Below are 140,890 nucleotides of genomic sequence, written 5' to 3' on the forward strand. Positions count from 1 at the left end.
CAGCCACCTACTACGGCTATACGTCTCTGAGGTCCGGCCAGAGACCGTACTATGACGCCCCTCCGGCATTTATTGCGCATGACCGCTGTGATCCTCCGGCACACTCCACAATAAATATGGATCTCCGGCTTACTCCACAATGAATGCGGATCTCCGGCTTACTCCACAATGAATGCGGATCTCCGGCTTACTCCACAATGAATGCGGATCTCCGGCTTACTCCACAATAAATGCGGATCTCCGGCTTACTCCACAATAAATGTGGATCTCCGGCTCACTCAACAATTAATGCACGTGACTCCTATCATCTACGGACTCCCAGCTCTCCACGGCAAATAAGCCCAGCAGAGTCTAGTCAACTGTGATAAGTCTCTGATCTCGGCCATACCTCCGACACTGATGCAATAAATTCGCCTGGTAGCGTGCTAGTTCGGGTTGTACAACGCCCTCATCGCCGACATCAGTGCAATTATTCGCCTGACCAAGCGCCGACCTGAACGACATGCCGAGCCGTACTACGGCTTCGCCCCGTTACATCGCAGGTAAACCGACCCCCGGTCTATAAAAGGGGGTTGGAAAATCGATACTGGGGACACGCACCGTTTACCTCTACTCTACACGATTTGCCCCCTCCCTGACTTGAGCGTCGGAGGGCCGGCGCCGGGAGACCCGGCCACCGGCTCGTGTGCAGGCACCCAGACGGAGGACGCCGCCCACTGTCGGATCGTCGCCCAGCCGCGGGAATCAGCCGCTCCTTCTCGCCGATCGCCCCAGACGGAGGACGCCGCCCGTCGACGAACCACCGCCCCACCGTGAGTAACCACCTCCCGCTCCCTCTCCTCGACCGAAGATTGCCCCCGGGTCCAATTTCCAGCAACAGTTGGCGCTAGAGGAAGGGCCCGAGTAGCAGTCATGAAGTTGAGAAGTAAGGGAGCCTCTAACGTCTCCCGGCGTCCCCCGCAAAGTCCTGGACACTCCGTCCAGAATTTCCCAACTCCAGCTGACCCAGGTCCTCAGGTCCAGCTGGAACAGTTCAATGCCCTGGTACAGCAAGTCCAGGCCCTGGCCGCCGCTGTGCAGGGCCTACGGCGCGTGGAAGCTTCATCGGCGCTTCCCCCGCAGGCCCAGGCCCCGCCGGAGTGTCTCCCCAACGGCCCGGTTCTCCCCAGTCAAAATCTGCATGGCTCCTCCAGAGCCAACAACGGAGAACGGGCTACTCCCCGTAGGGAGTTACCGAGAGAAGGTTTCGATCGGAGACCCCAACTTTCCGAGGCGGAGTCAGCCCCGGACCGCCAAGGGCCGGCGCAAACCACAACGACAATCCCACGGGTGGGGGAGCTCGACCGAAAAGTTGAGCATCTGGAGCGCCAGATTGCGGCACTCCACGGCAAGAAGGCAAGACAGGAAGGGGACTTTGAGTTCACTGCCAAGTCCCCCTTCTCCCGCCAGATCGAGGACGAGCCGGTTCCCGTGAGATTCAAAATGCCTCAGGTGGAGCCCTACAGCGGAATCACCGACCCCCTCGACCACTTGGAGAGTTATCGGGCCCTCATGGCCCTACAAGGGTCCTCGGAGGCCATACTCTGCAAAGCCTTTCCAGCGACCCTCCGAGGGACCGCTCGGCTTTGGTTTTCTGGACTGAAGCCGAACACGGTGTCCTCCTTTGAGCAGCTCGGCAGGCAGTTCGCCACCAACTTTGCTGCCAGCCGGCGCCAGTGACGGACATCAGACTCCCTCCTGGACATCAAGCAGAAGGAGGGGGAGTCCCTCAAAGAGTACCTGGACCGCTTTACTGCCGCCACATGGGAGGTCCGCGAGCTAGACCAGTCGATAGCCATGTCGGCTCTGAAAACTGGGGTTCGCTCCTACCGATTCCTCTTCTCCATCGAGAAGAGCTTCCCGGCCGACTTCACCGAAATGCTGGCCCGAGCCCGGAAGTATGCCAAGGCCGAGGAGGCAGTCGCCTCCAGGCGGGGAGCAATCGAGCCCGCCTCTAAGAAGCAGAAGAAGCGCCGCGAGGAGCGCGGCCGACAAAGGAGCCGGTCTCCCCGCAGAGAGAAAAATCTCCCCAGACTGAGGAGTCCGCCCCGTCAGCAGGGGCGACCTCAGCAGAGGACACCTCCTCGTCCGAGGTCTCAACCACGGCCCCGGACGTACCAGGCGAGGTACGAGAACTATACACCCGTCAATGCTCCCCGGGCCGAGATCCTGATGGAAATTGAGGGTCGGGACTTCTTCCGACCCCCGCCTCCTATGCGAGACACGGGATTTCCCCGAAATACCAGGAAGTATTGCCGCTTCCACCGAGACCGCAGGCACCCAGACGGAGGACGCCGCCCACTGTCGGATCGTCGCCCAGCCGCGGGAATCAGCCGCTCCTTCTCGCCGATCGCCCCAGACGGAGGACGCCGCCCGTCGACGAACCACCGCCCCACCGTGAGTAACCACCTCCCGCTCCCTCTCCTCGACCGAAGATTGCCCCCGGGTCCAATTTCCAGCAACAGTTGGCGCTAGAGGAAGGGCCCGAGTAGCAGTCATGAAGTTGAGAAGGAAGGGAGCCTCTAACGTCTCCCGGCGTCCCCCGCAAAGTCCTGGACACTCCGTCCAGAATTTCCCAACTCCAGCTGACCCAGGTCCTCAGGTCCAGCTGGAACAGTTCAATGCCCTGGTACAGCAAGTCCAGGCCCTGGCCGCCGCCGTGCAGGGCCTACGGCGCGTGGAAGCTTCATCGGCGCTTCCCCCGCAGGCCCAGGCCCCGCCGGAGTGTCTCCCCAACGGCCCGGTTCTCCCCAGTCAAAATCTGCATGGCTCCTCCAGAGCCAACAACGGAGAACGGGCTACTCCCCGTAGGGAGTTACCGAGAGAAGGTTTCGATCGGAGACCCCAACTTTCCGAGGCGGAGTCAGCCCCGGACCGCCAAGGGCCGGCGCAAACCACAACGACAATCCCACGGGTGGGGGAGCTCGACCGAAAAGTTGAGCATCTGGAGCGCCAGATTGCGGCACTCCACGGCAAGAAGGCAAGACAGGAAGGGGACTTTGAGTTCACTGCCAAGTCCCCCTTCTCCCGCCAGATCGAGGACGAGCCGGTTCCCGTGAGATTCAAAATGCCTCAGGTGGAGCCCTACAGCGGAATCACCGACCCCCTCGACCACTTGGAGAGTTATCGGGCCCTCATGGCCCTACAAGGGTCCTCGGAGGCCATACTCTGCAAAGCCTTTCCAGCGACCCTCCGAGGGACCGCTCGGCTTTGGTTTTCTGGACTGAAGCCGAACACGGTGTCCTCCTTTGAGCAGCTCGGCAGGCAGTTCGCCACCAACTTTGCTGCCAGCCGGCGCCAGCGACGGACATCAGACTCCCTCCTGGACATCAAGCAGAAGGAGGGGGAGTCCCTCAAAGAGTACCTGGACCGCTTTACCGCCGCCACATGGGAGGTCCGCGAGCTAGACCAGTCGATAGCCATGTCGGCTCTGAAAACTGGGGTTCGCTCCTACCGATTCCTCTTCTCCATCGAGAAGAGCTTCCCGGCCGACTTCACCGAAATGCTGGCCCGAGCCCGGAAGTATGCCAAGGCCGAGGAGGCAGTCGCCTCCAGGCGGGGAGCAATCGAGCCCGCCTCTAAGAAGCAGAAGAAGCGCCGCGAGGAGCGCGGCCGACAAAGGAGCCGGTCTCCCCGCAGAGAGAAAAATCTCCCCAGACTGAGGAGTCCGCCCCGTCAGCAGGGGCGACCTCAGCAGAGGACACCTCCTCGTCCGAGGTCTCAACCACGGCCCCGGACGTACCAGGCGAGGTACGAGAACTATACACCCGTCAATGCTCCCCGGGCCGAGATCCTGATGGAAATTGAGGGTCGGGACTTCTTCCGACCCCCGCCTCCTATGCGAGACACGGGATTTCCCCGAAATACCAGGAAGTATTGCCGCTTCCACCGAGACCGCAGGCACCCAGACGGAGGACGCCGCCCACTGTCGGATCGTCGCCCAGCCGCGGGAATCAGCCGCTCCTTCTCGCCGATCGCCCCAGACGGAGGACGCCGCCCGTCGACGAACCACCGCCCCACCGTGAGTAACCACCTCCCGCTCCCTCTCCTCGACCGAAGATTGCCCCCGGGTCCAATTTCCAGCAACAGTTGGCGCTAGAGGAAGGGCCCGAGTAGCAGTCATGAAGTTGAGAAGTAAGGGAGCCTCTAACGTCTCCCGGCGTCCCCCGCAAAGTCCTGGACACTCCGTCCAGAATTTCCCAACTCCAGCTGACCCAGGTCCTCAGGTCCAGCTGGAACAGTTCAATGCCCTGGTACAGCAAGTCCAGGCCCTGGCCGCCGCCGTGCAGGGCCTACGGCGCGTGGAAGCTTCATCGGCGCTTCCCCCGCAGGCCCAGGCCCCGCCGGAGTGTCTCCCCAACGGCCCGGTTCTCCCCAGTCAAAATCTGCATGGCTCCTCCAGAGCCAACAACGGAGAACGGGCTACTCCCCGTAGGGAGTTACCGAGAGAAGGTTTCGATCGGAGACCCCAACTTTCCGAGGCGGAGTCAGCCCCGGACCGCCAAGGGCCGGCGCAAACCACAACGACAATCCCACGGGTGGGGGAGCTCGACCGAAAAGTTGAGCATCTGGAGCGCCAGATTGCGGCACTCCACGGCAAGAAGGCAAGACAGGAAGGGGACTTTGAGTTCACTGCCAAGTCCCCCTTCTCCCGCCAGATCGAGGACGAGCCGGTTCCCGTGAGATTCAAAATGCCTCAGGTGGAGCCCTACAGCGGAATCACCGACCCCCTCGACCACTTGGAGAGTTATCGGGCCCTCATGGCCCTACAAGGGTCCTCGGAGGCCATACTCTGCAAAGCCTTTCCAGCGACCCTCCGAGGGACCGCTCGGCTTTGGTTTTCTGGACTGAAGCCGAACACGGTGTCCTCCTTTGAGCAGCTCGGCAGGCAGTTCGCCACCAACTTTGCTGCCAGCCGGCGCCAGCGACGGACATCAGACTCCCTCCTGGACATCAAGCAGAAGGAGGGGGAGTCCCTCAAAGAGTACCTGGACCGCTTTACCGCCGCCACATGGGAGGTCCGCGATCTAGACCAGTCGATAGCCATGTCGGCTCTGAAAACTGGGGTTCGCTCCTACCGATTCCTCTTCTCCATCGAGAAGAGCTTCCCGGCCGACTTCACCGAAATGCTGGCCCGAGCCCGGAAGTATGCCAAGGCCGAGAAGGCAGTCGCCTCCAGGCGGGGAGCAATCGAGCCCGCCTCTAAGAAGCAGAAGAAGCGCCGCGAGGAGCGCGGCCGACAAAGGAGCCGGTCTCCCCGCAGAGAGAAAAATCTCCCCAGACTGAGGAGTCCGCCCCGTCAGCAGGGGCGACCTCAGCAGAGGACACCTCCTCGTCCGAGGTCTCAACCACGGCCCCGGACGTACCAGGCGAGGTACGAGAACTATACACCCGTCAATGCTCCCCGGGCCGAGATCCTGATGGAAATTGAGGGTCGGGACTTCTTCCGACCCCCGCCTCCTATGCGAGACACGGGATTTCCCCGAAATACCAGGAAGTATTGCCGCTTCCACCGAGACCGTGGGCACGACACGGAGGACTGCTTCCAACTCCGGGACGAGATAGAAGCGCTCATCCGACGGGGAGTACTCAACCGGTTCGTGAGGAATCGACCTGAGGAAAGAAGGCCGGCGGAGAATGTCGCACCAACCGAAAATCCAGGCGACAACAGGCCCATCGCCGGCACCATCAACATGATCGGGCGGGCCTCGGCAGGAACGGCCGCCCAGGGAACACCCCCGAAGCGCCCACGTACTGATGAAGTCATCTCGTTCTCGGACGAGGACTTAGAAGGGGTCGAGACCCCTCACGATGACGCTGTGGTCATCTCCATGATTGTAAATAGGTTTGATGTAAAGCGTGTCCTAGTTGACAATGGAAGTTCAGCCAACATTTTGTACTACCATGCCTACCAAAAAATGGGGTTGACAGGAAGACATCTCCGGAGAATCAATGCCCCGCTAGTCGGGTTTACCGGAGATGCGGTCTCGGTTGAAGGTGAGGCTAGCTTCCTTGTCACAGTTGGCCTCGCCCCCCGGGAGAGCACTGTGAGGATGGACTTCTTGGTGGTCCGTCTGCCCTCGGTCTACAACGCCATCCTTGGGCGCCCAGGGTTAAACACCCTTCGAGCCGTGGTTTCAACCCGCCATTTACTCATGCGGTTCCCCACCGGCCAAGGAGTAGGCGAGGTCCGCGGAGACCAACTGGTCGCCAAGCAATGCTACATGGCGGCCCACACAGTGAAACAACCAGCTGAGGCGCCAGACCGCCCGGCGCGCCCCTCACTCCCCATAGAAACCCTCGATGCAAGGGACACCCCCTGGAAGAAGCAAGTAGAGCCCGGTGAGCTCCTTATTCAAATCCCACTACGAGAAAATTTTTCCAAGCTAACCGTGCAGGTCGGCTCCGGCCTCGGCGCCCATGAGAGGGATCGCCTCGTCAGCTTCCTGCGGGATAATGCCGACGTCTTCGCCTGGTCGCCCGCAGACGTGCCAGGAATTGACCCTGAGGTCATGGTCCACCAACTTCAGGTGAAACCAACCAGCAGGCCTATAAAGCAGAAGAAAAGAGGCTCCGCCCCCGAGCGACAACGAGCTGCGGCCGAGGAGGTGGACAAACTCCTCGGAGCCGGCTTCATCCGGGAGGTCTCCTACCCGGACTGGCTCGCCAACATAGTCCTCGTAAAGAAGGCCAACGGAAAATGGCGTATGTGTGTGGACTACACCGACCTGAACAAGGCCTGCCCAAAAGACAGTTTCCCCCTCCCGAGCATCGACCAGCTCGTCGACTCCACCTCGGGACACCAACTGCTAACTTTTATGGACGCCTTTTCAGGATACAATCAAATCCGAATGGCGCCAGAAGACAAGGAGAAGACGGCCTTCGTCACCGACAAGGGCACCTACTGCTATAAGGTGATGCCCTTTGGCCTGAAAAACGCTGGGGCCACCTATCAGAGGCTGGTCAGCCAGATTTTTAAAGACCAGATCGGCCGGAACATGGAAGTCTACGTGGACGACATGTTGGTGAAGAGCCGAGCGGCGGAACACCACATAGCCGATCTCGACGAGACTTCGCCAAGCTCAGAAAATATCAAATGAAACTCAATCCGGCGAAGTGCGCGTTCGGGGTCACCTCGGGCAAGTTCCTGGGTTTCATAGTGACCCAGCGCGGAATTGAGGCCAACCCGGAGAAAATCCGGGCACTGCAAGAGATGTCGCCTCCAAAGACAGTTAAGGAGGTGCAGCAGCTCGCGGGGCGGGTAGCCGCCCTGGGAAGGTTCGTCTCTCGGTCAGCCGAGCGTTGCCTCCCCTTCTTCAAGAGCCTCAAACGGCCGAAAGACTTCCGGTGGACAGAAGAATGCCAGCAGGCCTTTGAAGATCTTCGGAGCCTTCTGGCTTCTCCCCCGCTGCTCACCAAGCCCCGGAAAGGCGAGGTCCTTTACTTATATCTGGCCGTCTCCCCAGCCGCAGTGAGCTCAGTTCTCGTCCGGGAAGAGGACAAGCTCCAAAAGCCGGTCTATTACACCAGCCGGGTTCTCAGGGATGCCGAGACCCGATATTCTAAACTTGAGAAGACCATCTTCGCTCTCATCATCTCGGCTCGGAGACTCAGGCCTTACTTCCAAGCCCACACGATAGTTATATTGACTGACCAGCCCATGAAGCAAATATTGCAGAGGTCGGATCGTGCGGGGAGGATCGCCAAATGGGCGGTCGAGCTCGGAGAATTCGACCTCGAATATCGGCCCAGGCCGGCTATCAAAGCTCAGATACTCGCCGACTTCATCGTGGAGTGCACCCTTCCGGACAACCCCGACCTGCCATCTGGACCCGCGGAGGAGGCCCCGAGGCAGCCATGGGTCCTGCACTCGGACGGGTCTTCGACCTCGGGGGGTAACGGGGCCGGACTTATCCTCACTAGTCCAGACGGAGTGGTGGCTGAGCAAGCCCTGCGCCTCGAGTTCCCGGCCTCGAACAATGAGGCCGAGTATGAGGCCCTGATCGCCGGGCTCAAACTGGCGAAAGAACTAAACGTGGGAGACTTGACGGCATTCAGCGACTCCCAGCTGGTGGTAAACCAGGTCCAAGGAGATTTTGAAGCTAAAGAGCCATCCATGCAAAAGTATCTCCAAAAGGTGCGGGAACTCATATCTGCCCTGAATTCTTTCAACATTCAGTACATTCCCAGAACGGAAAACCTCAGGGCAGACCAGCTATCCAAGTTGGCAAGCTCCCGCATGAGCGAGCTTCCTAAGGGAACCACGCTCGAGTATCTTCAGACCCCCAGCACGGAGGAACCCGAGCCTACCATGTGCATCGGCTCCGAGCCAAGCTGGATCGACGGGCTCGTCTGCTACCTTCAGGACGGAACCCTACCTCATGACGAGATGGAGGCTCGCCGAATCAAGCGCCAGGCCCCCCGATATGTCCTATACGAGAACAGGCTCTATCGACGATCATTTACTTCCCCCCTTCTCAGATGCCTCCGCCCCTCCGAGGCGGACTATGCTCTCCGAGAGGTCCATGAAGGGATCTGCGGAAATCACCTGGGGGGCCGGGCCTTGGCCCATAAGATCCTGCGGCAGGGATATTACTGGCCCACACTCCAAAAAGACGCAACAGATTTCGTCCGCAAGTGCGATCGGTGCCAGCGAAACGCCAATATCCAGCGCCGACCTTCAGCTCTGCTGACCTCCATCATCGCCCCCTGGCCGTTTGCCCAATGGGGGATCGACATCCTGGGGCCCTTTCCCCTCGCCACCGGACAGAGAAAGTTCCTGGTCGTCTCCATCGACTATTTCACCAAATGGGTCGAGGCCGAACCTGTCGCCCGGATCACCGAGCAAAGGATGCGGGATTTCGTATGGAAGTCTATAATCTGCCGATTCGGACTACCCCGTATTCTTATATCTGATAATGGTCGACAATTTGACAATATTCATTTCAGGGAGTTTTGCTCTGAACTCGGCATTGATCATCGCTTCACCTCGGTTGCCCATCCCCAGACAAACGGGGAAACCGAGGTAACTAACCGAACTATTTTGCAGGGACTTAAAGCTAGGCTTGATCGGTCCAAAGGACAGTGGGTCGAGGACTTGTACAATGTCCTTTGGGCGTACCGGACCACGTTCCGACTACCCACGGGAGAGACCCCCTTCAACCTAGCATACGGCACTGAGGCCGTCATCCCGCTGGAGATCGGCCTGCCTTCTCCCAGAATGGAGCATTACGACCCCGACACCAATTCTTCCCAGCTAAGGAGCAACTTGGACCTTGTCGAAGAAACGAGAGAGGTCGCCCGGGTTCGCATGGCGAGATACCAACAGCGAACGGCCCAATACTACAACTCCAGAGTCAAGCCCAAGCTCTTCAAAGTAGGGGACCTCGTCCTCAGGAGAGTCGAGGCTTCTCAACCGACCGAGCAAGGAAAGCTCGCCCCAAATTGGGAAGGGCCGTATCAAATCGCCCGGGTACAACGACCAGGGGCGTACAAATTGAAGTCCCTGGAGGGGACTCTGATCCCACGAAGCTGGAACTCCGAGAATCTACGGATGTATTACCAATGAAACCCTAAGGGGTTCAAAACAATCAGGACAATGGACTCAGCTCCTTTTTCTGCAAAAATTTCTCTCACCTTGATAACTGTAATCCTCTTTTAATATTGGGTCGTCTGTGATCCTCAGATTCCCCGGCCAAAATCGGGATGCCTCGAGGCTCGACCGTAGAGTCCCAAACTCCCTCGACCTCGGGAAGGATCGCAAGACGACGAAACGTGGAATGGAGCAGGATTCCTCGACTAAGGCCGAGATGCCCCGAGTGTCGACAGTGCGTGCCCAGACCCCTCGACACTTCGGGAAGACGGGGTAGTACCTTCGCGGCCCCCCGTAGCGCCTCCTCAACTAAGGTCGGGATGCCCCGAGGGTCGACCGTAGAGAACCAGACTCCCTTGACCTCGGGAAGGCGCCGTGAGGGGTGGAAAGGGTGGCTCCACCTGGGGCGCCACGAAGTGGACCCCCAGGAGCGGTCGACGATCCCCGATCCCCGAAGCGAGCGATCCCTCGACTAAGGTCGAGATGCCCCGAGTGTCGACAGCGCGTACCCAGACCCCTCGACACTTCGGGAAGACGGGGAAGTACCTTCGCGGCCCCCCGTGGCGCTCATCACCAACAACGGGATAGTACCTTCGCGGCCCCCCGTAGCGCCTCCTCGACTAAGGTCGGGATGCCCCGAAGGTCGACCGTAGAGAACCAGACTCCCTCGACCTCGGGAAGCGTCGCAGGTCGACAGTGCGTACCCAGACCCCTCGACCTGACGAACGATTCCTCGACCAAGGTCGGGATGCCCCGAGGGTCGACCGTAGAGAACCAGACTCCCTTGACCTCGGGAAGGCGCCGTGAGGGGTGGAAAGGGTGGCTCCACCTGGGGCGCCACGAAGTGGACCCCCAGGAGCGGTCGACGATCCCCGATCCTCGAAGCGAGCGATCCCTCGACTAAGGTCGAGACGCCCCGAGTGTCGACAGTGCGTGCCCAGACCCCTCGACACTTCGGGAAGACGGGGTAGTACCTTCGCGGCCCCCCGTGGCGCTCATCACCAACAACGGGGTAGTACCTTCGCGGTCCCCCGTAGCGCCCCCTCGACTAAGGTCGGGATACCCCGAGGATCGACCGTAGAGAACCAGACTCCCTCGACCTCGGGAAGCATCGCAGGTCGGTAGAGCCGACCTGACGTATGATCCCTCGACTGAGGTCGGGATGCCCCGAGGGTCGACCGTAGAGAATCAGACTCCCTCGACTTCGGGAGGTACCACAGGTCAGCAAAGCGTCCGCGGACCCGCCGACCTGACACAAGACCCCTCGGCCAAAGTTGAGGTGCCCCGAGGTCCGACCACAGGGTCTCAAACTCCCTCGACCTCGCAAAGAGCTACAAATCAATAAAGCCTCCCCAAGCCCTCTCAACCTCGGCGGGTGCTGTCGGGTCCGTGAGAAGCCCGAGCCCCCTTAAAGTCAAAAATGACTCCGCAGGTCGACGAGGAAGGGAAGCAGCCTACTCCACCATGCGAAGCATAACTCTGAGAATGAAAGAGGTACATTCAACTGGACGCCCTCCTTGTCAAATTTTATTTACATATTGCTGAACGGAATCTTAATGTTGAAGCCTTATCTCGCCCCAAAGTCGGGCCTCTCTAACGGGTCGGCTTAGGATCGACCTCCTAATTACATTATGCATGCACCGTTCGTCAAGTCTCCGAAACTGGTACAGAGGATTTCATAAATTAGTGCCCGACTTGGCTCTTCGACGTAAACTCCTACGTCCGGCTAAAAAGTGGTCCCGGCCACGAATGCGCCAGCCAAACACGGGTACCAAGGCAATCTCTGGAAACCCCAGCCTTGCTCACCGAAGCCTCGGCAGAGTCCGAGAACAATAACTACGAAAACCTTCGGTAATAACCTGCCTATTGGCCCGCGCTCCCTCTGAGGAGTTTGGAGTTAAGTTCGGAGACCCGACTAAACTCCCCGATTAGCGGCACATACAGACCTAGTCCGGTCTTAGTTAAAGGGCTAAGGCCCGACCTCGACACCTTGGGACTTCCCTAAAGGCTAAACCGCGATCCGACCTGGGGGCGGCTGCGTCACCCTGTCCCCCGGCCCTGCGGTTTCAAGACGAAACCCGGGCTGGAAGAAGAAACGGGAGCGGATTGTCTCCAGTTCCTCCTCTGACATATTCGACCCAACTTCTTCGGGACCGAGACTCATTCTCACAGAAGAATGGAGTAAAAATTAAGAGCAGAAAATGGAAGTTGGCAAGGAGAAGAAAAGAGGAAACTCTAGAGAAAACAGGAAGAAAACCTACTGGACATTGCCAGAAATTGCTCCGAGCACCGCCGGCAAAATTCGGTTGAGGGAGAAAACAAGGGAAAAAAGACGACGAAAATGAGGGGAAGCCAAACAAGACCTTTAGGGCAGACTCGTGGGGTTTATATAGACCCCCCTGACGGCCCAGATCGATGGGGTCGGTTCCCATCCCCCGATCGGGCTGCGCCACGTGGCGACCTCTGAGGCCGAGGCACTGCATCCACTCCGGATCAATAAATCGAATACGAAATCAAAGTGTTGTCCCATCGGATCTCGGGGCCTCATTATGGGTCCACAGAACCCCATCGCCTCGAAGAATGAGCGGACGGCACCCCCGCTCCCCTCGTTTAATAAAATCTGGGACACGTGGAGCCCCGGTGTGGCCTCCACTCCTCCGAAATTATGACCCGGTAACACGAAATCGGAAGCGTCCGACCCCTGGTCATGCCGCGTGTCCGTTTTGAAACCCAAAATGGCACGCTCATTGATGAGCGGGAATTCTCGATTGTGGGGCCGAGGCGCCACCCCGTCGAACCCGAGGACCCTCATCCTGGGTCCGCCTCACAAACCAACCTCGGTAATCCAAGAGACACCGCCCCCGCTATAGTCGCCTCGAAAGACGTAGGGATATGGACCCCATCATTAATTCGCCGAACAAAGTAACCTCGAAACGCCCAAGGGCGCAGGTCCTACCACGAAAATTCCAAGAAACATGAGGGTGCGGACGAAGTTCGCCCCCCAACTTTAACGATGGACTTTACTTCCTACGTCCGAGCCCACAAGCCGCTCGAACTCGGAAGTCGGGGGGTAGTGTTGGGGGAATAAGGTTTTTCCCCCAAATGACACGAATGCCCCAAAGAAGCCGCACAATCGTCGACCCTGGAAGGCCGAAGTCGGCACCCGAACTCGGAACCTCCGACCTAAGAGAAACCCCAATGCCCGAGGCCTACTTTTGTCAGCCACCTACTACGGCTATACGTCTCCGAGGTCCGGCCAGAGACCGTACTATGACGCCCCTCCGGCATTTATTGCGCATGACCGCTGTGATCCTCCGGCACACTCCACAATAAATATGGATCTCCGGCTTACTCCACAATGAATGCAGATCTCCGGCTTACTCCACAATAAATATGGATCTCCGGCTTACTCCACAATGAATGCGGATCTCCGGCTTACTCCACAATAAATGCGGATCTCCGGCTTACTCCACAATAAATGTGGATCTCCGGCTCACTCAACAATTAATGCACGTGACTCCTATCATCTACGGACTCCCAGCTCTCCACGGCAAATAAGCCCAGCAGAGTCTAGTCAACTGTGATAAGTCTCTGATCTCGGCCATACCTCCGACACTGATGCAATAAATTCGCCTGGTAGCGTGCTAGTTCGGGTTGTACAACGCCCTCATCGCCGACATCAGTGCAATTATTCGCCTGACCAAGCGCCGACCTGAACGACATGCCGAGCCGTACTACGGCTTCGCCCCGTTACATCGCAGGTAAACCGACCCCCGGTCTATAAAAGGGGGTTGGAAAATCGATACTGGGGACACGCACCGTTTACCTCTACTCTACACGATTTGCCCCCTCCCTGACTTGAGCGTCGGAGGGCCGGCGCCGGGAGACCCGGCCACCGGCTCGTGTGCAGGCACCCAGACGGAGGACGCCGCCCACTGTCGGATCGTCGCCCAGCCGCGGGAATCAGCCGCTCCTTCTCGCCGATCGCCCCAGACGGAGGACGCCGCCCGTCGACGAACCACCGCCCCACCGTGAGTAACCACCTCCCGCTCCCTCTCCTCGACCGAAGATTGCCCCCGGGTCCAATTTCCAGCAACAGATCTTTTGAGGATGAAGATGGCAGCACCAAAATACTCCCCCTTTTCTTTTATTATAGAAAAATCTCTAACATGGTAATTACTAGATCTTTTATAATAATAAAATCAAGAACCATATGATCCTATGCAATACACCCAGCACAAAACACCAAACAGCAACCAATAAAAAAACAAAACAAATACTTTCTAAATTTGGTTTACTAACTCCTACACCTTCTAAGTGTTCATGGAGTTAGCAATAGGAGGATGGAGTTAGAGCAACCACTATATTATTAGAATGAAGTTAGAGCTAGATTTAGAGTTGGTCGCCCAAAATACAAGGTGGGCAGCAACATACCTTGTGGAGTTTTTATCACCACTTAATTCTCCGTACCTTTAAATTATTGTTCGGAAATGACTTGCAGAACTTATAAAAAATAATAATTAAAAAGAAATAAGGCGAAGATAAATGAGGATTCCGCCTCGGCTTGGTCCGGAGGATGTCGCAGTGATGGCGTTGTGCCCACGTCGGCACTCGCGACCGAGCCATCGTTCGAGGAGAAATCTTCTTGTCTTATACGGAGCACCGCCGGGGTACCAAAAGCGACTTGACAAGGAGAAATTTAGGCTCGGAATGCGAAGGCTGGCAGGCGGAAAACGCGTCGGAGGGATTGCTTTTCAATCACTAGGTCGATAGGCCCGATTGAGGAGCCCATGGACTATTTCCGATTCCTTTGGAAAAAAGGGCCGGCTAATTAGAACACTAGCAGAATTGAAGACTGGATCGCCTTTTATATTACTCGGCACTTCAGAAAGTTTTTTTTGGACTACTGCCACTGAGATTTCTTCTCTTTTGTATCATTTTATTGTTTTGATTTGACAGGCTGTACCCATATAAAAGATATATGAATGCCGTTTTCTACTAAAAATAACAGAGGGGCGATGCACGAAAGACGTTGATGTCGGGATTCCTTTGAGCAGGTCTTTGTTAAAATGGCTGCCTCCCTTGTCATAAAAAAAGGCCTTATAGATGATAACTAACATTTTAATTTTTAGGGTCATCTTATGCTTGAGAGGGATGCAGCTACAGTGATCGATTGGACACGGGAGGAGGGCTGTAAACTTTCTGCTCAGCGACATCCGATAGATGGTGGATGAGTGCAATGCCTTTTACGCCGTGCATGTGTAGCTGAAAGCGAACCGGGCTTCTGATTGGATCATCTCCTATACTGCTCAGCATTTCGGAAGATTCTCTGGACACACGATGGAGTTTCCCGGCCGATGTTTTTGGCTGCAGTTATGCTAGAGTAGTGTGGGTAGCCATTGTACCAAAAAAAAAATCATCTTATACCGAACAAGTTTGCAAGATATTGGGATGTCTATGATCATATAGAAGTTTGCTAGCCTACCATTTGCAAACTTTGTTATAGACTACTTGTTTTTAACTTTATCAGCTTCGGAAACATTGTAAGGTTCGCAAAACTTTGGTAAGACATTGGTAATGTATTAAAATTTTAAGAATCATAGACAAAGTAGTTACTGATTGAATTTGTATCTAATTTTTGCTACTAGCTAGCTTGCAACTACTTGGAGGATCAGAAAACATACAAAAGCAAGAATTCACAGCAAAATTTAAAAACTCATTTTTGTAAGTTATATAACCAACCTAATTTCCCTGCTCTAGAAGAGGAGTAGGGAAAAAATGGAAAATGTCTCCCTATACATCATCTACACGAATGATCATTGAGGAGAAGTAAACTTTCATCTCTATATACATGTTGCTTCCTTCTAAGCCCATTTAGCAAGAAGCGACATTAAGCCCGCTCCGATAAGTAAGGAGACATTTATCCCAAATTGTAGTTTTCCCTTGCTCTGCACCCTTGGATTCATAAAATCTTCAGCTAGAAGATCAACAAGAGACATGTAGATTAAAATTCCTGCAGCTGCTGAATTGAGAATGCCTTCAACAATTAGGGCAGTCGGACTATTCTCATTATAAACAGATGATATTCCAAAACCTATTACTATTCCAACAGGAGTGGTGAGGGAGAAGAAGAGTATCATTGTTGCCATTGACTTGACTTTGAATTTAGCCTGTAGTATAAAGTAATCTCTAATTAATTGCAAGTGGTAAAAAGTGAATGGTCATAAAAGACACTATAAGTGAACTTTTGAATATAATTAAATCATGGGGAGAACTGAATCACCTTTAGAGAATTTTGCAAAAACTGTTATTTTGCAGGCTATTTTCAGTACCAGATGGATTGTGCACCTATCGCACTTATTTTTATTTGTAGAAGATTCCAAATTCAAACCTTGGGATATGTTATTTTTCCAAGAGCTTGACTTAGGTGACGCAGTCATCATTTTTTGAAATTGTTACTGCTCATTCTCTAAAAGAAATAATACTAGAGCGAAAAGGAGAATGACCTCTAGGAACTACTACGAAAATACTCATAGTTATCAAGATAAATTAAAAGTTAAATGCATTCCTAACCAAGCATCAATAGTAACCATGTGGGAGGCTCATCTCCTTCATTACTTTTCCCAAAAATAAATAAATAAATAAATTATTGGTTTTTTTTATGAATACCCTTCTAAAAATTTAAATTTATGTAAATATTCTTTTAAAATTTTTATTTATTTCTATACCCTCATAAAACACTATTTTTGTACAAATGCCTTTAATATAATGGTTCTTCTAACACCGTTAATAAAAACCATATTTATTTTAATTAAAAATAAAAATTTTAATTACTTTTTTATTTTCCAACGCAATCATCTTATAAATATTTCTTTTTGCACATCTACCCATTAGGGGTATTTTAGTCATTTTAATTTGAAACGTTAATTTTTTAATAGTGTTAGATAGCATGGGTACATATACAGAAATAAGGATAAAAAAAGAGTAAAATAGCCAAATATGTGTTTGACGAGGGTATACATGCAAATATCAATTTGGAAGGATATTCATACAAAAATCGATATTTAGAAGGATGTTCATTCAAAAAATTCTAAATTACTAGCTAAACTAGATGCTACAAGCCAATCGAAAGCTCCAAAACTGTCTCAGAATATCAGACAACAATATTTTAGCCTTTTGTTTATATAATTTAACAATTTTATCTCACAAGCTTGGACTTGGTCACGATCTATGATCCATGTTATTTTATTCTCCAAAAACAATGCATGGTCTATGACCTATTAGACGTGCGCTGCTGTATTCACATCTTTTTAAGGGTCTCCATCGTACATAGATGCCACGTTTCATAAACAAAATGAGATCTATAGAAATCTTATATTTTTAGTATTTTTTAAAAAATAAGAAATTTTTATTTTTATTATTTATTTAAAAATAAAATATATTTTTTATCACTAGCATCAATACTACTCCTACTACCGCCACCACCACCATATTATCTGTCTCTACTCCCGCCATTTCTATTGCCTCTGCTTCCATTATCACTAGTTTAACCATCATTATCATGTTTATATTTTTAAAATAACTAAATATACTAATAATATTTATATTTTAAAAATTAAATATAAATAAAAATTTTTATTTTAAAAAAATAAAAAAAATAAAATGATGCTAAAGGTGTCTAAAGTTTTTTTTAAAATTTAAAATAGGAGCAAAACAATAAGAGTTCGCTACACATTTAACGGATCAATAAAATAGAATCTATATAAACTTAAACTCAACAAGAATTTCGATATTGTAATTTCCGTATGCTCATCTCTATTATCCTAAAGTATAATATTTAAAAACTAATCTTGCAATTTTATTTGAACTAATTTATTAGATATAAATTCAAAATAAATTATACCTGCACAATACATCCTCCAAGACCCATGCCTTCAAAGAATTGATGAAAGCTTAAAGCAACTATCAGTGATTTAATGATAGAAGGACTCTCTGATGCACCTAAAGAAATTCCAATTATGATTGAATGAACAACGATGCCCAATTCCAATACCTACACAATATTAAAAAAAATAAAATTATGATTTTCAGACTCAAGATCACATCCAATTTCATCACAATAAATAAAAGAACTTGCAAAATAAAAATTTAAAGAGAACGCCAAAAAAAAAAAAAAGAAAAGAAAGGAAAAACCCTCATTTTTCATTACCCAAGAATTAATCTTTTTGAGAAAAATGACCTGAGAAATGACGCGATGGCGCACGAGCTTCTGGGACCCATCGTCCACCTCCAAGGCGGCGTGGCCACGAGCACGCGCATGGGTGGCGTGGACGTGGAGATGGTCTCCGGCGGGCCCACTCATCTCCACGTCCCCTTTGAGCTCATCGCCCTCCTCCCTCGCAGACCGTTTAAGGTAACCCATGGCTAGAGTATCCACCATCAACGTCCCGAGGGCGCCAAGCATGGCCACGAATCCGGCGAACGGAAAATTCCCCCACGGGTTCTCATCGAGACACGGCGAGGTCAGGTTGGCGAAAGCGTCGGGAAGAATGTGGATGAATCCCGTCGCCAGTATAACGCCGGCGGCGAATGCTTTGATCACGAAGAAGATATCGTTCTCGGGACGGAGAGATGGGATTGATTTGCTGAAGATCGGGAGGCAGATGCCGATGGCGCCGAAGACGAGGATGGAGAAGATGGACGCGATTTTGAGCGGCCGGGCTTTCGATTTGTCTTGACCTTCGTCGTCGGGGGAGCACTCGCAGTCGCCGGCGACGGTGAAAAGAGGCAAGAGGAGGAGGGAGAGGAGGAAGAGAAGGACCAGGGGTCTCATTTTGGGGGTGGAAGGAGAGGAGGGACGAGAAGTTAGAATGGGACGTGGAGCAAGGGAGTGTGATTTATGGGAGAGTCGAGGGTTTGTTTGGAAATGTCGCTGGGGAATGAGAGCATCTGCTATGAGTTTGGCCTTTTGGGAACGTTTGGCGGAGGACCGATGATGTTTTTGAGGGAATTGTATGTGTACCCGTCGTATTTTTAAATAGCACCCTCTTAGTTTTTATCACAGAATTGATTTACGATTTTGATGCATACACTCTCTTATTTTAACACGTATATTATTTTGAATGCGTTCAGCCAGTGCTGGAACTAGGTTGGTTTGTATCCATGTTTTGCTTGAACGAATAAGATTTTTTTTTTTTCCTCTTGAGAGTTTCCTCCAAAAAGACTAGTCTTGGTAGTACCCAAAATCTTTTTGGTGAATAAATGATGTAGGACTAAACATACACTTGCATGGATTCTCACATACTCCTCCATTTAAGCACCGATATCATCGCCAGGCTAAAGATCCAAATCCATTCAATTCTAATTACAAGCATCATAATTGACTTATGATCAGTCTCAATGAGCTCGTGCTATTGTGTCCTTTAATCCACATGGGTCATGGGTCGGATCCGCTATGATACTATTTATAACGACCCAATACCTCACCCAAAAGGACTAGTTGGAAGGTATTTATAGAATTTCTTAGTCATATAAAAGTATCCAATATTTCTCCGATGAATAACTAATGTGTGACTAAACACATATCCGCACGAGTCCTCATATTTACTCCTATTAGGTTATGCTCAATTTCCAATAATCCATAACTCATTTGAGAGATGATGTGCGGATGCGTTGAAGTTATCCACTCGTGAGCTAATGTTTATTTCTAAGGGAATTGATACGTGCACTACATTGGTCTTTTCACTAAAATTTGATACCAGCGGGTTAGCTCGAGTCTGGATCATATAACAAGTTGATGGTATGAGAGGTTCCTTTGGATGAAATTTTGTTGAGTTAATTTTGTCCTATTAGGTCAAGCCCCAATTTCAGAAAATCCATAGCTCACCTAATTGAAAATGGGGTATTAGTATTGGTTCATATCGAAACCGAGGGTCTCACATTAAGATATGTGCCTGGATTTAATTAGCTTGGGCATGAGAACGACTTTAGCGTTCTACCATTCTGACTCATTTGTATGGCTGCATTTAAGAATGCAAATGGGTTGGATTGACTCATAATCCAATTTGATCGATCTGCTTAGACTTGAATCAACCCATGTTAAAAGGCTCCTGGGGCTGAGTCGGGTTTTAAGATTGGACCCATTTTATTTTTTGAACTGGGTCTGGGTTTACTAAATTCGGACCCAACCCAACTCGATCCGATTTATTTGATATTTAAGAAAATTTTAGGTACTGTGTCTTTCTAAACCTATGTTATTTTTCTTTCTATTAACTGTAAGGTACCGTGCCTTGCTGTTTTTTTCTATACATATTCTTGTACATAATTTTTATCTTAATAATAATGCTGGGTGGTATCTTGCCTCCCTTATCCTTTTCTTTAAAAACAAAAAGAGAAAATAGATAAAATAAATAATTGGAAATTAAGTGCTAGAATGGAGGCAAAAATTCCTAATCTTGCTAGCTTATACCACCTAGACAAAGTAGATGTCCGGTATGCTAAATTCAATGATCAGGGTATTACTTGTTGATACGGTTTGTTCGAAAAAAAATATAGATTAATGATGTCAGGCTTACATAGAACTTATATATTTTTCTACAAGAATAGAATGTGAACACATGAAAGGATTATAGTGCAAGAGGCATAAATCTATCCGACAAAGATTCGAATTTTTTAGGTTGGAATTGGGTTATACATGGACCCTATCCAAATGACCTGTTGGGTAAAAAAATTTACTCGTGGATATGATCCGATCCAATCCGATCTTCTATTGGGTTGGATCTAGGTTCAAAACTAGAATTCAAACAAAGAACCAGGTTGGCTCGGAGTCACTCATGATCCGGTCCAACCCGATCTATTTGCATCCCTAGCTGCGTTACTTTCTCTCAGTATACATCAAAGAGTATTGAGGGAAAAGATGAGGGTGGCCATAGGAGGTTCAGTTTTCTCCGTGATTTGGGCTTGGTGGGTGTTGACATAACGTCGGCACGGAATGGTGGGTCGTTAGTCAATTCGATCGCATGGGCTAGCCTGTTCGGTGCTGCACGTAGAAAGAAAGGGGAGAACGTATTTAAACAGTGATTAGTTTAAATTATTCAAGCGGACTTGGGACTCAATCCAAAATTGTACACAAAATGGGTTCCAAGGGATCAAATTTGTCCAGCAAAATGTGGGTTATGCGTGGAACTGGATGTGACGGTATTGGTGCGATTAAAAGCTGCTCATGTATAACCAATCAAGAGCTAAGCATGGGACTAAACTAGGGTACAGAGTAGATGTGATAATTACCAATCCAGGTCGTGCATAGCAAATTGTTTTGAGTTCTAGTTGATATTGATTATACTCAAACTGACACGTACTTTGCTTAAAAACTGATCCAACTTAAAACTATCGGAGTTAGAACATTTGTATGGGTTGTATAGTTTTATCTAATTTTAGATAGATTTTTAAGTTACTATTATTTCTTTCTCCACTCGAATGTTGAGTTTTTCAATTATATCCGATAAATAATTATCTACAAAAAAAATATTTTTTTAGTGAACATCAGATCCATGGACAATTTGATCTCACGTAATTTTTCTCTCTTTTTTTCCTTTTCTTACCACTTTTTGGTGTTGTCTTATGGCTTGGTATGGATCTGATGGAGGTGGGTTTTATACAAAGCTTGATAACTGTTACTAGGAGCTCGAAACTTGGACATCATGCAGGTCTATGTTGATGTAGATTTTAAGGTTTGCAGTGCAGTAGAAACAGGGGTTTTCATTAGAGTGGAATACCATTTACACCAAAATTTGAGATACATGCAAGGAACATGATTTCAAGTTAGCAAACGAATCTTAAAAATTCAACATGAATGATATTTCTGTAGAATTTTGTATTGAGATGGATAAGTGAAGAAGAAGAATAGAGGATTGAACATAGCTTCATAGGCTGATGAACAGTAGCTGATATTAAGCTACAGTGATTGATACATTGAATGAAACCGTAACAACGAATAGTGGAACTTCTATATGATTCATTGAATTGAATACCATCACCCGGTTTGCCTTACAAGTATTTATAGAGGCAGAGGAACATTCTAGAGCTGCAGCTGGGAAGTTGTTAGCCTAGCTGAATTAGTTAGAACCAATCGGCTGTAACAGAATCAGTTACACAGTGCTGGCATGTAGTGGATCTGAGATTCCTTCTGAAATTCTGGAGAAGAACCGAGGCCCTCTAACAATTTCGTCGTACTAAAAATTGAATTTGTTTTCTGTTTCCTCTATTAAATAAATTCCATATGGGCCCTAAGTTTTATAAGGAGACCGACCCCAACTTTGTTTCAATCCTACTGTCTTAGATACTGAGTTTCTTTAATATGACCCCCTCCCCCCTCATTGTCTTAAATACTATTTCATGTTGGCCCTAATTATCTTCAATGCGGTCCCCTCTAGAATCTTTACGAATTTTTTTTTTTTTATAAGGACTCCATAGGGGATGGAGACCAAAAAATTTCTATCAATCCTAATGTCTTCTTTGTGACTAGATTCTCTTTGATTTACAATTATATTGGAGTTCCAATGCCCAAACCAAAGTCCTTTGTGCTCGAATTCGTAAGCAAAGAGAAAATTCTGCAAGAAGCCAACTTGCCTTGTCGGTAAAATTATTTTAATAGCAGTATCGAAGACTTATCTTTGAGACTGAATCTTACCGGGAGATGGCTACCCATTGCCTATATACAGGCTTACCATATACCTTAATAGAGCCTTTATTCATAATATAATATTCAAACTTTGGCTTAAATGGACAAATAACCTAAACAACCACTCTGTATCAAAACCTTGTGGGAGATTGGTCTGCTCGTGGAGGTCATCCCAATGTTACTTCCGGGATTTTTAAAAACATGATATTATAATGTCTCGACAAGAATTGAAGACCTAAATTTCTTTCAATCCTAACAACTTCTTGGTGACTGGATTCTCTTTGATTTACAATTGATAGGAGTTCCAATACCGAGACTAAAATCTTTTGCACTCAAATTCACAATCAAAGGAAAAAAATATCCTGCAACGCCTATCATACACTTAAAAAAAACAAAAAAAAGGAAAGAAAAAGCATTGTTCATCAAATTTACAAAATATTAGACACTTACTAGATTCATGGTGCAGTTTTCATTCAAACCTTGGCTTAAATGTATCTAGACATTACAGTGTGCATTCTCTATGCCAGAGCCCTGACCCATTCTGTGCTCATGGGAGATTTTGGCCTGCTTGTAATCATCAAGCCACCTTCCTGTGACCCTGTCTTGACCCATTCTCTCTCCATCTCTCTCATACATTGACTGACGTTTTGAATACCAGTATTGGGACATCCCTAAACCTCGGAAAGAGTGGCGCCGAGTGAAAGACGCCTGATGCCGGGATTAAATCGGTGGTTCGTGGTCCCGGTTCCCTACGTTGGTTCCCTGCCCCTTACTTTACGTCGAACAGGTTTTTCAGAGACGAATGGCATCTACAAACGACCCTTCCCGTTTAGATGGCAACTGTTTAGGGCACTCAATTAAGTACTCGTTCTAAAACTCGTGGTGCAACTGGAATGGATATAGATAATGGCAATATACAAGCTTTGATGATTGTGATGATGATGAAGAAAGGTGATCGATCATGAGAAAAATTAGTTGCATAAAAGGCTATAAGGTATATATTTACTTATTTAGTTTTTTAGTTAATTACTTTTTTAGGTTAAAAGATATTTAACTTTATAAAGAATAGTATTTTTGTTTGTTATTTGAATTATTGTTATAAATTTGGTTTGTTATGTTTTATGTCTTAGATCCATATTTTGTTTAATATAATGTGAAGTACTGCGATTTAATTTTATATTATTTATTTTATTTAATTTATATAGAAAAATAATTTTTGCAGTTTTATCTGCCCCACTTTGAGATGGATAGGAGGCGAGTATAGTAATGACCTACCCAATTCATGCATGCTCCATTGCCACCCTTATTTTTTTTGTAACACTTCCATGTAGGTAAAAGACTACTTTCTTGAAACATTTTTTTTTTCAAATATCTTCGAATAATCATCGATAAACGCCTTGCCCCACTCGTATTACATATTACACCATCAACTTCAGCCGAATGCTTTGCATCCTGAAGCTCTGAAAAGGCAATCCAGGAACTGGTATGAGCTAAGAAATTCCAACATGCGCCCACCAATATATGTAATGAAACGATACATAATATTGAATTGATAGAATGACAACAAAGTAGAGTATACTGATCATAACATACATATACAAAATTATTCAATAATCAAAATTTGGATCTACCGGTTAATAATTTCAACGTATATATCAATATAGTATGCCAACAATAGCAATTAATCTTATAATGATTTCATATAAGTATTTTATTATCATTGGATTAACAAGATTAGACTCTGTGGCATATCTGAAATTGTCTAACAAGGATTTTTAATTATCTTTACAAATTTGGACTAGCCATAGCCATGTTCTTTGACCGTCAAACTATAGTAGCATATTCCTAGATATGGTGAAGCTATCTAGTGTCATATTCTTAATAATGTTTGTTGCGGGGACGGACGCTTTGGCCGGAGCCTCACGCAACAGTTAGCCCACATTAAGCTAGCAGAGAAAGAGGACTGCGTTCCTCCCGAGGTATTGTCCGCTTTGGGCGCTCCGGCCCGCACGTCCAGCGCAGACGGGGGGAGACTGGTGCCCTCACGGTTTTGTCCCACAAAAGGGCCCTCGAGAGGAAAGAATTTCCACCCCCCCATTTTAAGGCACAGAACCTTTCCGCTACTAGCCGATGTGGGACTAAATTCGGGTGCACCCCCCCACAACATAGCCCCCCTAGCGGGAAGGTTCCTGTGGCGCCTCCCAGTCCTAAGGGGTAGTCTGCGGCAAGGGGCGCGGCCCTCCTTCTAGCGCCAATCTGTTGCGGGGACGGACGCTTTGGCCGGAGCCTCACGCAACAGTTAGCCCACATTAAGCTAGCAGAGAAAGAGGACTGCGTTCCTCCCGAGGTATTGTCCGCTTTGGGCGCTCCGGCCCGCGCGTCCAGCGCAGACGGGGGGAGACTGGTGCCCTCACGGTTTTGTCCCACAAAAGGACCCTCGAGAGGAAAGGATTTCCACCCCCCCATTTTAAGGCACAGAACCTTTCCGCTACTAGCCGATGTGGGACTAAATTCGGGTGCAACCCCCCCCCCCCCCCCCCCACACACAACAATGTTCATATTCATTGTTTTTTTTAGTAGAGAATAAACATTTTAATCATCATTAAATTTATGGAACCAAAAATATAAATGATGCACTACGTTTCTTTATCCTAATTATATTAACCAAAGTCAAAAAAAAAAAAAAAATCGTTTTTGGTTTCCGTCAACTGGTTTCAACTGCAGTAACTCACCCTGAAATCCACCGCCTTATAACGGGATTTGCTATTCTATTTTATCCCATCCGTCCTAAACACACAGCATGGCGTATGCGCTGTTCGCAACGAAACAGCAGACCCCCTCGCCCGCGTCCACGGCGCGGTCTCGGGTGAATTTATCGTCCGTCGCAGAAGAATCCTTTACCCTTCCGACCTCATCAAAAACTTTTCTTGAGCGAGGAAGGAAGAACGGAAAGGGCAATATAATTGTTAATCTCCATCCATTTGGAGAGAGGAAGGAGAAAAATGGATCAGATGATGAACAAGATGGGGACGTATTGGTTCAACAAGAAAGCCACCAAAGAGCTCTCCACCGTTGGAGGCGAGATCAACGTGAGCTTCTCTCCTTTTGCTTCTCTCTATATTTTGTCGATTTTCTTGTCATCAATATTGTAATATATATGGGATCCACATTTGCCAACTTAGACCCTGTTTGTATTTTGATTTGATTTTTTATGTTGATGACAAGGACTGGGATGGAAATTTCTCCTTGCTGGGATGGAAATTTCTTTTCAAAGAAGAGAAATTCTTGATTTTTTGATAAAAAAATTCTTGAAAATTTTTCCAATCTTTAAAAGACCGATTAAAGCGGACATTTTTTGAGAAAACAATTGATAAAGAAAATAAAGGGATGGTGCATGAAGGAAGTTGCACAAAAAAAAAAGGTAAAATTGAAAGATGCAAGGCTATGTAAACATGACCGGGCATTTTATTAATGTAAAAGCAAGCTGTAATAATCCTAGACCTCATCCTTGCCGGACGGCATTTTTTGGGTTCCTTAATTTTGTATAAGTACCTGAAATCTTCTCAATAAATAATCGATGTGAAACCAAACACATACCCATACGAATCCTCACACAAGTATGACACATTAAGACAAATGATAAATGTTGCTTATAAACACTTGCAACAACAGCCGCAGTTATATCCTTAATTTGCAATTTAATCATTTTTTCCTAAATTAAGTTGTGAACAAATTGCAGAGTAGTTCTCGATCCATTCGACCACTCAAGAATAATTTGTACAATCGCTTGGCCAAGAAAAAGAAAATTGAGAATTCTCGAATAACTTGCCAGCAGCTGGTAGCTTATAGAATTCTTGAATAGCTTAAACAACTTACAGAATACTATTACGATTTTTTAGCTGAATACCTTAGCCATTACTTGTCCAGAACGAAGGGGAACAAAAGGTCTTAGCCCTTCATTTGCTTATTGAATGTTATGATTTCAAAATGATGATAGTTTTGGTTGGCAATATTGCTTGCTACTCTTGCTCCAAAAAGAGTGCTTGCTTCTGTTATTATGATCACTTCTTGCTACTTGAAATATGCTTGTTGCATACTTCGGTCAACGAAACTGATGAATCTTTTCCATGATGCAATCAGTCAATTTCTAACAGCATCGAGGGGGGAACAAAATGGCTGGTGAATAAGATTAAAGGTACACTCCATAAATTCTCTTTCCCATCCATCAATTTCCCGTATTTTTAACATAAATTCCAATATGATACATATAGCTTTTTATCAGTTTCTGTTCCTAGATGGACCTCCACAATGTTGTGCTCAAGTGAGATAATCTCCATTGCGAGAACATGGCTGTTCACTAAACAAGGAACTAGAAAAAATGGGTGTTGCGTAGACCATACTAGTGTTTGTGCCTGTCCCTGATGAACCTAAGAACAGGTTTTACCAACTCATCCAAAGTATACCAATAGCTAAGAACAGAGTTTAGAATAAAACCAACAAGGAAATGCAGCCACCGAAAGATAACTGATCACACTTCCAACCAGAAAGCTTAGCTTTAATCCTATCCAAAATATCAAGTATTATCTCTTTTCATAAGCCTGGTCTTAGTAATCTTGACCCCCTAGCTAGTAATTACTAGGCAACCATTTTTCTTAAAACAATTAGGGAACCAACTAGGCAAAATTAAACTCGATTTACCATTATTTACCTTTTGTCCAGTCAACAAGAAGAACCTCATTCATAGCATTGCAGTCAGTAATAGAAGCCTTGTTGAGATGTGTTATCCATGTTTTCTTTCTCTTCAGTTGCCTTTCACCTTTGTGAAGAATAAAAAGGTCAGAAAAATATGAACCAAATATTATATGGTTCTCCTTTTAGTTCAGTGTTGCTGTTGAATAAATCCAGTATACTTGATGCAGAAAAACCTCATCTACCAAGCATTTAGTTTTCCCATATCCATTCTTTCTTTTATCTCACTAGAAAAAGGATCTCTTCAGGAAAGATGCAGAAACCGTTGCCGGATCTACTGCAGGAATATGATATGCCGATCGGCCTCTTCCCTAAGGATGCCACCAACTACGAGTTCAATGAAGAGACCAGGAAGATTACTGTATTTATACCCTCTGCATGTGAGGTCAGTTACAATGATTCCTCTGTCTTGCGGTTCTTCACCACTGTGACTGGGTATCTGGAGAAGGGAAAGCTGACCAATGTTGAAGGGATGAAGACAAAAGTGCTGATCTGGGTAAAAGTTACATGCATCATAACTGAGGGGTCAAAGCTCCATGTTACTGCTGGCATGAAGAAAACCAGGAGCAGGGATGCCTATGAGGTCCTTAGAGATGGCATCAGAATAGACAAATTTTAGTTTGATGTCAAGATAGCAAGTGATGCCTCTAAAATGTGCAATATGTTGGCCTGCAAGCCACAGGTTTCATGGCAGTGTAAGTCGAGTATGATGCTCTTCATGTTTAAATTCGCTTCGCAGGAAAAACAAAAAAAGAATTTCCTGTCTTCATGTAAGATCACTACCCTGAGTGTCAGTTTATGCTCCTATGTTATAAGAATTTTCTATAGCTAAATATATGGTTGTTGAAATTGGATGAGCAAAAAATAAAATTCCATCATGACATAGGTTGTCATTGCACTATTGCTTCTGCAGTAGCAGTACTCATGTAGGTGGGCACTTTATCTAGGACTATGAATGAGATATGATGTTGGCTACTGGGTAAGTTTCTATTTAGGAATAAAGCCCCTGAACACTAGGTCAAATCCGAGCCGATCCATTTTAAGCAGTGCCAAAATCATAGCCTAGGTCATGGTAATTAGACCAAGTTCGAAAAAGTCTTATATCTATCTTGCATCCATTCATGGTGCATAAAATTTGAGTTGTGCTCCCATCCAATTCTCAAAATAACCGGAGATTTCAGTTATTCACCCTCTATAGTTCATACAAGTGGGTCATCGATAGAGCAGATCCTATACGATAGATAGATGAACCAATCGATTGGTCAGTCTCCATTCGCTGATTATTGTTGGGAGCAACTAGCGTGGACTGGTGAATAATTTAACCCTAGCGATTACAAGAGCAAGAGAGGATTTGAACTTCAAAAATCCTAGTAGTTCACATATATCAAATGTCATGTTGCTTAGTGCAATATGTTATGTCTTGCAAATTTGCAATCATTTGGCTTAACTTTTACTGTAAAATCTTATTACTTAAGTGGGGAAAAAAAACACTAATATGATGGATGCGGATTCATGTATCAAAGAACCCAATACGTAAAACAAATGCCTTTTTCTTCATCAAGTTTGAAAAGATTTTAGAAGGGTTTAAACTCATCCAAATATTTACTTGAAAGCAGGTTCCCAGCAGTCGTCCCCAGAACCTTGAAAGATTGGATTGGGATCCCCGTGGACCTCTATGAGGGGAGAACAAAGCCAATTGATCTATTACCATCTCATACTATATTTGCAAATCTAGCCTTTTCACTTTGGCGAATCTATCATTTGAGAAGAGTAGATCCTTCAGAAATTTCGTAGATTGGACTGTCGCTTTTCCTATGGATAGAATCTGGACCAAAAAGTTCAAAAGTTGCAAGCATTAAACTTATTTTTACGAGGGGAAGAACTTTGACTACGTGCGTCGTCGTAATCTTTAGGGAACTCTTGACAGGTACAAAGCATGCGCCAGGAGAAAGAATCAAGGCTGGTTGCTGACGACTCGGTTTCGCGCACCGGGGTTGGCTCCTGGTAGGACGCACACAGAATCTCTTCTCAAGTAGTTTTCGTCATTTGGTGTCTATATATACACATTTTCTAGAGAGGCTTCCTCCCATCTCTCATCTTGACGACTGAAATAAAGAAACTGGCTTCAAAGCAAGCATCCGTCCCTCTAATTTCAAGTACTCTTAATTTGCTTTTAGGTAAAATGACTTCTTTTTTTATTTATTTTTTTACTTATTCCTTTAGTAAAAGAATGCCTTGTTTTCAGAATTCTGAAATCGTTTTCTTTATTCGCTTTCGTTTCAGTATTGATGGGTGAGTTGGGATCAAAAACACTAGTGACAGAGATCAAGTTCCATCTTTGCTGTAAAGCTTCTTGGCTTAGGGCAACAATAGAGAAGACTGCATGGTCAGGTAGAAAATATAGCAATCCTGGAATACCTGACCCTTTAGTCTCGTTTAACGCAACATCCTCGGCTTGTGAACTCAAGAGCAGCAAAGAAGATGGACGTGAGGATCTAAGGTTGTGGCGTCAATCCTGGAAAATCCGATAGTGGAAGATACCGATGATGACGTCCAAGGATGGTGATAGCGGCAGCAATCCTGGAGTACCTGACTGGAAAATTCTGTAATTAAGTTATCTTCCCTGCAATGAATTTTTTTCCCCTAAGGTTTTTTTTTTTTTTTGATCATCATTTGTATTGAACTTTGATCATTTTAACTAAAAGGCGTGCTCCTACTCTTTCTCATCAATCTTTCCATTTTTTTTATCTCCTTTGAAGTGCCGTGTTACTTCTGATTGTGAATATACATGCCATCTTTGTTTGTATGGTCTGAAAAAATGACTCAAGCATTTGTCCCTTAAATTGGTCATACGCCGACTCAAGGGAATCTACAGAGTTCGAAAGTCTGAGCTGCTGCCTTATTTTGAAAAGATGAAGCAACTCATGTCGCACTTCTCTTTCATAAAGTTATTCCGCATGCCTCGAAGACAAAAGACACAGGCTGATGCATTGGCTAACCTAGCAGCTACTCTCACGATCTCTTTTGGAAAGAAACTCAAAGTGGTCGTGGAACAAAGGCTCATTCTTCTACCGATACTCGAACTCCTACCAGAAAGAGTTTAGGTGAATGCAACGACTTGTGAAAAAGTGAAAATTACCCATTGGACTGTCCGTTTCATATTTAAAACACAGGAGATTACCGAAAGAACTTCACAAATGTATGGAGTTGAAAAGAAGAGTCATGCAATATGCGTACTTCAACGATACTCGGTACTGGAGATCATAACCCTCGAGTTAACTGCAATGATATATAGGTTGGTGACTTCCGTTCAATAGCATTTCGGAAGAACATGATATCCCTGTTTGACTGGCAATTGCTTTTTTGATCTGGCCATTGAATCCCTTTTCTCAAAAACAACAACAACAAGAAGAAGAAGACCAAGAAGCAAATCTGGCTACTGATTCGATCCCAATATATTGTTTACAACTACTATACCAAAACATAATTTAGACGCATGCGAAAGTGGAGATCCAGTATGCACGACAGTGTGTTGTATGGGCTGTGTAAGACACAGGCTAGATCGAGGGATCCATAGATTGGCCTGGCCCAATATACATATCTGATATCTCCTTGGTGGTGATTCAGGCAACAATGTAAAAGCCCATGGCAGAGGCCCAACTGTATGAAAAAAAGATTATATAAAATTCGAGATGTAAAAATTTTAGTTTGGACAAGGTTACGAATTATATGGTTCGTTTGGCTTGAAGTAGGAGCGAGTTACTGGCACACAAACTTAATTCAATCTCACTTAAAAATTAGATCCCAGTTTTCGAATGAAACTTAACCCAAAGTTATATTCATTTTTGTGCAGCGTCTTGGTCTAATCCACAACTATCACAACAACTAAGTTTAAGCCAAAGTTTGCTTAGCCATGGCCTAACTATTTTATGGTTATTTGCTTGACCTATATCATATGAATATAATTTATACTGCCAAAACTAACAAATATTTTATTTTTAGAGGCATTTTTGACATACACGTGTATAAGCGAAGGATATAATTTTCTTTCTGTCCACACGAACATAACATGCAATGTTGGATTAAGTATACGACTAGGAATCTTTCTCAGATTGTATGGTAAGATGGACACGTTACCAATAACAGCCACATGCATGCTTTTATGCTCCAATTAGATTGTTGACTTCGATTAAAAATTACCACATAAGTTTAGCAAGCAGTTCTAGTCTGCAACTCCTATAAATAAAATATAGTGTGGATACCAGCAGCAGTTAACCTGTTCTTAAGAACTGTGGTTTCATGTCAACGTCTCGGGAAAGAGATGAAGAATAAGGTCACAAAGAGGAGTGACATTTGAACCAACCAAGCCGTGTTTGGAGGCAATTTCCTCGAGCCCTCAAAAGAGTTACTGGATTTTCCTTCTTTTTTCTTACCATAGTTTCACTTTTCCCCATGTTTCTCAAATTTCGAGGCTGATAGATCTTTGTCTGCACTTATCACGAGCTAATCTATCCATCTAAGCCATAAAAAAACAAAAAACTTCTCATGGGCACTCACAGCAGCTCTACTCCATGAGGTCTTGGTAACATATTGTTTACTCACATTTCCTTGATGGAATGGTTTGAGAAGTTCCTTTTCAGATCAAATTTGAAGAAATCATCGACTCATCCTTGATTGGCATTACATTATCTGTGTATTTGATCTTAATCAGCAATCCTTATCCCATATATAATAGATTAGTTATGCAAACCAAGGTAACTATCATAGTTTGAGAATTTTTAAACCTGACAAAGACTCTCTTAATTTTGGAAATTCTTGTCAAGGACACTCTTGAGAAGAGGGGCTTGCAGCGAAACTCTGAAGGCTGATCACTAAGTTCCAAACAGTTCACAACAGTGAAGCTCTCATGAGGAGACAGAGAGGTCAGATGAGCTTGAGCAAGGAATGACTGAAAACAAAGGGAGGAATCTCCAAGTCAGGAATTACTTTTGTCTTTATTAGCTCAAACAACTAGATAGATATGGACAAGATGCGAGGGGCATTTAATTCTTAGGAGAAGGGTGGGTGGGGCTTGCACCTCCCTTATTATTTTTTTTCTCTGAAAAAAATAAAGAAAAAAAATGCGTAGGAGAAGGACAAAGGCAAACTAGGGTTTTCTATTTTTTGTTCAAGGGGACCTGCACGAGAGAGTGTTGTTTGTCTAAGAAGCAAAACATCAAACCCCAAATTACTCCATGTCTCACATGCTATGGTTGACCCACTAATCAAAACAATTACCTAAACTTCTTACAATATCACCTAAACCTCTTCCCCCACACCAACTTCATTGTGCTCATCACTGTCCATTGAAAAGTAAGCAACATCATTTTAACCTTCTATTACAACAAAAGGGATAGGAACATGTGTTCTCAAAAAAAAAAAAAAAAAAAAAAAAAAAAAAAAAAAAAAAAAAAAAAAAAAAAAAAAAAAAAAAGGAGGAGGAGGAGGAGAGAAACAAGCCTATGTCCAAAAAGACTCTATCTTGAGAGGCTCTTGAACTACATTGCTAGAGGAGGCAAAGTTCATGAATTGGGGAAGGGTAGCAATGTTATTGTGCAGAAGGAAGGACTTGTCCTCAGTGTCCATCTGTTGACGAGACATGGAAGGCTCTTGCTGCATCTGGCTGCACAAAATCTCTGCATGAGCCACGGCGAGCTGCATCTGAAGCTGTGACACTTTGTTTTGGAGGAACGATATCGCCCCCACGCAGCCATAAACCGGGTCCCTCACCCTCGCATTAGCCTCGTACACTAGACTACTCACAGCATCAGCTCTCTGATGAACTGGAAGCTCCTATAGCAAGAACAATGCTTTATAATTGGCACATGATTTTGGTGAGAAATAAAAGATAACCTACCACAATGTGTTAATTAAATCTTTCGAAAAATAAGAATTCATATTGGTTTTCTCCACCTCCGGTGGAGTTTCTGAAAAGGCCGTAACTTTCATATACTGAAAAGTTGGTCAGACATCCAGGTCTTTTTTCCTTAGAAAAAAAGAACAAGTAATTCATGGGAGAAAGCTGGCTATTCTACTACCATCTTATTAGCATGATCACACTGCATTTGCACTCATTCATGGAGACAAATGGGATTAAACATCTTGCTGAGAGAGAGAGAGAGAGAGAGACCTGCAACATCTTGCTGACATTGCTAGCACCAAAGACCTTGTGAACGATGGCAAACTTGGGGGGATCATCAGAAGGGAAGTAGGGGGCGAAGATGCAGTCCTTGGAACACCGTCTCCGCAACAATTTGCAAGAAGCACAGGGCGAGCCGCCACCCATTTTTCCTATCAGTGATATCACGAGGACAGAAGAGAGTAGGAAAATGGAGTTGCCAATGATAAGATTGCTTCAATAAGGGTAGAAGTTGGAGGTAGATGGACTCATGGAGATGGATGACCATATTTATAAAGGGAGCTTGCAAGGGTAGGCAGATACAGTGATAACCAATCAAGTAATAAAAAACGCCTAAACGGCCGCCTCTCTATTTGAGAATTACAGTGTTGGCCAAGCAGTCATTAGTTTTTTTCTATATGTTAATTGATATAAACAAAATCTCATTCAGCCCAAATCATAAGTCAAGGTATCCTTGATCAAATTTAATACAATGTTCTTGTGGTAAATTATCGGTCGCAAGCGAGCTTCGTTTTGCTACGTATGTCATGTATAGGTTCTAATAACAGTACCTCTCTGTTCTAGCAAAATACCCTCAAGATGGATTTAAGTTTAGAAGTGGTAAACCACTAGTCGTAATCGAACTTTGTTTTGGATCTAGTACCTACATAGAAAACTTGTTCTTGCTCCACCCTGAGGACAGTGCCCTTGTTTATCTATGCCCCAATTTAAATCAAATACATTTTATAAATACTTTTAGATAATAAATATTTGCATCATTTACCTAAGTTTATATTTGAGGGGTGAAATTATGTTGAAACTTACTCTGCATCGATTGCAATAATTGCCAATGTAATGCTAAAGTGACATTGAACAAGAGGCTTTATCACCTGTTTTGTCTTGCACACGTTTTTCTTCTATAAAACAATCGATTCGAGCGAAGTTCATATATCCTATCTGCAAGTAATATTTTAATCAAAAAGATCGATCTAATTACATTTTAGAAATGTCATCTTCCATTTAATTATGCATAAACTGACATAATTGATTCCTCCAAATTAATCTCGCCACATGATCCAATCCAACCGATTCGAGCCATCTGGCCAGACAGACACCAATCACAAAACATAATCTACTTTTATTATTTTAAGTTGGTTTAACTTTATGGATGATCCTGTATAAATAAATCAAACTTCATGGGCATCATGTGCAGCGCACGAGCTTAACCTAGCATGGAGAAAGGAATCAATAGGTCCATAGCCCTTTTATTTCTTCCTCCTCTAAAGAGGGTGTTTTTGATATTGCAATAAATCAACCACACGGGGTAATATTTGTGTCATAAGTTGTGAGATACCGAGGCGGTGGAGCTCGAAAAAGAGTTCACACTAAGAAATATAGAGAGGAGAAGGTAAGTAGTAGTTGACCACCGCCGAGGCGCGTGAAAGGGATGGCTGCTCTTCTGTCAAGAGAGTGGCGACTATAGGCCTCATCGGTGTTTGGTTTGGTTTGTTTAAGCTCTCACGTTCCCCATCGACTCTCTCTCTTTAGAAGAACACCTTTCCCCTCTCTCACGAAGAGAGAGACCACGTGAATGGCCACAAACAAACTTTCACGTCGAGCTCCTCTCTCTCTCTCTCTCTCTCTCTCTCTCTCTCTCTCTCTCTCTCTCTCTCTCTCTCTCTCTCTCTCTTGACTTAGTTCTTTCTCTCTTTGTCCCTCTCAAAGAGAGGTGAAGTAAAGAAATGGTGTCATTGGCAGAATAATAAATGGTAATAAGATGCACAGTAGTTTCATTTTGGAACAGAAGAACAAGACAATGGAGGATTCAAAATTTTGGTCCTCTCTTACGCTCAGAATCAGCCCAAATAGCTCAACTCCAAGGGCCTCTCTCCTTAGTCCACCCTTCAAGCTCCTCAAATGTGCCAGCATGGAAGCTTGGTAATGATGGATTATGTAAGGATTCGTGAGTGAGTATGTTTAGCCTCACATCGATTATTCACTGGATAGATCTTAGGTGCTTATACAGGATCAAAAAAGCTAAATATTACCTTCCAACTAGCTTTTTTAGATGAGATCATGGGTTGTTACAAATGGTATTGGAGCAGACCTAACCTATAACATATGTGGACTAGAAAACACTGCAACATAGATCCATTAGGGTTGACCATAGGCCGATCGTGGTGTTTGTGATTAAATTTAAATGGAATTGAATCCTTAGCCTGACGGAGACATCAGAGCTTAAATGAGAAAGTATGTGAGAACCCATGCGGACGTGTGTTTAGTCCTACATCGGTTATTTGTCGAGAAAATCTTGGGTACTTATACAAAATTAAAAAATCCAAAAAATATCTTCCGGCTAGCCTTTTTGAGGGAGATCCCAGGTTATGACAAATGGTATTAGAGCGGACATAATCCATAACATATGTGGACTAGGGGCCATTGTAGCACAGATCTGTTAGGGCTGACCACGGGCCAACCATGGTACTTGTGATTAGATTTGAATAGATTTGAACCTTTAGCCCAACAAGAATGTCAAGGGCTTAGACCGGAGGAGTATGTAAGGACTCGTGCGGTCGTGTGGTTAATTCCACATCAGTTATTCGTTGGATAAATCTTAGACACTTATATAGGATCAAGGAACTCAAATAATATCTTTCGGCTAGTCTTTTTGGATGAGATCCTCGACTATAAAAGATTACATATAGGATTGAGTCTTTCTTGAGGTTCATTAATAATGGGGATGCCTTTTGTTGTTCTACAAGATAATTTGGCAAACGTATGTGCTAGAAAAGGCAAAGATCTTCATACGGTTCGCTGCTCTAGATGTTCTTTGTGTGGTACCCGATTTGAGACTGTCGCACCCATCTCTTCATCCGATACCCCTTCACTCAAGCAATCTAGGCACCCATTATCTCATGCCTTGACCTTAGGGAGCAGCTTCCTAATCTATACTTGTTGGACCTCTTGGAGGTGTAGGAAAATTCATAGAAGTATGAGAAAAGGATGGGATTAACTGTCATGTCTATTATAAACTCTTTGAAAACTAGGTCTGTGCATCTTCAATCCTTTACAAGGCTGTTCATTGCTTCAGCTGGTGGGAAAATGTACCAATTTCCCGTAGGATCTTCAATCCTTCACAAGGCTCCTCGTGAAACCTTGCAAGCATCATGCAGTTCTTCCAAGTCTAACTTGTTTTCCTATCTAGGGCAAGCAAAACTAACTTTTTTTTTAAAGCCGAATGGGTTGAAAAAGAGCTTAGCTTAGATAACTTAATTTTACCTGAATTGTGCTTTGGTGCATATTTAAATCTACATATTTTTCTTCCTTTTGACTCACAAAATGAGGTTCCCAATACACCCAAGGATTTCAGCATTTCTACCCCCGATTAGACTTAAACAAAAGCGGGATTGAGTGGTTATGCAAATGTACCATTTCATAGCATTCTTTATCCCCTTATATACAACCCCACTTGTATTCACATTTGTAAGCGGATCCTCTCTTTGTTTTCTGGCGTGCCGTTTCATAGATCCCAATCAATTAGAGATTGATTTCCCATCTTAATTAATGGTGGATTAAAACTTAATGTGTACAGGCCATTGCTTACAAAATACATTATATGAGAATGTATAAGGGCCTTTTAGGCTACGAGTTTAAGATCTTCCAGCTCAAATTCGACAATCAAATGGAGTGAAGCGAATTGCACTGGATAAGAACAACATAACAAAATATGCAAGCCAAGGCTACCTTGTAGTCGACCAATTATGCAATAAAAGGACAAAATTGTGGGCCTATTAATGAAATCTGACACTCAATTAAGACCTAGAGATTATAAAAATGCAACCCATTTCTAGGGAGATGAAGAATTGACCGTTGAAACAAATACTTTCATTACCCAAGTCATATGCTCGCCGTCCTTACATTTAATGTTCTCACATGACTCCCTTCACACGCTACTCTTCCTCTCTTCCCTTCCAAGGGAAACAACCCTCCTTTCCTAGTTGTCATGGTCTTAATCCTTGATCCTTGATTTAAAAAATTATTTCTATCTTTAATGTTGAAACCATGTGAGCATCTGTCCTTCAAAGCGCGTTCTTCCAATCCAAAGGACTAGCCACTAGGGTGAGAAGAAGGGAAGAGGAAAAAAAAAAACTATATGAGTTTGAATAAACTAGAAGGAAAACGGACGTCTTTAAAAATGAGAAGACAAGCGGCCTCCAATGCAAACACTGCGAACCTAGTGGTGAGTTCAACGTGATAAGAGAGAAGTGCAGGACCAGAACTCTTGAGTAGAGGCTTGAGATTGGTCATTTGCTACACATGGTTGAAGCCTATAGATGAGTTCAGCGTGATGTAACGTGGAATGGACGTAAGCGTCGGCACCGGCACACCAAGGCCCATAGAATGGACCAGACGCAGACCAAAAACCCTGACTCAGCCCGACCAGAATAGTTAAGAAGACCCCATGAAGCATGAGCCAAGCTGGATCTGACCCAAAAGGACCCCAGACGAGTAAGTTAGACACGACTCAGACACAACATCCTGAGGCTTGTTTCCCCTTTTCTGAACCCAACCTGACCAATCCTAACGTACAAAAAAACCCAAGCCAGATCTCACCATAAATGATCCAAGTCCACAGGCAACTATCTTTTGTAAAAAAAATTTATTACTTTTTTATATTTTTCTTTCTTGCAATTTTTTTATAAATAATTTATATAAATTTTTATTTTCTAATAAAGGCCGAGTGGCTTTGCCTCCCTCTTCATAAAAAATAAAAAAAAAACAAACAACGTGCATGGCTTATTTCTGCATCCAAATATTTTGTGGGCCATTGGAAACATTAGTTCATGGAATTACAGAGTAAGTAGCCATGAATCCAGATTCATTCAATCCAGGGGCAACGCTGATGGAACAGCTCTCTGTTTAGTTGAATCAAGAACGTGGAAAAGGTGCCGACACCGACATGTGACTTGGTTGAGTACCGAGACGGCTTAATGCCGGTGCCATGTTAAAGTTTGACTCGACAAATATGAACGTTTAATGTTCAAAATGTGCGCAAATGAGAGAGGTAATTTTATCTTTTACTTCTTGGGTTAGAGAAAATGAGAAAAAAAAAAAAGACGAGAGAACATAGGGACTGGGCTGAACTAATGGAATTAAAATATGACCATGAGCATCCGCCCAAGCAAAGCTCTAGTAGCAGGTTTTTTTTTTTTTTGTTAAAGTAGATATTTCATAGTATATGTATATGAATACATCTAATAAAGTCAGAAAATAGTAGTTTGTAGAGTGTTACGACTCCCAACTATCGCAGTAAAAGAAAGGGTATGCGGTGAAATGTCACCGCTTGTTTCCACATTGGCAAAAAGGCAAGTGAATCTCAAAGTGCCTGACTTTGATTGAGCTTTTGCATGTTCCTTCTCTTAATCCCTTGTCGGAACATCGAACTTGCAACATAACTTGTGTTGGCTGAGCACGAACTGCATTTTGGGTCTTCCTGAATGGCTTTCCTTTTCAAGTATTCAGCAGACTGTGTCTGAACTGTTTAGTCCCAAAACATTACGAAGCAATCTTTGCAGCAAAAAGTTTTCTTTGAGATGAAACAGAACTAAGGAAGTCATTTTGCGGCTAAAATTGTTTGAATTAAAGCAGTCATAAGAGACAGAAGCAAAATCATTACGTTTCGAATGCATGTCCTAAGTATCAGATCCATATAGGCCAATACTGTGTAACTATGATAGTAGGACACTGTGTCCTCATAAAATTTGGAAATAAATATTACATTGCACGCAAAGTCATCAAGAATGTGAGCGTGAAGAGGTCTTGTGCCTCTTTATTCGGGCATATCAAGAAGATTGTACCAAGCCAAAAAAAAAAAAAGAATCAATTCTCGAATCATTCAACATCCAATGTAATTTTGTTCGTCCGAACATAAGTAAATCCCCATAACATAACAGGATAGAAAACAACAAATGTGATTAGGGGCAACAGTCTAGTCGAGAGTGATCATAGATCCAATATTTAGTTGAATGACCCATCAACCAAATGGAAGTGAACATGGTATATGGAGAGGAATCATCAATAAATAACTCGATTCCATCAGTTTCTAAGGTCAGATGGTGAACGATAAATTTCCAATGTTCAACTAGTTATAGTTACATGATATGCAAGCTCCAAGTGCATAAAATTTGACTATAACATTTTTTTTTTAAAAAAAAGATTGTGAGTTTCTTGGCATTTAACGTGACAGGTATCCAACTTATCCTGAGAAAACATCTATTATGAGTAAAAATTACAGACCCAAGCCAAATCAGGTCGCTTATGGTTCATGTCAACCGAAGCAATTTGCCCCCTTCCATATATGGACTATAGACATACCAGCTGAACTCCTCCACAATTAAGATAAGATTTTCTTCTCACAAAACTGCTACCAATTTTATTTTATTGAGCCGCAATGGCCAAGGCTTAATAGGTTAGTCAATATTGATCCACCTTCCCGATCCATCTCATGCCACCTTCCATCACCATGGACTAAATCTAGGGTAGTTGGTGGTTAGTGAACAATAGGGGGTACACCAAAAAAAAAAACAACATGTGGACTTAGAGATCTAATTGTAGATCATAATCGCCCATTGTATCCAGATCAACAACTGAAAAAGTATTCTTCCCTTAAAAATTTCCCCTTGTTTGTTTGGGTTTGGTTTGTTCTTCATTGGGTGTTTGCAGTTTATCTACAGTTTTTTGATGCCAACCATTTTGAATCCATCATTCACTCCAAACGCTTCCCTCCCTCATAAAATATTCCTCTAGGACAGGCATATTGCTCTTCTTTCTTTCATTCGGATTGTATGCTTAAAAATTTTAAAGCCCTCAGGGTTTTTAGCTGATCACTAGCTCGGTCTATTTTTTCCAACATTTTGAGCATTAATTTTTTTTTCCTCCCTCGACCGCTACAATTTGTGAGTGATCAGAGCTGCATAGCTCCAACAAAGCTAATTTTTTGTCCAAACACTAGGCCCAGTTCACCACAGATAACATATAAGAAGCCTCGTACCATATGAAGGTCCAATGGGCCTAATTTGCCAAACCCAGTTTCATCTTTTCTAATTACAGGCCTCGACATGAAAGCACAATACGTGGGGCCAAGATAGATGGACACAGAGGACTAATGAGTTTGTAGTGCTGTTGTCATACGACCAACACCATCCAAGACTATTTTCCCCAGCTTAAAATGTACTTTCAGATGTTTTAAGCTACAACCATCAACAAATGAATTCAATTTGACACTTAATAATGCCCACATAAATTCCTCTATCATGTCCTCGATATTAATGCATCTGGTCAATTGTCATGTAAGCAATTTGAGTTGGTTACTCTCGTGTCCTGATTCTCTTAAAGCTATAGATGAATGTTATTTATTATTCCAGTATCAAGGTGAAGTCAACAGCACATTTTTCCTATGACATGATCAAAATATCCATAATTTAGAAACCGCATAATGAAATACCTCAAACATGTAAAAGCAGTAACATACTGTGCATGGACTTTTATCCGTTGCTACACAAGAAAAACATGCTAATGTAAGCGAATCTATTCCAGTTTTATCCACTAGTAATACATACCAGAATGTGAAGCAACTAATGCTGTGGCCATGTCTCTTAATTTTTTGATCTTGTTGACAGTCTGCTCCTCCATTGTGACAGTTACTTGATTGATATTATTGTTAGACTGAATGCACATAAGTGCACTTTCAAAACCCTGCAAGTTATGAAAAAGGAATAGCATAGCTGAAGGAGAAAATTGCAGATCTTGATTTACCAATGAAGTCTCCAAAATTCATAATAAGATTTTAGGCAATTTTATATCAAAACTTTGAAATGGTATGTACAGGGAAGCAATTATATGACGCTAATCTTTAGATACAAAGCTTCTTAACTAAGACCTAAAATGTCAATAGCACAATAGAAGTGACTAAAGACCTAAAATGGAAATGACTATGATGCGGGTTCTATATTAAACTAAAGCTGACTGAGGTGCAAGCTTCATGGCACACAAACCACTCTCTCAACAGACAAGTTCCACAACCGATACCGACATCAAGTCAGTCATCATGAACGGACCGTCATGACCTGCCTCACTTAAATCCATGAACAATTCTGATCCACAACATCTTGTCTAACCCAGATGTTTAACCTTACTGAACTAAGCCACTTGAATCTATTCCAAGCAAATAACAAATAGTGAAGATTAGTAGCATGAAAAGCCAGGTAAAATAACATTTATACCGGAGAACGTAATGATGCAATCCCAGGATACTCAGAAAGGTAAGCTTATGGCTTACCATGTCCCATCAAAGATATTCCACATTAGCTCCAATATTTCGCTCAAGTGTGTGAATTTGGAAAGCAACCCTGTATAATGCTTTGTCTATCACCATGTATGACGACCCATCAAGGTTAATTATTATTAGATATTTGACTGTATGTATCTGTCACTTCAGAATCCCACTCCAGTTATATGAAACATTTTCAACTTGAATTTGTCGGGAACTCACTCTCATTAAACTTACTCTGTGACTTCCCTGTCATAGAATACAAGCAAAATTCCATTGAGCCATCTAAATGAAGCTTCTCCATCCTGACAAATGCTGTTCTATCTCCAGCTGTACTTGTACTTCAATATATCAATCACCCAAACTACCAATAATATGGCTTTTCATGAATAAACTACACAAATCAAGTTGATTGTTATCTTGATGTTGGTTCTAGGTTACTCAAACTTTGTTGCTTCCTCGCCTTCTAATCTGCTCAGACAATGTTAGGCTTATTGATGAAGTTCGACACTAAAGCATTATTTTTCTCTTAACCAAATCTTGTATAGGATCCACCATGATAATCATGTCAAGCAAACATTCTGCATTACAAGTGGTACATTTCTTATGTTGTATCTTTTAGCTATCCAATGTGCATTGAAATCGAATCATATCTAACCATGCTCTCTACTACTGCTTTATATCTTTACCACATTTATCAATATTAGCAGTCTAATGAAGGAAATTTTGTATTTTATGTATTCAGTAAAGTTAATATTTGTTATGCAAAAACTGAACAAGGCCACCTGTGTATGACTTATCCTCTGATATAGGAGAGCGTAATTATGCATAAGGTGCATATTTAGATGGTTCTATGCTTATTGCCCTTATAATCTCCCAGCATTGCTAAAATTAACATGTTCAAAGTCCCGTTAAGATTATTGTTACACTATAAATTCTTGCTATACAACCCAAGCTGGGCCTATACATGGATTTACTGTCAAAATCTGTTTGCCCAATTACCACCCGCCTTCGATAAGAATTAGCAATCCTCTCAAGAAGCCCCAGTGAGAATATTACCTACCATAAAAACCCATGAATCCATTGTGTGCGCTTAATTCTTGTATTGCAATGTACAAAGTATTGTTTCAACATAGATATCAGTAATTTTAGAAATTCCTTGCATGCTAAACGACAAATGTAAAATCATGAACAATCAGTATACACCAACACCCAAAACAAACTTGTATGGAAGTTTCAATGAAAGCGAAATAGAATATATGTAACTAAATAATGGTTGTAGCAAACTGCAGAAAATCATAAGAGGAATGATTCACAAGTTGGAATGTATAGGTGCAAGTGAATAAAACTTGAATTTCAAAATGGTCATTGAAGTAAAATAGCTGCCATGGAATATTCATATACCTTGATAGCAATTGCATAAAATCCATTATCAAGTGAGTCCTTGGCAAAAGTTAGCCACTCCTCGTGCAATACTTGAAGGCCATGACTTTTAAGATATTTAGTCTCCCGTAGAACCAAGGCCTCATATTTCAAAGCCAAGCAACTCTAAGAAATCAAATATGCATATGTAAGATGATTGATAATACGAGATTACGTTCAAATTCTTAGGGAATGAATGACAGGTTGCTTAAACTTAAGTAGAAACAAAGGCGGTGCTTGATGATTAGAGTTGTAAATGCTCAAGAACTTCACATTAGATGTGAATCAATCAATTTACCTGCTCTAAGTTATTTCCTGCAGAAAATAGAAATATCCTCAGTTTAACTAGCATATGATGAACTTGAAAGATTAAATGTAGGCAATAAGATATCAAACGGGTCAGACCAAAAATTGAGACTTTATTGTAATTACATGAAGTCAATCCATGAAAAATTTGAGTAGGAGATATTGCAGTTTTTTTTTTTTTTTGCAGACCTTTAACGAGAAGAACGGCGACCATTAATTGACAGAATTAGGTTCAGATTACTAATTCATTTCAAAATATGCAGCAGATCACTAAATTATTCATAACATCCCTTAAAAGGCCAAGTGATGGCATCGATCCTTTCAATTATTCAATTGCCTCTTAACTTAAAAAACATCTCTGCCTTTGAAATTTCTTTATTTTTTAAAAAAAATGGGCAGCAAGCATTTTCATTGCAGTATTAGCTTTCTTGATTTAGCAAATAGCAAACTACTGAACACACATATCAGCAGAAGCACACCAATACATTTGCACATGTATTACATCTAGTAATATTCCTTTTTCTTAATCAACTTTTAGACCTTGATCTACTGCGTTGTTTCACCATTTATGCATTGATTGACTTTCCTAGTTGCCTCCTTTTAACGAGAAGAGATACATTCTTCATTACCTTTGTTTAATCCTGAAGTTTTATTCTCCCCCCATTCAAAACATCTTTAAATGGTAGTCTTTTTCACAGTTCATTTTAGAGTTCTCAACTTGCTCTTAAAGTACATATTCCTAACTCCTAGCGCATCATATGCACTCTAACTCTACCTATGAATGACTTAATGATCAATCTTGCAAGAGATTTTACAATCTTCATGGTTGCACTTTTCCCCTTAAATGAGGCAGATGATTTGCCACTAAAATCAATACAATGGAATGCAGAATGAAACAAAGACCCCTCACACATAAACTCGATGACTTCAGCCCAAGAGAAACATCACTTTGCTAGGACTAGATAATACAGAAAGAAGATAATCATACCTTCCATAACCCAAGATTTATCACTTCTAGCATCCCATGCTGATATTGTGATACCTGAAAGAAAGTTCCTGAGGAACTTTCACATGACCATCAAGAACAAAAGAAAACAATTGATAACAGTACAATTATTCAGCATTTTAAATGTTTACAACATAATCAAAGTTTCAGCAATTAGAACCAGGCCACATCGGAATACGCGGACATGCCAATGGTTATGTATCGCAATTTTAATTGTAGTAATATTTATAATTCTTCAAAATTTTAATGTATAAACTAGTAAAGTCAATTTTATCAATCAATTCTAATCAGACTCAGTAAATAACTAATTTTCCCTCATAATATATCAAATAGTAGTTATCCATTCAACTATGAGAAAGATATACTCTTCTACTTCTATACCATGTATTCATGTGTTGTTCTCCACCTTAATAGACTGATATCTGATCAAACAATATAATACTTGGTGCTAGAACTGCTACAGCGGATAAAGGACTCCCTATGAAAGCTCTTAGTTTAGTATCTTTTGTGCACATTCCAATTCAAAAGAGCTGGCTTGCTAGCCTTTCCATCAACTCACTCCATTTAAGTTCCATTCTGGATCAAACACTCCAATAACCATATTTTAAACGAAGGAAAGTCAGGCTCAAACGCTAGATTAGTAAATCAAATCAGAAGCTAAGATCAAAACTCACTTCCACATCCCCAACAAGGGCAAACGCCCGGACAAAGAATTCAACAACACAGAGCTTCTCGTCGGCCGTCTTCTGCGAGATTTCTCGCACCACTGACATGGCCTCGGATCTCAAGAGATCTCGCAGGGCCGATCTGGTAGCTAGAAGCGATCGAACATCTTTGGCGACCAGAACCGATTCCAGGATTCGGAGAGTTGCATCGCCGAATCTGATGGAGAAGCGAGAGATTGAGGCCAGGAGGCGAGATCGAAGGAGATAGGATGATGGGGATCTTTGGGAGATGGAAGAGAGTGGAAGAGGGACTTCGATTTGTACCTTCGGTTCTCGAGCTGGGAGCGGAAGAGGGAAATGCTCTCGGAGATCGCTTCGGACATTCGAACTGGGAAAGCGAAATGGCGGTTTGAGAGCGAAGTTTGACTTGCCGCTCCTGCCTTTCCGCATAAAATATCTACTTAATTATTGAAAACGATAGTTATTTTCTTTTGCAAAATAATATATATTTAAGAGTTTTCTAATTATTTTATCCAGTATCTAAGTCCAAAATAAGTGAAATACATTTTTTAAATATCAAATATATTTATTAATACCTAATATATATATATATATATATATATATATATCAAATATCTAATATATGTCGGTTTCAATTACTTGTATATTTATCTTTCAACTATCATCTATCTTGTATTTGGATGCAAGAATAAGATTATCCAAAAATCCTTAAATATAAACTATTTTTAAAAAAATAATATAATTTTTTCTGTAATTGATAATTAGGTTGATTTTTTATGCAAAATACAATACTTGATGCATATGTATAGAAGTATTGATACGCAAGGCACATATTAGGAATTTTAGTAAAAAATAGAAGAAAGCATTTTATAAACTACTACTACTACTACTATAATAATAATAATAATAATATTATTATTATTATTATTACTATTATTATTATTATTATTATTATTATTGTTGTTGTTGTTCCGACTTGGTTGTACAATAACATATTTCACTTTTCTTCTACAGACACATCCTTTCGTAATTATGTTTTCATATATGATCAAGCAAATTAAAAAAATAGATAGTTTGAAATGATATATAATATATATATATATTAAAATTGTTCTTGTGCATCACAACCAATGGGCTCATATTCAAAGATCAAATGCTCTTTCCTACATTGCACATATCCAGGACTACATTATAATTTCAATTATGCTTATATTAATATTGCGGTCTTGTACTTATGTAAAGATAGACTTAAACTACTTAAGATATGTATATATATGTCATCGTAAACTATATATTAAACCATATATAACCATAGCTTTCTAGAGGTTGTAAGAAAGCAAGCCCTTTGTATCCGTGCTTTTACTACAAAGAAAATGCAAATAGATTGTTAGCATTCTTTCTTCGTTTCTAGTATTGATACATCCAAAAAAGTTAAAAAACAATAAGTCTGGGAGCACTCTAGGCAACTCTGTCTTTAGAACCTATAAGCCTCCCAGAGTGATCAGCCACATACGAGGCCGTCCAATCCATAGCCTCATTAGTCTCTCTATAAGTATATTTGGTCTCGAAGGCCACATTGCCACTAACCATGATCCAGATGTCTCGAAGCAAGTGGTGGGACCCACCTACGCTGTTAGTGTCTTCTAGATCCAACCAATCATCATAGCTGAATCATCCTTAAGCATGACTACTCTAGCCAGATTACATTCAAAATGCAGCTTAACGTTTCTGTCAATAACAATAGGCTTCTAATCATATCTTTTGACTGGCTAATGTTAATTTATTTGCCAGATTTTGCCTCCTACCTGTGAGTGTAATACATTCACATTCACTTGTAGACTGCAGTGCTATTTTCCTATAGTTAATTGGTATCTACTAGCACAACAGAGTTTCACATGCTCAAATAAACAGAGAAAATTATACTTCCACATATGCTTCCACATGAACTGCCATCTGAGGTCTTGCAGTCCTTAATAGAAGGTTTACCCTGTATCCCTGTTCCTAATCCACAATATGCAGGTGCAGCTGCACATGGAAACGGTGGAAGCTTGAATGGCATTATGGTGCATCCAGCTCGAGATGTAGGAGAAGCTCTTATAGATTACATGGTAAACGCCCATTTTATAAATACACAGGTACTTTTGTTTATCGACGGGATTCACACATCTTTTATTCTTAAGACAATATATATAAGCAACATTATGAACTTAATTTATGTCAAAGAATCTCTCTTATTACAAATTTACTTCACTTTTCTTTGGATCTACTATCTTCAGCGTAGGATGTGCAACTCCATCTCGTTATCTTCCTTGGGAGAAAACAAACACAGCTTGCAGTCTGCAGAGAGGAGTGACGAAGTCTTGTATTTGTCTTCTCCACCAACTACAGGCATCAGTACGCCTCGCTTTACTGTATTCTCGTAGTCAGAACGGTATGTTCTTCCCAGAACTCCTTCGACTTGAGGTGAGAGCCCAAAGAATCTGAACTGCACCTCCAAATGTGCGTAGGAATCATTTGATGGTATCTGATAGTTGTGTATCTCATCATCTTCCTTGGTAATTGGAACCACATTGAGCATGGCCTCAGCAATCCCCTCAAGCATGACCATGATGCTGTTTCTGGTTCCTGTCCTCTCCAGAGTCAGCTCTTTATCTGGTGACTTCCAATCAGAGAGGTGTCCTTCTGGGACCAGCAAAGGCTTTCCATCGTAAGAGAACTTCAGGTGATCGACGTTGTTGCTCCATTGCTTCACATGAGCTGCCTCAACAGTGAAGCTGTGAGAACCATACATGAACCCAAGAGCTTGAATCCAAGTGAAGTCGCGGGTCCTTCCGGCAGGCCGAAGGCCAATGAAGCGAGCATTGATCTGGACGTTAGGGTCGGAGACTAGGTTGAAGTGCTCATCCTTTCTCCCATGAAAATAAAACACAGCACCATCAGCACCAATAAAGCGAGGGTCATGACATCCAGACCCTAGGCCTTGGCAGTTGGGCTTATGACCTGCAATATGATAGTGATCTTGCAATTAAATGCAGTTTTCACGTCCATCATTTAGAGTTCAAATTCTTAAATATTTGAATATCTACATTTTGAGAATATTAAGATGTAGTTTCAGATCGACGTGCTCTAAGACGTTGTTTCAACGTGGAGCATTGCATTATGATCCCACCAGATTTAATATATTATTAATATTGCACAAAAAAAAAAGGCTGATAGCTCCTTTTGCCTCCCCTTTACATAAAAAAAAATTATTATTGCAAAAAATTAAGAAACTAAAGGTAGAGTAAGATGGTGTTTTATAGACTACTAGCTCCATTATACCTGTGATCGACGAGTTGATTGAAACCTTAGACTTTAATAAAGTGAGTTACTCTTTCTGTTAGCTGAATTCAAAATGGACAATGGAGGGTTCAGAGAGCTCGTTAAAGAAGCCATGCTTACCTTGGCACACAGCCTCACATTTGGGAGAGTAGCAGTCCAGGGAACAAGCTCTGGCCTTCGGGTCTTTCGGTTTTGTGTATGGGCACTCCTTTGGGCATCTGATAACTTTACGATAGCATGGGCTCCATCGTTTGATACAAACTAGCTTGTTTTGGGCCATGGCTCCTCCCATTTCCGTCATTGCCACAAACAACAGCAGAAACATCGCCATCCATTTGCTCTCGCCGGACTGCATCTTTAACAAATTTTGAGAGATTAACTCGGCTGGTGGTTAAAAGGTTTGCTATTGTTGATATATTTATAAGGTTCAAATAATGTGGGTTTTCAAGAGTTTGGCTTCTCTTTGTTAGACTTATATTAGGCAGACTTCCAATTTAACATGAAGACCATGGATTCAACTGGTGGAAGACAGATGGTCTTTTCTTTGTTATCAGTGGAGTGTGGAACTTGGCCTCTGAAAGGAAGAGGACTTGGATGTTGAGGTTGGTTATTATTTCTCTATTCCCGTTAAGTGCAGACTCAATGGTTCATTCCAGTGGAATTTCTTCTAAGAGTTGCACACCTCTCAGTATTCAATTGCTTGTTTATTTTGGATCTTTGGCAGAAACCCAATAGCATAGAAAGGCTTTGCCCGATTGGGGTCAACAACCTTTCGGGACCTTGGTTTCAATTTTAAGGATTGGAATGGTAGGTTCATGGATATGCATTAGCCTGCCAGCTTTATCATATTAGGTGGGGTTCCAATGTTAGAGGTAGGAGTGGCAATTGGATGGGTCAGATCATATAAGAGTTGGATGGGATACAAAATAGATTAAAAATCTATCAATTAGAATCTGATCTGACCAATTCACCATTTATGGTTACCAGACAAATGTGGATTAAGATTTTTTTTCCCCACCAGATTAGAGACAATTCTTTCTGCTGGGGGAGTTGTGAAAAAGAAAATCCAGGTGGAACCAGCATGTTAAATTTTGACGAAGAAATGTCCATCCACAGATCACAAAAGTGAAGGGAAATGGTACGAATCAGATGGTGAGGACCAAAGCTGTAACAACGTCATTGCACGATTCCAATCACCAGGAAAAAAGGGGAAAAGAAAAAAGAAAATAAGAGTAAGCAAAACACTCGAGTTCAACTAGTCAAGCCATTCAATGGTACACTCAAATAGTTCCTCAAAACAAGTCGATTCTGCAAGTTCAGGTAATCTCACAAACAAATTGCCTTGCAAATAACTCAACCAACGGAAAACCAGTTGCTTCCCAATAACTTAGCTGTGCAATTTCATAAGTTGGACAAATGAATAAACCAAAAACCACTTCAGCTAAGCTCAACCGAAACCTGATAGATAGCAACTGCATGGTCATGAACACCATTTTCTCAATAAGCATGTTTTGTGATAATGGCTGGTGATAAAGGTGGGAAAAGAAAAGGTGAAATGGAAATAAATATACTCCTGACAAAATTAGAGGGAATAAAATCCTGATGCCATGAGGGCAGCAAAGCATTCAGCCAGCAAAAATTGCCCTTCAGATTTGGTGAACAGACGAGCACACCTGGCATGAGCGAAAGCAGAAGTCTCACATTTCGCATGCACGGTTAGTTTGGCTCACACTGCCACCGGAGAGAGGCATATCAGTTCACACAAATACGCAAGGCATCAGTATACCATCATATGAGGCAGGCAAAAGATGACAACCAACTCAGAAGAGCAGCGCTCACCTGTAATTTTCAAATATAACAATTTGGAGATTATTTCCACATGCCTCTATAAAGATTTACAGACACAGATCAATTTCATGGTGACAATCCATCAGTCCAAGGCCCATCCGACATCTTTAATTGCAGAAGAACTAGCTTTGCTATGATAATTAAACTACCTACCTTGGGCTCCTTTTGTTGAGTACAACTCATGTGAATATGATTAGAAAACAGCTTTGAGATGGCATTCTCAGTACACAAAATGTCTTTCAGTATGGACGGGAGCGCTGGCCTCCATGGTGGTACCTATCGGGTCCAGGACCCCGCCCATCATGGTAATTGTCTCGGCGCCTATCTCCACCACTGGAATATCCACCTCTCCCACCTCTGCTCCAAAAAAAGAAAAACATTGTTCTAACCTCGCTATCACAGGAAATTTCAGAAAATTTGCAGCTGAAAAAACAAGCAAAGGATCAGCTACCAGCAGTCACGACAATAACCTCCAGCAATGGATGATGACTGGGAGTGGACAATCAACACCCCAATATTCAGTTTGTTACTTTTGGACAAGAAGAAATAGAGGAAAGATGGAAATATGGACAACATGTTCCGATAAACACAGCTTAAATGAAGCAAAGTCCCCCATTGTGATCAGAGGAGAGTGTCAGCTTGGAACCCATGGGATTGAGGCCTTCAGAGTTGGTTTTATGGTAGAGATAGGAGTCCAAACTCCAAAACAACTACCCTCGTGGCCTTGAAAGAAGATTTTCTGATATACCAACAACAAAAAAAAGATTTTATGGGATCAGATTAAGAGTAGGTTTGAACAAAAAAGTCAGATCAGCTGTAGGAGCTTATTCAAAGTATAGGGGTTATTTGGGACTGAAAATAGTTGAGAAACATTGGCACTTTATATGGTGTTAGTATAGAATTAGGATATGGAAAACAGAACTCGATGCCCCTCCACAAAAGTTAGCTTCAAATCCACAAGCTACTAAATGTTTCAAATCCACCACAAATTCATACTAAAATGCTTTTTTCCTTTTTTTAAATTTTAACATCCAATGAACTGTTTTTTGGTACATTATGTGCCCACAATTACATGACCAAATCCTACTGTTCAGAGCTGTACACAAGACTCCTACTTCCTACTTATTTAAACAACAAAACCTTGCCCAATATGATTTGCCTTAAAACTCTAAGAACCATTATTAACAATATGATTTGAATTTTTTATTAGAAAAATAGTTAGCCCCAAATCCCTTTTCCTCTTAGTGGCTCAAACACCTAATTATGCATGAGCTGAACACCAGTATTCATGCTTATGCAACACCCTTATTGATGCTTAGTTAAATTTATTACACCATACAAGCTATAATTATCCCCCCAAAACCAACAAGATATGAGATCAATCTATGAACCAAAGCATCATAGCCATGTTAAGTTGAAGGATAGAATGGACCAATTCCTCTTATATACTTGGAAGTTGGAACAATGCGTGCGTGCACACTGAGTGAGAGTGAGTGAGAGAGAGAGAGTGAGTGAGAGAGAGAGAAATTGCATCGTAAAACCAACACCCTGAACAATGCAACGTACAGACAAGCAAATCACATACTTTATGGCAAAAGGGTAATTAACAATTTGTGTTCTTTAGTCAAAAATATACAAGATATTCAATGCAAATGAACATATAATATGTGCACACTTTCACTAAAATGTTCTGCCAAAAAAAGATATCACGAATCATGAAACAGTGCCATTTATTGCAAGAAAATTACTGCTTGTGCATGCTCCTACCATTTCAATGACCTTAGAGTACCAATGGCACATACACAAGACATACGCTCCAAACAAAGCACCCACCGAAGAATGAACACCTATCTAGCCAAAAATATTAATTGACTGGGGAGTGTAGGAAGTGAGAGCAAAGTAGGTACCCATGCCCATATGAAGGTGGAGCTCGAGGCGCAGTCTTCGCGGCCATTGTGACATTAATCTTGTAGCCTCTCATATCGTAGTCTGACAGTTTTGTTGCAGTGTCAAAATGGAAATTAACAGAATATAGGAATTCAGTAGAAACATATTACATGCTGAAACTTACCGTTATAGAATCCCCCTGCAGAATGTGCAGCAGAAGGATCTTCATAAGATAGCACAGCATCTCCTTTGCTGTTTCCAAATTCATCAGCATATATCCTAATATTCCATGGCCACTGGTCTTTGTAGCCTCGTTTTTGTTTGATCCTCCCAACCTAAAAAATAGGAAGCATCTGAACATTCAGGATCCCAGCTTGATACATAAAATAGTTCAATGAAAAGTCAAAAAAAAGAAGAAGATATAATTAGATAGAATAGATATTTTGCTTGGTACATTACGCATGTAAAACAGAAAAAGAAAAGCTATTAAGTTCTCATCCATAAATCATCTGTTATGTAAATTATGAACATATCTATGTGCAGGGAATTTAAAGATATAAACCTTGCTAATGTAAATGCAAAATATTATTCAAAAATAATTTCCTGGTTATTTTATTGCGATGACTAAATTAAAAACAAAGAAAACAGGCATATATGTAAGTCTAAACATATAAGATTCTTGTAATCCACACACATTTCCATTTTGGCTTTACATACTTAATTTTCATTAAAAAATTCCATTTAAATATCATAATAAGAGGAGAATCTTGTCGAAAGAGAAGAAATAGAAAATAAGGTATTATTCATAGGGAGAGTACAGATCTAGGAGAGAAGGTGGTTATGAGGTGGAAGACAAATGCAACCTTAAGCAAATGCATATCGAAGCAAGAGTGTGGAAACAACTACAATGGATAGACAGGCGGCAATGTTCTAGCATCATAGAAGTCGCTGAGCCTTTACATGCACCTACTACCTTCCAAGTCCCTCGGGACTCTTCTATCAGTTTACCAGAAGCCTAATCATGAGATTCTTACTTTGATGGGTGAAGTTTTTGTTATTCTCATAATCTATGTTCAATTACCCTTTTTCCATAACTTTATAGTGAAGTTTAATAGCCTAAAATAGTGCAATTTTGTACATCGTCAGTATTCTTATAAGTATCATAATACTTTTAATCATCTCATATTTTCTTGATTTCAAAATCATTAAATAAACTAGTGAGCCAAGTCAACCCCAATATCCTCCACGACTTTGCAAGCCGCAATAAGTAATGCCTTACACTTTTACATCTTCTCAAAGATACTTCAACCTTTGTTTTATAAGAGAACCTTGACAACTTCCCATTTCAGTCCCTTCCATAAAAGTTTCTCTAGTAAAATCTTCATTTAACAGTTTCCAGAAAACATCTCCTTCTTTAATTTCTTCATCTTTTACCAATACCTGTTAACCTTGCTTTTTATGCATCTAACAAGACTCAGAGTATCCAAAAGGGTCACAAACTATATAGGTCATATATGACTGAGTATAAGGTTCATTTCTTTGATACTGGGGCATCTTGAATGCTTTTGACAAGAGAAAATTGGATATTCGTCACTTTCAATTGACTTTGTTAGTAAATGGCAAGTATTTCTAGGTTGCTATGCAATCAATCCCTATGATGAATGGGTAGTGACTCGACATTAAAGCTAACAGTGTTGCAAGGCTCATAATTCTAGGTGATACAGAGGTCACATCACATAATACAGCAACAAATATGTGGATCATATAATTAGTGACTGCAGTAGAACCAATTGAAAAGTGCAAAAGTTGGATTTGTTGAAGAAAAAGCGGAGACAACCAAAATGGTCCGTGCATGTTTTTGAAGGTACAAGGAAGGCCTGGTAACAACTACAGTTTGTTGTTTAATGTAAGATGCCATTAGAAACAAATATTCACCTTAACCAAGATTTGTCGTCTCGGTTCCGGACCCCATACCGATGCCACACTAATACTGTGTCGGTATGGACGGAATTTTTTCAGCATGCCAAGTGTTGGTATGTCTCCCAAACCGGATACCAGTACTGAACCGCTATGGTACGCTCCGTAACGGTACACCCGGTACCATCCGGTTCAGGCCGGTACGGCGAACCATGACCTTAACCAAACTTTATACACACTATCAACAATAACGACCACTCATCTCAATGAAGCCCTTGTCTCATATTTTCAGATTTAATTTATCTTATTACATTTCACATTACTATTTAACTAATTAGAAAACAACTATTAGCAAAGAATATTTACAAAATAAGTACAGCAAAAGATCACCTCTTATTACTTGGACAAAAGTTTATGTTTACTCCATCTCCACTCCATGTCCTCCAAAAAGACAGTTACAAAAACTGTGGCCTGAACAATGATTTACTTTACTTCCAGTTGTTCAATAAGCAACAGTTTGCAGAAGACATGCAAAGTATGCATGTTTAATTGTCATGGAGTTTTCAATAATTCTTTTCAGGTTTGACAGGACAAGATATCACAAATGGCAAAATTATATTGTAAGCAAAAGAACGGATTCAAAGTACAATCATAACAAAAACAATCAACAGAGCACAATGCAACAAAATCCAAAAATGTAGATTCTCTATCATCTCACATGTTTGGTTCATGATAGATGGAAATATGTCGTTAACTGGCAAATATACATGGATTGGCATGTCTTGGTGCCAAACACATTCCAAAACCGTGAACTAATTCCAGAACCACTCCATTCATTGTATACAATTGAAAAATAAAAATTGTTGAATCCTTGTGTAGCCACTTGTCTAACTTCACTGCACTCCCCGTTTATAAACACATTCTAATTAAGGAAATAATGTTGCATACGAAATATTAATGAAGTTAATAAAATTAATATTTCAATTTTCATGCCTTAGATGATCAGCAAGTTAAAAACAAGTATCAAACAGCTTCATATACACACTGGATATAAATCCTTTGTGGCGAGATTATATTAAAAGCTTGTTTAGGTAATCCAGCAGGATTAGGGCTGAGTGCTGGATTTGTGGGCAGAAAAGTCCATTTGAGCATGGCCCATATCAACAAAACACCCCCCAGCCCTAATCCTATAGAAAGAAAAGGAAAAAAAAAGACATGGGCCATTTTTTTTCTTCCTATAGATCAACAAGCTAACAAGCTGGGATTAGGAAGGAACTTCAACGGACCCTTAGAAGATGCAGGGTGAACAGGCCAACAGGCACAATTTCTATAGGATATTCCGGCAAAAATATCCAAAAAGACACTAAGAAAATTGAAAATCCTATCCTCTTGACTCAAATGGTTTTGCCATCACTAGAAAATCCAATAAAATGGAGTAGAAAACATTGATAACGTAAAATTTTTAATTGCTGGTAAAATGCCTCTCTTCTATGCTCAGTTTTAATAAAATTAGCAAAGGGAATGTGCAATGAATATTTGAGAAAAATAATAAATACATATATCATTTTTAGCTTTTTTTTCCTATACATTGGGATTGTATGCAAATAGAAACAGGATGCACTCTCTCAGACTAACGCACTATCATGATGTCATCCTAACACATGCTTAGATGCTACTAATTATAATATAAAAGGATTGACACAAGCGAACAAGAGGATCAGTATTAAAAGAAAAGCAATATATATGTATGTACATATATATATATATATATATATATATATATATATATATATATATATATATATATATATATATATATATATATATATATGTAAATACACGCACGCATACCTGCCCAATTCCTCCAAAAAGCTCCCTAAGCTCCTCAGTAGTGACATCAGGAGGCAAATTTGAGATGTAAATCCTTGAATTGTCACAGGAATTCCCACAATTTCCGTCGCACTGCTTAACTGGAAGAGGGGGCTCAACAGGAGCACCACGATGCCCACCACCCCCATAGCATGGAGGAGCACCACCATCACGGCCAGGGATTGGACGATCAGCATATCCGCCATCATAACCAACCGGTGGAACCCCACAACCAATGGAGGCATCACCTCCATATGGATTTGGAGGTGGGGCACAATAAGAAGGGGAATAAGAAGGAGACCCACCATAGCTAATGGGCGGCGGAACAGGCACCCCACCATAAGAGTTATTCTGGCCACACGAGTTTGGACCGGATGGGTAGTTTCCCATAGGGCCACCATATGAGGCCAGAGCTGGTGGGAGAATTTGAGCATAACCAGCGTCATCTCTATCTCTACCTTGACTACTACTGTAGGAACCACCTATGCGACCATGGTTAATACTCCTACCACCACGGTTCCTGTCGTAACCCCCGTCACCTCCCCTATAACCACCACCACCACCACCTCCTCTGCTGTAATATCCACCACCTCGATTATAACCACCACCACCTCCTCCTCCTCCTCCTCCTCCTCCTCCTCCTCCACTGTTAGGACTTGGAGCACCACATTTATTGCACTCGGTTCGTCGTGCAAAGTTCAGATTCCCACAGCTGGATCAAGATCTCGCCTTTAGTAAGAAACAAACCCTAAAGAAGGAAACCTTGAAGAAGGATAGCAAGAATAAAAAGGAAGAGCAGACATACCTAGGGTCAGGGCAAAGCCAATCCCCTTCTCGGCCTCCACTGCCGCCACGACCCCCACCTCGGTACCCGCCGCCTCCCCGATTTCCGCGGTCGCCGCCTTGATATCCACCACCGGCGTATCCAGTGCCCCCACCTAAATAGAACAAAGCGGAAAAGCCAAAACTCTAAACTAACCCAAATCCATAGAAAAACCAGATTAATGAGAAAAGGAATGAAAATTGAATCCACCGGCACCGGCACCGCCACCTCTGCCGCGTCCGCCGCCGCCGCCGCGCGGCGGGGCAGAGCGGTACGATCCCGACATGCCCCTGGGGTTTTGCCTCCTTTTCTTGAGAAACGAGATCGAGAAAGGGGAGAAACGGACGAGGACAAGAGTTGCCTCAGTTCTGTGGGCACTCTTCTTCGGGCGGAGAGCCAGTGGAGGCTGCTTCTCCTCCACCGCAGGAGGTTATATAGCATCCTGAGCTCGGGCCCTGCTCACGTCAGCACGCTGACGCCATATTATCTTACGGAAGCGCGATTAAGCTACCTACGATCGCCGAATCAGCGATCGCTGCTGAGATGATTTAAAATAACGATAGTTATTACAGTAATAAAAAAAAGATCAGCTAGTATAATGGATTATTTAGCGACATAGGAGCTGATTACCAAAAAAAAAAAAAAAAAATCCTACGGAGAAAAATACCTTGGTAACAAAACTCGTTGTAATAATAAAATCTACTAATGAATGGCTATTCAAAAGGCAATCCATCTTAAGTTGAGGACACCATCTTAATACTATAGTTTCTTTCTAAACCAGCAAACTTCATGAAAAAAATAATAAATAATAATTATTTCTTCTTTTTTTTCTTCGGCCAGGCTATCCTCTAGCTTTATGCCATTAATTAAAGACATAAACGATTTGCTGTTCTGTTGATGAGAAAGAATATATTTCATTTAATTTCTATATTTATGATCAGATCAAAGATTAAATATATTTGGCTTCTTTTTTTCCCCAAAAAATGATGCTTTCTCCTTTCACACCTTATCTCTACTTCTGGGGATGTTAATAATATACAGTAATAGAGGTTTATATTTACACATATTTTTTAAATAAAATATTAATTATGAAATTTTTTCAAATTTTTTTAAATTTTTTCTCTGAAATAAATTATCAGGCAGTATGACTTTTCTTTTTTATTATTGTCAACTATTGTTGTTGTTATAGTAGTAGTTATCATTAATTTTTATAATTGAATGACAGTTTTGATGAGAATCGATTCAAATAGAATAACGACGTTATTTTTCACGGAAAAAAGACGAAAGCCGTTGTTGAGGCAGCTAGCTCAGAAGGCTCAGAAGGCACTGCGACGGTCGCTGGGGGCTGCGAGAGGAACTACTTCCGACCTTTAGTCCCGTGGGACTGGGCTTATCTAACGGGCTAGATCGCTTCGATGTGATTTTGGGGCCGGAACAGGCCTGTCCCGTTTGCCTGTTAGCGGCCTGGCTCCATCAGCCCGCGAGATCCACCGCTTGCGCTTCCGTATCGCCTGGGAAATGGGCTCCGATGGCCTCGCCGACGACGGCCCTCGGCCGAAGGTCCTCCTGTCGAAGCCCAGCTTCTTTGTAGCCATGCGAGTCAATAGCGGATAGAGCCCTTTTTCATGTGGAGGAGATCACCTATGTGGCCACACCGCCATCCCTGGGTTGGGCGGAAAAATTTAGAGTTCCTCTTTTGCTCCGTTCAGGATCGTGCAGGTCTTTAGAGACCATCCTCATCCAACAGTCTACCAACATCCCATAGCAATTGGCTGGAACCTGCGTCAAGCCTTTGAACCCGGATCTACTCTATCATCGTGGCCGAGTCTCACTCGAGCAGAATGCGGTCCGTACCCAACACCTGCCTCGCATAAATGACTCCCTTCCATGCAGCCTTGAGTTTAGCACTAATTACAGATGTGTCGAAGATCCGTCGGGCTCCAACCGCTATCAGACGGGCATCATGGTCCCTAATAACGAAGCCCACACTTCTAGTGTACCTTTTTTCACCAACACTATCATCAAAATTTACTTTAAGAAAGCCAGAGATACTTATGTCTACAAGGAGGTGAATAGCATGGCTGACTGGGTGGCTTCATTCGTGTCTACCATTTTTTAGGTTTTACCTGGAAAGATTAGGTGTTGGTGCCTCACCCTTTATTTTTTATTTTTTTAATTATTATTATTATTATTATTATTTTGGCTGCATCCGTATCCGGCATGTGTGAATTGGCGTTGTAAATAAATGAAGGAATAAATAAATAAATAAATGAAGGATGGAGAATCCGAGCAAGGAAAAGGAGAAGATGATGCCTCCTTTGCCTCCCCCACGGCGCCAGATCCGCCCTCCTCCTCCAAGAAACGTACTATTAGGGTTATTTTCTTCGATTTTCCCTTCCCGTGTTTGGTTCTGGTTCCTATAAACCCTAATATAGTAGTTTGGAATCGGGAATCTGGTCACTGGTCCAACTCCTCAGCGAGAGGCAGGTAGACAAAATTTCTTGGCAATATACAGGAGAATAGACGAAACTTTCCAATGCTGTGTAGATGGAGAAGCGCATCCTGACTACTCGGACCTTTCTGAGATGGTACACGAGAGTTTGCTGCATGGTGATGCCAAGGTACTTGCAGTTGGTATTCAGTTTTTAGTATTTCGATTTTTTTCTCTCTATTATTGAAGGCTCTCAGTGGAGGGGATACTTTCAATGAACTTCTCAATGATATTATTCACAAAGGTGACGATGGCGGTAAGTATGCAAAGGGAATCAAAAGCCTAAAATTCAACAACTGGGTTTTTCTTGGTAACTTTGTGCCAAAGGGTAATTGAAGAATGAATGTGCAGGCAGAAGCTTTACAAAGCCACTCAAAACGTTCAAGGAAGCCCATGTCCATGAGGCAGCATGGAAAGTGCGGAACATTTGATCTGTCCAAGGAGTTTTATAAGTAAATGTTTGTTATATGGATAAGCTGCGCTCCTTTGCCCTAGTTTTGTTTGGCTTGCTGAGAAATATGAAATTTGCATATGCATATGGGTGTAAACTGTTCTATCAAATCCTCCTCCTTTTTTGATGCACCACATCTCCTTGCATATTTAAAGGATGATGACACCGTGTTTAATTATACGTACTTGTGTTGACATTGGCAAACAAATGCAGAAATCATAATAAATTAAACTTTCTTGGTTAAAATTTTGAAATGTGGCCAATATTATCTAAAATTCATGCAGTATGAAAACAGTGTTGAAAAGGGCGAAGGAAGTCAGGCCCCATAAGGAAAACTACATTCCTCAGAAACAACACAAAAAAGCAAGAAGGGGCTAGCTTCCGATAGTTTCCAATGCCTCATGTTTCTCAGACCAGCTTGACCTTATGAGAGGGTGAAAAAGATATTTATAGACTGAAAACAAGGAAGATAGTCATTAAAGGTTGTTGATGGTAGTTTGTCTATGAAGCGCAGTGAGGTTACGGTAAAATGCAGAGCTTTCTTTGGTGACTAGTTATGCTGCCAACTCCAAATTGATGTGATAAGTGTTGTCTCCAATGTTTTACCCCTAGTTGGAACCCTATAACCACATTATTTCATATGTTATAATCTGAACATAATCAAAGCACTTCCTTTATCTCCTTCACCTTTAGTTTATGAGCATCTTGTTGCATTAAAGTTTGTTTGAATATCCCGTGTATAAATCATATGTATCCTTTAAAATGCCACATCTACCAAGTTGTTAATCTTCAATTTAAACTCCTTGGATCACATGAGGTGAATCAGTATCACTTCTATTAGGAGGAAGTTATAGTCGTATTTAATCTGTGTCCATATTTAATACATATGGAGGTTTGACAACGTTTTCTCTCAGCATTATCCTTGGAATCTAGGGAAAGCCTTGCCATATTATATGCCCTTTTTGTCAAGAGATTGTCATGGGGTTTCACAACAAACCTCGTTGTTTCTCTTTAGTAGCTAGAAACTTCTATATGGGGTGAAGCACCTGCTTTTGAAAATATCTGGAATCTGGCTCCTGCACAGACTTCCGAAGTGCTTTTTTACTCATAATTTCCTGAGGACCTTGCTTGCTCATGCACCCTAATTCTGCTAGCAAAGTTCATGCCACATCAACTAATAGTCTGATAATAAAAGTAACAATATAATCAGGAGAATGTTCAGTACAACATCAGTCAGATGATACTTTAATAATGGTGGGCCAGATCATTTCTTGCGGGTTGAGAAACTGATATATGCTTCGAATTCCTCCTATGAGTACAGCTATACAAGTGCCCTCTCCATACTCAAAACGTGGATCCAAGTTGTGTAGCTAATATTATTCATACAGTGCCCTCTCCAGGGTCAAAACTGATATATGCTTTGAATTCCTTATATGAATTCCTAGGGTTGGCTGGACGACCTCTTGGATGATGAACGCTATTGACAATGTTGTCAGGTCAGAACACAAAAATTTTTTTGTTTAGTGATTTATTCATACAGTGACACTAATATTGTGATGCTTTGTGAGCGCATTGTGTCTTAGTGAATATATTTATTCAACAAGTCTTACTTCTAGAGCTGACTCAACTTTGATCTTTCCAGACTTGAACAGACTTTGTGAGATATTTAAATATCTCTACTCCTTTTTTTCTTCCGAAAATGCCTGATGAAATAATCAAAAGATTTCTAACTGGTGACCACCCCTTTTAATTGACAATCAGGATTGAAGATCTTTCTTTAGCTTTTGCAACCAAAATGGAAGCATGTTATATATTGGAAGTAGAAAATATTTTTTTCCATAACAGTGCATGGTTAGTTCCTTATCATCCTATTGCTTGTTGCTTTTGATTAGAGATGGGTAAAACCTAGAGTGTTAGATTTGGTGAGGTTTTAAGCAATTGTAGTAATTGAATTTACTATTGTATGGTCGGCATTTTTCATTTTTTAATGAAAGTTGCATGCATGCATGTGCATAAGGGAGAAATTCAATCAAAATTCAAAATATATAATTGTTAATAACTTAATTATGAAAATTCATCAAAAAATATGTTAGTTTGTTATTTGAGGTGTTTTTATATAGCGACCACACAGCCAGTCTCTGGTCACAACTCACAACGAAATATGGGAAACGAATTTGAAGACAAACAATTATGCAAATTATTGATTATAATAAGGCCTAAATTTCATGTTTTCATATAGTAACCATTAAACCATTCTAACGTCACTATATGAGTCGTAGGAAATAAAATTTAATGGTAGGCCCCTCTGGTTCATTAACTATATTAAAATTCAAATTTCGTATTTCCACATAGCGACCACACATAGTGAACACTAAACCATAATGGAGTCACTATATGAAAATGGGAAATGAACTTTGAGAGTAGGTCCCATGGTGGTTCTTAATTGTGTTAGGATCCAAATTTTGTATTTCCATATAGTGACCCCAGAATGCTTCTTTGATCACTATATGAAACATGGAAAATGAAATTTGATGATACATCCTCTGCAGTTCATTGATTATAATAAGGTCCAAATCTTGGGTTTCCATATAATAAATGACCAAAGAACCATTCTGGGGTTACTATTTGGAACACAAAAAATTAACTTTTATAGTAGGTTCCCTTTGTAGTTCATCGGCCATGTTAAGACCCAAATATCATGTTTTTATACAGGGACCACATAACCATTCTATAGTCAATATAGAATACATGAGAAATGAGATTTAATGATAGGTCCCTCTGTAATTCATTGATTATAATAAGAGTCAAATTTTGTGTTTCCATATAGTGACTACCCATTCGGGGATCATTATGTAAAACATGGAAAATGAAATTAATAACAAGTCCCTTTATGTTTCACTAATTATATTAAGACACAAGTAAAATGTTATGATGCAGTGGCCAAGGAACATTTTGTGGCCAATACATAAAACATAGGAAAGCTATTGGTTAAGATAAGTGACCAATTCTATGTTTCCATATAGCGATCATAAAACCATTCTATGGTCATTATAAGAAACATATAAAATGAAATTTAATCCTTTTATGGCTCATTAATTATATTATACCTATATTTCGTGTTTCCATTTAGTGATGACAAAGACATTCTATGGTCACTATATTAAAAATGGAAAATGAAATTTCATGGCCTTCTGTGATTCATTGATTGTATTAAGTCTCAATTTTTTTTAATGGTGACCATATAACCATTTTGTGGTTGCTATTATCAAAAATGGTAGTTGAATTTTGATAACAAGACCATATATACTTCATTGATTATAGTAAAGCCCAAATTTCTTGTTTCCATATAGCTACCATGAAACCATGTTTGGGGTCACTTTATGAAGCATGGGAATGAGATACTGCAATAGGCCCCTCTATGGCTTATATATTCAAGTCCATAAAACAGAGTGACTACTAGTTTCTTCTACAGGTGAAAGTAATGTGGACAACATTAATTTTCTGACATGAAATGGGGCATGGCAGGCTCGTTTGTAGTTTGTCTGGAACTTTGTGATAATATTCTCATCTTAAGGCATTCATGTTGGTTATGTTTTGCTTTTCTTTTTCTTTTGATACGTCATATTTTTAATCTATGTCCTACCTCCTATGGAAATGTACATTGATACCTCTATGTTTATGCCTGGTGGCTTATGAAACTAGGGGTTAAAAATATATAGTGTGCGTATATCTTAAATACTTCGGTCAGATGATGGGATGTCTAAAGCCTCGTGCTTTTAATATGTGTATTTTTTGTATCATTTAGCAATTAGCCGTTATTATGCTGTCTTTCTTTAACTTCAATTTTTGGAGACCAATAGCAGAAGTTCTTAGACGATAGCTTCTATCTATTGGATTTACAGTTGATCCAAAAGTGACTTCCATGTTCAGATTTCAAGCTGGCTGTTAGAAGATTACATTGTATGGAGCCAAATTTTCAAAATAATTGTTGGAGAAAACAAATCTCAGAAGCATCCTTACACATTTTGGCAAGATGAGATAGCAGGTTGTCAGTTCGGCTAATGGTATAACACTTCAGCTATTTTTATGAAGGGGATTCTGATATGAATATTGCATTATTTTTGTAAGCATGACTTTGTTGTGCTTGGCGTCGTTTTCCTCAGATACTAGAGCAGCTTCATCATGCAGCTCTACTTTTCTGTCCTGTGGTTGATAGAAGACCTGAATCTGAACCGGCTCTTGGGTCGCTTGGTTGCAATTCAGAGCTTCCATCCAAGATTTCCCTTGCTACCTTATATCTGCATCACAGCCTTCCTTGGTTCCTTAGGCTTGGTGAAAAATGGGATACATAATGCGGCTGGACCACTTTCAGATATAATTACTGGTATCTTTTGAATTAACAATGAATCTTTTGAATTTTGATCATCCTGCTCATTTATAACATTGGTTGCTGGGTTATGATGCATGGCATTTGGCTTACATGGAGTTGTTGGTGTTCTGCACTTTGTTGTTGATCCACCTGATCCAGCCCAAATGAACGGTAGAGCACCATGGAAATATGAGATCATTTTATTTTCCCTTGATTATCTCTGAAGAGTAGCGTCTGTTACATTATCTAGTACGGTAAGTAGAAAGTTCTGTGGTAGGTGTTTCTCACCTGTATGACTAGGGATTTTTGTCACACTATGAAAGTGTTTCTCATTACTCTTGTCGTGGGTATCTTTTGTCTTGATTCATGGCCTCTCTATCAAGTAATTCATGGCCTGAGCAGGCTCAGTCTACTTGAAGTAGTCTTCCAGCACCTGGTTTCTGGATGGTCTTCTTGGTTTGGGTGGACCTCAAGGGGTCACAGACCGGTGGTGCAGTGAAGGTGGATCAAGCTAGTAAACTTAATAGTAGCTATTTGAGATTTTTTATCTTTGAATTTTTTTGCATCCAGATTGGGGAGACTGAGCTTGCTCCGTTTATTTGATTTTTCTTTAAGATGCTTAGTAAATGTTTTATTTTAACTCTGAAAAAAAATCTATCTTAAGTAATGCTGTATTTTTTTTGAAAAAGATTCTTACAGAAGTAATGCTGTATTTTTTAATTTATTCTATCATTAATGTTCATGTTGTACAGAATACAATCACTATTTTCTTTTAAGTATAATGGTAACTCACACCAGACGTACATGAGTATATCAACGAAGGTCAAAAAAAAAAAAAAAAGTTGACGAAAAGAGAAAGAATTTTTCTCTTTTCTGAAGTAATAGGCGACTCATTCAGCAGCATTGCTTCAATACATTGTCAAAAAAATTTAGTGAGAGAATATGCGGTCACTAGTATTCTTCAAATCCTGCACCTTTCTCAAGATAGAGGGGTGTGAACTAGGTGAGCTATCAACGGTTAATGATTCTACAAACTTATAATTTAATCTTTGGCTACTAGCTTTATCATAAGAATCCTCATTTCATTATGAATATTATAATTTTGCAATTACTTGGAGCCGATATTATCGCTTTGCACGCCATATAATCATCAACTCAAACCATGAATTATCAATGTTTTTGAATAATGATGATCGGATTATGCCTCCAAATTATTTCGAATGCTAATTTAGCAATTTCCATGGAGATTTACAAACAAGTTTGCAGCTAGGATGTCTTCTTCTCGATTGGTAACTGACATGGCCTTGGAATGAGCAAACCTTATCCTAGATTGCGTTCTTTTTGGCGTGTGCGCCGTCCTGTTGTGCGTCGGGCACGTGAGTGGGTCGTCCTATCACCAATACGCCTGCGGACACAACCAGAGCTGCAAGCTGGCAGGGATTCCTGGGCTTTTCTGCCACTTTAAAGCTTTTGGCCACCAATTGAAATGCACAACATCTTTTTTTTTTTTTCTTCTTTTGAGGGATATAATGTCTATTATTTTCCATTATTTCCTATTGGACACTTATAGCATCAATAATAGTCATTTTTTTAATTTCAAACTTTTTTTTAAAAAAAAAGATAATATTATCATTTTTCTATTGCCGTCCGCTATTTTCCGTAATAGTATAGTTATACCATCATTATTTTATAGATTTTTTTACATAAATACGCTTCCAAATATTAAATCTTACATGAATACTCTTTCTTTCGTAAAATACTTTTTTTTGCTATTCTATTTTTTTATCGTTATTTTTTTTAATGATTTCAAATTAAAATAACTAAAATATTTTTAATAGATGGATATGCAAAAAAAAATTATAAGACGATCATAACAAAGGACAAAAAAATAATTTCAAAATTTTATTTTTAATTAATATAAAATGATTTTTATTAAAGGTATTAAAAAATCGTTATATTAAGAGCATTTCTGTACAGAAATAAATATAAATTTTTAAAAAAATATTTATACAAATTTAAATTTTTTAAAAAATATTCATGCCAAAAAAAAAAAAACTCCTACTCTATATCACTTTAATGTCAGCTATTGAAAATTATTTTTTTTGAAATAAATGGTGGTGGGGGCTGATATTCCCGGATGGGCCGGATCACGGGTTGTTTAAATCCTCGCTTTACGTGGATGCTCCAATATTTCCAAGACACGAATTCCAACGAAAAGGATAGCTTTCTAGAGTGTGCGGGTGATAGCTGATGAGGAAGAGAAAGTGGTGGTGGGCAAACAGCGAGTAGATATCGATCTTTTCGGCCTGGAGAGCGCGCGCGAGCCCTCCACGCGCATCGTTTTAAGGGGCGATCCCGACCGCCCATGTGTCATGCCACTCTGGACGCACCAACCTCTTTCCTTGTCTGTTTCTGAGGAACCCGAGAATCTCATCATGGAGAAAAACCATTCTTTTGCAATAAAGTAAAGTTATGATGTTGAAATTTTTGGATTCTTTTACTGTTCTAAGATCATAATCTTTGTAGAGTAATGATTAATTCTTAGAATAACATGTTCGGTAGGTCACCACGCATAGAATATATCAGATGTTACAAAGCCAGCTATGATCTAGAATGAGCCATTGCGTCTAATCTGTCATTTAATGGTCTCCTGCCACCTAGGGAAGGATGTGGGATGACGTCACCTTTTTTCCTTTCCTTTTCTTTCCTCCTAGTTTTTTTTTTTTCCAGTTAAAACGAGCATTTCACACATCACGGTACGAATACATTCAATAAAACCGAAAAACAAAAAATTCCGAAGTACTCCGGGCATCTCTCCCTCCCCAGTCTATAGGATGCCTTTTGAGTGGTTCGCTACATAAGCCGTCATCTAGTCTGCCGTCCCATTAGCTTCACGATATACATGTATAGCATGAAATGTAACGCTGTCTCTCACCATCATCCAAATATCGTGAAGTAGGGGATGAACTCCTTCGTTACTGCCCAAGCCCCTACGGACCCAGCCAATTATCGTGGCTGAATTACTCTATGGTAGAACTGAACTTGCCTGAAGCACCCGCCGCGCATAAAGCACGCCTATCCAAGTTGCCCCGACTCTGTCCCAGGAACCAAGATATCGAAAATCTGACAACCTTCTGCTGCCACCGTCCTAGAGTTCAGGCATCTGATGACAAATCCGACCTTGCCCCTCCTGCCTCCATCTGAGATTGAGTCATCAAAATTGATCTTGAGGAAATTCGGAATGGAGGCATGTCTCTTTTTTCCTCGTCGGATTAAAATTAAATAACCGACCAAACTTTTTTTGTTCCCATTATCCAGTATCTATTATCGATATTAAATGTCCTTTTAATCCGTATAAATGTTACATTATTACAATGGCTTGTATTATCTTGACCTGTTACTCTTGCATCAGGCTAAATCTCTTTGGAACAAAGCCGGAAATGCACTTAAACAATTGCTTAAAAAAAATATATTTCGACTAATATTATTAATGCATCTTAAAAGATAGCCACAAAATCTTCTAGCAATTTTATGTTGCAGTATTGTATAAATAACTCTAATTTAAGAAAAATCAACGGAGCACTTCAGCTCCTAAATTTTATTGAAGCAAAGCAATTTTTGAACTAATATTATTAATGCATCTTAAAAGGTGGCCATAAAATTTTCTTGCCAGTTATATGTTATAAATAACTCTAATTTAAGAGAAATCGATAGAGCAGTAATAAGAGCTCCTAATTTTTATCGGAGCAAAGCTATCTATAAAATCACAATCATCCACTCTTCCACTTATCTGTATATTGATGCCCGAATCCTTCGATTTTCCAAAAGATCTATTACACATGGACGCTTGAAGTTAAAAGTTTCTCCCGAAAGCCCTATCATGACATTTTGTCATCATTAATGTCTAATAAGAGTATTTTGTTGTAAAACCTGGGGTGTTTACTGAGAAATTGTTATATTTACTATTCTATAAGAGAATTTTTCTATATGTAACTAAAACATGCTTTTTTTTTTTTTTGTACAATATGTAATATAAACACTTCATACTTCTCAACTTTTTTCCACTAGGCTATATAGCATATGTATCATAGACCACATCCATCCAAGGATGCATAGCGCACTAACCATACCTTTCAAACTTCCAATTCCCACTTTCTTGAAATCATCTTTCCCAATTCTCCTTTTAATTTTTCCCCATACAAGCTTAATCAACTCTACCAATTCAATGAACGCCAATTGTTGGCAGACAGGAAAAGGTCGGAAACTTATCCCAGATTGTCCGCAAAAGCGATACAGCCGTGCGGAGAGCACGAGCTCTCCACACGCCAAATCCAACCCCTATCAATCCATGCCGTCCACGTGTCTCACATCCAGACCCCCAACAATCCGTTGGCTTCCCTTCCTCGCTCTATATCAACCCTCCCTCACCACGAGTTCTCCTCGCTCCCCTCCTCACATTCAATTCCCTCTCTTCTCTTTTCCATTCCTTCTCAAAACCATGCTTCTAGAGGCTTCTTCCTCTTTCTCCCTTCTCTTCTCCCCCTCGGAGGCCTCGCGGCCATCTCCGGCCGCCTTTGGCGGCTCCTCTGCTTCTCTGGGCTCTGTCTTGAGGTTTCCAAGGGGTAGGGGGAAGGATCGGTCGATTCTTGCCGTGGATGCTGCAGGGGCCGACAACCGGCCCGTCACCGGCGTCATCTTTGAGCCTTTTGAGGAGTTGAAGCATGAGATTTCGCTCGTGCCGACGGCTCCGGACCAGTCCGTCGCTCGCCAGAAGTACGCCGATGAGTGTGAGGCTGCCATCAACGAGCAGATCAAGTGCGTTCCCTTTTTTCCCCTTCGTTTTTTTTTTTTTTGTGTGTGGGTTGATTTATTGCTCTTTCTCTCGTGCTTCTTGATTAATTTATGTTCAAAACTCTGGCGTTTGCCCTTCTCTTTTGAGTAGTGGGAGCAAATCAAGGGTTTTTTTTCCTTAATTTTTGATGTTTTTGTGTTAGTTTGTTGATCTTTTAGAAATGCTCTTGATTAATCTACGTTAAATTGTCTGGATTTTGCCTTTCTCTTTTGAGCAGTGGGAGATCTCCTTGATTTTTGTCTCTCTTCTACGCTTCTTCTTCTTTCCTTTTATTTATTATTTTCTTGAAAATCCTTCAAAGAAAAAAAGGAGAAGAGGAGGGGGCAAAAAATAGTTTATTCGAACGTATCTGCACCTTATAATTATATGAAGTTAAATTTTCTTGGGTTCATCGTGATTCTCTTCAGAGTATATGGCCTTAGGGTTTATGTAAGGCTTCTATTACTCCCGTCTTCTTTTACATTTATATTTGGTGAGAGGACTCCAATCCTTAGGAGAAACAATGGTTCTTGTCAAAAATATCCATTTCTTGTATATTATTTCTTTTTGAGTGCTCGCATTCATTAGCATATTTCTCTAATTTTAGTATCATTTCAGTCTAATGATGGTTTTAGATCTCCTACTTGTCTACCTTTTCCATTTTCCATTAGTAATTCTGTCCACAAGAGTCAAAACCTTGAAATTTTCTCTAATCTTGGTTCTTGTTTTGGTGTTATAATTTCAGTGTCGAATACAATGTTTCCTATGTCTATCATGCCTTGTTTGCTTTCTTCGATCGGGATAATGTCGCACTAAAAGGCTTTGCCAAGTAAGTGATAGATAAATTCACACATGTTCCCATGTTCCTCTTTATTTGCCCTATGTTGGTATGATCTATATTTTTTTTTTATGTCACCCCCTATGCTAGATTTTTCAAGGAATCAAGCGAAGAGGAACGTGTACATGCAGAGAAACTGATGATATACCAGGTGTTTTCTTGTCTTCTGAATGTTTCCTTTTTTTATTTTCTTCTTTTGCAATCAAGTACTAGAATAGCAGAATGCTCCTAGGTTTTTTTTTTTTTAAATTTTGGTTTCTAATGGTTAAGATTGATTTTTATGTGGTCAGAACAAACGTGGAGGTAGAGTGAAGCTTCAATCCATTGTCACGCCCTTGACTGAGTTTGATCACCCTGAGAAAGGGGATGCTTTGCATGGTAAGTTCTTGTCTGCTACATTTATCAGTTTGTTTTCCATTTTATGCGTTTGTTATCTAGAAGTGGCAAAAATCTACTATATCAATGCACATTTTACGAGTTGTGACTTGATAATGTTCATGATAAAATAAACTATCTAAATTTGTTACGATCTAATCATCGGTATTCTATGAGTTCTAATATCATATTTTTGTGTTAAGAAAAAGAAGAGGAAGATCAGGAAAGGATTTTCTTTATTAGCTGCTAGCCCGTAAGAGGAATCAATGACAAAGAAAGATACCTACTGGCTACCAACCCATATTAGTAGGGGACAAGGCCTTTCATTTATGGTTATGGTCATATGATTTAGATATGTTTCTTGAACCTTTTGTTTGATTATGTGTTTTTACATGCATTATGGACTACCGTTAGAGATTTTTTCTTTTTTTCCAATCTAAGCTATTGGACATGTTGTGGTAGTTAATTAGGTTCTGGTAGTTAATCCTTTCTCCTGATATATTTGCTTAGCAAGTTGTGCTTATGAATGCATTTATACTTGCTTTCTTCATATGTTGCATCAAGCCCTGTAGCTCACATCGTTCTTATACATGTGATAATCTTGTTGCAGCAATGGAGTTGGCTTTGTCTCTTGAAAAGCTGACAAATGAGAAGCTTTTGAACTTGCATAGTGTAAGTCACCCTTATCCTTGCAACAAAACTTATTCAGTGAATGTTCAAGGACAGCATTGGTTCTGGATTTATTTTAATTAAATTTGATATTGGGTGAACAGGTGGCAGTGAAATGCAATGATCCCCAGATGGCGGACTTTGTTGAGAGTGAATTTCTTGGGGAGCAGGTGGAGCCTACCTTCGCTAGTTTCTGTTTGCCTTTTAGCTTTATGCAACTTTTCTTGCAATTCTGTGGAAATTTAGTGCAATGTGTAATTAGATTTCTCTAATACCTCCATCACTCTCAGCCATCCCTAACAGCCAATCACCCATTTTTTAAAAATTACTTTTAGAATAATCATTCTAAATATCAATGGCTTTTAGGTAGTTGGTAGCAGTCCACAGATGTCCACTTTTGGATGCATTAATTCTAATTATGGATTGTTGGTCTAGTCCATTCAGACTCATTGTATGGATCATATGGTCCTTTATGCATGAAATATATAGTGTGATTATATGGCGTAGATATTGCCTTATCTGAGTTTTTTTGTGATTTTACTCTGTAAGATTTAACTGTTTTTTTCTGTTTTCTTATCACGATTCAAGTGCAATGAGCTCGTAAATAATCAAAGTTATTTATTCACCTCTTTATCTAGGTGGAAGCCATCAAGAAGATCTCTGAATATGTTGCTCAGTTGAGAAGGGTTGGCAAAGGACATGGTAACACTAATTAAAACAATTGCTTTTGCTTTCAGATCTGGAGTTGCAAATTCTTGCTGTGGTTCTCATAGCTATGTTGAATTTTTTTTTCTAAATTTTTTTAATTTTATTCTTTGGCAGGTGTTTGGCATTTTGATCAGATGCTTCTCCATGAAGGAGATGATGCTGCATGAGGTCAAAGAAATGAAGTGGGTTTTGTTTGTTAGGTCCAGCCTGATGCTGTGTTTTTTTGAAGGTCTCCCTGCATTAAGATCAAGCTATAGATGCTACATCTGCTGTCCGCTTTAGAATTTTGTGTAGTGCTTTGAATAATATTGATGGCTAGCAGTCAGATTGTTTAGAAAGGAATTTCTTTTTGGGTGCTAAGTCTGCGTGCTATGGACTTTGGTTTAATGGACTTTGGTTTAATGATATGCTGGACTGGAATGTTTGAAGGAAATTGCAAATTTAATGCAAATGAGTTGACATAATATATTAATCTGTGAGCGCTGACAAATGTTGGCACTGGATTCCATTGCTGTCCACTGGCACTTCTCAAACTGGTGGATTCCATAGCTGTGCGCAAGTGTGTGAAGATAAGGTGGGGAAGGACTTAAATTCCATAGGGAATAAAAAAAAAAAGCTTACAGTTGAGGGTTTTTTTTTTTTCCTTCTACAGGATTTGAGCCAGTCTACTACAAAGCTATTTTAGAGTATTTATAAATATTGGTTTAGCTCAGCCTGTAGTTTTACTAGTTGTGTTGGCAAAATTCATGAATTCTATAGAATTTTTAATTCGATCATCCAAATAAGCTTTTAAAGTTCAGCTTAACTCACCATCATAGTCCCATAAAGAAACTACCTTCAGCTATTTTAACTTTATTTTTTTGGGAAATAAAGGCTTGAGCTTAAGTATACTATTTTAAGTTCATAAAAGCAATTATATCTAAGTCATTTTAGCTCTTTCTTCTTAAAACAAAAAAAAAATAAATTAAGCTTAAACTCCCTCTTATAAGCCCATAGGACAATTACTTAGAGTTAATCATGGGTTGAGCAAGGCAAAAAAATATTAAATTTTAAATAGGCTCATCTGAAGCTCCACTGAAAATGAATATAGTTTAATCTAAGGTCCGTTCATTGATGAGCTCTACAACTACTGTAAGCCATTTTTAGCTCGTAGTTATTTAAATTAGTTGGGGAAACAACTATCCTCAGCCATTTCATTAAAAAAATTAAGAACGGTGAGCTTAAAGAAACAATTTAGGTTTTTTTCCTTCGTCTTTTGGGGAAAAATAAAAAGAAAACCGAAAACGCCCACCGTGGGGCTCGAACCCACGACCACAAGGTTAAGAGCCTTGCGCTCTACCAACTGAGCTAGACGGGCAAATTGAACACACCGGCAAACTAGGTATGAATAAACGTTTTTGAAGGTGCGATGCCGACCTTCCCCATCGAATCGATGCGCCGTGTATGGCCGCGAACGAGACCAAAACCACGCGTAACCCGTTCCGCTTAAAACGTGCACCGGTTTGAGACCTATTATATTGGGTCAGCATCCACCCGGCTTCCGGGCGGTTCCATCCGTCCTGCCTTTATTCGCTTCTTGTTCCTCGGGGGCAAAAGGAAGTCCATGAGTCAGCGAATCGCTCTATAAGGCCCTCTCAGATCGATCTCTCAACTAATTATTTCCTCATCGCTTGCCGAGGCCTGAGAAGCAGGCATGGCCTTCGCCTTCTCCTCCATTCTCCTCGCACTTCTCCTCGCCCCCTCTCTCCTCGTCCGCCCGTCCGCCGGCGAATCGTTCGACGTCCGGCAGCACCTCTCCACCGTGTCCAGGTTCCCTTCTTCCTTCTCTCTCAGCCCGTTCTTTCATTCCTTTCTTGGAGGAACCTTTAGCCGATTTCGTGCTTTTTTCCCTGTTTCTTTTCCTCTGAAATTTCGTTACTGTTGATTTCATGTTCTGTGGTGTTCTTTCTTGGTTCTTGTTTTCTTGCCTCATTTTTGGCTTCTTGATGAAATTGCATGCCATTAGTTGGAAATCAAAGGGCTTCTTGAAACGAACACATCATGTTCCTTTAAATTTAAGCAAAGAGGAGTGCACTTGGGATTAATTTGTTGATTTTATCGCGGCCATGATCATCTTGATTTGGGTCTTCCTTTCTCTTTATTGATTTAGATCTTCCTATTTCTTGATGAATTTTATGTGGTGAGAGTTCGGTATCTTGTTCGTGAGAGATAGGGGGGAAGAGGTAACCCTAGTATTGAGATGACAGGTATCACAAGCAAGTGGTAAAGAAAGTGCTTGTAGAGTTGCCCCAAATCATCGGGTGCAAGGGCTCCAGATTGATCCTGAAGACTCATGGAAAGATAGGCACAGCAGTAAATAAGGTTGCGAACATAGCAACGTGAACTGTTCAACTTTCTTTCCTCGTTAATAGCAACGGGAACATAGCAGTAAATTTTATATGTTATTTTCTGCTCTTTCATACAAAGAAGACATTAATGAAAATTTCTTGCATATATGAACGGTCTCATTTCTTTGTGTTAATTGTTCAACTAATAGGGCTAGCAACATTAGAGATTCTGTTTGAAGACAATAAGAGAAAAGCATGATGGTGAACTATTTGAGATGGTTGGTCAAATTTTCTCTAGGAGGATAGCTCTCAAATTCAGGTTGAAGGGCTAGAAAAGAGGAAATAAGACCACACAAATCTTGGATGGAGGCAGTTGAAAGGGTTTTTAGACAATTTCCGTTATTGGAAACTTGAATGTTAGACAGCCAGACTGATGTCGAAGTAGGATCTAAAATGTCTAAGTAATTAGGGTTTGGCCCGTCATTTATGTTCATATCTTAAAAATTTTACATTTAGACATTAAGAAGGTACTATATGGTGAAGAACTAAATGCTTTAAAGTTAAGCCCCTGGAATTGGGAATTATTTTTCAAAAGCAGATAAGGGCAGTGTCTGTTAGATTGACAATTCTTGTCCTATTTAGGTTAATCTCTTTTGGTAAGATTATGGCATTATCATCTAATCAGAAAGCAAGATTGAGCATGCACAGAAGAAGGCTTAGAAGAACTTTCCATTAAATCTATGCCAGAAAAAGCTTCTTTAGTTATATCAAATTGAGCAATTCCAAAAATTAAGTTCTTAGTTAATAGCCCTTCTCACTAAACTTCTTTGTATGGTATTGCTATCCATTCATTAAAAATCACTGTACCTAGCCTAGATGTATTATTGATCATCAGGATAACCTGTATTTCTATTAATATGCAGATATGGTGCTGCAAAAGACCCCAACAATGCCAATTTTGTGCCTTCTGCTATACCAGATGGATGTAAAGCAGTCCACTTAAATCTCGTGGTAAATTGTTGTTGCGAAAACTAAACTGCTATTGATATTACATTTTCATTTACTTGATGACTTCTTGCTATTGATTACTTTGAGGTGGGATTTAGTGTAAAGTAAGGTTACTCCTTGTGACTTGGATATCATGGGTTCGAAACATGGAAATTACTCCCATGAAGCAGGGGTAAGGTTGTGTACATCTAACTATCCTCAGACCTTGCAGTGGGATGACCTTTTTTGATGACTTCTTGTTGAGGTATCTTTTCCAGTGATAAACATATCTTGGTAACTGATAAAAATCTCCCATAACTTTTGACAAAAGAACTATGAGTTCTTTTAGATTATTTATAGTCAAATTATCTTTCCTAGCTGGAGGCCATATGTTTGATTTCAGTTTAAAGGGGATTCTAGATTTCATGCAAGATAAGATTTCATCAGTGTTGCAGGCTGATGCATAATTGAGTGAATGTTTTCTCACCTCCTCCAAGAAGTTGTGAGGCTTGAGAGCCTTATTGAATATGTGATCATGAAGGTTCCTTTCAGTTGACCAAAAAAATCAAATCTGGAATATGTTTCAGATATAAGTACCTTGTGCTTATTTGAACACTAGGTCAGATTGCATGAACCAAACAGTAGACGTTATTTGGTTGTATTTGTCAGATATGGATGTTCCTTATCCTTCTTCTGCACTATGATAATGTCAGTGCATTGTAAATACACTTGCATCCTATGATTTAACAATTTTAAGCAATTGATTCCGTTTGTTATTTGACATTCCATTACTGGAATATGGACTTATCTCACCACTTCTGCAGTCCAACTTTGAGAATTCCTTAATGGTGACAACACATTAACTTTATTTGAAGAAACTTGTTTCGTGATTCATCTTGAGTCTTATAGTCCTTCCATTCAGCTAAGTGAGATCAGAGTCGTATGGACCATGATCGCATGTGTACAATTTAGTTATAGATTCCTAGGTGTAAATGATTGATGTTGCAAAATTTTATTATGCATTCCAGGGTAGAAGTAGATATATAGATAGGATTTTGATAAACATATGAATAAAAAGATATCACTCAGAAAGACTTAGAAAAAAAAGTTCGTGAATCTTTTGCAATGGTTTTCATCAACTATTAATAATATTTGTTAAGATGACTTAAAATATGAAGTGTTGATATATAGAATAAACATTAGATGGTAACGGTTAGTAGTTCCAGATTTTTTCCTCTAACTGTTAGACTTGTTTAATTTTAGTACAACTGTATTATACTTACTGTTGTCATGTACATATTCTATATGTTAAGATCTAAAGATTACTTCATGTAGTTTTTTTTTGAAGGAATGCTTGGTGAATCCCTAGCAGTGTCCAGTTAATGCATGTTATGGGCGGAGATTCTATTAGTTGCAGTTCTCGGAATTGTTTATAACATCGCAAACTTTCTGAGTTGTTTTTCTGGTAATTGTTTATCACAGTGGAAACTGATAGATTTCTTTATATGTCCACGTTCTTGATTTTCTTGAGTGTAGGTAAAGGGAGTCTGAAGGTTGAAAACCTCTTAAACTTTCCACATAATGCAATTTGCAGACTTATTGCTATTGTTGGACTACAGCTCATTTTGGATGGAGATCCTGAATATTAATTCCTCATTCTAGAAGTAAAATAAGCCATATTTTTGGAATCGTACTTGTTTTTGGAATTTATAACTTTCAATTAATCAATTGGTAGCCAAGTACCTAATAGAAAGGAGAACCGTGAGCTTCCAACTGGAGTATGTGGACATATATCACTTTTCATTTTTTTTTTTTAGATTAGTGTATGCCCCAATTTATTAAGGTTTCTCTTTGTCTCAACCAACTTCTATCTCAGCTAGTTAACTGTTTTCAATTTCCACTTTGTTGTTTGCTTCTTTTGTTGTATAGAAGAGATCTTTTTCTTTTACATGATGACAAAATTGAAATATTCTATTGGCATCACTTTCATGACAGGTTTTATATTGTTTATTTAAGTGCCTTTATCTCATGACTCCATGTTGAATTGGTAGTAAATGCTCACATGATAGGATTTGTATTTGTTTTTAGATGATTTCTTATTACAAATGAAAACTGTCAGTTTGATATGTCTATTTTCTTAATGGATGCTGTTATCTTTTAGTGTTGATTGTTTCTCTGTCTATGAGGAACCTGTTTGAAATTCCTTAAGTCCTCCATTAGATGTTGTTATCTTAAATGGAGCTGATGAATCCTTTTGATTTACTTCTCTCATCCCCATTTTATATAATAATTTATAGGGTTTTTTGCATGGATACCCTTCAAAATATCGGATTTTGCGTGAATACCCTTCCAAAATTGATATTTGCATGTATACCCTCGTAAAATACTTGTTTTGCTATTCTATCCGCTTTTATTCTTATTTTTGCATATATACCCATGCCATCTAACGCCGTTAAAAAATTAACGGTTTCAAATTAAAATGACTAAAATACCCTTAATGGGTAAGCGTGCAAATAGAAATTTTTATAAGGGTATACAAGCAAATAGTAACTTTACAAGGATATTCATACAATTTTCTATATTTAGAAGGGTATTTACGCAAAACAAATCCTAGTAGATGGAAAGAATTTAGATACATTAATTAATGTGATAGCCTTTATAATTCTATATTTATTAGGAAATGTATTTGGTTCTACGACCAAAGGCCTGTTTCTTTATCATGAATATAACAAAAATATACAATGGGATTTGCAAATTGGCTGCATCTAGATTTACCTCCTGCAATTGATCTGATGATGGGATTAATATCATAAGGGGAGTAAGGTTCAAGCGTGGAAGGATGGCAACAAGCATAGGTTCACAGAATCCAAAGGAACCTCGGCCTGTCAGGATTCTCTCTCTCGATCTATTACACTGTTGATACTTCTGGTGTCTCAGTAGCTGGTTTTTTTTTTTTTCCTTCTGTTTTTTTGTTTTTGTTTCTTGTAACTTTTGAAGGGAGAAAGTGAGGGAACACTGAACGAAATATGGGTCGTGTCAATTTTCTGCAATGGAATTGGATTTTGGAAGAAGGTCTGGGATTTTTTTTGTCCTCGTGAGAGGAGAGCTGGGAGACGACAAGTTCCCTCCAATCAGTCATAGATAAAAAATAGTGGGATATGAAATTTGGCTTGGTAAGTCATGGTTCATCTGTTCTGATGGAAGGTCAATTGCAAGTCTTTCAAGTCATGGGTCACAGACCAGGGAGGAAGGAGGAAGGAGATCGCGATCTCGCCGTCGCGAACGCCCGCGGGCGAACGCCAGCAATCGCGATCTCGCGAGCGCGATCTCCCGATCGCGTCGCCCGCGATCCCGTGGAGGGGGGGGAGGGAAGACGGGCGCCGGGGGGAAGCCGGGGGCGGGGGGGGAGGGGGTGATGTGGAAGCCGGGCGCGGGGAGTGGGGAAGACGGGCGCGAGGAGGGGGAAGTCGGGCGCGGTGAGTGCGGAAGACGGGCACGGTGGGGGGGGGGGGGCGCGGGTTGGGGTTGTTGATGGTGGGGGAAGCCGGGCGCGGGGGGTTGGGGAAGACGGGGGGGGGGGGTGGGGGCAGACGGGCGCGGTGGGAGGAGGGGGATCCGGGCGCGGGGGGTAGGGGAGGGGGCAGACCGGCGTGGGGGGAGGAAGGGGAGCAAGGATAATAACGTCATTTCATATTTTAATTTTATTTTTAATTAATAAAAATATGATTTTTTTAACACCGTTAGAACAATCATTATATTAGGGATATTTGTACAATAACAGAGTTTTACGAGGGTATACATGCAAATACCAATTTTCAAAGGGTATTCACGCAAAATCTGATATTTAGAAGGGTATCTATGCAAAAAACCCTAATTTATACCATATTTAAATAGTTTATTGGTTATCTGAGTTTATGGCTTTTAGTTGATGAGATTCTGTTTTTGGTGCATAAAAGTAGGTCAACTTTTGGTTGTTACTGGGTTTCTATCTGCTTCAACCATAACAACAAGTCAGCAATATGATTGCCTTATTTTTTGAACATTTGTTTTACCTCTGTTATTGTATGTGCTTACTCTGATTCCTTTACCTTATTACACAAGGCTGAAATGTTTTCTATAGATATCACTTTCTTAACACTTTTTGAAACTGGTCATTGTTCATTTAACTTATTTTAATTACTGAAAGGATATTCTTTAGTGTTATGTCACAAGTGTATGTTGATTTTGACAATGCCTAATTTTAAATTAACTGTATGATGTAACTAAGCTACATAAATTCTGAATGTTTTTGTCACAGGCAAGGCATGGAACCCGCTCTCCGACTAAAAAACGCATCAAAGAGTTGGATCAGTTGGCTATTCGCTTGGATACTCTTCTGAATGATGCAAGGGAGTCACAAAAAGGTTCTTCCTTGGAGAAAATTCCAAAGTGGTTATCAGGATGGCAGTCCCCTTGGAAAGGAAGAGAGAAAGGTGGTGAGCTAATTAGCAAAGGGGAAGACGAATTATACCATCTTGGAATTAGAGTGAGGGAAATATTTCCAGCATTGTTTGATGAGGAATATCACCCTGATATTTTCACAATAAGGGCAACCCAGGTTAGTTTGATCTGACTCCTTTTTTTTTTCTTTTTAAATAACAACTAATCGATCAACAATCTTCCTACAGTCAAATATCTGTAAATACATTTTTATTCAAGCATGCCTGACTATGTCTCTTTGTATGTAGTGAATATTTTTCTCCTTACAATGACCATTTTGATTCATGTTGATAAGAATTTAATTTTCAGAAATGAAATAAAGTGAGGATCTTGTTGCATGCTTCACCGAAGAACCATGACCCATGATCATAGATTATTATTTGAAAGGTCATGTTTTGTAAGGCTAAAACTGTAACAATAGTTAACTCCATGCATCTGAAGTTCCTAACCAAAACTATGATGATAGTCGAATGTGTGCATGTTCCAACAAAGTTTTGTACCATCTTATGTCCAAATTTGGTTGAAGTTACAAAAGAATATCTTGTGCGTGTTTTGAGGGGACAGTATTTGATAAATTGTTAATTTCTCTCTATCAATTGATGATGTCTTAATGTGGTGTTGATAATTTTCATAGTTTTTATGCCATGGATAATACAGGTTCCTCGAGCTTCAGCTAGCGCTGTGGCATTTGGCATGGGGCTATTTTCTGGGAAAGGAAGCCTTGGACCAGGGCAGCATCGTGCTTTTTCTGTGCTAAGTGAGAGTCGTGCAAGTGACATATGTCTGCGTTTTTTTGACACTTGTCAAACTTACAAGGTATGGCAATTATATAATGTATCAACTGTGAATTTGATGACAATTCATTTTATATGGTCCAATTTAACCATCTATTATAGCAATAGCATCTGTCAGCTGACACGGTGACTGGAAGCAACATAATGTGACTAAATTTGGTTTACAATAAATCTGTCAGCAAATTGCTGCATTTGTGAGCATGCAAGAAATATAGTTAAGCTGATAATGGTGTCGAAGTTATCGAATGCTCAAGTTGTAGAAAGGTGCCAAGGTCTCTTGGAGCCTAGGCACAAGGTGCAAAGAGAGCTGCACTCCTTTACTAAGTGACATGCGAAAAAAAACACACACACATATGTAAATAATAATGAATGCATGATATTAAGCATATTCAACAGGAATTTAGGAGCAGTCAGGAGCCTGCTGTTGAAAAGCTCAAAGAACCGATTTTGGATGAAATTACCTCTTCATTAGTCACTCGTTTCCAGCTGAATTTCACAAGACGGGATGTTGCCTCCCTTTGGTTTCTTTGCAAGCAGGTAAAATTTAGTTGTTTGATTGATGCAAGGGCAGTTATGCTACCTTGAACCTCTTGTGTAACACTATTTGAGACTTTTCTTTTATTTATTTATTTTTTGTCTCACAAGAGCCAATTATTCTGTTAAAAATGCAGGAAGCATCCTTGTTGGAAATTACTGATCAAGCTTGTGCGCTGTTCAGTGCTTATGAGGTAATGCTTTTAATGCTTGTGGCATGTCAGTTGTTAGGTTCAAGAAGTTTCATGCTTTGCTTTTTAGCATGCATCATTCAGTGCTAGAATGCTTAAATTCTGCTTAATATTTCATATTCATCAATTAGGATAAAAAGCAGAATTAATATAATCCTTATGATGATGATATTTATGAATTAGTGCATCTAGCATCACTCTTGTCAAACATTTAGTTGAATATTCTGTGTTCCTTCTCTAATAACAAATTGACTTTAGAAAAGTGGAATGCTATATTGATGATGATAAAAAGCAGAATTAACATTGGATTTTCACTTATTTACATGGTCAGGTTTCTTTACTTGAGTGGACAGATGACTTGGAGGTATTTGTACTAAAAGGTTATGGTAAAGCCATTAATTATCGCATGGGAGTGCCATTACTCCAAGAAGTTGTTCAATCAATGGAGCAAGCAATCATGGCTAAAGAAGGTATTTTGAACCCATTGATGTTAATCTGTTTACTATCATGCTAGCCTGAGGCATATGCAATGCATTTGAGCCTCTCTTAGTTTTCTGCTGGGAGTAAAATTTTCTCTGCCAAATGCCACCAAGTATGGTCACTATAGAAAAATGAATATGGTGTGAACTATGGTATACCGTACCGTACCGGGCGTAGCGACTTTCGGTATGGCAAAAAATTTCGTACCATACCGTACCGATACTATGCTAGTGTGGCACCGGTATAGGGTTCGGTTGTGAACAAATTCTAGCATTGTTGTGCAATTAAAATTCTCTGAAAAATGTTGCTAGATTATGACATTGCATTGCTATCTAGGTGACTTTGCTCGTTATTTAGATGACATTGCTTGCTATCTAAAATTTTGAGATATTGCAGTATCAATTATCCATGTCTTTTGTTGTCAATTGAGCTACTATAACACATTTCTTGTACATGAATAAGGCTTTCTAATTGTAAATTTACAATGTGAATGATATGAGATGTATTGAATCTTCATTTCATAATTAGTGTTAAAACCATGCTTAAATTTTAAACACAACAATCAGATTTGAAGAATTTTTTAAACTAGAGCTACAATGCATTCACTTTCTAGAAGATTTGATTGTTAAAGAAGCTCTTGCTATTTACTAATTAACTCCACTTACTGTTTGGTCTTTAGAAGTCCCTCTTGTGTTGCTGAGAACTATCAAATTCTACCTCATACATTTTCTTCCACTAAACATATTCAAGTATGCTGCTGAATTTGAAGCTAGAAGTGTTCACATTCAAATTTTAAAAATAAGTACTTTTGTTTCTGAGTTAGTTCAGTTATTGCAACTACAACATGCTCAACACATGTGCCATCCCCATGTCCATTTTACTCTGTATATACATGGTACACTGGTGACAACTATATCCAAATATGCATTTTCAATAATCATATAAAACTATGCTTATTAAATGCAAAAACTGAAAGTCATGTTTCAATAAAGCTTGAAATTTGTGGTATGGATTTTCGACACAATCTATGTTTGTCGTCATTTGTGGCAATTGATGTACATGTGTACCTATATGCCTATGCACCTTTGTCTTAATTATGTTCACTGGATCATCTGTCTGTCCTCTTTCATTGATGAATTCATAATGTTGTACTGATTCTAGAGACCATGTTTTTAGTGGAGTGTGCTATCAAGGAGACTGCGAGGGTCACACTACAGCTCACATTTGGTTGCTTTTCTGGGTTACTTCTATAGTTAATCAATTAGGGCTTGTCTTGAATTTTGAAGTTTGATTGCCGCTCCCATACCCTAATCCACTCCCTATTTATACCACTAAAGCATGGCCTGGTTTTATAAGAATTTTTTGGCATATACACAGTCGTTTAACCTTTAACTGTTCATATATCTGAGTTTCCAGTAAGGCATCCTTGGATGCGTCTCCCAGCAATTCATTTGCTTTATGGTCAGGTTTGAGTCATAATGGGGCCTGACTATTTAAGCACACATGGAGGAGTAATTAGATCGAGTACTGACCCTCCTCTTCCCTATTGCGTCAGTTGTCCCTCTTTCCTATTGTGTCAGCAGTCTACGTTGTTAATTTTCATGCTGGACTATGCATCACATGCTAGATGTGGATATCCAACGACCAATCCCCTTTGTCATCAAATGCAGACCATAGTTGGCCCCAGCTAAGTTATTGCAAATGCATTGCCATGCACATGCCAAACACCAGTGGAGGACTTAAATATTCATATGCAAGATATTCCTAAGATATTATTATTGCTATGATATTTCTGAATGAGACGCAGATCTTAAACTGTAAATTTAAACTTCTATATTGATTAGTGACATCACTAAGCTTCCAGAAAACCGCACCCCTGCAACTTTCGAGAAGGCAAGGCTCCGCTTTGCACATGCTGAGACACTTGTACCCTTTACCTGTCTGCTCGGGCTCTTTCTTGAGGGATCTGGTGAGATTTTTAATCTGATGAGCACATTTAACATACAAGTATTCCTTTATGTGACTTATCATCCTTGTATATTTACAAAGCCCATCCTTTTAACCATATATTTACAAATATTTTTGGTTGGTTCTCAGAATTTGAGCAAATACAAAGAGAGCAACCCTTATGCCTGCCTCCGAAGCCTCCCCAGAAAAGAAATTGGAGGGGCAGTATTGTGGCACCTTTTTCTGGAAATAATATGTTGGCTTTGTACCAGTGTCCTGGTAATAATTCTAGTGGCGTCATGCTGTCTGGAGCTCACAGAAGCAAGTATTTTGTGCATGTTCTGCACAATGAAATCCCAACTCCCGTGCCAGTAAGTTTAACAAAGAAAATGCGGCATACTTTTTCCTGTTCTAATTATCCTTATTATAATGCAGCATCATTTACTGTTGAAAGGATAAATAAATAATGCAATGTTATATATTATAGATGCAAAATCATATGAAAGTTAGCTGATTTCAGAATGCAGAATGGTTGATACTAGGACTGAAAGCAGATGGGATTATGTTTGGGTTTAGCACAATCCGCAACAAATCCATATTTTTGAAGTGGGTCAAAAATATAAATCCATCTATTTCCATCTGGGTGGGATTAAATAAGGATTGAGATGTAACTTTTTTGACCCATCGGGTATTCCAAGTTGCATTGGGTCAAAAGTAACCCAAACATAAATTGTAAGAACATGTATAAGTCGGTTGTTGAACATCAATTGAAGAACATGTAGACATGATTAATTGTGCATAAGATATACTGAGAACCATAAATAATTTATCATTGTCATATTTTTTGCTGATAATCATCAACAATTCAAATTGATGATTAACTAGATAATGGTTTCACTGGAAGCAAATTAGTGTCTTGAATTCAGGTTCATTTGTGGGTCAGTTTCAAATATAAAAATAATTTATTTGTTATGGATAATAACTAAAATAATACAATGTAAGTTAATTATTCTTTTATTCATAAGTTGACCTTAAGTGAGCCAACCATGGGCAAGTCAAACCTAGCTCTACCTGAGCTCATTTACTAAGTGAGAAAGCTGAGTTTGAGCTGAATAGAAGCTGTTCTCAAACAGCTCACTTGTTCGTAAGCCCTATGTGTGTGGATGCATGTTTGCTTGTGTGTGTATCTGTGGACGTATAAATAGGGAACATTTTATAAATATATTAGAACATTTTTCTCAGCATCAGTTACTCTGCCATTGTTGCTTGCCCCACCTTCACACATTCCTTTAGCCTTATCGCATCTAACCATTCTGTCTATAATAGGGTGGTAGTGGCAGAAAAAAATCATTACTCTACTGAGCGTAATGGCCACTTTATATTCGCTACTTGATGTAGTGTGTTCAGTAGATTCTCTTATAGGAAATGAAGCTAGGAATGTGCTTTGGCTGTAGAACCTAATGAGGTAGTGTTATGTGGTGTGCGTTCACAAGCTTAACTGCAAGATCACACCACCTCTATGTTAACTTAATCTTCAAGCTGTTTTTCCGATTAAAAAGAATCTTCATGTTGTTTTACAATTAAATGTTTTACCCAAGGTCCGCCGTACCGGTACCGGTCGGCGTACCGGTAGCCGGCCGGACCGGTACGTACCGGCCGGTACGCTGTGGTTCTAAAAAAAATCGTAGGTTCGCACCGGTACGAGACCGGTACCGGCCGGTACGGGCCCGAACCAGCCGGTGCGGGTCCGTACCGGCCGGTTCGGATAAAAAACCGGAAAATACCGGTTTTTTTGTCGTTCCGGTACCGGTCTAGGACCGGACCGGTACGTACCGGCCTGTACGGGCCGGTACGGCATTCCATGGTTTTACCTTTTAAAACCCCTCCAAAGGTATAATGCATGCAGTCAGACAATTGATATGTATTACCCATTTCATAAAAAAACAGCCACTGCCCTATTCTGCACTACAATGAATCATCCCTCAAATCATGAGTTTTTGGCCTGATGTGCATTAGGTACCAAATATTTTGAGTTCACAGTGAGCAATTGTTGCGGGGTGATATAGCATGTAAAGGTATTCTTGCAACTTGACCGTGACTTAGTATTCGGATAATCTGCGGTCTAGCTTAACTCATTTGACGCACATGTTTATGAGAGGGGTGAGGGGGAGGGGGTTTGAAGGCTTAAAGGTTACTAGTATTGGAAGACTTCCAGAGAGAGTTGTTATTTTTTTTTCCTGTCACAGTGAAATGTGGTTTGTTTATGAATCCTAGTGTCAAGATGGACATTTATCAGAAAGATAAATTTACATCAGACATTGGACACGAGGAATTACAGTCACTGTAGAGGGCTAGCCATGATGTGGACTGATTAGCTGCTTTTTGGATTTCATGTGATCGATTGGTTGTTTGAGTATAAAACAGATATAACAATCATATTTACTAAACTAATTATCATTTTACTAACATTCGAAAAACACGCTTTGAAATATTATGTTACTTACCTCTTCTTGCTTCAAAATTCTACTTTAGATAGATAAGTCAGGTTCACCTATTTTAATATTATTAAAATATAATTAATTTTATCGTCATCTTACAAGCCAAGGAAAGTTAAAAATTAAAATACTACTAGGGATACGACCTCATGCCTCTAAGTCAGATTTGTCAAGTGGCAGTGCCTGGCTGCTCGGGGCGGTCCGGGCAAGAACTCAAGTGGTCGGGTTCAGACATGATTTAGGTGACTCAATAAAAATTAATAGTGGCCAAATTTTAAAAAGGTCTAGCTAGGGCTGAGGTAATGGGCCGGTCTACCATCCGGATACTAGGCGGTTCAGGGCCTTCACATTATGGTCAACTTGGATCCGAGCAACAAGGAAAGCAAGACTTACACTAGGATCCCTAAGCCTGTCTAAAGAGAGAGAGGGAGAAGAGAGAATCTCAGTTCGAATTCAATCAGGGGTCTAGGTTTGATTGTTAATTGCACAGGTGAACCTGGATCAATCATCATGTCTAGCCCATGGGTCAGGGAGAGAGAAGAGGATTTGGAAAACTAATCCATATCTAAATAAATAAATAAATAAATAAAAATAAAGAATTAGAAGAGGAAGAAGAAGATAGAATGGAGGGAAGAGAAGAGAAGAGGTAAGGGGTGGGTGCCGGCGATCCAACGACCAAGCTTGGAGGAACCGGTGGTGAAGGTGGCCTCAGCAACAGTGGTGAAGGCCTGCGGTGCAGTGGCACAACTGGTGGCAGAAAGATGCGGGGGTTCAAACGTGCACAAGAGGAGATAGAGGAAGGGAAAGAGTAGTATCCGAAGCTGCCCAAGTTGGCAGCAGCTCAGCCTAAAGAAACAATAGGAGGATGAGGTCTCATTGGTGAGTTGCAGTGGCGGTGGAGTTCGCGGTGGCGGCGGCTTCCGACGGAAGAGGTGGATCTCAGAACAACGGAAGCAGAGCAACCAAAAGTCTAAAGAGAGAAGAGAATTTGGGGCGGCGGACCTCAATTGTGGCGGCACATCGATCGCCAGAGGTGAGGAAGAAGGGAGGAGATCGGTGGTGATCCGTCGCAGAGGATGAGGGGGATGTAAAAGAAGGTTTTCAGAAAGGCCAAACTTAGTCTAATGACCTTGAGTCTTCATTACATACTAGTTACCTTATTAGAAAATCCATTATGATTGCAACTCCAATATCAGAATCATGGTATCAATACTTTACCTCCTCAAACTTGCTTTTATGATTCAATACTTGTCATTTTCATAATTATGTTAGACCTTTGTTGTCTAAAGTCATCATTCCATATTTGTTTTGTGAATCGCCTTCATGACCATCTAATGATTTGACTCTAATTAAGGTTGGTCATTATTTTTGTGGGATCGGCACTCTACCATAATAAGTGTATTGAATCCATTTTATTTCAAGCTCTATTCCAGATACAATTGATGTTAACAAGTGATCTTATTGTGAGGAGTTAGCATTTAATTTATCCCAATTCGATCTGGAGTTGACCTGCATTCTAGATGATAACCTCAATCTCAGACTCTTTCTTAGTCACTTATTCGATGCTAATCTTGCTAGCCTATATCTTAATTTTAAATGTGATAATCAGCTTTTGATAATTATTCCAAATTTATCTATCACATTGATTTTGATCAAGAGGAGACGAGATCTTGGATTGTACGTTACTTAAGAGGCAAAACTCTAGCGCTAGCATAGAGGTGCTGAGTTGTGAAGCTTATTTGGAAAAAGTCCATGCTTTGACATAGAGATGCGCTTGAGTGTTGTAGTTGACCCAAGAGGTCGGATTGCTAGTTGACACTCGAGAGTGTTGCATGTGTTCAGATTGACAGAATGTCGAGCAAAGGTATGGAGGTGCATGATTGATGCGCATTTATATGTGTCCGAGTAGAGGACTGAGGAGGGTTGGTCTTAGTGTGTGGTATGCTAAGGCTCCATATGGGTGTTTGGATTAGGAAAACACTCATTCCATGATAAGTTCTCTTCTAGCTACCTTGAGTATGATGAGTTTTTGGGCTGAGCACCTATAACCTTGGAAGGTCAAAATTTGTCAAATTTCGAGGACGAAATTTTTTTAAGGAGGGAAGATGTGATAATCGGCTTAAACGGGCCTGTATTGGACGGTAGTCGGCAGACCCAACTGACTTCAATTTAAAATTCAAAAAAAAGGAAGAGGTTGGAATAGAGGATGCGATTGCGATCCTTTGCCCCATGCCTCTGCCGGATGAATAAGGCCATGGTAACCATGGCACCGGAGGCCGTTCGAACGGTCGCCAGCCGTTGGTCGCGCACAACCATCGCCGGGATCGTAGGCGGGTGCAACGACATCAAGCTTATGCTTTATGAAAACTTTCTTTTAAATCCCCCTCATCCCCTGCAACGGATCACCACTGAGCTCCCTCCATTCTTCCTCACCTCCGGCGACCGACGTTCCGCTACAATCGAGCTCTGCCGCCTCAAATTTTCTTCTTTTTCTTTAGATTTTTGGTTGCCTTGCTTTTCCTGTTCCGAGATCCACCTCTTTCTGTTGGAAGCCATTGATGCTATGAAGTCCGCCACCGCGAAGTCCCAGTGAGTCCTCATCCTCCCATTGTTTCTTTAGGCCAGCTTGAGATGCTATCGTTTCCCTTCTTTGGTATCCTCTTGTGCACGTTTGAATCCCCGTGTCTTTCCGCCACCGCGCCACAGGTTGTTGCCAAGGCTACATCCGTTGCTTGTTCCTGCAGGCTTGGCCGCTAGATCCCCAGCACCCACCCCCTACCTCTTCTCTTCTTTCTCTTCTGTTCCCTCTCTTCTGTTCCCTCCATTCTATCCGCTTCTTCCTCTTCTTATTCTTTATTTCTTTTCATTTTATTTATTTAGCTATGGATTAGTTTCTCGTATCTTCTTTTCTCTCTCCTGACTTATGGGTCATACATGATGATTGATCCAAATTGACCCGTGCCATTAACAACCAAACCAGACCTCTTATTGATCCAGATTGAGATTCTTTCTTCTCTCCATTTCTTTCTTTAGACAGGCTCAAGGATCCTAGTGTAAGCTTTGCTTTCCTTATTGCTCGGATCCAAGTTGACCCTAGTGTGGAGGCCTTGAACCGCCTCGGTATCCGGGTAGTAGACCGGCTCATTACCTCAGTCCCAACTGGATCTTTTTGAAATTTAGCCGCTATTGATTTTTATTGAGTCACCTAAATTATGTTTGAACTTGACCGGTTGAGTTCTCTTTGCTCGGACCACCTTGGGCAGTCGGGCACTGCCACTTAATCTACCTTAGGGGCATGAGGCCGTATCTCCAATAGGATTTTAATTTTTGACTTTCCTTGGTTTGTAAGATGATGATAAATTAATTATGTTTTAATAATATTAAAATAGGTAAACCTGATCCGCCTACATAAAGTAGGATGTTGAAGCAAGAAGAGGTAACTTAATGCTTAAAGTGTGTTTTTCGAATTTTGGTAAATTTTCCCCCCTCTTCTGCAATTTCCAAATAATCTTAAATGAACTACAATGGGCATTTAAGTTGACCATTGGGTCTAAATTCTAAATGGAGAATAACTCAGGTTTTATGTAATTCTGACTCTGTTTTTTCAAATCATTGTCATGTAGAATGCATCGGTGGAGGTACTCGTACTGGTGTGTTCTAAATGGATAAACTTGTACATGCTTGTTTTGTGCATATGTAATTAGTGTGGAGCACCTATTAAAGCATGCAAATTTGAGGGACGTTGCCCTTATACTGAGTGGAGAAGAAAGTCAGGTTACCTAGCAATTTGAATTTTATTTATTTATTTATTTTATTTTTGGGGGTGGGGGAGGGCAGGGATGGCTTAAGTATCACACTTTGATTTATTGTGCATTAAAAGCAATCTGGATAGGTATGGTTGCATGATTGCTTGTTACTAATTTGTTGTTTGTTTATAGCTACACTCACTACCGCAAGAATGGATAAAAAAATTCTAGAGAGCTTTTTTTTTCTGAAATTCTCTCATTTTTATTATTTCATTATTCTAAATCTCTTCTGAGTTTTATCTGCGCAGGGTTGTGGCAACATGGATTTTTGCCCATTTGAGGTTTTCAAGGTATGCCTTGGGGATTTACTTTCGAGACATGGATGCCAGAGTTTTTGTCCCCCACTTGAAGTAATGAACTTTTCATTATATGCAGGAAAGAGTTGTCAACCCCCATTTAAAGCATGACTTTCATTCGGTCTGCAATGTAAAGTTGGAATTGCCAGGAGCCAAGATAGAACAAATGAAGTCTTGTTCCCTGATTTGTAAGTTGTCAAATTTATTCCGTAAACTTTTCATTCCGAAAAGATCGAATACATACACCAAAATCCAGAAGACGGAATTGTGATCCCGCATTAATCATGATTGGTACTTGCCTTAGTAGTCCCTGGATAAAAGATTTTTTCTCACTTTCACGGAGACGATGCAATTGTGCAAAATCTGATGGTTCTCACAAGCGATCTGCTGGCTGTTACAGGACGCAGAGAGGCTATCTAGGAGCAGTAGTTTTTTTTGTTGGTCAAGTCCTGAGACACCTTTTCAATGTAACTCAGGATGTACGAATGATCCTAGTGCTGGGGAGTTCAATTTTTGTGTAATGAAGCTACAAACCTTTATGGTCCTCTCTACACTTGGATTCCCAGTTGGGTGCCATTAATGTGTACTGAGTGCATGCATTCTGACATGCAGCTAATTTTTATATTTTACTACTATTTTTTTCATATGTATTAAAAGCGATGGACTATGGGTTTTATGTTAATTTCTTAGAAAAAGGAGAAAACTTCAAATCAATGATATGCTATTTAAATTTAAGATTGAAATTATTGAACATGGCATATATTATAAAAATGTTTAGAAATCAAAATTCATGTATTTTGTTCGTTACTATCTTAGTTAACAAGAAATTAGAATATTTTGATAATTTGTATGCTAGTTATCAAGTAGGTATCAAAATGAACCGTTTTAGTAGTATCATACTATGTATTACTATGGTCTGATCATCAAAATCTAGTAAATTTAGATCAACTTATGTTTTAAGATATATAGATCAAGATTTATAAAGTTAATTTTTTTATTTATATTCTCTATTGTGTTTTTTACAATATTGGTACAACTGATACCTTGTGCTGACTATAAATTAGAGACAAGTAAAATCTTTAACCTAGTCATCAAATAGGTGTCAAAATAGAGAGTTTTAATTATGTTTTACAATAATTTAATAATGAAAAGTTCTAATTATGTTTTACAATAATTTAATAATCAAAGTTTAGTAAATTTAAGTGTATCCTTTTTTTTAAGATGTGTAGATTATAATTCATAAAATGGATTTTCAATTGTGTAATTGCTATTATTGATTTTTGCATCAGCTTGAAGTATATATTGGAGATTTATAACATATACAAATTTTTGTTTATAGGTAATTATTGTAGGGTAAATTATGTTAAATGGTTTGGATTTTTAATTTGGATGGTCCACTATTCATGTATAGTTCAACTTATAATATATACGTGTGTCTGTCTATCTGTATACAGATCAACACTTTTCCACTTGGCGTATTTTTAGAAAATTGTGTTATTATTATGTTACAGTGGGTGACCGTGATGATCTATACTGCTGTACTTATTAGCGAAGAGAGTGCTCTGTGCGCTAGATTGTGCAGCATGATGTTGCCACCCTTAGCTGAATTTTCATCAATAGTGCATGTGCCGAAGTTGATGTGTTACCCTTATCCAAGTCGTTTCTTGAATTTTGTTCTTATTGGCCACGAATTTTGTTCTTTTTGGCTACGAATTTTGTTTGTATGTTTTATTAACTATGGCTCTAGAGTCGCCACATTGGCTAATTCCTGTACTCCTGCTCTGCTCATGAATGGGGAGCAGGAGGAGGAGTTGGTTGAACTGTCGAGCACTAGGCGAATTATGTCACCCTCCCGGAGTCGCGAGTTATTTCCCTGAGTTACACATGGCGCATCGCGTACCGCTTACATTGATCTTATCCTACGACTGCTGTAGCGGGTTGGGAACCACTCGCACAAAGAGCTTGGGTCAAGAACCGCAAAGCAAGAGGAAGCAAGAAGAGAGACTGGAGATGTCGAGCGAAGGGAGGGTGTGCGTGACGGGTGGCAGCGGGTTCATCGGATCATGGGTGATCCGCCTCCTCCTCGAACGTGGCTACACGGTTCATGCCACCGTCAAAGATTTGAGTGCGGTTCCCCTCTCCCTTATCAGTCTCCTCGGATATGGAAAGGAAAAAATAGACACCATATATAAAATTTCTTTTTTCTGATTTGTAGATGACGAGGGCGAGACGAAGCACTTGCTAGGCCTCGACGGGGCCTCGCAGCGGCTCCGCCTCTTCCAGATTGATCTGCTTGACTACACCTCCATCCTGGCGGCAGTCCAAGGCACTACTGGCGTCTTCCACCTTGCTTCGCCCAACAGGCTCAGCCCCGTCCAAGATCCTCAGGCACCGAATTCACTGCTTATTCAATTTACCGATCTCAGTTTTCCCTCAGTTTTTTTTTTTTTTTTTTTGACAAAAAAAAAAAAAATCCCTGAAGCTAGCAAATGATACGAAAAGCGGTTTTATATGGAACGGTGCATATGAATTCTTTTGCAAAACCAGTAGTAAGGGGTGAGACCTTGTAGGCACCGGTTATGAAATAATAGCAGGATACGACCACGGAGCTTCTTGGCGATGAAACATGTATCTTGAAGTTTATACTATTTGTTTTCTTTTTCCCCTCTGACAATTTGACGGTGAGCAGAGGGAGCTGCTGGATCCCGCGGAGAAGGGGACACTCAACGTGCTCCGCGCGGCGCAGGAGAGCAGGGTGAGGCGAGTGGTCGTGACGTCGTCAATGGCAGCCATCTTCCCCAACCCGAGCTGGCCCGCCGGCATGGTCTACAATGAGGACTCGTGGACCGACGTCGACTATTGCAAGAAGCTCGAGGTAGAGTGAGTCCACTCGCTCGCAGTGATTCTGAAGCATATATAGCTTCTAGCATAATTTAATTGGCTTGCTTTGCTGCAGCTCTGGTATCCGGTTTCAAAAACTTTGGCGGAGCGAGCCGCCTGGGAGTTCGCCGCGAAAGAGAGGTTGGACGTGGTGGTGATCAATCCCGCGGTGGTATTGGGTCCCGTCCTTCCCCCTTCCATCAATGACTCCGTAGCCATTTTGCTCCACCTTCTCCAGGGTAACCATTTATTACTTGCCTCCATTTATTACTGACGAAGTAGTAGACGCTGGTGAGCTGAGCTACTCCACATCCATGCCATGTAGGTAGAGAAATGGAGTTAAACAACCTGTACATAGGATGTGTTGATGTGAGAGATGTGGCGCTAGCTCACATACTGTTATTTGAGAAGCCACTGGCGCAGGGACGGCATCCATGTGTGGAGGCCATAACCCGTTGGTGCGACTTTGTAGCTAAGGTCGCCGAGCTCTACCCAGAATTCAAAGTACCAAGGTGTGATAAGAACCTCAGATATTAAATACTGGACCTCTATAATTCAGCAACTCTATCATGCTCGATTCCCTATGTGCCTGCAGGCATTCGGAGGACAAACAACCTTGGCTGGTCAGGGCAGAGAGTCCATCAAAGAAGTTGATGGAACTGGGTCTTCATTTCAGATCCATGGAACAGATGATCAAGAATACTGTGGAAAGTTTGAAGGGCAAAGGCTACCTGTAGTGAGTGAACCACTTTATTGTTGGATATTTGGATGTTGTTTGTTAATAATCTCATGACTATTTGATTCGAGAAGACTAAAATCTGCAAGCATAGTTTATATTATATACCTTTTGTACTGGGTTTTTTGGCGACTCTGTGTTGGCGTCGTCTCAGCTTGTGAAGGCTGACTGTTTTATGGAAGTGCTTGCAAAATCTTCTTATGTACACTTCCGTTTCTCACTGTAGATTACAACTCTCTGATGCATATAATGTACGCAATTGTATCTTGGGAGACATGTTATGAAGTACTAAGAGAAGAATAGAACTCGCTGAAAAAAAAGTGAGGGAAAAAAAGAAATCCTAGCCACCAAGGTGGTAGCCTAGTGGTACTGGGCGGGGATTCTAACCTCGTGATCCCAAATTCGAGTGGCTGCAGCGATGATTAAAATGTGGCTTCGGCCACTGCTTGGACATGAGGTATAGGACCGTTCTTGGACCGTTAGTAGCCGGGGTGGTGCCAGATGTGACGTACTCACACTTGGGATTGGAGCCAGAGCCTAGAGGGGTAGTTGAGCTGGGCCATAGGAGTTTGTCTCATCCATCCAAACCATAAGATGTTGGCGTCTAGTGGTCATCTCTACTATATATTATTAAAACTCCAAGCCATACGCTATACTCTGTTTGCCGGCTGAACTGATCGACCAAGCTATTGAGTTTGGCTAGCCACTCTGAAATTTCCAAACAAGCACTTAAGCATCATCTCTGTCTTGGATACAATGAGATCTCTTGAATCGCTTCGTTACTTTTAAAAGCTCTTCTTGGTCCTAATTTTGGCATTTTTTCAGTTCGGCATCATAGTTTCTGTACAATGTGATGTGATCCGAAACATAATGGCATGGGATGCTTCGGTTTCTAAGACCATTAGTTGCGACTTTGGTAGTACAAGAAGTCAATGGGGAAGCACGCTTACGTAACAATCACGTGAAGGTGACAGGGTGCAAGGACGAAGCCTCCGTTGTTGCAAAATCTAGCAAGTTTGCTGTGGCTTGAAGACTGGCTGCCATGGATGTGTATCTTTGTCAATGGTGGAAGCATACAATATGGTGCATTCTATTGTTCTTTTTGAATCTCATGTGTGGGAGCCCGTCACACTACTGTTACCAATAAATCAAGTGAGGCCGGGTGATTATGCCATAAGAGTTGATATTAATATGATTTAATTTTTTTTTGTTATCTTTTTTTTTATTAATGATTATTTTTATTGGATTTTTTTTATTAATGATTATATCCTTCTAAATATGTGTAATTGGATAAATGCCCTTACAAAATTGCTATTTGCATGTATATCTATATAATTTTTTTTGCATGTATACATATAGGGTATTTCAGTTATTTTAATTTTAAATCATTTATTTTTTAACGGTGTTAGATGGTATGAATATATATATATATATATATATATATATATATATATATATATATATATATATATATATATATAAAAGAAAGTAAAAAAAAAGGTATTCATGCAAAATAAGTGTTTTTTAATATTATACAAGCAAATAGCAATTCTACGAAAGTATTCATACAATTTTATATATTTTGGAGGGTATATATGCAAAAAAAATCCTATTTTTAAATATAGAAGCACATGCATGAGTATTTAGCCTAGGGTGTATGCATTCTAATCAAAATTCATCATTTCGATACCAGATTCCGTACCGGTGCCACACTAGCACAATATCGATATGGTACAATAGGGAGTTTTTTGGGCATATCGAGTATCGGCACCGCGTACCAGTATTGAAGTGATATATTACGGTACGCCTCGTACTGTTCGGTTCGGACCGATACGGCATAACTTGGTTCCAATATTAAAATCTTTGTGCTGTGTTCGTGTGCGCATGTGCAGGAAAAACATATGCAGGATATCATAATTATGATTCATTTTGTTAGATTCAGTATTATTTTTCTCTTCTCTTGTCTTGGTGGCATAGAGGAAAGAGAGGCGCCCTACGAACTGAAAAATGTAAAAAAAAAAAGGTATGTCTACCAAAAACAAGCATGTTATTTTGGTTCTAGATTTTCTAATTATCGATAACTTCACAGTCTTCCATCAAGTGCTCTTTTCCGTTAAACAACAACAACAACAACAATAATAATAATAAATATAACTCGCATCCATTTTTTATGCTCTTTTCAATCTTTCTGTGGATCAACTTAAACACTAGGTGACGTTCAGGGGACCAACAATAGAATCGAATATTTTCTCTCTCACAATTGTCATGACTCATGGCATGAAGGAATTGGTGCAATTCATGATATCAATAGGAGTGAGGATGTGCGCGCTTTATTAGTTATCTCTTGCTACATGGCAAGGAGTCGTGATATAAAAAATGTGCTACATTAAATAAATTATTAATCTCTCAGCGTCACAAGGCGGTCAAGCTGAGATATTTATAAGTATTGTTCCTACTGAATCCTGCTCAATTTCTTGTCCTACATGGTGGTTCGAGAATAATGCAAGTATTACATGGGACCCTGTCAATTATTGAGCATAGCGTATACATGAGAACAAGCATGGGGAATGGAGCAGTGCACTTCTCCAACTTTATTTTGATGACAAGCTTCATGACATATGGCACAAGCGAATTTTGGAGCTCTCCCAAATCGATGTGATACATGATGGAGCTGCAAGATAAACCACCAATCCCTACATGACATTGTGGCAATGGATAGGTTTTTCTGGGTCCCAAAGCATTTTTTGTGGAACTTGGCATCTCCTTCCTTCATGGCATGGCATGGCATGTCACGTCCACAGCAAAGCGCACTTTGGTGGGTGGGTGGGGTCGCTGCTCGGCGTTGCCGCCGGGTACAAGAGGGCCTCTGCGTTCTAAGGTGGCAAGATGTCAAAATAGTCAAATAGATCTCCCTGTCGGGGACCGAGTCGACACCGCGTCAAAGGAATCGGGCCCACCCTGACCTCATTCCCGTAATTCCCGCCCAGCCCTCGCCCTTGCTCCGTCCGGCTGCCGTACGATCGAATGGCGGAGATGCCGCCGGAGCCACGTTTGCCCTCCCGACGACGTCGCTTCCCTCTGAACCTGGTTTTGGTACGGGCTGCGGTTAAAGGTTACGTAGGATGCAGAGAGGAGGGCAAAAAAATGTATCAGGCTACGCATATAAACTGAGAGACAAATAATGTTGCTCTCAGATTAATTATCTTCTATGGAGTCCACTACTCTGAAGGTTTTATTTGAGCGAGCCATGGCCCACAAGTCAGTACTTATGGCCTTATGCAGTCTTCTATCTTAATATCTTAAGAGTAGGACAAACCTTAATATGTGAAGCAAAAATTCTTTAATAAGTGAGGATTGTCTTCTAAAGACTCGGAGACGAACTAAAATACCTTAATAAGTGAAGCAAAAAGTGAGCTCCATGAGGAGTCCAAATTCATATTGCAACATGAATTTGAGATTCTCCAGGCAGATAGTCTTATTTTTTTCCCAATTTTTTTCAACAATAAGATGATAGGAAAGTTATCCTCACGTAGCTGCCACTAGACCCTACCATTTTCAAAACATTCTTGAGGATGGGTTTAAACTGGTCCTTTCCTTCTAGGACCTCATGAAAATATAGAGCAACATGACTCAGTTATTAATTAACTAGCTTCAGCCTCTTGTATTAAAGCAACAGACAACCGAATGGAGATTTTCAACTTTTAAAGCAACACTGTGTTTGCGAATAAAGTAGCCTGCTTTAGATGTTGAATCGCAATCCTTCCGGACCTTTAGAAAGGTGGGAACAGATATTGTATACTACTTTCTCCCATCTCCACCTCTACCTCCACTTATGAAAGCAACCTCTCAGTTGCCTAACGAGTCCTCTTAGTTGCTAGTCTTAAAATCTCATTTCACACCATAAGACCATACTGCTTTTTTTTTTTGTTCCCTCCCTTATGGTAGAAGCAACACCATGCTTCTTAATAACCCAAATTAATAATTCGAATTAGCTTCAAGGCTCCTTTATTCTCAAAAAAAAAAAAAAAAGCTTCAAGCATTGGATAGATAATGTATTTTTACATAACAAAGAAAAAGAAGTAATTCATAATACATTGTTTTCTTCATCTCTTACCTCAATACTGTCATTATTTATAAGGTGGTCTCCTACGTGAGTACTTTCTTTCAGAAAGGCCAATAGAATCTTTTGTTAGCCCTCGCAGGAAATCGAACTGTTGCCTCTATAGTTCTCATTCAAGTGCTTCGTTCTTTGGACAAAAATATCTCCACCCACTTCACAAGATAAGGTTAAATCTTGAATGCCCCTACCTCTTTATGATCCGTATTTTACTTTTGCAAGTTCTTTTGAAATAAATGAAGTAGTTCTTTCTCTCTATCGCCCTCTTAACTCTTCTGAACCAAACTAGTTGTGATCTACTCAATTTTAAGAATACATTAAGAAAAAAGGAGGGGTGAGGAGAAATTGATTATTCACTTAACGGACAGGTGGTCTTAACCTCCCTTTCAATCGAAAAAAAAGAAGAAATTACTCACATAGCAAAGGAAAGTTAACAGCATAAAGCTGTCCTCTTTGATTTTTTTGTGTGTATTAATTCGTACCCTTCATATATGATACATCTGTTTTAACCAAAAAAAAAAAAAATTATCCCCTGAAAATGACAATGTTCAATTTCACCCTGAAAGTCTTTTAGTGACAACAAAATTAAACTTTCTCATTCATTTTCAAAACTTTCAAAAAACTAAGGCATTTTTTTTATAAGTATCACCTTCAACTGTTTCAAGTATATAGGAACTCTCTCCAATTATTATTAAGCAATTTTCTTGTTTACTTTCATTCAAAATCCTAAACCAGTCTTGATTATCATCAGTTATGCTCATATCTCTATTCTTTCACGTTAAGGAAGCAACTATCAAATTTTTCTGATTAATTTAACTGACTTTCAAATGATCTTAACCCCTTCCCCCAGATATTTATATGGTAGTTTAGAAACTTAATATTATCAGCCCCTTAAATAATTTATTTCCACCAAAATGTCAATCCACCAATACTTAAGCAAATTTACTCTTAACACTTCATCTTAGAGCTTGACGTTTTTAATTTTTATTCTATTTCACTTAAAAAAGGACTTGGGATTTAAGGGCTAAATTCCGATAATGATAAAGTACTATTTTTAAATTAATGACCATAATTTTCTCTCTTTTTTTGGATTTAATGCACGATGAAGGGAAGTTAACTTTCAGATGTTTACTTCTTTTTTTTTTTGAGGGATATAGTTAGAATAAGTGATATCATGTATGTAAATATTCCAATATCGATCGCATAATTATTCAAGTTATTCATATGTCAGACTCCGTAAAAAAGGAAGTTAGGCCAAGAGCTGCCCCCAAGGAGAAGGCCATGACAAATGGCATGTCACAAAACTAACTTACGGAGAGCATGTTGCAATTCATAATTTTCTTGCTTGTTTCTCTTCCTAATTCAGAATATAAGGGTTGAGACCACATCACATATAAAATAGCGAAGTGGAAGTGAAGCAAAAAAGGAAAAAATTAGGGTTTGAACTTATGTTCTCTAGATGGAGGGGGTGACCGGGATAAGTGATATGCGAAAAGCGATATGCCCAGTAGCTTCATCTTATGGTTCTGGTTCTAAAACTCTCTGTCTGCCCTTACTATTAGACTTAAGCTGACTTTCCCTTACAATTCGTACTAGCCTAACAATTCAGTTATAGAATACTATTAGCAGGCAACCTTTTGCGTTTGACTTCTTCTTTTCTTCTTCTTCTTCCTTTTTTTTTTTTTGTATTGGTTGGGGGGATATGATTTTCTCCCTTATTTTTGGAGTTTTTTGCATGCCAAAGTTTTGATAAGGTCCCTTGGAAGTATCCATTACAGCTTCTGCTGGTTCTGTGCGCCTCTTGAAATGTCTTGAGATATGTTCACCTGCCTTTTTATGTGAAATACCGTAATGCCACAATTCTTCAATGCTAATACCAAGTTCGTTGGTTCTTATTAATACCAAGTTCATTGGGATGGTCTTTAGTACTGCCATTTATCCCATGCAACATACTGATGATTTAGAGCATATATATAATAAGAATTAATCTGCAACCAAAATTTTCTAGTCGTGCAACATAAATCCTTGATCTTACTATCATCTATAATCTCCATCTTCCCTATATTTGGAGTCTCTAGATAAGATGCAGACATTATTAAAATTTCTCTTCAGATTGAACCTACCAACTCCAGTATTTATATGGTAGAAGTCTGATTAGTTCTCTTACCCTCCAAAAAACCGAAAATAAAGGTCTGGTTGCTTAGAGACATTCTCCTGTAAAATTATGAAATAATTAGTCCTCCTCTTCCTTTTTCTTTTTTTTTTAATTAGTTTTTTTTGGGGGGGGGGGGGGGGGTAAGAATTATTCCACTTTATCTTATGGCTTCACAAATCTCAGGAATGAATCAGTCCCCCCTAAATTAATTAACCTGTTGCATAGTCTTTCTGTGTATTCCAAACCCTACATTTTAATATACACTATGAGAAAGTTTATCATGCTAATTAAGGTAAAGCTGCGCTTACCCGAGAAAAGATTAAGATGAAGCTGACCTGTGCTGGTCGTCTAGGCTTCAAATATTTGATTTTCTGCCCAAAGACCAAACTGTTCCCAGAAAATTAATGGATCACTTTTAAATTCAGGTATTGCATTGGGCACAATATTTTCTCAAAAAAAAAAAACACTATGCACACTACTATCTGTGAATTTCTTGAACCATTATTTAAGAAATGAAGCTGCTCTCTTAAGATTCTTAGCAATTCATCATGCACAATCATGATTTCAGCTTTAATTCTTCCTTTCTCTTGCTTTAATATTGAGGAAAATCGTATCTATATACCTTCTCTTAGCACCTATAATGACCTCCAAATAAGCATTCATTGCAACACAACTGAAATCAGGCATGATCTAGAAAAACGCATCACATGTATCTAGATGATGAACTAGTTATAAGATGCTTATACTTTAGCTACTGTAGTTGAATTTTCTTTTAAGGACAAGGGATTTAATTGGCTAGAGATTATTTCGGTGATATATATCTTTCCTCATATCATCAACTCAAATATATTTTAATTCCATCTTTCTTTTTGATCCAATCTAATTATATCAACTAATTTGAAATAAATATCTAGTTCACTTAACAGATCCTCCAATTAACTAATTTCTCTATCCATGCTCTTAGGAACACGAATTGCACTAGCATTTCTGTGCATAATAGTCTAGAAAAGGGCATCTTAAATTAGATTATTGATTGTTCACTTCAGATGCTTCAACATTTTTCTACAAGAATGATAATATTGTGGCTTTTACCAAACAACCTACAAGTTTAAACATGATGGGCATCAATAACCTAAACTCCTTCCTTGAGAAGCTAAACCTAAAATTCCTGACAACAAAGAGAACTTAACATTTTAATAAACTTTCTCGAGTTCAGACAAAGCATCCGTATATATTAACAGGCATCTCATCATCTGAAGAAAGTTGACATGTTCGCCAGCATGACCCCAGCATTCATTCCTTAAATTTTTGTGCAGCGGACACCTGAAAAAGAGCATCAATCCATCTTATACATTAATTTCTTAACTGGGAGGTTGGCGCATCATATGTATTACTTATAAAAAGAGATTTAAGAACGGTCCACAAACACTACCAGCCAAATATATATCCTTATAAAACGTCTGATCTTTTTACAAATCATCATCTCCTCAAGCATCTACAAATAACATTCAGGGGCCACCTTTCTTTAAGACCAGAAACTCAACAAGTATGATTAGGTTTTTGCTTTATTTCTCAAAAAGAGGGAAGTTCTCCTCTTTGCATGATTCTAATTGATGGCACTGATTCTTGCCGGTTAATATCACCCAATGGAGTAGGTGAAGGAGACCTGCCGAAATAGCCGATGCATTTATAAGTTCAAGATGTGCCACAAGAGAAGCCATGGCAAACTGGTTCTTTATATATATAAGCTAAGCTAAGAATGAAAATGCTCGATATCCCCTACATCAGCTATTGATAGCCACCAATATCAACAATTACTATCCTTTACAGAGAAGAAGACTATCTGAAATAAAATTTCAACTAAATCCAAACAACTTAATAAATCAAGCATAACAGCTAGCTAAAACACATCATATAAAGTTGATAGATTTGTTCAGTTGAGACAGCAGCATCATGATTGGTGTAGGGTCAAATTTATCTTCTAAACCTTCCAGAAGGAACAAAAATGAGGGTTTTTTTCCATCATTTGGGTTCAGATCTCAGATCCAAGAGATCCCACATCTGTTCTGCAAACATAGAAGCCCTCCCCTTGACTCCAAGGCCAATAAATCTGGGTGAAAAATGGGAACCATTAACGCGTATGTTGCCCAACATTTTATGTGAGCCTTGCAGTAAATTTTGAGTCCTTCGAATGTTCCAGATGACCCCACTCATAAGCCTCCCAAATGGCTACCTTATTTAAGCTTGCCCCTTGATGCCGGCACTGGCGAGGACCAATGCCATGTCCTAAATATGCTTGCATTCCGAAAACGCCCCTAGGTCAGCAGCTCTTGTCACCTAGCCTTAAATATAAGGTAAGTCTTGCCCTACACTGCTACACATGGCAAGAATTAAACCCTAACCAGGCCTGAGTAAAGATTGGTTCAGAATAAAGAAGTGAATGTTAGGTAATCCAATGGCAAGAGCTATCACTGAAGAAACAATACCGACACCAACGTAGTACATTCTTAGATTATATTTTCGGGCAGGAGCACCTGCCTAGATTATAATAAACTAATAAATTAAGAAAGAAAAACACCATATTATGAACCCAATCAATTGAAAAGACTGCAGATCATTATTAATATGAAGTGCTGTTAGATGCCTATTGTTAAATCTCATTAATGAATCGATAGAAACACAATCCTACTTAAACTAAGCAATCAGGTAGAAAAATTCTGGAGGAATCACCATGCCATTAAGTAATATAGCGAGTGAAGACTCGAATCATTTAAGTAATGCCTCAATAGATGCTCTTAAATCACCTTGCGTTGGTTTCTGATACACTAATCTTTTAGCAAAAAAGTTGCCAACCAGAGAGACATTAACACACCAAGGGAAGCAACGCGACATAAATAATTTGTTCTTGGAATCAGGTGAAGGCATTGGAGTTTGTTCTTAGCCGTACAATGATGGGAATGGGTTGCGCCAGGGTGGCGAGCAAGGAATGGCGGGGTACTTTAATTGGAGCTAAAATCATATGGGACACGCACAAAAAAAGAAATATGCACAATCTTTTTATTTTACTATATTTTTTTAGTACTCATTTAAAAAAAATTAATATTAATATAGAATATATTTTTTATTAGCATATACTACATAATTAGATGATACACACGAAGAAAATTAAACATCTAGCAGGTTAATACATAACTTTAGGTTAATCGGTATAAAGTTTTTAAAATGTAATGTTCACCGGTACATAGTATATGACCAAGTGATGCACATTTAGCAAATTAAACAAAGTTAGAAAATTATTTACTGTATACTGATATTGATGAACATCATGTTCTGAAAACTGTGTATTGATTTATTTAAAGATGTGTTTTGGCTTACTATATGACTAATTTGCTTGATGTATATCATCTAGTTATATAGTATGTATTGATAAAAAGTATATTCTGAAAATTGTAAATCGATTTACCTAAAAGTGTATATTAAATCATTGCTGGATGTGTCTTGCAGTATGTATCAGAAGGTTGATGAGTGTAGATCATCCGGCTATGCAGTGTGTACTGGTGAATATAATGTTTTAAAAATTATGCATCATTTATTTGGAGATGTGTAATAGGTTATTAATGATTAATTGTTTAAATGTGTATCACTCGGTATTATATTGTATAATGATGAATATCATGAAAATTGTGCATTGATTTATCTAAAGATGTGTATTAACTTGGTAAATAATTAATTTGTTTGGTGTGTATCATTAGATTATGTAATGTGTACCGGCAAAAATATGTTCTGAGAAAGAAACGAAATGCTATGATTTTTTTTTCATAATGATAATCATAATCATAAGACTGTTGGCTTTGTTAGTAAAAAATAATATATATATATATATATATATATATATATATATATATATATATATATATATATATATATATATATATATATATTGAGGCAGTCTCTCCGTATGATTTTTGTTTGATTTTTGTTTCATTAAATAAGAGTGGTGTCATGCATGTGGAGGCAAAAGCCTCACTAATATTTAAGTATATACTCCTTACAAGACAAGGGTCTACGTAATAATTTTGCCGGATGGCGGTTTGGACCCGACCGGACAGTGCGGTACTCGTCCCCTTCCTCTCACCAACTAAGAACAGCAACACTATACTCCTCACACCCCACATACCGAGAGTGCTTTAACTGAAAAAACATCCATTAAAAACCAAAATATTGGAACATCTTAAATCACCAGTTTCTGCACAGTAAGGGCTAAAGAGATCTGGAGGGGCCATGACAAGACAAAGAACTTAATTCATCCCCCTCAGCATGCGATGTTGTGGACCGAAGTTTACATGGTTTGACTGCCTGAGAAAGAGAAAAAGGGAGGTTTACTGCTATTCTCATGGTACGGGCTATTCCACAGGCTCACCATCACAAGAATCAGCAGGAAAGAAGAGTCGGAGATCAGAAATAGGCAAAATCCAGTTCAAAAATAGCAGAATAAAAAGGGAAAAGAAGAGGATAGAGAAACGGACGTACAATTTATTTTCCCGTAATAAAGTTAGTACAAAAGATAAGCCCTGGTACGAGTCACTTCATTAAGGTTGCCATAATCATAGATATTACCAAATAAGTTACAGTTGCAGGGCAAAAAGAAAAAAGCCACTGCTAGAGAGAGAGAGAGAGAGAGAGAGAGGAAGTAGAGCTTGTGCTCTCCCTTTGATGGCAAAGAAGGGCAGAGAGGTGGGAGGGGAAGGAGGGAAAAGAGCAAGAAGGACTAATGCTGCCGCGGTGGCAGACTGGGAGAGAGCTCAGAGTGGAAGAGAGGGCGAGGGGTGAGCCCAGAGGGTGGCGGGACGCACGTGCGGGAAAGGCCTCGCGGTCCAGAAGCTCGCAGGCCGATCCGCCCGGGGACCAGTGATTCGCTTGCATCGTGCGCCGCCGTCAGCGCAGTTAAGGAAAGAAAAAGCTGGACTCGGGTAAGGATTTGACCGTAGCTCCACAAGAAGTTTTAAAAGTTGGGCTTATGCGTCGAACCCCCTCCTGGAATGTGAACTCGTGGGCTTACGCTATCTTGGAAGGGGAAATTTGATCCCTTTTCTCAGGGAAATTTATTGGAAGATGATTGCATGTCTTGAGGTGTCATGAGATCGGATAGAGGAGCCTGAAGATGATGACTAGAATGTTTCTCTAGAAAAAAAAAAGAATAATAATAGAGAAGATGGTGACTGAAGTAAGAGGACGGGATCAAGTTATAATGGGGAGTATACTGGTTGGAAGAAATTGGTAATGAAAACAGTTCATCTTAAAAGTGTTTGCTGAGAAAAAGGAAAGAGAAGCTGTTATAGGTTGTATAAGTTCTCTTCTGCGTAAATCACATCAACCACAAAGCAAAACTCAAGGCAAGAGGAAATCAAACTAATCATCAATTAAACTTACTATTCATTCTTGAAAGAAGAAAGAAGTCGAGAGATCAAAAGAGACAGATCTCAACTCTTCTCTTCTGGAAATCCTTCCTCACGCCTCGGCAGAAGGATAAAGAAGGAGGGAGGGAAGAGATAATCGCCAATAATATAACAAACTCCTATCTTACTGACCCACTTTATCATCAAATAATAGCAAAAAAAAAAGAAGAAAGAAACAAGAGCAAGAAATAGGAGAGTGACGAGGATCTATACTCAAGAAGAAGAAGAACCACCCGACGGAGCACCGGATCCCCCACCTCGCCCTGGACGAGTCCCAGCCGCAGCAGCAGCAGCAGCGGAAGAAGACTCTCCTCCTCCTCCTCCTCCTCCTCCTCCAGAAGACTGTCCGCTCCCGGCAGCCGAGGCTGGCGGCTGGCGCTTCCGCTTCTTCTTCTCGTAGGCGATGCCCCGGGCCTTGGACTGGCTCTCGCGGACCTCACGAAGGTAGATGCGGACGGCGCGGGCGGCGAAGGGGTTCGCCTCTGGCCTCCCGCCGCTCTCCTCGTAGGCTGCTCGCAGGCGGCCGATGAGGGCGTCCAGGGAGCCCCAGGCCTGCTTTAAAGGGCAGGCGCAGGGGCCCGGCGGGTTTGGGTGGCCGAAGAAGGCGCACCCGGCGTTGTGGACCTTGGTCTTCCCGAACTGGTCCAGGTACCGCAGGAACTCGATCACGTGGGCGCCGCTGCAGCGCGCCAGCGTCAGCGGCGGCTTGTGGTTCCGCAGGTACTGCAGGAACGTGTTCCAGTCCCGTCGCTTCTGTGACTCGTACCTGCTCGGCGGCGCCGGCGCCGGCGCCGGAGGGGGGTGATCCGTGTCACCCCTGGGGGAGGAGGAGCATCCCTCCCCCGCACCGGACCGCCCGGGGCCTGATTCCATGCACTTCCTCCTCCTCCTCCTCCTCCTCCTCCTTTGTTTTTCTTGGATATAGATCGCTCTTTTGCTTGCACTTCCTCTCTCCTCGATCTCGATCTCGATCTCGATCTCGATCTCGGGGGGAGGGATGAAAGAAGAGAAGAAGGAAGAAGGGTGGGTTGGATGGGAATGTAAAGGTGGAGGGCGACGGAAAGAGATTGACGGGAGGAGGGTGAGGGTTCACGTGGTGGCCCCCGGTTTAGGACGTGACTCGGATGAATGCTTGTGGGTGTGCTGCACTGTGAAGCGGAAAAAAGTACACGAACTGGCTGTCAATGTGATACGGCTGGAGTTTGAGATTCATGCTGTGGAAGCCTATGAACCCTAATTAGCCCCAATAAGTTGGATTAGCAAATCTAAATCTTCAAGTCCATGCACATCTAACCTAAACAAAAAAGTGGAACGTGCTGCAAAGACCTATGCAAAATAAGCAAATTAGATCATGCCAATGTCGCAAATATCTAGTTCATTTTATTTTTTTTTAAAGATTTAGAATGAGTTTTTGAATGACCCAAGAAACATGAGCACAAAAATTGATGAAGATATTTATATGTTTTATTTATCCAAAATTATATGCCTTTCTTCACTTTCACTTCCACTTCCACTTGATCTCTTCCTTGCATTACATCGTAGGAGGCTGTGAAAATAACTGCATTTAATATCTTATTTTAGCATACAACTTATACATGCACCAGTGTGTATATAATTAATGGTTGTATCCGTCAATTAAGTATATTTTTTTTTTGTATTAAGCAATAAATCTTTTTGAAGATTGTAACTTGTCATCTATGTATTGCTTAGAGATATTCTATATTATTTTGAATTCAACAACTCCTATGGATCTGTTATTGAGTTGTATCTTTTCATTTAATAGAGAGCGAAAAAAGTATTTTCATTCCTTGCAATTGAAAAATACCCATTTTAAACTAATAGACATACATACATCCATACATGCACACACGTACTATTGAACATATTGTTATGACAATATGTACTTAAAAGTATACAAACATGCATGCATGCAGGCATACACATACTGTCATATAATTGGATTTTGATACTTAAAATAGGTGAGCATGTTTTAATAAATCCTCAAATAGACTTACTGAAATAGAGTTTGTCACGGATCTTTTAATTCATATGACTTCCATGCCTGTGACTAATCTGTAAAATAACAACCAGGACTATCTGGTCAATTCCGTCAAGCAACAAAGTCAGGCCATGAAGTTTGGCCAAACTAGTCTCTCTTTTTCTCTTTTTTACTTGTAGGCTGTAGCATATTTGAGCAGCTATTTAGAAGTACAACTGGGTGCCCCCTCCAGGGTTCAAAATGCCCCCACCAGGGTTCAAATACAGTTGGATAGCCATAGAAATGCAAAAGCTTCTCTTTAGCTCCGCGAGATAACCACGGTAATCTCTCTTTCATACATATAAATACTTCCTTGTAAATAGTTCTCTATTGATAAAGTTAGGGACAGCACCTTCCTTCCTTCATACTTTTTCGAAAAAAAAAAAAAAAAAGGTACAGTTTGAGGGCTTGCAGTTAAAAAGGGAAGCAAGTACCCTCCGTTTCATCTTCCTGCCCATTATCTCGTGGATGACCACGGGATCGGTCAAGGCCTATGTAAAACTTCGGAATGTAAGAATTTTTTTTAAAAAGAAAAGAAACAAAAGGGAGAAGTTTGCTCGAGAGGGGAGGTTTTCAGATCCTAAAAAAGTCCCATTATCTCATCAAAGACAGGATGCTGGCTTCTAGAATTGTGAAGGACGATTCTCTTGTTTCTGTCCTTCCAAATACTCCAGCCTTGATTAGAAGAAACCAAGCGGTATCAAATTGATCAAGACCGTAGTTCAATTGGAAAGAAGTTCCAAAAGGAAGAGGAGAAGGGGCAGAGAAGAATCAAATGATCAATTCAAGCGGCATCTACCTCATAATACAGTTAGATCCCGGATCCATGCCCAGCGCAAATATAGAACCTGCTCGAGTGGGCCCAATTGAGCTTCAATTACAGAAAGGTCAGAAATGTTAACTCCAACATGTCATATTAAAATGCGACCCAGTTAATTAACTAACTAACTAATTTGTTTGTTTGTTGGAGGAAGGGAGGAGGGGAGGGGGGATCAGCCCAAAAATACGGATTTTGGGTTCCAATTTCAACATTTAGAGATCAAACCAATTTAAGACATTTTGAGCTTGTGCATGCCTATGTTTGTTAATAAGTGATTAATAATTGACACCAATTTTATTATCCAAAAAAGATAAAAGTTTAAAATTAATACAATCTAATCATGATTTTCTAGCATTGTTCTATTAAAGTTACTTAGTTTTGCATTGTTAGCTATAGAAAACTTGAATGTGTGCATGCACAGATGTGTTCATGAATGTATGGCACAAGAAAAAATATTGCATGCACAGCCATGCTGGTGCACGCCACCAATTGACGCGGCGTACTATGGTGGACTAATCACTCTGATAAATAGTTTCTCTTGCACCAATGTTGTCGTGCACGCAATAATTTCTTGTGGCATAGGGGAGACCCTTCACCTTCCTTGTTTAATATGCTTTTAAGATCAGAATGATAGCCCACTAAGAGTTGCTAATGGTGGTTATATCGTACGATTTATGGAGTAATATATTATTATATAGCGTCATTTGGTACTGTATGGAATGATATTTCGCTTTCTCTTATTTTTCAATAGAAAATATGATGGCATGTAGAGCAAGCAGCTAATTGCAACTAGAAAATAATTTGTTCCGATCTTATAAAACTCAACAAGAAATATTAATCTCCATTATCTTAACCCAAACTTTTCCTACTTTACCTTTTTCTGAAATTTTGTAAATTATAGGTAACTCACCCTACTGTAATTGATTGTTTTCAATCATTGAAGGAATCGAGTAATCCAAGCTATGGCTAGAAAGCGAGGTTTCAGTCGGTTTGCTGATTTGCACCGCTCTCTGGCCTACTACGTTCTAGATAAAGGTTTTGGGTCAAAAACCAAATATGAACGCCCACCTGTATTTAAGAAAAAAAATCAGATAATTATGTACGTGCGTGTGTGTGTGTGTGTGTGTGTGTGTGTGTTAGAGAGAGAGAGAGAGAGAATTTTAAATTACCCAATGTATTCTAGAGTTACAAAAGCCCTGATGACATGAAAATCAAAGAAGAAGAAGAAGCAATTAAAACAATCCTGTGCATAAAAATATGATATGGAACCAAGATCTTAAACTCAGGTGTCAATTTATCTAATCCTAAATTGATGAGAAAACAAACAAGTACATGCAAAGGAATAAGATTGAAAAATAAAAAAGTAATAGAAGTTGACTGTTAGATTGTCTGAAACTAAAAGATTTTGCTTAAAAATTGTAAACATTGACATCAAAAGGCACATAAACTAGCCAAGGAGCTATAGAACCTTCTAATCACTCGAAAGTTTTTTTTTTTTTAACATTTTACAACCAGATGGTCATGTGCTGCCACCAGGCTTTGAATCTTGGGAGGGGGCTGCTAACCAGGTTAATAGCTATTGGTATTATTTTAATGTTTTAGATCCTTACAAAGTGGAAAGTTATTATGGCTGCAATATGTTGCTTTTCTTGATGATCATTATCCTTTCTCAATTTATTTAAAAAGTAATTGGAGGATGCTAGAATTATGAATGTAATACTCTCTTAATATATAAAGAGACTATGCTCCTCTTTCAAGAAGAAAATATTTACTTTTTTCAGCTCCAAAATCAATAATAGATATCCAAATCAAAAATCCACATCATTGATCATAATTTATAATACTAAAATTACTTAGAAATAATATATATATATATATATATATATATATATATATATATATATATATATATATATTAGTGGTCCCTAATACATGCATCAACTAGATACAAAAATAAATAGTTAAAATAATATGAGACCATATCTTGATATAATCTAAGCATTAAAATCAAGCAATTTTCAATTTATACATATATTAGGATAAGTCAATCATGGTCAATAAGATGAATTTTTAATTTAAATACTTTGTCACTTATTTTAACATGGTAGAAAATTGAAAACCATCCATTCTTGTATCTATATAATGCACAGGCTAGACAACGTAATATATATATATATATATATATATATTTAGTATTATAAATTATAATTCAGCAATGCAAATCTATGATTTGGATATTTCATTATTAATTTTGGAATCGAGATGAGTAGATATCCTCTTCACTTAGAGAGCAGTGTAACCAATTTTAGTATATTATGCCACTTGATATAACTCTTTCTATTTCTATTTTCTAGTATTTTTATCAAAAATTATGTAAAAAAAATGTTTCTTCAATCCAGCCGCTGAGCTTGCTCAGCTTAATTATAAAATAAGCCAAGCACTAGCTAGCCTTGAACCAACCAAGCTCCCAGGTTCTTTTAATTAACCCCTTGGACTCATTTGATATACAGAAATAGTTTTACCTCATTAAAATATATTTTTTGGAAAGCCGATCTCTGGATCTAAAAAATGATTTTAGCATATTTAATTCATCATAAAAAAGTGGCATAGAAAGCACATATTCTGAATTGACATATATTTGGTTGAGTATTACTTTTTTAGAAAAATTGTATAATATAACTTTTATGCCCTTAATAAATTGACTACAAAAGGAAAAAAAAGACATAAGCCATTAGGATTAAAGGTATTTCTAAAAAAAAGGATTTCACCTTGATTCTCAACCCACAGAAAAAAGGGTTTTCCATATTCCATATGGATTTCTAATTTTCATGAGAGACCGAAAAACTTATTTACATGCAAAGGTTATTTTCCATCTCTTTTATTTGAAACATCTAATCAAATATAAGTCTATGCTAATCACACTTTTTCTTCTCTTCCCGCAACCCAAATATAGAGGTGAAAGTAGACCGGATAATATTTATCCGAATTCATTTTCGTATCTAAGTCTATCTGAATATATATAAATAGAAATTCGAGTATCCTACTAGTATTCATAGCCGTATCCATATTTGCCAAAAAAAATAGATATGAACATGAATCGACAAGTATCCAATATCCATATCCAAATATCCTATTCTATTTGTAATTCTATATAATTTTTTGTAGCACTCATAATTTTTTTTAAGAAAAATATATAACCATATTAATATGCTATTAATTTGATTACCATCCACTTAGTAATATTTTTGATTTTACTGTCATAAAGTTTAATTATCTGATTTATATTCGTGCTTATATTTATAGTTCTAGTATCTAATTTATATCCATATTTATTAAAAATAAATATAAATATAATTATTTTCATCCCATTAGTATTCATATCTATATTTATATTAATTAAAATAAAATAAGTATTCAGTCCTTTTGATAGATGGCCGTCCAGAGAGAGCGACAAGGGCCCTGAATGCGAGGTCCAAAGCCTGCCACTTGCACAGCTCGGACCTTGCCCTTCCCTGTTTTTTTTTTTTCCGGGTACAACGGAGCCTGCCTTTAAAAGCACTTCTTTCACTGGCTACGGCCATCTCCTGGATGGCTCCATGCGATCAGTACAGTACAGGCATGTATTGTTCAAATAAAGCAGGTCGGAATGCATGCTCTGATTCCTTGAGGGGATTTTGACTCTTCGCTGGAGTTTGAGGATCATAAGGATCATATGTGGTGGACCCCATGCAAATATAGATGGAGGTACAAGTATGGACCAAATAGCACTTTGATCATCCTAGTGATGAAGCTGGTAGTTCCTAAGTTTGCAAATAATTTTGCAGAATAAACCGGTTCCTTGAATTGTTTTGACCAGATATTTAGAGATTTAATCTACTATAGTGTGAGAACTTGTGCGGATTTATGTTTAATCTCATATGGAATAATTATTTATCAGTGAGAATTTGGATATTTACACTACAAAAAACTTGTCCTTTTTGGCGTCTTCTAAAAGCCTATACCGATACTTATAAGCATCGGTAATTTTTCCGCCGATGCTTTCTAAAGCGTCATAAAAGCGTCAGCTAGGTGAGAGTGGAAAAAAAAATTTGCTGACGTTCTTGAATAGCGACGCTTTTTAGAGCCGACGTTTTTAAGCGTCGGGTAGTTAGCGACGTTTGAAAGCATCGGCTTTTAACCGCTATTTTTTTAATAACATAACGACGCTTTAAAGCGTCATTATAATTAGTTTTTTTAAAAAAAAATATTTAAAAAGATTTTTTTCTTTTAGCAAGCTTTAAAGGTCAGAGGTCATATTAGTCCTGTTCTCTTAGAACCACTGAACTCTGCAACAAGAATATTAGTCCCGTTCAAACCTTCCTCCATGAACAGTAGTCATGAGCATTTGGTGATTCCGTCTCAATATCTCATTTGGGTCTCAGTGCTTCTGCTTCCCATATAAATGATATAAGCCTGAGAAGTATAAAAAATGGTTCATTGCCAAATAAATTGCCAAATAAATGTCATATCTCAGAAAGAAGCGCAGCACTGGCGGGGGTCATTGTGGAAGGACGACGCCTCGGACTCCAACTTCTTTAGATCGGAGATGGATACCAGGGTTTCCGGCGGTGGAGCTTGAAGGCCCGTCAACGATCTTGAAGGGCCCTCTGACGACGGAGCGGAGGAGGAGGGGGTGGTTGAGGCGACTTATCTGCACCTCGCTGTACACCGCCATGAGACGGCCGGGCGACTGCCCCTTACCACCATTGGTGAGGACGGAGTTCGCAACCATCATCGATGGAGAGAGAAGGGGAGGGGTTAGGGATCGGGAGGCGAGCGACGGAGAGAGAAGGGCAGGGGGTTAGGGATTTGTAAGGAGGCGGTGGGGGGGGGGGGAGGTTGCGACTTGAGGGGTTACTGGGTTAGGGATAGGAAGGCAACGACGGAGAGAGAAAGAGAGGATTAAGGATTTGTAATAAGGGTGGGGCGGCTAGAGGAGTTGGGGATTGGGAGCGCATTCTGAAGAATCGTTTGGGGGAATCGGCCTCTAACAATATTTTCTAAAGCGTCATTGGAGGAGGGGACCAAATCGGAATCGGCCTGGGGGAATCAACCTCCGACAACGTTTTCTACAGCATCATTTTCATTTTGGTTTCCGACGACGCTTCAGGTTCCCGCCGACACTTTACAGAAAGCGTTGGTATCTTCCGATGCTATTTAGAAGTGCCGGCAAATTTTGGCGCACTAGCCAAATTGTCGACGCTTCTCCCTAGCGTCGGCAGTTGAGTGTCGGAAATAACTATTTTTTCTGTAGTGTTATATAGGACTAAAAAACCTAAATAATATTTTTTAGCCTTTTTTTAGGTAAGATCCTAAATTGTAATAAATGGTCTTAGAGTAGGCCAGATCCGTGGCTCTTATGAATTAGAGGTCACAGTAGCATAGATTCATTACAGCTGAACATAGGTTGCTCATGGTGTTTTGATTGGATTTGATTGAATTTGGATTCTTAGTCTAGCAAACACAGCAATGCTTAAAATAAAGGATGTAAGAATTTGTGTATTAAGTCCCACATTAATTATTTATAGCTGGATCTTGGACACTTATATACAGCTAAGAAATCCAACTAATATCTTCTTTATTAACCTTTTTCTATGAGATTCTAGGTCCTAACAATATAATATTTTTACGTCATGTCATCATGTTGGATTATCTTACATTAATCCACAACATATGACAAGCCTAAAGAAGAAAGAGACCATAAGTAGACTGCTAATTTTTATGTTCAAGTTCGCTTGTGGTTAAGCCAGGCCTAGTAAAATATTTATCTTAATTTTCCTAAAACAATTTTACCTAATTTGCTGGTCTTGGAGGAGGGGGAGGGGGGATCTGTTCAGAATGCTGAGGTTCAATGTTTGTTTAGATATTGAAGAACATCATCTTACCACAAGCTGTTCATCGCAATCAATAACTCCTGTCACCACCCCCCTCTCTTTTCTCTTCTTCTTCTTCTTCTTTTTGGCAAACCATCGAGATCAATAATCTTAGTATATATTTTTACCAAATTCTTTTTAAATAAGTCGACAAATTAAACTTACATTTCAAACTCTATGTGATTCTGTATTGTGATCGTCTAATAACTTGTTCTGGATCTGAAACTTGAGTACAAGCTAACCACAGATGTTATAATTAATTAATTCTTCTTTAGTTACATGTCTAGGCCTTCCAATGCACTCTGGTTTATACTAAATTCAAAACACAGACATATATAATCCTCCACAGAACAAACCTGAACTACTAAAAGGACATTTTATAATTTGCTTTTGGATATTCTTCTAAGCGTAAGTTCTTTCATGTTGATGCTCCTTTTGTTATTATTTTAGTGGACCACATTGAGAAAAGATAGCTTCTCATAAAATAACAAGAAAATAATGGAAAAAGGAATAATTCAGTACCAGATGCATGTGACTTTAATATAGCTTCCTTATAATCATTGAGGTCAACTTGAGCTAGTTGCCTGCTAGATGACAAGCATAGGATTAGGCAACTTCTTAGTTTTGTGGCAAGCCACAGTAGCCACAGAATGCTATCTATATTGCAGTTCACATGCATGGCTCCTTGTCCAACTTTAAAAAAAACTCACTGGAGTAAGTATTTTTCTAAAATAAAGATCCTCTTTTACCTGGTTAATATCCATATAAAGACATGGATTATCTTCAAAAAACATCAAGCTAGATGTACCTCTCGCATATATAACCTTCCACAACGCATGGGAGCTGTCCGAATCTTTCTCCATTTTGTGCCAAACAACTGTGTAAGAACTGTCATTGTCGCCATTGACCCAGCCTCTGGCATTACAAAGTTCTCCATTTGCGAGTCCTCCAATGCCAACACTGCTGCTATTGCTTACATAGATTCATCTATTCATCTAAATCCAAACAGACTTGAGTCTCTTCCATTTCGATTCCCTCATTCCCCTAGCCTCTCTCCTTCCATTCTCTTCAAATCATCAAAGCCAACACCCAGTATGCTGGGGTACTCAATTCTTCTCTCAGTCCATCCTCTTCAGAGCAACATCCCAACCACCAATGCCACCTTTCCCTCGACTATTCTGAGGAACTCCTCAAACTACTCCACGTTACTTCCACTTTGTTGTGGGTTCAGGGATCACCATCACATCAAAAGTCGCAGTTCAATTCAGTCACCCTCACTCTAATTCTGCTCGCTATTCTGGTGCTGCTTTGAACTTCAGGTTTTAATTTGTGTTTCAGAAGAAAAAGCATGTCCCCGATCCTATTACCTGCACCTTTCTTATCTGTTGTCACTTCAAACTACTGTTTCAGAAAGTATCTTTTTCACAGGTCAAATGCAGGAAAACAAAATGATAAACATTGCCAGGTTTTATGTACTGCAGTATGAAAGCTATCTTATAAATGCGTGGTACATTAGGACGTAAAAGGTTACGTAGGAAAAACAAGTTGAGCTTTTTTGACAAATAATTATTGAATTTTTTTTTCTTTTAAAGCAGAGATTTGGATATATACTTTGAAATTACACATTTTGACTGAGTTCCCCTTCCGAAGTTCATTAGCAGTCAAACACCTTCTAAACTTCTTGAGCAAATAATTACCTCGTCAGATACCCAAAAAAAAAACTCTGCATAAAAGAATAAACTCTGAATTTTTGAAAGCGATGAATAAAACAACATTATATTGGAAGGAAAACCTCCAAAGGCTCACCAAAAATACAGAAAATCCACTGACAGCATTAATATCTTTTTTGATGACTAGGGAGGCAACATGCGGCCCCGCCTTTATTAAACACAACATTAATATCACCGACAACCTTCAACAGTCTTGAACTCTAATGCAAGAAGAATCATAAAAGCTGGAAAAAAAAATCCATTTCTTAAGTGAAAAGCCCATTTTGAAGGCATTGGTTGGTTAGCCAACTTAACACCATTTCATATAAAGCAATTAGCAAGAAGGAAGGAGGATAACACCGTTTCTACTTTGAAACTGCACATTTTTACTGGGTTCTCTTTCCGAAGTTCATTAGCAATCAAACACCTTCTAAACTTCTTGAACAGATAAATACCTCGTCAAATACCCAAAACAACTCTGCATAAAAAAATAAACTCTCTGATCAATTAATCTCTCTGATCAATAACTTATTGGACATGTACGCAATCCTAGTTGGTACAGGGACAGGCCACCCTAGTTTCCTGAATATGATGACTAGTAATAGTTTATAATTTTTAAGCATACAGCTAAACAGGGGTGCTAATTACATCGTTGGGTACCTACACCTGAACAATTAAAATACAAAATTTGCTGAAAAGAAAGGGAAAATTTTATAATTCTGGTCCATATCTTTAATTGCTTTGTCTGCCAAAATTTGCTAGCCAGTCTGCAGCCATGTTTCCCTAACAATGCATGTGTTAGATCTGAGTGAAGTGTTAGAGAATACCCAAAATATATGCATTTATAATCTAGATCATCCAAGGATTTGCTCAACCTTCCTTATGAATAACATAAGAGGGAATCACATTTGATGCTGATATGTGGTATATTAATTTTATAAGCCTTCTACAAGGGAAATTATATACCCCACACCACATGCAAGGCTGCAAATGGGTTGGGTTGACCCGTGATCTTATCCGATCTGACCCGCTTAGACTCAATCGAGATCCGATTTAAGGATCCATATATGGGGCTGGGTCAGATTTCAAATTTGAACTCCTTTCAAATTTGAACTCATTCTACATTTTGGATTGAGTTTGGATTTATAGAGTTTTGACCCTACCCGACCAATCTGATTGTTATATGGGTTTAATTTGGATCTTTTAACGTAATAATCCAGCTTGAAAAGTCCTAATTAGAGATTAGTCCCATATCATAGTGGTATTCATCATCAATTAATTGGTTTGAAATAAATGGTGTCACCATCCTGCCAATCCAAGCTTATTGATTTGATTTTATTCACATGACATTGGAGATGTTGTGACAAACTATATAGCCGAGTGATATACTTGAATGAAAAAGTTTGATTTTTAGATTATAGATTGATACTGACTTAGCATTCTATTCTTGCTTTGCTTCGGTCTATTAGATATATGTAAACATAATAATTCGTATAATCCATAGGGATGCTCCACTTTTTGAACTCTTTTCAATTATTTTCTGAGTCTTGTTGGAAAAAAATTATCATGCTAAATGTGTTGTAACATACTTCCCAAAAGAATGTGTTGGGATGATGTTAGAATTTTCTTTTGTCTAAATTTAACTTTTTCACTTTAGAACTCTATATATATGACTCTGATTTAACCTAAATCCGATCTGGATCCAAAATTTTTGGGTTGGGACAGGTTATACATGGACCAAACCCAACTCAAATAATCCGTTGGGTTAAAAATTTAAGCCGTGGACTCGATCCGTTCCTACATTTGGTAGGACCAATATTAAGACCCGAACGAGGAATCGGGTCGGGTTGAGGTCACTCATGATCCGGCCCTACTTGTCCAATTTGCACCCCCAGCCATATGGCCGTGCACCACACCAATCATCTCGTCTCTTTCTTGTGAGCTCCATTCATCATGTGCTTGTCTTGGTCCTTGGCCTATAACAAGGAGATGAGGTGATTGGTGTGATGCACTATCATGCTGGTGCACATAGTGCATGATGTAGTTTCTCCTCCTGCAGGGTCTCTCCCAAGGCCTATGCCTCAGCAAACAAGGGACCTTTAGTTGGTAAGGTCAGGTAACCTGCATGCATGCAAAAACTAGTTTAAGATCTAATCAAAAATCCAGTTCCTGCATGATCCATCTCTGCAAGGAAAGACACATCCGTGTTAATTTTAGCCCATTGAGTTGGTTGGAGGAATCCATCGCACCCAGATAGGCACATTAAGGAAATGCTTCTTTATGTGCTGTTTCAGATACTCAGTAGTAACATAAGATGCTCCATGCACCACCATGTCTCCCCACCTGCAACTAAAAACAATTTTTTATCTTCCAAATGACCCATAAAATATCAGAAAACGAAGCTAGAAGTTTATCCTACGCATCCATCAGTTCCACCAGGTGGAGGAACGGGAATACGTTTCCTGCCAAACAACACAAGCATGCAAGCGCTCATAGGACAAATGATTAATAAATTCAGAAAAAAATTATGCCAGAAAGGGCAAGCTGACGTAGAAAACTGATTGGTAGGCAATCTTTCCCCACAACAACATCCTCCTCACAAAAGTTCTCACCCTAGATGCCACTCTCATCTTCCACAGAGCTTCCCATCCATGCCAGAATTCATAATTTTTATTTATCTTAATTAGATAAATTTGTAAATAATATTTGAAGAATCCAATCTATGAGTGTGCTTTTGTCTCCGTATGATCATTTGGTCCATCCTACGGTCCTACCATATCTTGAAACAGTTGTATACTGGTATTCTTGAGCCATAGCAATGCTCTCTAAATTGCTACAGAAAACGAAGCGTTTACGATAACATATTTATAACATGCCTTCTCTACTGCAGCGTGTCTCAGGGTCAATCACTTATTGTAACATTACGCCTAATATTGAGATAATCCAGCCACCAGAGCAAGCTGGAGAACCGCACATCCAGCGACCTAAATCCTAAGCCACGGTAACCGCAGAGCACTGAGGGCTGGCGACGTCGAACTTGACCACGCCACCGGCGGCGTTCACCGTCCTTAGATAGCAGGTATTCTCATCCCTATACTTGTACGACGATCTGGTACTTCCGCTCCCCCAGACCGGCGCCCCGTCGTGCATGAGCACCGACCCCTCCGCGTCCTGCCGGTCCGTCAGCGCGCTCGTGCTCACAGCCATGTTCTCGTTCAAGTTGAGGGTCTCCTGGAGCTGGTGGTGCAGCCTCGTCTTCTGAAACACCGCCCCGGCGATCGCACTCACGCTCGACGTCTGCACCTGGAGCGGCGCCTCCACGAAGAGCTGCACCCTCCCCACCGCCTGGTTCCCCTTGGTCACCCCCACCGTGGTCCTCTCCTTGTTGATCATCTCCACCTGTTTCACTGCCCCCCGGTTCTGGACCTCCACCTGGCTCTTGAACTTTACCTTCTGCCTCACCGTGGTGGTGATGTTCCCCTTGGACGAGCTCACCCACCCGAGAACCGGATCAGCCCCTCGGCGTCCACCTCCGACTGCCCGTCCTGGTTCCGCCACTCGGCATGCCGGTTAATTTGGAGCGGTGGCGCGGAGTAGTCCAACAGCCCGGCTTCCACCACGTCGGACCACGCATCCACCCATAAATGGAGGTTTCCACTCAGGAGCCAGTAAGGTTGGCTGTCCCTCACCCCGAACCCGATTTCATGCGGCTGCCCGTCTAGCAATAGCCCCAGGAATGGCGTTATATCGAGGTCGTAGGATGGGATGTCGAAGGCGCCGATGGTAGCCACCGGGGACCAGAAGTAGGGGTTGATCGAGCCAGGGTATATTACGGCGAATGGAATGTGGCCGCCGACGAACTTTCCGTCGATGGTCGCGTATAACTGGCGGAAAGCGCCATTGGCTCGGGACATGCCGAGCTCTTCCCGGAATGAGGAGGATCGGAGCGGGTTTGTATACCAGAACTCGTCATCGGCGTGGTAGGAGCCGAAGATTTCGATCACGGCACGGTAGGTGTTTCTTGGAATGGCGACGGACGCCGCCGGTACGTGTGAGTCGTTGTTGACCTGGAACCAGAAGCCGCCGCCCCCGGCTCCGTGTCCACAAGAAATGGGGATGATGAGGTCGGCCGGCTCGCGGTAGAGGCCTTTGACGGTCGGGTGGGCGGTGCCAATGGCTTCCGGGCGGGCGACAGGGACGGCGCCACGGTAGAAGTGGAGGGAGACGTTGGCAGAGAAAACGCCGGGGACGGCGGCGTTGTTAGAGTTCTCCAGCATCATGGAGACGGTGCCGGCGTCGCCGAGGCGCATGAGGAGCGCGGAGTAGCGGATGATGTCCTTGTGGACCTTCCAGAAGGCGCCACCGGGGGAGGTGGGGAGGGGGGTGGTGGTGCGGATCACCTCCCCGCCGTTTATCCAGACAGCAGTGACGCGGTCCTTCTGGACGTCGGAGACGGAGAGGGAGGATGACGCGGGTCCAGGGGGCGGGGCACTCGTGGGGCTGGGTGTAGTTGGCGGTGGCGGGAGGGGAGCCGATGGTGTCGGCGAAGTGCACGCTGGAGGACGAGAACGGAGCACTTGGGGGTGGTCTCTTTGGGGAGGGCCGGGGGAAGGGTTGGGTCCAAGAACTCCGGGCCGACGTTTGTGCTGGGGACCTGGTGCAGTTTGAATGAGGTGGGGAGAGATGATGCCGCTGTGAAATGAAGAGAAGTGGACGTAAAGAGGAAAATGAGTGGGAGAAGAAGGGAAGGGAAGTCGCTGAGGCTTGGATACATCTCTAATATTTGATTTGGATGTGGAATAATGAAGATGGCCTAGTGATAATAGTATACTAGTAGAAGAAAGGTGATACAGGAATAATTTCCTGCTGTGAGAGATTGCAGTCCTTCGGTTTGGGTATATATTGGCTACAATTGCACTGTTTTTGTGGTTTAGAATTTCGGATCGAAGGAAAGGGAAAGAAATGTGGAACATGTTTCTCTCTTTTTCTTTGCTTCTTGGTGGTTTGGCCTGCAATTTTACGGCGCAAGAAAGCAGGGGAAGAGCAGAGGAGGAACTTTCATGGTGATTTCCGTTTTCTTCCGTCGACTTTCAGCCGTGAGCTCTTTTTCTACTTCGTACGAATTTGATTGACCGTGCAGGTAGAGGAATCCAAGAGCTTCGACTGCAGTGGGGGAACAGATATTTTTTTGTTGTCGCAGGTAAACAGAGAATGATACGATTTATAATTGAGTCTGATGAGTGATGAGGTCTATAAAGAGAACGGAAGCTCCCTTTCTATCTTTCAACTTCCAACCCTATCGCTCTTATGCATTCCGGATTTGAGGGTGCAAGTGATGGAGTCGATCATTTTATCATTTTGTTGAATTTTGTATAAAAATTCATTTAACTATTGATTCTGTAAGAAAATATTAAATTTAATTTCTTGTACAATGATATGTATATCACTTCTTTGATGAATTTGTGTTGGCTGCTCAATATATATATATGTATATGTATGTATGTATGTATGTATGTATGTATATGACTCACTTAGATTCAGTGGTATCTTTGGTGATGCCTAAACTTGTATCATAAAAGGTTAGGAGTGCATGGTTATTTCTCGCGAAATTAAAAATTAACTAGGTTATCTATTAATTTAGATATTCCTCTTTATTCTTATGGGAAGATGAAATTGTTTCTTCCCACCCTACATGAATGCCTAGCATATGCTGGTTGAAATATTAATTTGGCTATGGTCAAACAGGTCAATGCATGAAACATTTTCATATGGGTGGAAATTAAATTCCATCAAAATTCAATAATAATAGGTGATATTCATCACAACAATATGGATCTGGACAACAATAACTTTTATGATGTCTAATTACTCTCTCAAAAACAGAAAAGAAACTTTATGATATTTACTAGATAAAGCTTTCAGCGAAACCTGCAAGATTGGCATGAATAGTGTTCTCTTGCCACACTTGAAATAGACTGCATTGATATACTATGCTGATTGAACCAAAATGTGGTTATTCTACTGGTTTGAAAATTTGTTTCTTGCAAATTACTGAATTGCTTTGATCTTGCAGATCTTAATCCCTTACCACCAACTAAATCATTGTTTGAAAGTGGCTGAGTAAGGTGTATATGGATAAACTTGCAGTTGTAGCTACTTTCTCCTTGAATGAATTGATATTATCTGACCATTTCATACAAAAAGATCCTGTAGTAACTCAAAATTATAACTGAAACATGATTCAATTCAGCTGGTGTGTTATATTCTCATTGCTCCCCTTGAATTGGCATTGCAAAATGTGCGGCATAATAAAGCTCTTCATCCAAAAATGCCTGCGGATAGGTGCCCTCCATGGCGCACCCTCAAATGCAAGTGCCAAATATCCTGGTGTCGCAACAAATATGCATGCAACTTTATATGATCAAAGATCTCCCTCAATAGGGAAGGAAATTATTGCATCACCATAAGTAAGTCTTCAGAAAGATGCATAAGAAAGGATTAAAGGACATAGCAAATCACACTTCTTATATTTATATTTAACCTTTGATTGTGCTTCACATCTCTTCACTTATTGGTTCATTCCTGACCTTATCTTGAATATGTTGATGCAATCCATTATGTGATTTACTCACATTTGTTCTTTGCATCAATTCTCTTGTCACTGAATCAATTTTTGGATCCACCAATCTAGATTTTTCTTTCTTATTTCATTTATGTTTCTTAGCTAATTTGTGCCCCCGTCATTAGAAAGTCTTTTCATATTTTTGAAGATCCAGGAGCCAGCCTTAGCGTACTGCAAAAGCATGAGCTATTCCTCCACTTCGGGCATGGAAGTGGTATGTCTCCTCACATTGCTTATTAGAAAAATTTCAACTGCTACGTTGGTGAATGCTATGAAACTCCTATTCCATGATGATGAGCATGTTTGATTCAAGGCAGTTTGAATTTCGAAACCATGTCAATAAGCTGATCTCTCTCGCTCTCTCTGTCTCTCTCTCTCTCTCTCTCACACACACAGCAAAACTATGGTCAGTAGTATGATCTCAGGCCATATCAATAGCCTCTGTTGCTGGAAATTAGACCCGGGGGCAATCTTCGGCTGAGAAGAGGGAGCGACTGTTAGTCCTCACGGCGGGGCGGCGGTCTGTCGGCGGGCGGCGTCCTCCGTCCGGGGCGGTCGGAGAGAAGGAACAGCAGGTCCTCGCAGCGGGGCGGCGATCCGTTGGCTGGCGGCGTCCTCCGTCCGGGTGCCTGCACACGAACCGGTGGCCGGGTTCTCCGGCGCCGGCCCTCCGACGCTCAAGTCAGGGAGGGGGCAAATAGTGGGGAGAAGGAGATAAACAGTGATTTTTTGGGTGTATGAATGTTCCAATCCCCTCTTGAGAGGCCAAGGCTCCCTTTTATATGCGGGGGTCGGTTTACCTGTGATGTAACAGGGCGAGGCCGTAGTACGGCTTGGCATGTTGTTCAGGTCGGCGCTCGGTCAGGCGAATCATTGCACTGATGTCGGCGGTATGGCCGAGATCAGAGACTTATCATAGTCGACTAGACCCTGCTGGGTTGATTTGCCGTGGAGAGCTGGGGATCCGTAGATGTCAGGAGCCATGCGCATTTATTGTGGAGTAAGTCGGAGATCCGCATTTATTATGGAGTAAGCCGGAGATCCGCATTAATGGTGGAGTAAGCCGGAGATCCGCATTTATTGTTGAGTGTGCCGGAAGATTACAGCGGCCATACGCAATAAATGCCGGAGGGGTGTTAGAGTTCGGTCATCGGACATCGGGGTTTCTCTTAGGTCGGAGGTTTCGGGGTCGGTCGTCTTGTGGCCGGGCGTTCCGAGGTCCGACGCTGACTTCGGCTGTCCGGGGTCGGAGGTTGTACGGCTTCTTAGGGGCATTTATGTCATTTGGGGGGAAACTTTATTCCCCCCAACACTACCCCCCGACTTCCGAGTTCGAGCGGCTTGTGGGGCTCGGACGTGGGAAGTAAAGTCTGTCACTAAGGTTGGGGGGAAGGTCTCGCCCGCCCCCTCGTGCTTTCCGGAGCTTTCATGGTGAGATGTGCGCCCTTTGGCGCCTCGAGGCTGCTTTATTCGGTGAGCTAATGATGGAGCTCGTATCATCATGCTTCTTGAATCGCCAGGATCATTTTACGGCGGATTAATGATGGGGGACCTCGAGCTCGTCGAGGCGGTGTCTCGATTCCGTAATCGACGTTTCTGGCTCATTAATGAGTGTGCCGTTACGGGGTTTGAAACGGACACGCGGCGCGACCCGAGGTCAGACGCTTTCGATTTCATGTTACTGGATCATAATTCCGAAGAAGTGGAGGCCTCATCGGGGCTCCACGTGTCCCAGATCTTATTAAACGAGGGGAGCGGGGGTTACGTCCGCTCGTTCCTCAAGACGATTTGATTCTGTGGACCCATGATGAGGCCCCGAGATCCGATGGGACAACGCTTCAATTTCGTATCCGATTTATTAAACCGGAGTGAATACGGTGCCTCGGCTTCCGAGGTCGACACGTGGCGCAACCCGGTCGGGGGGATGGGAACCGACCCCGTCGATCTGGGCCGTCAGGGGGGTCTATATAAACCCCACGAGTCTGCCCTAAAGGTCTTGTTTGGCTGCCTCTTATTTTCGTCGTCTTTCCCCCCTGCTTCCTCCCTCAGCTGAATCTTGCTGGTGGTGCCCGGAGCGATTTCCGGCAATGTCCAGTAGGTTTTCTTCCTGTTTTCACTAGGGTTTTCTCTTTTCTCCTCCTCGTCAACTTCCATTTTCTACTCTTAATTTTTGCTCCACTCTTCCGTGAGAATGGGTTCCGGTCCCGAAGAGGTTGGGTCGAGTCTGTCGGAAGAGGAGCTGGAGTTAATCCGCTTCCGTTTCTTCTTCCAGCCCGGGTTTCGCCTTGAAACCGCAGGGCCGGAAGACAGGGTGACGCAGCCGCCTCCAGGTCGGATCGCGGTTTACCGCGAGACACTTTGGGCGGGCCTGCATTTTCCCGCCCATGAGTTCGTGAGCAACTTGCTGGCCGAGTACCAGCTCGTCCCGGCGCAGTTGGCTCCGAACTCATGGAGGACCATAATCGGGTTTTTATCCCTGTGCCTCGGGCACGGGATTCCGATTTCGGTAGGCCTTTTTCGCCGGTGTTTTCTGTTAAAGAAAAACCCGGCGGACGTAGGGTGGTTATATTTCGCCTTTCGGGGCGGTATGTCACTCTTCCGGGGCGCCCCTTCCTCGATTCACGAGTGGAAGAGGAAGTTTTTCTTTCTGGCGTCTGCGGCGCCTTGGGGGTTCGAGCCAAGGTGGGGACACCCTCGGCTGAAGGCCCTCAACAAACTCTCCGAGCCCACGGGGAGGGAGCTGAGGACCCTGGACTCTTTGCGAGCCCTCGGGAGGGGCAACGACCTGACCGAGCTCCTGCGGGAGGACGCCCTGGCGAGCGTGGGTCTGAGCTCGGCGCGCCCCGAGGGTAAGGGCGGTTGCATTATTCTATTTATTTATTTCTTGTTCTCCGTCTTTACGGTCACTGGTCTGACTCTTAACAAAATTCTTGATTTCAGATATTCCACGCATGCCGACCAGCAACACATCACTTTTCTCTCGCCTGAGGAGGCGAGAGGCCGAGGCCGGGGGTGCTGCGCCCCAGCCTCGGAAGAGGGCGAGGACGGACGGCGCTTCTTCGTCGGCCGGGACGAGTGGCCCCGAGGCGGGGGCCCCTGCAGCCGACCCGAGGCGGGAGCGGGTTGTTGGTGATGCGGGCCCGTCGGCCCCTCCTTGCCCTACCCCCCTTGCCCAGCGGGGGGAGCCGTCCGTGGTCCGGCCGCAGCAGCCAGGACCCGGGCTTACCCGAGGCACCGAGGCGAGCGGCTCCGGGACCTCGGGTTCGATCGTGCTGAGCTCTTCCCGGGCTTTCCGAGAAGAGTCGGTCGAGCCGGATTCTTCTATTCCCGAGGGGCGCTCGGCCTTTCAAGATGCCGAGGTCGCACGCTCCATGTTGCGGCGTGCGGTGCTTCCAGCGGACCGGGCCGTGTTCCGGGGTATTTCGCTGGAGGAGGTCGTCGGCAGTGCTTACTGCAACACCGCCCGGGTAAGCTTCCTTCTTAATTTCCCCGAGTTTTTAGCGTACATATGTGCTTTTCAACTCACAATACCCTCGTTTCTTTTTTTTCAGCATATTCTCGAGCTCGACACCATGGCGTTCATCGCCCATGGGTATCGGGAAGAAGTTCAACAGCTCGGCCAGCAACTGGAGCCGGCCAAGAAAAGAGTCGCCGAGCTGGAGGCGGCGTTGGCCGCGGCCGAGGCTCGGTGGACAGCCACCGAGGCCGAGCGCCTTGCCATGGTGGGGGCGCTCGAGGAGGAGAAGGCGGCTCATGCCCTGACCAGGGCAACCATGCGCGGCACGGAGGCGCGCTTAGGGGAGGTCCAGGCCAGGGTCGCGGCCCTCGAGTATGAGGAGGGGGTCTTCCGCCTCTGACTCGGGCAACTTGAGGCCCGGGAGAGGAGGGCCCTCGAACGAGCCGAGCATGCTGTGGAACTCTTCAAAGAGTCGCAAGAGTTCTGCGACATGTTGGAGGAGGAGACGGTCGACGGTTTCCTTCGAGGCTTCGAGAACTTCCGGGAGCAGGTGCGCCGGTACTGCCCTCAGTACGACTTCTCGACGGTCCGTCCGAGGGAGGACCGGGGCTGGGGGTCTGACGTGCAAGCCCTTCCTGCCATCCTGACGTCCGAGGCGGGAATATACGAGCAGGACCCCGCCGAGCCTTCGACGGGGGTAGCCGAGGCGGACGGTGTCATGGAGGCGGCTCCAGCGGCCAAGATCGACGCTGTCCCGGAGGCGGCGCCTGAAGCTCCTGCTCCCGGCCCCGAGCCTGTTCCGGAGGAAGATCATGAGGTCATCAATGTGCCGGATGACCCCCCGGATGTGGCTCCCGCCGCTTAGGACTTAGCATATTTTTCTTTTTCTTTTTCATTGTATCCGGGGTCGGCCCTTGAGTGGCCGACTTCCAATTTTGTAATTGGCCTTCCGGCCCTTTGTTAATGAAGAAATGTTTTTGTCATTCTGTGTTCATCTTTCCCTCTGTTGTCGTGGATGAGGCTAGAACCTTAGCTAACCGCCTCGACGACCTCTAACTTCGTATTTTAATCTTTGGGCTGCTTAACGAAGCTGCCCTTTTCCCTGGCTATATCTTAGCTGCCCTTCTCGGATTCCAGTCGTCTCGACCAAAGGGAGCTCCGAGCTTAGGTTTCTAGAAAATTTCTCTAAGTCCTATAACTCGGATCTTAGAGTCGTGGGAGTTGCCACGTTTGGCCTTTAGGAAAATCTTAAGGCACCGAGGTCGGGCCTTAGCCCTTCAAGTGGGACCGGAATAGGTCTATTCGTGCCGCTATTCGGGGAGTTTAGTCGGGTTTCCGAACTCGACTCCGAACCTCTCATAGGGAGCGCGGGCTAATAAACAAGTTATTGCCGAAGGTTTTCATAGTTATCGTTCTCGGACCCTGCCGAGATTTCGGTGAACAAGGCTGGGATTCCCAAAGATTGCCTTGGTACCTGTGCTTGGCTGGTACATTCGTGGCCGCGACCACTTTCTCAGCTGGACGTCGGAGTTTACTTAGAAGAGCCGAGTTGGGCCCTACTTTATGAAGCCTTAGTACGGATTGTGGAGACTTGACGAACAGAGCAGGCATAATGAAGTTGGGAGGTCGGTCTTAAGCCGACCCAGCGAAGAAGCCCGGCTTTGGGGCAAAATAAGACTCCAACATTGGACGAGATCCCGCTCGGAATATGTAGATAAAATTTGACAAGGAGGGCGTCTAGTTGGGTGTACCTCTTGCATTCTCGGGGTCATGCTTCGCATGGTGGAGTAGGTCGCTTCCCTTCCTCGTCGACCTCCGGAGTCATTTTTGACTTGTAAAAGGGGCTCGGGCTTCCCATGGACCCGGCGACTCCTGCCGGAGTTGAGAGGATCTGGGGAGGCTCTGTTGATTTGTAGCCCTTTTTGAGGTCGAGGGGGCTTAAGACCCTATGGTCGGACCTCGGAGCGCCTCAACCATGGTCGAGGGATCTCACGTCAGGTCGGCGGGTTCGTGGACGCTTTGCTGACCTGTGATTCCTCCCGAGGTCGAGGGAGTCTGGTTCTCTACGGTCGACCCTCGGGGCATCCCGACCTTAGTCGAGGGATCGTTCGTCAGGTCGGCTGGTCTGGGCACGCTCTACCGACCGGCGACGCTTTCCGAGGTCGAGGGAGTCTGGTTCTCTACGGTCGACCCTCGGGGCATCCCGACCTTAGTCGAGGGATCGCTCGCTTCGGGGATCGGGGATCGTCGACCGCTCCCGGGGGTCCACTTTGTGGCGCCCCGGGTGGAGCCACCCTTTCCACCCCTCACGGCGCCTTCCCGAGGTCGAGGAAGTCTGGTTCTCTACGGTCGACCCTCGGGGCATCCCGACCTTAGTCGAGGGATCGTTCGTCAGGTCGGCTGGTCTGGGCACGCTCTACCGACCGGCGACGCTTCCCGAGGTCGAGGGAGTCTGGTTCTCTACGGTCGACCCTCGGGGCATCCCGACCTTAGTCGAGGGATCGCTCGCTTCGGGGATCGGGGATCGTCGACCGCTCCCGGGGGTCCACTTTGTGGCGCCCCGGGTGGAGCCACCCTTTCCACCCCTCACGGCGCCTTCCCGAGGTCGAGGGAGTCTGGTTCTCTACGGTCGACCCTCGGGGCATCCCGACCTTAGTCGAGGGATCGTTCGTCAGGTCGGCTGGTCTGGGCACGCTCTACCGACCGGCGACGCTTCCCGAGGTCGAGGGAGTCTGGTTCTCTACGGTCGACCCTCGGGGCATCCCGACCTTAGTCGAGGGATCGCTCGCTTCGGGGATCGGGGATCGTCGACCGCTCCCGGGGGTCCACTTTGTGGCGCCCCGGGTGGAGCCACCCTTTCCACCTCTCACGGCGCCTTCCCGAGGTCGAGGGAGTCTGGTTCTCTACGGTCGACCCTCGGGGCATCCCGACCTTAGTCGAAGAGGCGCTACGGGGGGCCGCGAAGGTACTACCCCGTTGTTGGTGTCGAGCGCCACGGGGGACTGCGAAGGTACTACCCCGTCTTTCCGAAGTGTCGAGGGGTCTGGGCACGCACTGTCGACACTCGGGACATCTCGACCTTAGTCGATGAATCTTGCACCAGTCGACGTTTCACCGTCCTGCGATTCTTTCCGAGGTCGAGGGAGTTTGGGACTCTACGGTCGAGCCTCGAGGCATCCCGATTTTGGCCGGGGAATCTGAGGATCACAGACGACCCTATATTAGAAGAGGATTACAGTCATCAAAATGAGAGAAATATTTGCAGAAAAAAGGAGCTGAGTCCATTATCCTGATTATCTTGAACCCCTTGGGGTTTCACTGGTAGTACATTCGTAAATTCTCGGAGTTCCAGCTTCGTGGGATCAGAGTCCCTTCCAGGGACTTCAATTTGTACGCCCCTGGCCGTTGTACCCGGGCGATTTGATACGGTCCTTCCCAGTTTGGGGCGAGCTTTCCTTGCTCGGTTGGTTGAGAAGCCTCGGCTTTCCTGAGGACGAGGTCCCCTACTTTGAAGAGCTTGGGCTTAACTCTGGAGTTGTAGTATTGGGCCGTTCGCTGTTGATATCTTGCCATGCGCACCCGGGCGACCTCTCTTGTCTCTTCGACGAGGTCCAAATTGCTCCTGAGCTGGGAGGAATTGGTATCGGGGTCGTAATGCTCCACCCTCGGAGCAGGCAAGCCGATCTCCAATGGGATGACGGCCTCAGTGCCGTATGCTAGGTTGAAGGGGGTCTCTCCCGTGGGCAGTCGGAACGTGGTCCGGTACGCCCAAAGGACATTGTACAAGTCCTCGACCCACTGTCCTTTGGACCGATCAAGCCTAGCTTTGAGTCCCTGCAAAATAGTTCGGTTAGTTACCTCAGTTTCCCCGTTTGTCTGGGGATGGGCAACCGAGGTGAAGCGATGATCAATGCCGAGCTCAGAGCAAAACTCCCTGAAATGAACATTGTCAAATTGTCGACCATTGTCAGATATAAGGATACGGGGTAGTCCGAATCGGCAGATTATAGACTTCCACACGAAGTCTCGCATCTTTTGCTCGGTGATCCGGGCAACAGGTTCGGCCTCGACCCATTTGGTGAAGTAGTCGATGGAGACGACCAGGAACTTTCTCTGTTCGGTGGCCAGGGAAAAGGGCCCCAGGATGTCGATCCCCCATTGGGCAAACGGCCAGGGGGCGATGATGGAGGTCAGCAGAGCTGAAGGTCGGCGCTGGATATTGGCGTTTCGTTGGCACCGATCGCACTTGCGGACGAAATCTGTTGCGTCCTTCTGGAGTGTGGGCCAGTAGTATCCCTGCCGCAGGATCTTATGGGCCAAGGCTCGACCCCCCAGGTGATTTCCGCAGATCCCTTCATGGACCTCTCGGAGGGCGTAGTCCGCCTCGGAGGGGCGGAGGCATCTGAGAAGGGGAGAAGTAAATGATCGTCGATAGAGTTTATTCTCGTACAAGACATACCGGGGAGCCTGGCGCTTGATTCGGCGAGCCTCCGTCTCGTCATGAGGTAGAGTTCCGTCCTGAAGATAGCAGACGAGCCCGTCGATCCAGCTTGGCTCGGAGTCGATGCACATAGTGGGCTCGGGTTCCTCCGTGCTGGGGACCCGAAGATACTCGAGCGCTGTTCCCTTGGGAAGCTCGCTCATGCGGGAGGTGGCCAGTTTGGATAGCTGGTCTGCCCTGAGGTTTTTCGCTCTGGGAATATACTGAATATTGAAAGAATTCAGGGCAGATGTGAGTTCCCGCACCTTTTGGAGATACTTTTGCATGGATGGCTCTTTAGCTTCAAAATCTCCTTGGACCTGGTTCACCACCAGCTGGGAGTTGCTGAAGGCCGTCAGGTCTCCCACTTTTAGTTCTTTCGCCAGCTTGAGCCCGGCGATGAGAGCCTCATACTCGGCCTCATTGTTCGAGGCCGGGAACTCGAGGCGCAGAGCTTGCTCGGCCACCACTCCATCTGGACTGGTGAGGATAAGTCCGGCCCCGCTGCCCCCCGGGGTCGAAGACCCATCCGAGTGCAGGACCCATGGCTGCTTCGGGGTCTCCTCCACGGACTCAGATGGCGGCTCGGGGTCGTCCGGAAGGGTGCACTCCACAATGAAGTCAGCGAGTATCTGAGCTTTGATAGCCGGCCTGGGCCGATATTCTAGGTCGAATTTTCCGAGCTCGACCGCCCATTTGGCGATCCTCCCCGCACGATCCGACCTCTGCAATATCTGCTTCATAGGCTGGTCGGTTAATATAGCTATCGTGTGGGCTTGGAAGTAAGGCCTGAGTCTCCGAGCCGAGATGATGAGAGCGAAGATGGTCTTCTCAAGTTTAGAATATCGGGTCTCAGCATCCCTGAGAACCCGGCTGGTGTAATAGACCGGCTTTTGGAGCTTGTCTTCTTCCCGGACGAGGACCGAGCTTACTGCAGCTGGGGAGACGGCCAGATATAAGTAAAGAATTTCGCCCTTCTGGGGCTTGGTGAGCAGCGGGGGAGAGGCCAGAAGGCTCCGAAGCTCTTCAAAGGCTTGCTGGCATTCTTCTGTCCACCGGAAGTCTTTCGGCCGTTTGAGGCTCTTGAAGAAGGGGAGGCAACGCTCGGCTGATCGAGAAACAAACCTTCCCAGGGCGGCTACCCGCCCCGCGAGCCGCTGCACCTCCTTAACTGTCTTTGGAGGCGACATCTCTTGCAGTGCCCGGATTTTCTCCGGGTTGGCTTCAATTCCGCGTTGGGTCACTATGAAACCCAGGAACTTGTCCGAGGTGACCCCGAACGCGCACTTCGCCGGATTGAGTTTCATTTGGTATTTTCTGAGCTTGGCGAATGTCTCGTTGAGATCGGCTATGTGGTGTTCCGCCGCTTGGCTCTTTACCAGCATGTTGTCCACATAGACTTCCATGTTCCGGCCGATTTGGTCTTTAAAGATTTGGCTGACCAGTCTCTGATAGGTGGCCCCAGCGTTTTTCAGGCCAAAGGGCATCACCTTGTAGCAGTAGGTGCCCTTGTCGGTGATGAAGGCCGTCTTCTCCTCGTCTTCTGGCGCCATTCGGATTTGGTTGTATCCTGAAAAGGCATCCATAAAAGTTAGCAGTTGGTGTCCTGAAGTGGAGTCGACGAGCTGGTCGATGCTCGGGAGAGGGAAGCTGTCTTTTGGGCAGGCCTTGTTCAGGTCGGTGTAGTCCACGCACATACGCCATTTTCCGTTGGCCTTCTTTACGAGGACTACGTTGGCGAGCCAATCCGGGTAGGAGACCTCCCGGATGAAGCCGGCTCCGAGGAGTTTGTCCACCTCCTCGGCCGCAGCTCGTTGTCGCTCAGGGGCGGAGCCTCTTTTCTTCTGCTTTACAGGCCTGCTGGTTGGCCCCACCTGGAGTCGGTGGACCATGACCTCGGGGTCAATTCCTGGCACGTCCGCGGGCGACCAGGCGAAGACGTCAGCGTTGTCCCGCAGGAGGCTGACGAGGCGTTTCCTCTCATGGGCGCCGAGGCCGGAGCCAACCTGCACGGTTAGCTCGGAAAAATTTTCTTGTAGTGGGATTTGAATAAGGAGCTCACCGGGCTTTACTTGCTTCTTCCAGAGAGTGTCCCTCGCATCGAGGGTTTCTATGGGCAGTGAAGGGCCCATCGGGCGGTCTGGTGCCTCGGCTGGTTGCTTTACTATGTGGGCCGCCATGTAGCATTGCTTGGCGACCAGTTGGTCTCCGCGGACCTCGCCCACTCCTTGGCCGGTGGGGAACCGCATGAGCGAATGGCGAGTTGAAACCACGGCTCGAAGGGCGTTTAACCCTGGGCGCCCAAGGATGGCGTTGTAGACCGAGGGCAGACGGACCACCAGGAAGTCCATCCTCACAGTGCTCTCCCGGGGGGCGAGGCCAACTGTGACAAGGAAGCTAGCCTCACCTTCAACCGGGACCGCATCTCCGGTAAACCCGACCAGCGGGGCATTGATTCTCCGGAGGTGTCCTTCTGTCAACCCCATTTTTTGGTAGGCATGGTAGTACAAAATGTTGGCTGAGCTTCCATTGTCAACTAGGACACGCTTTACATCAAACCTATTTACAATCATTGAGATGACCACAGCGTCATCGTGAGGGGTCTCGACCCCTTCTAAGTCCTCGTCCGAGAACGAGATGACTTCATCAGTGCGTGGGCGCTTCGGGGTTGCTCCCTGGGCGGCTGTTCCTGCCGAGTTCCGCCCAATCATGTTGATGGTGCCGGCGATAGGCCTGTTGCCGCCAGGATTTTCGGTTGGTGCGACATTCTCCGCCGGCCTCCTTTCCTCATGTCGGTTCCTCACGAACCGGTTGAGTACTCCCCGTCTGATGAGCGCTTCTATCTCGTCCCGGAGTTGGAAGCAGTCCTCCGTGTCGTGCCCGCGATCTCGGTGGAAGCGGCAGTACTTCCTGGAATTTCGGAGAAATCCCGTGTCTCGCATAGGAGGCGGGGCTCGGAAGAAGTCCCGACCCTCAATTTCCATCAGGATCTCGGCCCGAGGAGCATTGACGGGTGTATAGTTCTCGTACCTCGCCTGGTACGTCCGGGGCCGTGGTGGAGACCTCGGACAAGGAGGTGTCCTCTGCTGAGGTCGCCCCTGCTGACGGGGCGGGCTCCTCAGTCTGGGGAGATTCTTCTCTCGGCGGGGAGACCGGCTCCTTTGTCGACCGCGCTCCTCACGGCGCTTCTTCCGCTTCTTCGAGGTGGGCTCGATTGCCCCCCGCCTGGAGGCAACTGCCTCCTCGGCCTTGGCGTACTTTCGGGCTCGGGCCAGCATTTCGGTGAAGTCGGCCGGGAAGCTCTTCTCGATGGAGAAGAGGAATCGGTAGGAGCGGACCCCAGTCTTCAGAGCCGACATGGCTATCGATTGGTCTAGCTCGCGAACCTCCCATGTGGCGGCGGTAAAGCGGTCCAGGTACTCTTTGAGGGACTCCCCCTCCTTCTGCTTGATGTCCAGGAGGGAGTCTGATGTCCGTCGCTGGCGCCGGCTGGCAGCAAAGTTGGTGGCGAACTGCCTGCCGAGCTGCTCAAAAGAGGACACCGTGTTCGGCTTGAGACCAGAGAACCAAAGCCGAGCGGTCCCTCGGAGGGTTGCTGGGAAGGCCTTGCAGAGTATGGCCTCCGAGGACCCTTGTAGGGCCATGAGGGCCCGATAACTCTCCAAGTGGTCAAGGGGGTCGGTGATTCCGCTGTAGGGCTCCACCTGAGGCATTTTGAACCTCGCGGGAACTGGCTCGTCCTCGATCTGGCGGGAGAAGGGGGACTTGGTAGTGAACTCAAAGCCCCCTTCCTGTCTTGCCTTCTTGCTGTGGAGCGCCGCAATCTGGCGCTCCAGATGCTCGACTTTTCGGTCGAGCTCCCCCACCCGTGGGATTGTCGCTGTGGTTTGCGCCAGCTCACGGTGATCCGGGGCTGACTCCGCCTCAGAAAGTTGGGGTCTCCGGTCGAAACCTTCTCCCGGTAACTCTCTCCTGGGAGAAGCTCGTTCTCCATTGTTGGCTCTGGAGGAGCCATGCAAATTTTGGCTGGGGAGAACCGGGCCGTTGGGGAGACACTCAGGCGGGGCCTGGGCCTGCGGGGGAAGTGCCGGTAAAGCCTCCACGCGCCGCAGGCCCTGAACGGCGGCGGCCAGGGCCTGGACTTGCTGTACCAGGGCATTGAACTGTTCCGGCTGGACCTGAGGAGCTGGGTCAGCCGGAGTTGGAGAATTCTGGACGGAGTGTCCAGGACTTTGCGGGGGACACCGGGAGACGTTAGAGGCTCCCTTACTTCTCAACTTCATGACTGCTACTCGGTCCCTTCCTCTAGCGCCAACTGTTGCTGGAAATTGGACCCGGGGGCAATCTTCGGCCGAGGAGAGGGAGCGACTGTTAGTCCTCACGGCGGGGCGGCGGTCTGTCGGCGGGCGGCGTCCTCCGTCCGGGGCGGTCGGAGAGAAGGAACAGCAGGTCCTCGCAGCGGGGCGGCGATCCGTTGGCTGGCGGCGTCCTCCGTCCGGGTGCCTGCACACGAACCGGTGGCCGGGTTCTCCGGCGCCGGCCCTCCGACGCTCAAGTCAGGGAGGGGGCAAATAGTGGGGAGAAGGAGATAAATAGTAATTTTTTGGGTGTATGAATGTTCCAATCCCCTCTTGAGAGGCCAAGGCTCCCTTTTATATGCGGGGGTCGGTTTACCTGTGATGTAACAGGGCGAGGCCGTAGTACGGCTTGGCATGTTGTTCAGGTCGGCGCTCGGTCAGGCGAATCATTGCACTGATGTCGGCGGTATGGCCGAGATCAGAGACTTATCATAGTCGACTAGACCCTGCTGGGTTGATTTGCCGTGGAGAGCTGGGGATCCGTAGATGTCAGGAGCCATGCGCATTTATTGTGGAGTAAGTCGGAGATCCGCATTTATTATGGAGTAAGCCGGAGATCCGCATTTATTGTTGAGTGTGCCGGAAGATTACAGCGGCCATACGCAATAAATGCCGGAGGGGTGTTAGAGTTCGGTCCTCGGACATCGGGGTTTCTCTTAGGTCGGAGGTTTCGGGGTCGGTCGTCTTGTGGCCGGGCGTTCCGAGGTCCGACGCTGACTTCGGCTGTCCGGGGTCGGAGGTTGTACGGCTTCTTAGGGGCATTTATGTCATTTGGGGGGAAACTTTATTCCCCCCAACAGCCTCCTTTTCAGAAGTTCATTTCGTGTAACCGCAAGGCAAAAAAGAGGGAAAAAGATGGCTTCTTTTCGCTCGGATCAACAGAAGGACAAGAAGATTGCTAGTACGGTATCGCAATTAGGAAAACTCTGTTTATAAAATCTATGATGTTAAATGCCCATTTACCGAGTCTATTTGGATTGCAGTTTGCCATCAATTGAGGGTACCTGAACACCTTGACAAGTTCACCTCGTTCTGCACGGATTGGATAAGAAGGTACTTTGCCAAAAAACTACTACTTGCGGTTCTCATGTTGATTGCCGCTTCCTTGAGATCGTCGGCAGCTAACATAACAGGTATCAAAATTAGACTCCTCAAAAACTGGTCTATGCTTAGCAGCCAGAGAGATCTACCAGGAATTGCTTCAATTGGGACAAAACTAGAAGCTGTTCCAACTCTGCTTTAAAACCTACAAGATGCTCTTTAGCTCTGCGAAAATTGCTTGGAGAAGAAATAAGCCAAAAGTTCTCTCAATTCAATGAGGTTTTCGTAGAAGCAAGATTGGAATATTGGCAGTGGTTGTGGGTTCTGTTCTTGTACCAGAGAGACTGCATCTCATCTCCTCCTCCACTACCCTCTTGCGAAGGAGATTTCAAACACTTCAAAAGGCAGCTTTAAAATCAATGGAGACCCAGCTTTAAGATTAGAGTTAAGCCAATCGAAGACCAGTAGAAGTGTTGCGAAGATTTAGAGTGTTGGGAAAATTTGGTTGGCTTAACCTCCCCTTATCTCAAAAAAATTAAAAAAAAAAAAATTTAGAGTGATGAAGGAGGGGAACCTTTTTTTAGAACAACCATCTTCTTTGTTCCCTGCTTTGCTTTCTTCTTGTTTTCATCTCTCATTCTTCTTGATTGTATTGTTTTTTTTTTTTAGTTGAGAGAGAAACCATGTAGAGAGAGAAATAAGAGAGAAAAAGTAGGAAAGAGGAAGAAAAGAGATAATAGATCATGCGGGTGATTGCTGGCTGGAGGGCCTGACGGTCAGCCGCCGTGAACAGCGGCCGGTAATAGTAGATGGCTGGTGGCGAAGAAAGCAGCCGGAAAAAGGCAACTAAAATAGATTGGGACCAAAACAGGATATTGCAGAATAAACTAAGCGAAACTATCAAATCAACTATAAACAACATTCACATAGACAATATATCAAACATCTGAAGAGCAGAAAGAAAACACACCAAATTTATATGGAAAAATCCTGCAGTGTAGAGGAAAAAAACTACGGAGCAAATCCGATCAAACTACTATAATAAATATAGAGTTTACATTACTCGAGTTTATGCCCAAAACTTGAGTCTTCAATAAATTGGAAAAACTCCAATATATTTTCCTAAAATTTACAATGATCTCATTTAAACCACCACAATGTGATAAACCCAAGAATTTAATGCGATCCCTATAATGAATACTACAACTCTTTGTAGCATCCCATACAACTCTTACATAGAAACCTAATTTGTTAAATTTTTGTGTAAAAAACCACACCCCCCAAAAAAAATATGTTTTTTTTTTCTCTGTACGGTCGTGCAAAATTGATATACGGCTGCTGTGAGTTGTGCCCTCTGCTGGAGTTTCACGGGTTCAAGCACTCACGTGCTCCCCTTGCTGTTCCGCCGCTCTTTTTTTTTTATTTTTCTCCATTTTCTACTGATGTTCCTGGCGCCCCTGTCACCTTAAGCCTCTTTGTGCCGCACACCATCTCACGCCCCTCCCCTTTTTTTTCTTCACGTATGCGGTCATGCAAAAACAAAGATAAAGCTCTAATGGGCTATCGGGCCTCCCCAAGTAGGCTGGACCCACTTACATCTTCGACCTTTTACCTATGGAATCTATAGTATCGGACGTCTAAGACTCCGACCATGGTCACCAACCAGTGTGGAAGGTTGGATGAGGGCTTCGATAATAAATGCTGGTGGTGAAAATGATTGAATTGGAGTTGAAAAATCCAAAAAAAAATAGGAAAAAATAGGGGCTCAAGTTTTTCAAACAAAAAATCCGACAATAGCTAGCCGAAATCAAAGCTCCAACGACTGAGGAAGAGGGAGAGGAGGGTCAATAGAAGGATCTTGGGCTTTTACCTGGCTTCCAGCGATGCCTTAGCTACGGTGATGGCGAATGGAGTTCGGGACATAGCTTGGCAAATCCGATGAGCTCCAGACCCAAGCTTGATTCTTTGGTGTGGGATCGGAAAGGAAGGTAAGGTGGTCTTTAAATAGAACGGAGGGTTCTTCTTGGTGCTGGATTCCCTTTTGCAAAATTGGAAAGGAGACGCTCGAGACTCCTATCAGTAGTTCGCCTTCTTCACCGTGCATGCAGTGCACTTGCTTTTTTTTTTCTTTTCTTCTTTTTGTTTTTGGGTTAATTTTTATATATGGATCGGTCAAGTGGACTAGGCCTAGCTCTTTATTAACCCAATTAGGCTGGGTGTTACAGTGCATGACAAATAATTAGGCAATCAGGTTCCAATCGTGGGTCAGGTTGAGTAATGTGTCGGGTTGGTCTGTACATATGCATCAATTTTGTAAAATTGCTTCATATTGTAAACAATGTAAATATTTCATGTTGTAGTTATATGTGTCCTACAAGAAAATACTAGCCATATATTTTTGGATGTCTTCTCAGCTCATTTGTGTGCTATATCGAAGCTTCTTTCAGAGGTTTTGCTGGCTAGTGCCTCACCACCAATGCTTTAGCAGTAAGGGAAAATCCCAGAAATCAAAACTACAGGGTGAGTGCCATTAAGACTCCCTAGCTTCACAGACAAATTTTTACAGAAGACCTTCATCTTGACCTCTGAAGCAAGCCTTTCATCTCGACACCTGAAGATAAGATAATGGTGATGCTGCTCCATAACACCGATATCTTCTTACTGCTGTCTGCAAAGACTGGGGATAAACCAAAAAACATTTTGAGTAAAATCCTGCCAACTTGCAGGTGAATCACACTTTTCCTCATTAATGTTAATACATGGACCCAATATGAATTCAGGATCCTCTGTTGCTGGCCATTGGATCGGTCCAATCAAAGAGCCGAGTCTCAGATATTATGCGATGCCAGTTTTGAAATTATGATGCAGTGTCATGCAGCCATCATATGATGCTATAATTGTAGAAATCTGTCGTGCGAAACCAACGGCGTCAGGTTTAATAGTGTAATTTTGGATGTATGTACCATCGAAGAAACTGACCCCTTGCACAGCCAAATTCCCGCCGCCCACAGCCCCGACTCAGTTCCTCGGCGGACAAACGGTCCAGATCCTGCATCTCGATCTGATTGATACATGGACCGATTTAGTCGATCAAGAAAGCATGCACCCCAAGTAATCCGAAATAAGCATTTCAATACTCTTCCGAAGAAAGCCTTCTGAATGATGCACAAGATGCAATCCAATCGGCTATTCTATTCGTCTTCCGAAAGATGTGCAAGACTCTGAAGGTAGCAAGCTTCCTCAAAATTCCATACATATTTTAAAACAATGGGTATAATTCTTCATTGCTATGTTTTTTCTATATCCAATTAATCACTACGGCTGCCACTAAGGTGGTAGCTCAGTGGAACTGAATCTTTACTTTCATCCGCGCGGCCCGAGTTTGAAATGCACGGGCGTCGATTAAATGAGAAGACCAAATGCTCCCCACTTGAACATGAAAGGGCTTATTGGTCCGCTGATAGTCTTGGTGGTACCGGATGTGACGTACTTACACGGAGGTTCGGATCGAGAGCCCAGAGAGGTAACTAAGACGGACCACGGATGGAGAGGGTATGAATAAAACAGTTAGCATGCCCAACATATGGTCTCCGCACCAAACATTCTTCTGGCGAGATGGAAGCTAAATAGGGGCTGCTATGCCAGGTGGGCTCTTTTCTTCCCCTCCTTCTTTTTTTTTTTTTTTTTTTTCTTTCTTTCCCTAAGCAAAAAAAAAAAAAAAATTCCTAATCACTACGGCTGTGTTGTCCTTCAAATAAATGCAGTCTGTACATGCGGGAAACCGTTTTAAGATGCTTGGCTCCGCTCCGAAGACTTGACCGCCCGCTGCGATGAATTTGGACAGTCTCTGTTCACTTCATGTAGGCTTTTGAACGTTAGCTTTAAGACAGCATCGCAGCCTCGCGTGTCATCATCCCTCTTTCCCCTTCTATTTTCCATCGTCAGTTCTACGCTTCTATCCCATCCGTCCGTCGGCTCACCCAATAAATACGGGACGAGGGATCCAGATGCCGACCTGAGGGCCTCCACAAAGCCCAACCCCCCTCTCCCACTCTCTTCCACCCATCTCTACAGTCCACGCCTCTCAAAACCCTAAGCGGAAGAAGGAAAGCATAAACTAGACGATAAGGAGATCAACCGCGCGACGACGAAGAAGAGGAACCAAGAAAGGCGAGAGCCCTCGCCTTCCCGCTCTCTCCTCCTCCGATCTCTTGCCGCCCCGCAAGATCCCCTCGGTACGTTCTCCATGTCCTCCTCCTTATCCTTCTCTTGATGGCGATCGGGTTAGGGTTAGGAGTTTTGGCGCCGGTTCTGCTCGGGATCCTGTCGGTGGTTCTGGCGGCGGATCGCGATCTTTTCTTGTTCCATCGTTTCTTGCTGTTTCTGATCCTGTGGGGGTTTTGAGCAGGGCGCTGCTCTATATGCTTCCAAGAAAGAGAGTTGTGGGAGCCGAGGTTGAAGACCAGGTCGCGGACGCAAGCTTGCTGAAGAAGAAGAGGGCGGACGGCTTGATCTCTTCGGCTTCTACGGCAGCGGCTGCGGAGGAGAGCAACCACAGCGGACCAGCCAACGGCATGGACATGGAGTGCGACGCCAACGGGAGCAACCCTACGGAGATCGATGAGGACCTCCACAGCCGGCAGCTTGCCGTGTACGGGAGGGAGACGATGCGCAGGCTCTTCGGTTCCAACGTTCTCATCTCTGGGCTCAACGGCCTTGGAGCGGAGATAGGTAACTTTGGGGATCTCTTGATCTTTTGTGCGTGTGTCTTTCTTTACTTCTTTCTTGGTATTGATCTGATTCTGGATGGAATTATTTAACCCTATGTTGCTTAGAATCTGTTTCTTTAATCTAGTGATAAATGACAGTTCATCGATCTTCTCTGTTTTACGAATAAACTTTATTTATTGATTGTTAGAAGGCTCTAATCGGGACGTTATCCTTATTCTTTTCTTTATTTGCGTGTTTTAATTCAATATTTTCCCTGTTGGGTCATTTCTTCTTGGGTATTTCCAATCAGGGCTCCAATATTGACGGTGTGATGTATAACAGGGTGGTCGATCCTTTCATTGATCTAGCAATGTTAAATTTTGCTATTCGACGATGCTGATTTACGTGACTATAGGTTGGGTCACGAGGGTTTCTTGATTTCTAATAATATCACTGACCTGACCGCGGATTTCTCTCTTGTGGTATTTCGCTTTTTATATGTACCATTTTTGCATGGATGTTGCTTCTATTTAGATGCTGCTTCTTTTCTGTTGGTTTTGAGATGGATGTTTTCACCAGACTAGTAAATCTTTGCCTTTTCTGTTAAGTATGATTTTGTTGAGATATGTGATCATTGTTACTCTGCCTGAGCCGGGATATCTATAGCAGCAAGGCATCAGCTGTGAATTTTGTGTCATTTT

The 140,890-nt window shown here is 42.3% G+C and overlaps 11 protein-coding genes, 1 non-coding gene and 2 pseudogenes across 44 annotated transcripts in view; 6 read left to right on the forward strand and 8 right to left on the reverse strand.

Moving 5' to 3' along the window:
• Positions 1-15,451: 15,451 nt before the first annotated feature.
• LOC103708920 (zinc transporter 8 pseudogene) lies at positions 15,452-18,504 on the reverse strand (annotated as a pseudogene).
• A 6,606-nt stretch (positions 18,505-25,110) lies between these two features.
• LOC103708858 (uncharacterized protein At5g01610) lies at positions 25,111-27,913 on the forward strand. The gene is made up of 3 exons (XM_008793953.4): positions 25,111-25,399; positions 26,451-26,505; positions 27,308-27,913. The coding sequence occupies exons 1-3, from the start codon at positions 25,313-25,315 to the stop codon at positions 27,676-27,678; spliced, it is 513 nt and encodes a 170-aa protein (XP_008792175.2). The 5' UTR covers positions 25,111-25,312; the 3' UTR covers positions 27,679-27,913.
• A 4,561-nt stretch (positions 27,914-32,474) lies between these two features.
• On the reverse strand, positions 32,475-33,513 carry LOC103708854 (LOB domain-containing protein 12-like). The gene is made up of 2 exons (XM_008793951.6): positions 33,229-33,513; positions 32,475-32,891 (listed from the first exon to the last, which is right to left on the reverse strand). Exons 1-2 carry the CDS (start codon positions 33,382-33,384, stop codon positions 32,559-32,561), a joined length of 489 nt encoding a protein of 162 aa, XP_008792173.1. The 5' UTR covers positions 33,385-33,513; the 3' UTR covers positions 32,475-32,558.
• Positions 33,514-35,818: 2,305 nt separating this feature from the next.
• On the reverse strand, positions 35,819-45,365 carry LOC103708853 (protein DOUBLE-STRAND BREAK FORMATION). Of its 4 annotated transcripts, none has more exons than XM_089927203.1 (7): positions 45,269-45,365; positions 44,954-45,161; positions 44,262-44,337; positions 43,266-43,282; positions 42,950-43,093; positions 40,836-40,971; positions 35,819-38,754 (listed from the first exon to the last, which is right to left on the reverse strand). In XM_089927203.1, exons 1-7 carry the CDS (start codon positions 45,325-45,327, stop codon positions 38,594-38,596), a joined length of 801 nt encoding a protein of 266 aa, XP_089783329.1. In that variant the 5' UTR covers positions 45,328-45,365; the 3' UTR covers positions 35,819-38,593. The 4 variants fall into 4 exon arrangements, with proteins under 4 accessions (XP_089783329.1, XP_089783330.1, XP_088566750.1 ...); XM_089927204.1 differs by having other exon boundaries at positions 44,262-44,329; positions 45,269-45,334; XM_088710624.2 differs by lacking the exon at positions 43,266-43,282 and having other exon boundaries at positions 35,820-38,754; positions 44,262-44,315.
• Positions 45,366-47,066: 1,701 nt separating this feature from the next.
• Positions 47,067-48,738, reverse strand: LOC120112722 (uncharacterized). The gene is made up of 2 exons (XM_039132407.3): positions 48,407-48,738; positions 47,067-47,965 (listed from the first exon to the last, which is right to left on the reverse strand). The coding sequence occupies exons 1-2, from the start codon at positions 48,639-48,641 to the stop codon at positions 47,238-47,240; spliced, it is 963 nt and encodes a 320-aa protein (XP_038988335.1). The 5' UTR covers positions 48,642-48,738; the 3' UTR covers positions 47,067-47,237.
• Positions 48,739-49,412: 674 nt separating this feature from the next.
• On the reverse strand, positions 49,413-57,032 carry LOC108510674 (transcription initiation factor TFIID subunit 15b-like). 9 transcript variants are annotated; one of them, XR_015973112.1, is made up of 8 exons: positions 56,859-57,032; positions 56,613-56,745; positions 55,790-56,519; positions 52,206-52,356; positions 52,042-52,123; positions 50,586-50,873; positions 50,288-50,491; positions 49,413-50,125 (listed from the first exon to the last, which is right to left on the reverse strand). XR_015973112.1 is itself a non-coding variant. In XM_039132406.2 (6 exons), exons 1-6 carry the CDS (start codon positions 56,914-56,916, stop codon positions 50,374-50,376), a joined length of 1,290 nt encoding a protein of 429 aa, XP_038988334.1. In that variant the 5' UTR covers positions 56,917-57,032; the 3' UTR covers positions 50,129-50,373. The 9 variants fall into 9 exon arrangements, 2 of the variants coding, with proteins under 2 accessions (XP_038988334.1, XP_088566818.1); XR_015973110.1 differs by lacking the exon at positions 50,586-50,873 and having other exon boundaries at positions 49,413-50,017; XR_015973109.1 differs by lacking the exon at positions 50,586-50,873.
• Positions 57,033-58,787: 1,755 nt separating this feature from the next.
• LOC103708918 (uncharacterized) lies at positions 58,788-64,700 on the forward strand. Of its 16 annotated transcripts, none has more exons than XM_088710698.1 (7): positions 58,808-58,993; positions 59,108-59,251; positions 59,473-59,573; positions 61,018-61,068; positions 63,503-63,617; positions 63,736-63,956; positions 64,059-64,700. In XM_088710698.1, exons 1-5 carry the CDS (start codon positions 58,907-58,909, stop codon positions 63,519-63,521), a joined length of 402 nt encoding a protein of 133 aa, XP_088566824.1. In that variant the 5' UTR covers positions 58,808-58,906; the 3' UTR covers positions 63,522-63,617; positions 63,736-63,956; positions 64,059-64,700. The 16 variants fall into 16 exon arrangements, 9 of the variants coding, with proteins under 9 accessions (XP_038988341.1, XP_089783363.1, XP_088566825.1 ...); XM_088710696.1 differs by having other exon boundaries at positions 58,813-58,993; positions 63,503-63,636; positions 63,736-64,195; positions 64,344-64,700; XM_088710697.1 differs by having other exon boundaries at positions 58,813-58,993; positions 63,503-63,636.
• Positions 64,701-68,366: 3,666 nt separating this feature from the next.
• On the forward strand, positions 68,367-71,795 carry LOC103708851 (ferritin-3, chloroplastic-like). The gene is made up of 8 exons (XM_008793945.5): positions 68,367-68,756; positions 69,518-69,601; positions 69,701-69,761; positions 69,901-69,988; positions 70,596-70,657; positions 70,759-70,824; positions 71,293-71,356; positions 71,477-71,795. Exons 1-8 carry the CDS (start codon positions 68,440-68,442, stop codon positions 71,527-71,529), a joined length of 795 nt encoding a protein of 264 aa, XP_008792167.1. The 5' UTR covers positions 68,367-68,439; the 3' UTR covers positions 71,530-71,795.
• Positions 71,796-72,646: 851 nt separating this feature from the next.
• Positions 72,647-72,719, reverse strand: TRNAK-CUU (transfer RNA lysine (anticodon CUU)). Its single transcript has one exon. It is a non-coding gene; the product is annotated as a tRNA-Lys (tRNA).
• A 139-nt stretch (positions 72,720-72,858) lies between these two features.
• Positions 72,859-91,634, forward strand: LOC103708852 (histidine acid phosphatase family protein). 5 transcript variants are annotated; one of them, XM_008793947.5, is made up of 12 exons: positions 72,859-73,171; positions 74,613-74,700; positions 78,974-79,273; positions 79,813-79,971; positions 80,346-80,486; positions 80,621-80,677; positions 81,006-81,144; positions 83,019-83,123; positions 83,252-83,472; positions 89,651-89,692; positions 89,778-89,886; positions 90,006-90,342. In XM_008793947.5, the coding sequence occupies exons 1-12, from the start codon at positions 73,056-73,058 to the stop codon at positions 90,014-90,016; spliced, it is 1,488 nt and encodes a 495-aa protein (XP_008792169.1). In that variant the 5' UTR covers positions 72,859-73,055; the 3' UTR covers positions 90,017-90,342. The 5 variants fall into 5 exon arrangements, with proteins under 5 accessions (XP_008792169.1, XP_008792170.1, XP_026661119.1 ...); XM_008793948.5 differs by having other exon boundaries at positions 72,882-73,171; positions 90,099-90,342; XM_026805318.3 differs by lacking the exon at positions 90,006-90,342 and adding an exon at positions 91,501-91,634 and having other exon boundaries at positions 72,909-73,171.
• Positions 91,583-93,539, forward strand: LOC103708849 (cinnamoyl-CoA reductase CAD2-like). Its single transcript, XM_008793942.5, has 6 exons — positions 91,583-91,823; positions 91,914-92,086; positions 92,388-92,573; positions 92,655-92,817; positions 92,904-93,090; positions 93,174-93,539. Exons 1-6 carry the CDS (start codon positions 91,583-91,585, stop codon positions 93,313-93,315), a joined length of 1,092 nt encoding a protein of 363 aa, XP_008792164.2. The 3' UTR covers positions 93,316-93,539.
• A 6,181-nt stretch (positions 93,540-99,720) lies between these two features.
• Positions 99,721-106,157, reverse strand: LOC103722786 (protein LIGHT-DEPENDENT SHORT HYPOCOTYLS 5-like). Of its 2 annotated transcripts, none has more exons than XM_039132416.3 (2): positions 105,256-106,157; positions 99,721-100,909 (listed from the first exon to the last, which is right to left on the reverse strand). In XM_039132416.3, the coding sequence occupies exon 1, from the start codon at positions 105,913-105,915 to the stop codon at positions 105,256-105,258; it is 660 nt and encodes a 219-aa protein (XP_038988344.1). In that variant the 5' UTR covers positions 105,916-106,157; the 3' UTR covers positions 99,721-100,909. The 2 variants fall into 2 exon arrangements, with proteins under 2 accessions (XP_038988344.1, XP_038988343.1); XM_039132415.3 differs by lacking the exon at positions 99,721-100,909 and adding an exon at positions 100,994-101,252.
• Positions 106,158-118,178: 12,021 nt separating this feature from the next.
• On the reverse strand, positions 118,179-120,398 carry LOC148700136 (peptide-N4-(N-acetyl-beta-glucosaminyl)asparagine amidase A-like; annotated as a pseudogene).
• An 18,869-nt stretch (positions 120,399-139,267) lies between these two features.
• Positions 139,268-140,890, forward strand: part of LOC103722785 (ubiquitin-activating enzyme E1 1-like) — a 7,422-nt gene continuing 5,799 nt past the window's right edge. Inside the window, exons 1-2 of one of the 2 annotated variants that reach the window (XM_008813465.5) lie at positions 139,268-139,714; positions 139,888-140,210. In XM_008813465.5, coding sequence (XP_008811687.2) covers positions 139,901-140,210 — 310 coding nt within the window. In that variant the 5' untranslated portion in view covers positions 139,268-139,714; positions 139,888-139,900. Of the gene's footprint in view, positions 139,715-139,869; positions 140,211-140,890 lie in introns of those variants that run through there. The other variant, XM_088710919.1, reaches the window with a different exon arrangement.

Source organism: Phoenix dactylifera, chromosome 14 (assembly GCF_051530095.1).
Source record: "Phoenix dactylifera cultivar Ajwa chromosome 14, Ajwa_hap1_PhDact_Kaust_v1.1, whole genome shotgun sequence".
Lineage (NCBI taxonomy): Eukaryota > Viridiplantae > Streptophyta > Magnoliopsida > Arecales > Arecaceae > Phoenix > Phoenix dactylifera.

Coding starts and splice junctions, on each gene's coding strand:
- LOC103708858 (XM_008793953.4), top strand. CDS start 25,313: ATGGATCAGATGATGAACAAGATGGGGACGTATTGGTTCAACAAGAAA. Junction 25,400..26,450: donor CCGTTGGAGGCGAGATCAAC/GTGAGCTTCTCT, acceptor TGATGCAATCAG/TCAATTTCTAACAGCATCGA. Junction 26,506..27,307: donor GCTGGTGAATAAGATTAAAG/GTACACTCCATA, acceptor GGATCTCTTCAG/GAAAGATGCAGAAACCGTTG.
- LOC103708854 (XM_008793951.6), bottom strand. CDS start 33,384: ATGGGTGGCGGCTCGCCCTGTGCTTCTTGCAAATTGTTGCGGAGACGG. Junction 32,892..33,228: donor ATGTCAGCAAGATGTTGCAG/GTCTCTCTCTCT, acceptor TTCTTGCTATAG/GAGCTTCCAGTTCATCAGAG.
- LOC103708853 (XM_089927203.1), bottom strand. CDS start 45,327: ATGTCCGAAGCGATCTCCGAGAGCATTTCCCTCTTCCGCTCCCAGCTC. Junction 44,338..44,953: donor CCCTTGTTGGGGATGTGGAA/GTGAGTTTTGAT, acceptor GTCATGTGAAAG/TTCCTCAGGAACTTTCTTTC. Junction 40,972..42,949: donor TTTATGCAATTGCTATCAAG/GTATATGAATAT, acceptor CATAACTTGCAG/GGTTTTGAAAGTGCACTTAT.
- LOC120112722 (XM_039132407.3), bottom strand. CDS start 48,641: ATGCAGTCCGGCGAGAGCAAATGGATGGCGATGTTTCTGCTGTTGTTT. Junction 47,966..48,406: donor ATGTGAGGCTGTGTGCCAAG/GTAAGCATGGCT, acceptor ATCATATTGCAG/GTCATAAGCCCAACTGCCAA.
- LOC108510674 (XM_039132406.2), bottom strand. CDS start 56,916: ATGTCGGGATCGTACCGCTCTGCCCCGCCGCGCGGCGGCGGCGGCGGA. Junction 52,357..55,789: donor TTTTTGGAGGAATTGGGCAG/GTATGCGTGCGT, acceptor CCTATTTTTTAG/GTTGGGAGGATCAAACAAAA. Junction 50,492..52,041: donor CCACCTTCATATGGGCATGG/GTACCTACTTTG, acceptor TTTTTGGAGCAG/AGGTGGGAGAGGTGGATATT.
- LOC103708918 (XM_089927236.1), top strand. CDS start 58,907: ATGGAGAATCCGAGCAAGGAAAAGGAGAAGATGATGCCTCCTTTGCCT. Junction 58,994..59,107: donor GCCCTCCTCCTCCAAGAAAC/GTACTATTAGGG, acceptor CCAACTCCTCAG/CGAGAGGCAGGTAGACAAAA. Junction 59,252..59,472: donor TGCTGCATGGTGATGCCAAG/GTACTTGCAGTT, acceptor ATGAATGTGCAG/GCAGAAGCTTTACAAAGCCA.
- LOC103708851 (XM_008793945.5), top strand. CDS start 68,440: ATGCTTCTAGAGGCTTCTTCCTCTTTCTCCCTTCTCTTCTCCCCCTCG. Junction 68,757..69,517: donor GCCATCAACGAGCAGATCAA/GTGCGTTCCCTT, acceptor TTATAATTTCAG/TGTCGAATACAATGTTTCCT. Junction 71,357..71,476: donor AAGGGTTGGCAAAGGACATG/GTAACACTAATT, acceptor ATTCTTTGGCAG/GTGTTTGGCATTTTGATCAG.
- LOC103708852 (XM_008793946.5), top strand. CDS start 73,056: ATGGCCTTCGCCTTCTCCTCCATTCTCCTCGCACTTCTCCTCGCCCCC. Junction 79,274..79,812: donor TCACAATAAGGGCAACCCAG/GTTAGTTTGATC, acceptor TGGATAATACAG/GTTCCTCGAGCTTCAGCTAG. Junction 80,487..80,620: donor TTTGGTTTCTTTGCAAGCAG/GTAAAATTTAGT, acceptor TTAAAAATGCAG/GAAGCATCCTTGTTGGAAAT.
- LOC103708849 (XM_008793942.5), top strand. CDS start 91,583: ATGGCGCATCGCGTACCGCTTACATTGATCTTATCCTACGACTGCTGT. Junction 92,087..92,387: donor GCCCCGTCCAAGATCCTCAG/GCACCGAATTCA, acceptor GACGGTGAGCAG/AGGGAGCTGCTGGATCCCGC. Junction 92,574..92,654: donor ACTATTGCAAGAAGCTCGAG/GTAGAGTGAGTC, acceptor GCTTTGCTGCAG/CTCTGGTATCCGGTTTCAAA.
- LOC103722786 (XM_039132416.3), bottom strand. CDS start 105,915: ATGGAATCAGGCCCCGGGCGGTCCGGTGCGGGGGAGGGATGCTCCTCC.